The 143,255-nt window shown below is 38.2% G+C and overlaps 12 protein-coding genes, 1 long non-coding RNA gene and 1 pseudogene across 15 annotated transcripts in view; 3 read left to right on the top strand and 11 right to left on the bottom strand.

Annotated features, from left to right (window-relative positions):
• Positions 1 to 2,781, bottom strand: part of LOC131317905 (uncharacterized) — a 4,525-nt gene extending 1,744 nt beyond the window's left edge. Inside the window, exon 1 of the mRNA XM_058347589.1 lies at positions 2,509 to 2,781. Coding sequence (XP_058203572.1) covers positions 2,509 to 2,578 — 70 coding nt within the window. The 5' untranslated portion in view covers positions 2,579 to 2,781. The remainder of the gene's footprint in view (positions 1 to 2,508) is intronic.
• An 18,980-nt stretch (positions 2,782 to 21,761) lies between these two features.
• LOC131317904 (uncharacterized) lies at positions 21,762 to 22,569 on the top strand. Its single transcript, XM_058347588.1, has one exon. The coding sequence runs from the start codon at positions 21,829 to 21,831 to the stop codon at positions 22,258 to 22,260; it is 432 nt and encodes a 143-aa protein (XP_058203571.1). The 5' UTR covers positions 21,762 to 21,828; the 3' UTR covers positions 22,261 to 22,569.
• A 12,904-nt stretch (positions 22,570 to 35,473) lies between these two features.
• On the bottom strand, positions 35,474 to 36,157 carry LOC131317903 (uncharacterized). The gene has a single exon (XM_058347587.1). The coding sequence runs from the start codon at positions 35,965 to 35,967 to the stop codon at positions 35,650 to 35,652; it is 318 nt and encodes a 105-aa protein (XP_058203570.1). The 5' UTR covers positions 35,968 to 36,157; the 3' UTR covers positions 35,474 to 35,649.
• A 7,946-nt stretch (positions 36,158 to 44,103) lies between these two features.
• LOC131317901 (uncharacterized) lies at positions 44,104 to 53,573 on the bottom strand. The gene is made up of 5 exons (XM_058347586.1): positions 53,060 to 53,573; positions 48,889 to 49,047; positions 48,078 to 48,338; positions 44,898 to 45,572; positions 44,104 to 44,398 (listed from the first exon to the last, which is right to left on the bottom strand). The coding sequence occupies exons 1-5, from the start codon at positions 53,138 to 53,140 to the stop codon at positions 44,312 to 44,314; spliced, it is 1,263 nt and encodes a 420-aa protein (XP_058203569.1). The 5' UTR covers positions 53,141 to 53,573; the 3' UTR covers positions 44,104 to 44,311.
• Positions 46,093 to 48,069, bottom strand: LOC131317902 (uncharacterized). Its single transcript, XR_009197446.1, has 2 exons — positions 47,010 to 48,069; positions 46,093 to 46,841 (listed from the first exon to the last, which is right to left on the bottom strand). It is a non-coding gene; the product is annotated as an uncharacterized LOC131317902 (long non-coding RNA).
• Positions 53,574 to 55,437: 1,864 nt separating the features above from the next.
• Positions 55,438 to 59,783, bottom strand: LOC131317900 (glyoxylate/hydroxypyruvate reductase HPR3-like). Its single transcript, XM_058347584.1, has 2 exons — positions 59,221 to 59,783; positions 55,438 to 56,196 (listed from the first exon to the last, which is right to left on the bottom strand). Exons 1-2 carry the CDS (start codon positions 59,716 to 59,718, stop codon positions 55,672 to 55,674), a joined length of 1,023 nt encoding a protein of 340 aa, XP_058203567.1. The 5' UTR covers positions 59,719 to 59,783; the 3' UTR covers positions 55,438 to 55,671.
• A 623-nt stretch (positions 59,784 to 60,406) lies between these two features.
• Positions 60,407 to 63,900, bottom strand: LOC131317899 (glyoxylate/hydroxypyruvate reductase HPR3-like). 2 transcript variants are annotated; one of them, XR_009197445.1, is made up of 3 exons: positions 63,341 to 63,900; positions 60,741 to 61,405; positions 60,407 to 60,644 (listed from the first exon to the last, which is right to left on the bottom strand). XR_009197445.1 is itself a non-coding variant. In XM_058347583.1 (2 exons), the coding sequence occupies exons 1-2, from the start codon at positions 63,836 to 63,838 to the stop codon at positions 60,881 to 60,883; spliced, it is 1,023 nt and encodes a 340-aa protein (XP_058203566.1). In that variant the 5' UTR covers positions 63,839 to 63,900; the 3' UTR covers positions 60,407 to 60,880. The 2 variants fall into 2 exon arrangements, 1 of the variants encoding a protein (XP_058203566.1); XM_058347583.1 differs by having other exon boundaries at positions 60,407 to 61,405.
• A 923-nt stretch (positions 63,901 to 64,823) lies between these two features.
• Positions 64,824 to 65,672, bottom strand: LOC131317603 (glyoxylate/hydroxypyruvate reductase HPR3-like). The gene is made up of 2 exons (XM_058347136.1): positions 65,539 to 65,672; positions 64,824 to 65,127 (listed from the first exon to the last, which is right to left on the bottom strand). Exons 1-2 carry the CDS (start codon positions 65,670 to 65,672, stop codon positions 64,824 to 64,826), a joined length of 438 nt encoding a protein of 145 aa, XP_058203119.1.
• A 2,903-nt stretch (positions 65,673 to 68,575) lies between these two features.
• LOC131317898 (non-specific lipid-transfer protein A-like) lies at positions 68,576 to 69,595 on the top strand. Its single transcript, XM_058347582.1, has 2 exons — positions 68,576 to 68,968; positions 69,421 to 69,595. Exons 1-2 carry the CDS (start codon positions 68,634 to 68,636, stop codon positions 69,425 to 69,427), a joined length of 342 nt encoding a protein of 113 aa, XP_058203565.1. The 5' UTR covers positions 68,576 to 68,633; the 3' UTR covers positions 69,428 to 69,595.
• Positions 69,596 to 76,943: 7,348 nt separating this feature from the next.
• On the top strand, positions 76,944 to 90,464 carry LOC131317896 (long chain acyl-CoA synthetase 4-like). The gene is made up of 19 exons (XM_058347579.1): positions 76,944 to 77,152; positions 78,446 to 78,509; positions 78,622 to 78,711; positions 79,703 to 79,759; positions 80,701 to 80,749; positions 80,925 to 81,001; positions 82,732 to 82,771; positions 82,852 to 82,946; positions 84,781 to 84,951; positions 85,079 to 85,189; positions 85,262 to 85,349; positions 85,781 to 85,847; positions 86,362 to 86,437; positions 86,555 to 86,672; positions 87,584 to 87,829; positions 87,943 to 88,082; positions 89,104 to 89,289; positions 89,465 to 89,584; positions 90,194 to 90,464. Exons 1-19 carry the CDS (start codon positions 76,992 to 76,994, stop codon positions 90,287 to 90,289), a joined length of 2,052 nt encoding a protein of 683 aa, XP_058203562.1. The 5' UTR covers positions 76,944 to 76,991; the 3' UTR covers positions 90,290 to 90,464.
• A 613-nt stretch (positions 90,465 to 91,077) lies between these two features.
• On the bottom strand, positions 91,078 to 96,484 carry LOC131317897 (uncharacterized). 2 transcript variants are annotated; one of them, XM_058347581.1, is made up of 7 exons: positions 96,183 to 96,484; positions 95,077 to 95,231; positions 94,253 to 94,470; positions 92,518 to 93,127; positions 91,544 to 92,062; positions 91,334 to 91,446; positions 91,078 to 91,249 (listed from the first exon to the last, which is right to left on the bottom strand). In XM_058347581.1, the coding sequence occupies exons 1-6, from the start codon at positions 96,380 to 96,382 to the stop codon at positions 91,355 to 91,357; spliced, it is 1,794 nt and encodes a 597-aa protein (XP_058203564.1). In that variant the 5' UTR covers positions 96,383 to 96,484; the 3' UTR covers positions 91,078 to 91,249; positions 91,334 to 91,354. The 2 variants fall into 2 exon arrangements, with proteins under 2 accessions (XP_058203564.1, XP_058203563.1); XM_058347580.1 differs by having other exon boundaries at positions 91,078 to 91,446.
• Positions 96,485 to 99,301: 2,817 nt separating this feature from the next.
• On the bottom strand, positions 99,302 to 106,459 carry LOC131315855 (endoglucanase 6-like). The gene is made up of 9 exons (XM_058345070.1): positions 106,086 to 106,459; positions 105,113 to 105,325; positions 104,347 to 104,547; positions 102,969 to 103,058; positions 102,220 to 102,384; positions 101,036 to 101,320; positions 100,445 to 100,793; positions 100,235 to 100,300; positions 99,302 to 100,070 (listed from the first exon to the last, which is right to left on the bottom strand). The coding sequence occupies exons 1-9, from the start codon at positions 106,263 to 106,265 to the stop codon at positions 99,775 to 99,777; spliced, it is 1,845 nt and encodes a 614-aa protein (XP_058201053.1). The 5' UTR covers positions 106,266 to 106,459; the 3' UTR covers positions 99,302 to 99,774.
• An 8,928-nt stretch (positions 106,460 to 115,387) lies between these two features.
• Positions 115,388 to 118,988, bottom strand: LOC131316406 (uncharacterized). The gene is made up of 4 exons (XM_058345754.1): positions 118,831 to 118,988; positions 118,203 to 118,731; positions 117,355 to 117,482; positions 115,388 to 116,132 (listed from the first exon to the last, which is right to left on the bottom strand). Exons 1-4 carry the CDS (start codon positions 118,915 to 118,917, stop codon positions 115,665 to 115,667), a joined length of 1,212 nt encoding a protein of 403 aa, XP_058201737.1. The 5' UTR covers positions 118,918 to 118,988; the 3' UTR covers positions 115,388 to 115,664.
• Positions 118,989 to 128,085: 9,097 nt separating this feature from the next.
• On the bottom strand, positions 128,086 to 132,331 carry LOC131317602 (homeobox-leucine zipper protein ATHB-20-like; annotated as a pseudogene).
• Positions 132,332 to 143,255: the final 10,924 nt, after the last annotated feature.

Genomic DNA, 143,255 nt, shown 5'->3' with positions numbered 1-143,255 from the left:
TTAATTGAGTTGAACTTGGACTCCTATTTGGAGTTGTTTTAGCTTAGCATTAGTGAGTCATTTATGCTACTATTTTTTTTTTAACCCCCTTAGAGTTGAATGTTGGGCAAGTAAGTAAAAGGTTCAACCTAGTCGAAGTTAGAAAGGCACAAGCGAAAATACTTGGGTGATGGGTTCACAATCAACATCTTAGTCAAACTCTTCGGTAATTGGTGAAGTCAATGTCAAAGCTTTGATTGCAGCCACAACAGATGCTTCCTAGTCCTAGGTATTAAAATGTGGCTGACCATGAAATGAATTGGCATTGATACACAGCGCACCAATTGGAAGGCTACAGTGAAAGGTGTTCTCATGAATTGTAGGTTATTTTGAGTGATGGTGGTGGTAGAACCCCATGACAACACAGTTCACTGCGCACTGACAGTAGCCAAAGCCGGGCTTGAACATATGCTCGGGTCATCGGTTATGTGCGTTGTGGGACTAAAGGATTCATTTGATTGCTTAGAGTAAAGCAGTTCGCCAGTGCCTTGCTCAACAGGTTGAGTGAGCTTTGGACAGTGTCAACTGAGAACTAAAGTGTGCTCGTTGAAGCAAGTTGTGTATGCTACATAGTTGTTAAGGGCGAGAGGCGCACCGAGGTGCAGATATCTGTTGGGGGCATAGGTGAGAGGCGCAAGGCAAGGCGCACCTTGGCGAAAAAAATAGCTATATAGCCTAATAGTTAAAAAAAAAAAAAAAAAAACAAGTGTACTGTTTCTGAAAACATTAAAAAAAAAAAAAAAGTTTTTTCGTTTTCAAATGTATTATAATATTATGTGCAGATAAATATGTACACACTAACAGACACGCACATATGTAAAGTATTTCTGAAAACATAAAAAAAGCTACAGGGTAATATCTGTCGACTATATAAGTGAATATGCAGAGAGAGAAGATCAACAGATGATCAAGAGAGAAGAGACGAGAGGAGATCAGGAGAGGAGACGGAAGATCAACCGATGATCGAGATGATACCTGTACTATTTCAGTTTCTGGTGATCGAGAGAGTAGAGATTTATGAACGACGAAAGTCAAGGCTGAAGGAGTGAAGGTAATATGTTTAACCTATCTTTGATTCTATGGTTGTGCTCAGACGCGCGCCTTTCTCACCTAGGCGCGCCTTGGCTGAGCTTCATTGAAGGCGCCTCGCCTGCGCTCAGTCAAGGCGCTAACCCTGCACCTTGATGCGCCTCAAGGCGCGCCATTGACAACTATGGTAAGGACGAAGATCTATAGATATGTTTGGGAAACATATCTATAGATATGCTTGGGAAACATACCCAGTGGAAGGTGTGCCTTTCAGTTTCACTGTGCACTAACAGTAACCTAACTGCACCATTTTCTCTCCCCTAAGGTGGGAAACATATCTAGAGTGGCACAGGTGACATAATCCTTTGACGACTCGTGATATATTTCATAAATCTATTGAACATGCCAACATGGTGCTTGATTTGTCATCTCCAAGGCTCAATCAACTACTACCCATAGAGTTGAAGACTGTTAGCCGATCTAAAGGAAAGAGAAAATTCTTAAGAGTAGATTTCAGGAGGCGTAGGTCACGTTCGTGAATTTGGGGGTCTCAAGCACAATTCAGGGGAATATACGTGGATTCAAAAAGAGCAACTTAGGTCCAGGTTTTGGAATACAAGGGTGGTGTGTGAGTAGCGATTTGTACGGTAAAGTCAAAATAATGCTTTACAGTGGTTTTTCATCTGTCGGGGTTCTCCACATGAAAATGAATTATCTCCCTCTGTTGCATGATTACTTGGTCTATTTGTAAGCAATTACTGTGGATTCACTTTCATTTTGTTGAATAGGGATTAATCTAGCTTCAATTGATTAATTTGGTAATTTAATAGAGAACTGGTTGCCGATTAGTCAATTTGACATTGCAAATTCATAGCAGAAAAGTAAAACCATGAGAGCAATAGTTTTTCACTCCTCTTCTTCTGTTGCTTCATCCTCATCTTACCCAGTCCCCGTGACTAGTCAAACCACTGTCCTATTCCATTTTTTTTTCGGGGTAACTAATGTTCAGTTCCCTTCTGATAACGTTACGGTCCCTAATTGAACAAAAACTAGCTTCATTTTCTCAGCAAAATATATTCATGGTTCTAACTGAATATAACTTATTTTAAAACTCTAGGACAGCTTATGCGCGCTTCAACTAATTGTGGGGACAAATCACACTGTCCACTCGTGGGGGCCAGATACTAAAATGGATCACATAAATCTCCGGACAATTCCATAAAACCTGTGGGCTATATAGCCATAGAGATGAATCGTCGTTTACAGTGGGGCATTATACAGACACAAAACTTGTTTAACAAAGAAACGAACAAGGAATAATCGCATTAGGAGCTCAATATATGAATCGAATGACCAATCAAAATGCAGACAAATACTTATGCGGGCATATGAATGGAAACAGTATGCGTATACGTGAGGAGGAAAGGAAGGGAAAAAAACCCGAGGGTTTTGGATGCCTCTGAGGGAACTTGATGCGGGGTATTCTCTTCATCGCCTGCGCTGCACCCATCTCTCTCTCTCTCTAGATCTCTCGAGCAGCTCAATTGGATCGCGTGCGAAATAACGAGGAAGAAAGGGCCTTCTTATTGATTGCTCAGGGCAATTTGGGCTGGACGAGTCGTGCCGAATTTTGATGTGTTCGAACCCGTTCCAACTAGTCTAGCTCAAGCTCGAAGGCTAGTCGAAGCCAAATAATCGAGCTTGAGTTTGCCTCATGTAGTATTGAGATGTTTTAGCGCAGTTAATTTACTGAACAAGTTAAGATGCAAGCCGAGTTACAATTAATTCGCGCTCAGCTCGTTTACTAAACGTAATTAAAATTTGAGCTCGATTCGTTTACTTAACGAGTCGAGTCATTCGAGTCTCGAACTGCTCGCAAACAAGGAGAAAACTAAACCCACAAAAAGATAGTAGTAAAAAATAAGAAGAAAGAGGAAAAAAAAAAGGGAAATGATAATGCCAAAATCGTTTTTGTTGGTGTCAAAATTATTTTTGTTGGTGTCAAAACTTTAGTGCACAAGAGACTTGTATTATTTGTAATGTACAAGACATTTCTATGTACTGAAATTTTGGCACTAATAAAAAACGGTTTTGACATTATCACTATCCAAAAAATATACTCCACTTTTCCCCCACAGTCTTGGAACTATACTTTGGGCCGAGCTTGCTTAAACAATTAAACTCTTAAGCCTGCCTGAATTAGCCCAAGTTGGCGTTCACCATGAATTCATCATCTGTATTTGGGCCTGTGATTGTCATTCAGTGGGCGTTGTCCAAGTTAAATGTAGAAGATGAGGATCAAGGCCGAAAAGTCATGCATTGGACGTTACATCACAAGTCGTGCTACGGTCAAATGCATCTAATGTTCAGGCCTACTGTATTCGGCTTATTAATCCGATAGATTTTTCTTTTCGTCGACGGTCATGAGTGTCGGGACTTGTTTACGTGCATCTCATTTAATTCTCTCTCCAGTCCAATCAAGCCATTCATGTCTGTACATTCACAAGAAATTAATTCCTTGCAGCCTGACCTCGATAACCAAACCCTGATCAATTGTATGGGGAGCAAACCCACCAACTAACACCAATTGGGACCAGCTCAGTTGACCAGGACTCTTGTACATCACTAGGAGATCAGGAGTTTGAATCTCTCTACCTGCATGTGGGACTGTGAGTGTTCTTCCCTTTGAGAGGTTTTTGCTTTCTTTATTTGTTTCTACCCTATAATGGGCTTATTTATTGTATTCGTTGAGTTGTTGGGGTTGGTTGTTTCGTGGACTTTCATAATTGATGTAGTGTTCCGAATTTATACTATGTACTTCATATATGATGAAAGTGATCTTTTCTATCGATTGACAAAAAATAAAGACTCACCAACTAACCGAACGAACCATTGGGGCTATTAATCCGATTGATGGAGATAAGTAACTAACATTATGATTGAAATTAAACAAACAAACAAACATTATGATTGTATAGAACTTTCAATGGGATGGCGGGCCTATGTGCATTCAATTAGATGAGCCCAACAATTGCAGATGGACCACTCTTTGCAATTGTGCACCAATCTGACTTGAGTCAAGACCTAATCCGACGTCCACTAGAGCCATGTCCCCATCATTAGACGGGATTCATTCCAAACCCACAACGATGAACGATTCAACCTAGAATTCGTTACAATTGTGCACCAATCTGATTTCAATCAAGCCTTCATCCGACGTCCACTTTGAGGTCAATAAGTCGCCTAGAGTCATGTCCCCATCATTAGACGAGGTTCATTCCAGACCCATAACGTGGACGATTTAACCTAGAATTCGTTACAATTGTGCACCAATCTGATTTGAGTCAAGCCCTCATCCGACGTCCACTTTGAGGTCAATAAGTCGCCTAGAGCCATGTCCCCATCATTAGGCCATGTCCCCCATCATTAGACGAGGTTCATTCCAGATCCACAATGATGAACGATTCAACCTAGAATTCGTTACAAGAATATGGGATCATTTGTCAATTATAGACGAGGTTTATTCCGGACTCACAACGATCCACGCTGAATTTATACTATGTACTTCACATATAATGAAAATGATCTCTTCTATCGATTGACAAAAAATAAAGACCCACCAACTAACCGGATGAACCATTGGGGCTATTAATCCGATTGATGGAGATAAGTAACTAACATTATGATTGTCCTTTACCCAAAAAAAAAACACAAACAAACATTATGATTGTATAGAACTTTCAATGGGATGGCGAGCCTATGTGCATTCAATTAGATGAGCCCAACAATTGCAGATGGACCACTCTTTGCAATTGTGCACCAATCTGATTTGAGTCAAGCCCTAATCCGACGTCCACTAGAGCCATGTCCCCATCATTAGACGAGTTCATTCCAAACCCACAACGATGAACGATTCAACCTAGAATTCGTTACAACTGTGCACCAATCTGATTTCAGTCAAGCCCTCATCCGACGTCCACTTTGAGGTCAATAAGTCGCCCAGAGCCATGTCCCCATCATTAGATGAGGTTCATTCCAGACCCACAACGATGAACGATTTAACCTAGAATTCGTTACAATTGTGCACCAATCTGATTTGAGTCAAGCCCTCATCCGACGTCCACTTTGAGGTCAATAAGTCACCCAGAGCCATGTCCCCATCATTAGGCCATGTCCCCCATCATTAGACGAGGTTCATTCCAGACCCACAATGATGAACGTTCAACCTAGAATTCGTTACAAGAATATGGGATCATTCGTCAATTATAGACGAGGTTTATTCCGAACTCACAACGATCCGCGCTATAGCTAGGTTGGTCCAAGAATATGGGGTGCCCCGGTGTTAGGGCTCTTAAAAATTTTAAACCTCAGGTTGTCGGACTACATTTCAGTTGCTTAGAAAAAATAAGATGAATGTATTGCCAAAGCCACTTTTAACCTGATTTTTTCCACTAGTGTTAACATGTGTGCTTCGTTCTCCAATATAATGTGGAATAATACCCCAAGCGTAGGGCTTAACATGTCGGTTGAAGCATAATAAACCGGAAATCCGGGATCGCACCCAAGGGAATAATTATATGGCTTGGTCGGATTTGTAGATGCAAGTAAGGGCTTTCGGCTTTTAGACAGCCAACTTTGTTTTACTTTAAACGGTGGAAATAAAAGGGCTAAATTAAAAACGAATTAACTAGAGAAAAGATAGGCTAGGTCTAGGAATTATCAACACTCAAGACTCGAGCTAAATCACACTCTTCACCCAATTACACAATTTAAGATACTTGATTAAAGTTCTCAAATCGGAAGATAAAATGATTTGAGAACCAAGCTATCTCTAGAATTCATTTGGCAAATACCTCGAGCGACAGAGCTCTAAGCATCATGTGTGGTGGGTAGGCGATGCTCCCACCTACACATGATCAAAGAGGTTAACACCTCGGTAATTTAACAAACAAACCCGAACCCCACATCAATTTTCAAATCAAAGTTTAAAGCTTTATTGGGTGCAAAATGCAATTTTCGCCCGAGCCATGAGGTGCTAATCACCCCATGATCTAACCTTTGAAACTACTCACCCATATCTAGAGAGATAAAAGCAAACAAAAATCTACTTAACATAATGAAATAACAAGACTTGAAATAAATTAGAGATTAAGATAGATCGGGAGAAAATAAACAACTTTAATTAAAGTGACAATATCAAAAACTAACAACTAAAGGCAGAAATTAAAGTATTTAAAACTGAAAACGAAGAACACTCAAGAACAATTTGAATTGCAAAGAAATCTAATCTAGATCTAGAAAATTGTACTATTGAATCTATCTACTTGTTTGTACAAAATAATGACATAAGCTTTTATACTCCGGAGATTCACGCCTGAAATATTCCCAAGATGCTCTGAAAATTCGCCCTTAAGCCCCTCGGCATCGATGGCAACGGCCTTAAAGTGCTCTACTAAGGGGCTCGGCATCGATGTAACACAATACATCCCATCGATGCCGAGATGGTTAAGGGACTGGACCACTAAGGGGCTCGGCATCGATGGACCTTTTCCCTTGACATCGATGCCGAGCTCAATAGCTCGATGCTTGGCTGTCATCCTCTGCCTTGGCTGCCTGCCTCTTGCTCGGGCAATTCTGCTCCAGCTCGGACAATCCAGCTTCTGCCTTGGCCATCGGGTCATTTTCAGGCCATGACATGCCTTAAGCCTCGAAAACTCCCCAGTTTGGCGATTCACCTACAAAACAGAACTAGAACACTCTACAAGCAAACAACATTAACAATAACTAATTAGTAATTAAATTAAACTAAAACTAGAAATTAATCCAGCTTCTGCCTTGGCCATCGGGTCATTTTCAGGCCATGACATGCCTTAAGCTCCGAAAACTCCCCAGTTTGGCGATTCACCTACAAAACAGAACTAGAACACTCTACAAGCAAACAACATTAACAATAACTAATTAGTAATTAAATTAAACTAAAACTAGACACTAGCGCACCCTACATTACATTCTCTGGTGCTTATCAATGTGTCTGTATGCAAACATTTACATACAAAGAAGGTTGTATTATTGTTCTTTTGCATATACTAGTACATATCTCACGCAACAAAATTCTGGCTCGATTGCTCGGGTGGTTTGAGACCTCTTTCCAAAACCAATTCAAATATTATTCAGTCTTCAAAACTTTTTTCTAAGCCTAAACTTGTGTCCGTGTTACCCAAATCTGAGAACTTTCGAGGCCGAGGTCAAGTTATTCGGGGTTGCCCGCCAAAATTATATAGCCCTAGACGCCAGAGAGAGAAAGCAAAGGCTTTCAAGTAGTTTGCCTCATTGCTCATTACAATGTTTAGAATAATTATGTATCGCCTTCTGTTACATATATGATCAGAGTCATTCATTAAGTAGATATATTACTAGTGCAACGTAATATTCAAAGATTACAAATTGACCTCGTTTCGCTAAGGTTATTAGTTTTTAAGTACTTATTTTCCGTTTTACAAGATATGTCATTCTCTCACAATACATAACTTTTAAGTACTTATTTTTCACACATGTAATGAAAGAATACACTAAGAGCAGATATAAAGAATAAAATTAATGATAATGGTCTGGATAACAATTAGTACTAATTATTCAAGGGGTTATCAATTTTTATTTGGACTGAAAAGTATTGAGCTTGGCCTAACTTTTAAGGGGTTTTTTGGCAGTCTATTACTTTCTCTTAATCTTTAGAAGATTCAGATCAAATTTTTACTTCATATTTTTTGTCTCAACAAAAAGAATCGGAAAAGTATAAAAACATGCATGGATAAAAATTGAAAAAAGTTCATCTAAACGACGAAAAAGACCCAAAAAGTTGAAAAAGTAAAAAAATTAGGTCAGCCGTATGGTGACTTAGAAAAAAAGCTCTTAAAAAGTTAGGCCGAACTCAACATTGCACGTAAATCACATGTTTGGCGCTTAGTAAGTTCAGAAAGTCTACGTCCACCACTCAACTTTACCGCTCCCCCACCGCTCTCAATGTCACCGTTCAAAAGCACTTTTGGATGGTCCAGATTTTTAAAAAAAAACTCTTCCACTCTTTCCTGGAACAGTTTTTCTAAAATCCGGATCATAAATTGCCGAGACGGACGGTGATATATTAAGCGGTGAAATAGAGCGGTAGACGTAACACTATATAAGGTTTGACTGCAGGTATGGTCATGCTAGGAAGTGACTTGTAAATATCCCAAACGCGGATTTGCCTTTGGACTAAGTCCGAATATAGCTAGAGAGCACTGAATTTAGTGCGGAAATTACACGAAAAGAATAATTTAGTTCCATTTAAATTAATCTAGCATTTTAGACGTTTCTATTATTCTTTGTAGTGGTGCGAGATAATTAAAAAAAAATATAACACGACTTTTCTGAATAGACCAAAACTTGGGGACAAAGAGAGCATAACAATTCTTCGATAGCTATTGATGGTTCAACATATTGGAAAATAACTTACCCTTTTTTCGATGATAAGTCGTTTTACCATTTGTTTTTGGTCAATCGAAAATTTCATTCAAACAACTAGAAAGCAAACGACATGAGAGTTGCGAGACCAAGGAGATCAACTCCTCCTTTAAACTAGTCTAAAACTTGCCTAATATTGAGGTTTTCCCTCAAGGGTAAACAAAAAATCCATCAAACCGTGAATCCAATCCAAACCGAATGATTTGGTTTGGTTTTTTAGTAGTTTGGTTTGGGTCCAGTTTAAAAAAATTAGAAATCGTGTTAAATGGTTCGGTCTGTGGATTTATGTTAGTGGTTTCGGTTCCAAACCGATCTGATCCGAACCGTGCGTGCTTGTGTGTGTATATATAACTCATTTAATTTAGATACACAAAGTACACATGAGAGTTATAGTCAACTAATTTTCTAAATTAATAATCTATTCAATTCACCATCTTATTCGGTATTCATTTACTACCAAAATTATTTAGCATGAACTTCTATATATTACAATCTATTCCTATAATTTTGATCACATAGCATAATGTAATGCTCCATTTAGTGAATAGTGACTCCTTGGCTCAATTAATTTCTAAATTGTCCTCTATTTCTATAAATAAAAATGAATTCTTAGTTTATCTCCACAATTTTGAGTATTTTAAATAGTTTAAGAAGATGATATCTCAGTTTCAAGTAAACCGTGATTCAAAATCAAAACCGAACCGTAGTCTAAAGGTTTGGATTGATTTGGTTCTATACCTTTTGTGGGTTGGTTTGGTTCTCCAAATCCATAATCCATATGTAGTAATTTGATTCTAGGTTTACTATAAAATCGAACCAATTCGATCCATGCTCACCCCTATTTCCCTTATGATGAATTCCCTAGTAGAAAGGGGAATGTTAACGGCTAACACGAAACCTTTCTATTGTTCAGCTCCCATTCAAGCGAGGTGATTGGCACATTGATTAGCCGCTCGGTATATATATGATCCAATACTTTTGTTTTAGTTCTCTGAAGTAAATAATGAGCTTCCTTTATGAACACACTCAGAAGGTAAGTCGTTTTACGGTCGAAGGCGTAAAAGATTTTCCAAACAAAATCATGTTTTGGGATTTTCAACAATCAAACACCGAAAATTATGTAAAATGTTTTTGGTATAAATATTTTACGTCTAAACAAACGAACCCTTGCGTGAAAATTACACGAAAAGAATAACTGAGTTCCATTTAAATCTAGCCCTGTTTTTGTTTATTTACATTCTGGACTTTGCCATTAATTGGTTCTTTAGTGGTGCGAGATATACTACTTTATAAAGGAGTAGCGACTTTTCTGAAGAGACTGCTATTAATGGTTCGGTTTATACGGTCTTATTTTGGATTTTGGGTGTCAAAACCATCTAATTTCAAGTATAATTTGGTTCACCACCTACAAAGTAAAAACCCATTATATATGTTTGGAGTCACCATGCTGTGCACCATCCGAATTGTTCGTTCGGCAATTTAACGGTCCAGATCTCATCTCTATCGTGTAGCATCCAAGGCGTTCATTTTTTTTTTCCTCGGCAAACCAAACTTTTATAAACTCAAAAAGGGAACATCGAGGGGGAACAAGTAAAGCATAACACTTACTCCACCGCAAAAGAAAACATAAACACAAACAAGCATCCAATAGAGAATTAGATGTAACAACACCTAAACAAGAACTACAATTTCACCTTACGGATTCCGTCCAGATAGCCCTTAAAGTCCTCCACCGTATATACCTTGATATCAAACTTCGACTTCACTTACATTGCAGTTCTAGTTTTAATAAGCTCCCCAATTACTTCCCCCACTCGAGTGACAACATTTTTAAAAACATAATTATTTCTCACCAACCATAAGGACCAAAGTATAGCAAAAAAAGTAGTGTCCCAAATATGTTTCTCCAGGTTACCATCTGAGCCGTTCATTGCCGAGATGATATCTGGATCGTTGAATTGCCGAACGGCCAGCTCAGATGGTGCACATGCAACACAATATTATACGTGCACCACCCGCACAACACCATCCCCATTTGGTTTTGGACCCATGGGTCTTTCACTTCGCTAACCATAGTTGGTCATTTTCATCAATCGTGCAAAAAACCAACCCAGGCCCAGTTCCTCTAATGGTCCTTATTTTTTTAAATACTTATTTTCCGTTTTGTGAGACATGTCATTCTCTTACAATATATCATCTTTAATTAAAAAAATAAGTACTTAGCGGAACGGGGCCTCGACCCCACAACAAGAAGTGTTTAATCGAATAATCCTTGTCTAGGTTCATATATGATTTCAGACCAATAGTTGATTTGATTTTTTCAGACCAATAATTGATTTGATTTAATCAAACACTCCCTTATCAGACTGTGTTGATTTTTTTGCACAAATGAGTACTACGAAACCAAGCCCTACTACAAAATAATCGATCTGATCATCAAAGTGCAATTCGGTGTATGGGATCTGTAAATGCAAAGTTGGTACTATAAAGTTATAAACCAAATTTTAAAATAAGTCTTGTCAAAAAAAAAAAAATTTAAAATAAGTGAACTGTGAACAAAATAGCAGTCCTACATCGGATATTACACTAATACTATATTCTGTAGGCCAGTGAATTTTTGTTAATAGCTTTTAGTATTTATTTTTTTTAGAAAAAATAGATTATAGGACATGTTTTCAGTGACGGTGTCAGGATTTTAGTTTAGCAGTGAAAAGAATGTATTAGAACTTTTTTTTAGACCGACCACTATAAAACTTCAGATACTTATATATATATTGGTTGAAAATTTGTAGGGCCAAGTCTATTTTGTTTTGTTGAGCTATATTATTTACTTACAAATCTAGGTGAATTTTCATTTAATTTTGCTTCACATCAATGATTTGGTGCAAATAATATTATGAAATAAATAAAATTGTGTGTAAAAATATAAAATTCTATAGTAGTATATATTTTGTATTCAGAAGGTCAGCTTGAACCCATTAAACTCTGGTGGAGCCATTCCTGCATGTCGGCATTGTTCCACTAATCTTTTTGAAGGTTTTTCTTGTAGTTTCTTTATTCAACAAAATAGTGTTTGTAAGTTTTGCACATAACTTTTGTGGATTATTAATTCGTCTCGTCAAGACGAATCGAAAAAGTAAAAAATTATAAATTTTATCCAAATATTTTTAAAAAATATCAAGATAAAACCCAAAAAGTCGGCTTTTGAGGTTTTTTCTTGGAAATTTTAGATTTTTTGGGTAAAATTAAATTTCATTTTACTTTTCCGATTTCCCTTTTCGAGAAGAATCAATAAACCACAAAAATCAGACGCAAAACTAAAAAACGCAAAAGAATTCGAGCAACGACAAAACGCAAAAAAAGTCCCAAAAAACTTAAGTGGAACAAGGCCGATTACGGCGAACGTGAATTACAGCACTATTTTACTGCAATAATTAATTGGAGTCATGAATTCAAAAGATTCATCAGAATGGACTCAACCGTGTTCCACAGGGAAAATAGCACCTGAGAATCCCATTTGTTCGTGTTCCTCGCTCAGGAAAAGAATAGCTGGATTTCAACCTGACATGTCGTATACTTGACGACGGTCCACCTCCCACTTTTGTAAAGTCATAAATTAGTGTTATGCACCGTACCTGGGGATGCTGCCAAGCACTTCTTTGACAGCGATGCCGAGTGGTCCATCCGGCCGTTTATCTCGGCAATTGACAGCTCGGATCTTAATCCAGCAATGGAAGGTTTAGATTTTTATGTGCTCAGATTCAGTCTAAGCCGTTTGTGCCGAGATGAACGACACTACTCTTTCTTATTCTTTTATTCTTTGGTTTGATCATCAGCGGTGTCCGGGCCATATTTCGTGCACTTCAACTAATCTGCTCACCGGTCCGATCAAAGGCGGGCCAACAAAAGAATTTAGAAGAAATTAATTTTCTTGTGACCTAATCCCGAGATTTGAACCTCGATAAGTCTCACTCTCGCCAGAGGCAGAGGCAGACTTGATTTGGGAGTGAGCAAATCAAAAGAAATTAATCACTATTAATTACACATCAATCCATATATTACACATGTTTTGAAGTTCAATGGTGCTACAGTTCTCAACGACCAAGAAATCCCGATCGGAAACCGTAAACTTTCTGTTTGAAGTTCATCATTCATTAAAGATACATCTATCAAAATTATAATTGACGTTCTTTCAAAGGAACTTCCACCATAGGAGAAGTACCGTTGGGAGAAATCGTTTTTCATTTTGTTTCCAAAGCCCGGCTCAAAATGAATGTTTTAGGTTGGTGTGGGCGTGACATAAGACTCGAACACGGACATTTATGCATGTATGAACGTGTAAATGTGTCGTACGTGTGTATGAGCTGGTCTTTAAAAATAGAATTTTAAATTAGGTGTGGCATGTAACACACCGGTCATGGATTTTTTTTTTAACGGTGACGATACTCCGAGACTACTCAATAATTAGTCTCAGTCTTGACTGCCCCACCTGTGCACTATGCCCAATTTATACTCCATGCTATAGTCACAAACCTTTACCCCTATAAATTCACACATATCAGCTTACAGATTTCCTTCATCTTTCACTAGTAAATTCACCACCACCCCTAATTCTCTCTCTCTCTCTCTCTCTCTCTCTCTCTCTCTCTCTCTCAAAATGTTGGATATTTTGCATCCCTACTTCAATATTAGAAGCTTCGGTTCCAAAACCAAACTCAGCAACCAAAACAAGCCAAACTACATACTTAGAGACGCTTTTGACAAGAAGAAGCCAACAAACAAGCTCAAGAAAAGAGAGAACAAAGTCCCGGCCGAAGCGATAGTCCCGTTGCTTCAGAAAGAAAAGGAGCTAGAGAGAGAACAGAGCCACTGGCCACTCCTCCGCGGCGAGGAGAGAGAGGGGATGAAGGTGAAGATTTTGATGACAAAAGAAGAAGCTGCAAGATTGCTGTCCAAGTGTAGAGATGGAGGAGTGCTTGAATTCAGGGACGTGGCTCGTGAGCTTGTGCAAATCCCTGCTTCTCGTGTTAGTGTTGTTTCTTCTGGCAAAGGGGAGGATCGTGTTCTTGGGAGTATCCCAGAAGAATCTTAGACTACTAGATAGCACACAACTAATTATCAAATAGTGCATGTTTGGTTAATTTTGGTTGTTTTTCTTGCAACTCTACAAGCAACGCCAGGAGGCTTATGATTGCAAAAATAAATTAAAAAAAGAGTCGAGTCGAGAGGAGAGGAGCATTTTTCATTTTGTTTGGTTTCTATCTCAAAAATATTCTCTCCAGAATTTTTGACTATTTCGTCATCCGTCTTTTTTCGTTCTTAGTGTTTTATTGTCAAATTTTTTACTTATTTTTTTACTTTTTTAATATATATATAACGTACTTCAATTCAAAAAATTTAGTTTAAATTCTGAAATCATGTAGTCCAGGTAACTCAACAGGCAAAGTGTGGTAAAAAAAAAAACAGAGAGTTGAAGTTACAATTTACAAGCTGAACATGCAAGTATGGGTTTATTGGGTCGATTTGTCGGATTGGGAGATGCTGCCAAGCAGAGGTGCTTGGCAGCGGTGCCGAGCGCATCTCGGCCGTCCAAAAGTGTTTTGGATGGCCTGGATGTAAAGGTACTGAACGGATTTAAAAAAAAAGAAAAAGAAAAGGAAAAAGATGTTTCGATTCGGGCCGTTGATTCCGAGATGAACGGCCGGATTGGCCGCTCGGCACCCGCTCGGCAGGGGTGCCGCTCGGCAGGGTCCCCGGGTCCAGATTTGTCACACTCCAAAACGAGAAGTGACCGGTCATGAACCACAAGACCAAATCTTGTAGAACATGCAGCCTAAAAAGAAATTTAATTAAATTTCAAAGCAAAAAACTACTAAATAACCAACCACTATTTTTTTTATTTATCAAGAACAACTCCAACCATTTAAGTTCAACAAAAAACATGGGTACAAACATCCCAAGAACCAACCAACATCAAGTGATCTAACAATAATAAAAAGAATCCATTATTTGACAAATGTTTCGAATGCGGAAGCGATCGATTATTAAAATAAAAGGATGAGACACCCTAAGGAGGTCAAACAAAAGAGATCTCCGAGATGCCGCCAGAGTCCTTGCCTAACTCCTTGATTTGCCTAACATGCTTAACCACTCACCTGGGTCCAAAGGTAATACAATCGAACAATGCGGAACGAGCAAACCCAATAACCTAACTGTATCATGCATAATATTGTCTATAACAACGAAAGACTGTCTAGAAGAATATTTGACTAAGGTGTTCGGACAAATAAGCCATTTTGGCTTATTTTTTGTTTTTATTCAAATTTTTTTCGTATCACTTGGCTTATTATCATTTTTTTTGGAGATTATTGCATCCTCACGACAAAAGGAATCTAAAAAGTAAAAATTTTTGACCGAAATCCAATTTTTTTTGAATAAAGACGAAAGTAAATCAATAAGCCAATTTTTTCGTCTTTATTCAAAAAAAATTGGATTTCGGACAAATTTTTTTACTTTTTAGATTCCTCTTGTCGCGAGGATGCAATAATCCCTAAAAAAATAATAATAAGCCAAGTGATACGAAAAAAATTTGAATAAGGACAAAAAATAAGCCACTATGGCTTATTTGTCCGAACGGGGCCTAACCTGGACTAATTACCCAAGTTATCAGACAACTAGCAAACCCAAAACTCAAATTTCCAAGTCCAAGTTCCACGTACACACGAACCCAATGCACCCTCCAAGTGCCGAAACCCGCCTGTACTCCCTTCAATATGATAACTTGTCCACACATGCATCAAATTAATCTTGCCTGGCCTACATCATCGAAACCATTTATTTCCACCACTGGTATTTATATTCAATTTCTCCCACAAATGTCCAATATTTTAGCAGTCCCCAATTGACAGTTGACTACCACCGATCATCTCCGCACACACCACGCCGCACACCGCCTTACCATAATGATGTTCTCTATCTCTCTCAGGCAACCCAAGGGTTTGACCAATCCATGGAACAAATATACTTACATCACAACAAAAGAAAAGAAAAGAATTAGGAGAAAATTACCTCTGATCGATAAACCAACGAAGACCACCTCAAAACTCTTCGGCAGCGGCAGCTGCTGCTCTTTTCTTGTTGGGAAAAATATATGGAATTTCCCACAAGTAAATCACAAAGGAAATAATAAAACTACAGTGAACGCAATTCAAATGCGCAAACCACAAACCAAACGAACACAAGAGATTTTTACGTGGTTTTCCCAAAGTGTGAGGTACATCCACGGGACCGGAGTCCGATTCCACTATCAACAAATGTTCTTACAAATGGGTTTACCAGAGACTCAAGATCTCACAAATATCCTAAGGTGTATCCAACAATCACTAATACAAAGGAAGAAAGATCTCACCAAATAGATGAACAAAACCCTCCAAAACAGCCGAAATGGAGAGCCACAAACTGAGAACAAAACAGCCCCAACAATTGACGATGAAGCTGCTGAATATGGGAGAACAAATCTGGACTTTGTCTTGACCTTTTCCACCGAAAACTCGAAACACACACACAGTGCACTTGCCGTATTTCTTTCTTTTTCCAGAAGCTACAAATGCAATTATTACTTTTCCTCACGAGACTTGATCTCTTTTTACTAGCTTCCAAGAGAAGCTCACAAAGCACGTGCCAATGATATGATTCACATTGGATCCTTAGCTATCCTCCAATTGCGCTCACGGGCTCAACTATGTAATGCGTGAGAGATTATTCATTAATCTTGGGGTACCGTTACGTGGTGGCCCAACACCATTCAACACCACACATTTTTCGGTTTATTGAGTTCGACCATAACCCTACCTACTTATTGTATTTGTGTTATCATGTTTATCACGTCATTTATATTCGTGTTTGTTTCGGGAAAAAGACAAATCCGTTAACTCCGTATCGTGTTCGTATCCGTGAAAAAATTCCCACACCTTTACAGGAAAAGTTCAAAACAATTACTCCTGTTTTTGTTGATAGGTCTGTCTCACAACCGGTAGAACTTTTCAAACTATTAGCCCGAGACCACAAACTAACTTTTCATGTACTTATTAGTATATACTTTTCTCTACGAGGACCACTTCAACATGATCTGCCAACACCAATAGATCGACCTAGCTAGTTTTTGAAGTCAAGTTGATGATTGAACTTTCCACATCTTTTGTACGACGGGACCTTACTCCATGCCGCAGACACTGGGTTTGTGGAGCTGATTCGATTTGATTTACGTTTTACTGATTAGTTGGGGTTCGACCTGACTGGTTAGATTGCAGAGGTTAGATTGCAGAGGTTTACGGGACAGCACCCATGTCAAGGTCGGGCTCGCAGCCGCTGAAACGTAGACGAGCGCTTTGAGTATAGGTGATGTAAATTAAAGGTTATAAATAATTACTTTACGCAATCGCCAGGTAATCTGTGCATTTTTTTATTTGTTAAATAAAGAAAGCAGGTGTTAGTCGTGGGTTTACTCAATTACATAATTGAGAAGTCATGTAATAAAATCTGTATCTTTTCTGATTGTGTTTCGTCACACGGTGTGTGTGTTGCGGTTAAATTTGACAGATTTATCAACAGTACTCCGCTCGTACTAATCAATCATTGGGAGGTGAAATGTTTTTGTACTCCATGCAATTTAGTATCTAGTCTGATGGACAGATTAATATAGAGAACGAATTCTATCGTATCATAGTACTAGACTAGTAGAGGAAAAATTAAATAGCATTTTAGTCTTTTTTTGATTAATTATTTATAGTGGTGCGAGACAATTAAAATACTAACACGAATTTTCTGAATAGACCAAAACTATGGGACAATCGACAAAGAGAGCATAACAATTCTTTGATAGCTATTAATGGTTGTTCGGTTATACGGTCGTATATTGGATTTTGGGTGTCAAAACCATCTACTTTCGAGTATAATTTGGTTCACCACCTACAAAGCGGGTGAAATGACGATACAACATGTTTATAGGGTGGCATATATCATGATTTTAGATTGGCGGTGAAAAGAATGTATCGAAACTATTTTTTTAGACCGACCGCTATATAAACTACATCTCACTCAAAAAGAGTATATGTTAAAAACATAAATTTTTTGTACATTTTTTAAATTCAGAAGTATCCTCTTGAACCCATCAAACTCTAGTAGAGCCGCCCCTGCATGTTTGATTTATGTTGAAGGTGAAACATATGACTATTTTATTGCAATAATTGTAGCCATGAATTCAAAGGGTTCATCAAAATGGACTCAACCACATGGTTGTTAAAATCTTACAATACGGGATACATATCTTACGATTCATATTGTATCCTTCCAAAAATGATACGTATCGCAGACCATATCTTTTTTGTATAGAAATCTTATGATATGGCGGCTTATCTTACGATATAATAGCGTATCCCAATTCATAGCGTATCCTACGATTACATACAAAGAACAAATCATACCATATTTCAAGGGGTGGAACACCAAACACGTTCTGATCTTTTCATCTAATTATGGTCGTATCCAAATCATTTAAAAGAAATCCAAACCCAAAACTCGAATAAAAGAAAGAACATATTTCGATCATGTTTTGAGTGAATCTGATAATGACTATTTTTCTCTTCTCTTAACCTCAGGCACTAGAAAGCCTCAATGCGATAGACCCTACCAGCTGAGAGACTTGGACTTTTTTATCCCAAAAACATTTTTTTTCATACATAAAACATTTATTTTTCAAATATACCCCGAAATTTTAGATTATTATTAAGTATAACTATTATTTATTGTATATTAGCTTGTTATTGTACGTATCTTACGATACGCGATACATATCCCTATACAATTCGTAAAATGAAATAAACGATACACAATATGTATCCCGATTTGAAACCACTGTCAACCGTGTTCCACTGGACCACAAGGGAAAATAGCACCTGAGAATCCCATTTGTTCGTGTTCCTCGTAGAGGAAAAGATTCAAAAGAATAGCTGTATTTCAACCTGACATGTCGTATACTTGACGACGGTCCACCTCCCACTTTTGTAAAGTCATAAATTAGTGTTACGCACCGTACCCGGAGATGTTGCCAAGCACTCCTGCTTGACAACGGTGCCAAGCGGTCTATCCGACAGTTAATCTCGACAATTGATGGCTCGGATCTTAATCTAAGCAATGGACAGTCCAGATGTTTTCATGCTCTCGGATTTGGTCCAAGTCATTTGTGCCGAGATGAACAACTCCACTCTTTTTTTTCCTTTTGGTTTGATCGTCAACGGTGTCCGGACCATATTATGTGCACTGATCAACAAGGCAGGCCAACAAAAGAATTTACAAGAAATTAACTTTCTTGCAACCTAACCCCAAAATTTGAACCTGGATAAGTTCCACTCTCGCCAGAGGCAGACTTGATTTGGAAGTGAGGAAATCAAAAGAAATTAATCACTATTACAAACATTAATTCATATAGTATACATGTTTTAAAGAAATCAAAATTAATGAAATATTTAATCATGTTCTAGGTTAATCATTCCTAGCAGCCAAAAAGAAAGTACACATGTTCTAAAATTCGTCATCCATAATCGTACCCATGAACAATTACACATGTTTTGAAGTTCATCATCCGTTAAAAAGATATATCTATCAAAATGATAATCGATGTTCTTTCGAAGGAACTTCCTCCATAGGAGAAGTGTCTGAGAGAAATCGTTTTTCATTTTGTTTCCAAAGCCCGGGTCAAAATGAATGTTTCAGGTTGGTGTGGGTGTGACATCAGACTCGAACACAGATATTTATGCGTGTATGAGAGTGTAAATATGCGATACATCACTACAACAAAAAAACACATTCGGTGACAGGTAAAAATGTCACCAAAAGTCTAAATTTTGTCACCTATTATTTTTGGTGACACAAGAAGAGCTGTCATTGTATCCATGACACTGAAAGTCAAGGGTGACAAAATTGTTTAGTTGTCACAGAATGTTGCCAACAGTGACAAGAATTTGGTGTTACCGATGACAGATTTTTCGTGACACAATTGCCGCTGAAAGTAACAGTGACAACAATATGGTGTCACGAAAGAGAGATTTTTTGGGACAAAAGTGATTATGTCAAAGACAATAACGATGACAGCACTATGTTGTCATAGAAGAGAGATTTTTCTGTGACCAATTAATGTTATCACTAAAAGTACCTACCAGGACAACCAATTGTGTGTCACCAATAACCTATCAAAGTAGACACACAACAGTGACAATCTCTTTTGCCATCAAAAATAGGACTTTAGCAGTAATACACACTTTATTCCATATATTGTTTTCACCTGCTTACAAAGTTTCAGATTTTTTTGTATCTTATGATTCAACTTAACAAAACTTAAATTGCGAAGAAGTAAAATATCATTCAAATCAAATATCCAATAAGTCAACATTCATCATCCAACTTCAAAACCTTTCAAAATATTCATCCTCCAATAATAACCACTTCAAACTTAACAACATTACCAAAACTACAAAACATCCATATCCATGGTGTGTCCAATAACAAAAAGAACTCAAAACAAGTGTTCCATTTAACTACCAAAAACTCTTCAACTCCATCTTGGTTAACTGCCAAAAAGCAACTCCATCTCCTTACTTACCTGTACAAAATTGCAAAAAAGAAGAAGTAATTATGTAACATGTCAAGCCTATGAAAAGTTCTAAAAAAGAAAGAGATTTTGCTCCAAGTTGTTATATGATGAATTATGGCATGACTCATAAGTGACTAAGCGAGCCACCCAACCTAAATTTTGATGTCATTCTACATAATATCGATGATATGCAACCTACGTAGCAGCAAAACTTTGCCAGAATCAAAGTGTCGACAAAAGCGTGTAAGACATGGACATACTCCGGACACACTTTAGACACGTTTCTGGTTCATAGCTTTCTAAATGAAGTTCAACTCTTAGAATGATCATATTGCCTCAACGCCAAAGGCAAGTTAACAAAGAAGATCCGGATGAAGCATTGTTGATTGATACTAGATTAACAGATTTCATTAAGAAAGCATGTTCAGGTAGCTACGTAGCTACTATAAGAAATCAAGCTACTCAAAACCTGCATAATATCTACTTAATTAGTTAATACAGTACTACTAGCTAAACATTGAACACGCGTATGTTGAACTGTTGAAGTTTGGTACAAGTTTTGTGATAAAGACGTTGGATCAATCAATTCATTGCTAAAGTTGGATTTAATAAAGTTGTTTAGAAAATGAAGTGCAAGATTGGTTTGTGAAATACGAGTCCAATTCCTATACCAACCAAATGTGAAAAAGAAATCCCGACCTTTTTTAGAAGCATCTCATCATCTTTTACCGATGATGATGAGATGATTCTAAAAACCATTTCTTTCTAACCGCTCACCTTTTGTCCTTCTGTTTTTTTTTTTTGTCTGCTCACCTTTTGTCCTTGGCTAACAGAATACTCGAAACAAAACACATTGATTCCCATGCATTATTTAACATACTACTATATACTCCCTTCGTTCCATATTGAGAGTCCACCATGAAAAGTCGTGTCATTTTTCAAATCAAAAAATCAATTACTTCCTTGTATAATTTTTTGAATTTTTTTGCACCAAATTAAAGTACTAATCAAGATCTTTAATATGGTGCAAAAAAATTTGAAAAATTATGCACGGAAGTAGTTAATTTTTTGATTTGAAAAGAGGTAAAAGAGAGAAAGTGAGATTGTCATTGTGGAACGGAGGTAGTACTACAGTAGAAAAGTACTGCAAAGATTAAGCAAGTCAATGAGGAATCAAAAACTCGTTTCTGCTTTCTGCCCATCAAAACCCAGCTGAACAACCTACTAAATTAACAACCCGGCTAAGGGTTGGGTTGGGTTGGTCTTCGGGTTGAGACTTAACAATTTGCACCCACCTAAAGTAAGTTTTATAGTCGATTGTGTGTGAGCTAGTCTTCAAAAATTTAAAATTTAAATTAAGTGTGGCATGTAACACACCAGCCTTGGAATTTGTTTTTTTTTTACAGCGGTGCCCCGAGACGACTGTATAAACTCAATCTTGACTGCCCCACCTGCGTTCTATGCCCAATTTATACTCCATGCTATAGTCACAAACCTTTACCCCTATAAATTCACACATATCAGCTTACATATTTCCTTCATCTTTCACTCGTAAATTCACCACCACCCCTAACACACACACACACACACTCTCTCTCTCTCTCTCTCTCAAAATGTTGGATATCTTGCATCCCTACTTCAATATTGGAAACTTTGGTTCCCAAAACAAACTCGGGAAGCAAAACAAGCCAAACTACGTACTTAGAGACGAATTGGACAGGAACAAATCAACAATCAAGCTCAAGAAAAGAGACAACAAAGTCCCGGCCGAAGCGACACCGTTGCTTCAGAAAGAAAAGGAGCTAGAGAGAGAACAGAGCCACCGGCCGCTCATCGGCGGCGAGGAGAGAGAGGGGATGAAGGTGAAGATTTTGATGACGAAAGAAGAAGCTGCAAGATTACTGTCCAAGTGTAGAGATGGAGGAGCGCTTGAATTCAGGGACGTGGTTCGTGAGCTTGTGCAAATCCCTGCTTCTCGTGTTAGTGTTGTTTCTTCTGGCAAAGGGGAGGATCGTGGACTTGGGCGTATAGCAGAAGAATCTTAGGCTACTACTTATCAGGGCCGGCCTAAATTTTTCGGGGCTTGAAGTGGAAGTTAAAGATGTGACTTTTTTTATTTGACTATTATAAGGGGTATCAAAAATTTGTACGCTTTCGGGAGCCTAAAGCGACCGCATCTCGAGCTTTAACTCAGAACCGGCTCTGTTGCTTAGATAGCATGCAACTAATTATCAAATAGTATTTGGTTGTTTTTCTTGCAACTCTACAAGCAACGCTAGAGGGCTTATGATTGCAAAAAAAAAAAAAGAGTCGAGAGGAGCATTTTTCATTTTGTTTGGTTTCCATCTCAAAAATATTCTCTTCAGAACTTTTGAATGTTTCGTCATCCATATTTTTTCGTTCTTAGTGTTTTATTGTCAAATTTTATACGGTTTTTTTTTTTAAAACTTTTTAAATGTATATAACATACTTCTGTTCTGAAAGTTTTATAGTTTAAATTCTGAAATCATGTAGCCCAGGTAACTCAACAGGCAAAGTTTGGTCAAAACACAGAGAATTGACGTTAAAATCTCCGCTTGGAAAAAAGACCTACCCGTTGACTCCGTATCTCGTTCGCATCCATGAAAAAATTCCCACACCTTTACAGGAAAAGTTCCAAACAATTGTACTCCTGTTCTTTTCTTGGTGATAGGTCCGTCTCACCACCGGTAGAACTTTTCAAACTATTAGCCCCAGACCACAGACTCGCTTTTCATGTACTTATTAGTATACTTTTCTCTACGAGGACTTCTTCAACATGATCTGCCAACATCAGTAGACCTAGTTTTTTAAGTCAACTTGATGATTGAACTTTCCACATTTTTTGTACTAACGGACCTTACTGCATGCCGACGCTGGGTTTGTGGAGCTGATTCGATTTGATTTGATTTATGTTTTATTGATGAGTTGGGGTTCGACCTGACCGGTTAGATTGAAGAGGTTTAGGGGACAACGCCCATGTTGGGGTCGGGCCGCTCACAGCCGCTGAAGCGTAGACAAGAGCATTATGAATTTAGGTGATGTAAATTATAGGTTATAAATAAATACTTTACGCAATCGCCAAGGTATCTGTACATTTTCCTTATTCGATAAATAATGAAAGCTGGTGTTAGTCGTGGATTACTCATTTACGTAATCAAGAAGTCACGTAATAAAATCTGAATCATTTCTGATTGTGTTTCTTCGCACGTTGTGTGTGTTGTGGTTAAGTTTGACAGATTTATCAACAGTACTCCGCTCATACTAATCATTGGGAGGTGTGAAATGTTTTTGCACTCCATGCAATTTAGTATCTAGTCTGATGGACTGATGAATATAGAGAATGAATTCTATCGTATCATAGTACTAGACTAGTGGTGCGAGACAATTAAAATACTAACACGAATTTTCTGAATAGACCAAAACTATGGGACAATGGACAAAGAGAGCATAACAATTCTTTGATAGCTATTAATGGTTCGGTTATACGGTCGTATATTAAATTTTGGGTGTCAAAATCATCTATTTTCGAGTATAATTTGGTTCACTATCTACAGAGCGGGTGAACCCATCAAACTCTAGTGGAGCTACCCCTGCATGTTTGATTTACGTTGAAGGTGAAACATATGACTATTTTATTGCAATACTTGTAGCCATGAATTCAAAGGGTTCATCAAAATGGACACAAGTGCACCATTTTTTTTACTAGAAAAACAATTAACTATGGAAAAAGAATTGGTTAGATTCCAACCTGACATGTCGCATACTTGACGGCGGTCCACTCCCACTTTTGTAAAGTCACAAAGCACTATACAATTTCTTCCAAATTAAGTTTGATTCATCCAGACAAGACGAAACAATAATTCGTAAAAAATTTGCCGCAAAATTAAAATAATGAAAAAAAGTTGAAGTCTAGAAGGCCCAAAAAAACCCCTAAAACTCTCAAAGGAACAAGGCCTAATACTTCTTTTATGTCCCACTCTTTTTTTTATTGTTTCGATGGTGTCCGGGTTATGTTACGTGCACCTCAACGAATTCTCTCACCGATCTAATCACAGGCGGGCCAACAAGATAATTTACGAGAAATTAACTTTCTTGCGGCCTAACTCCAAGAATTTAACCTGGATAAGTCCTCCCATGCACTCTTGCGCGCCAGAGGCAGAGGGAGAAGCAGATCTTGATTTGGAAGTGACGAAATTAATCACTGCTACAAACATTCATATATTACACATGTATTAAAGAAATCAAAATTAAAGGAATTAATCATGTTCTCCGTTAATGATCATGTCGTTTTCGTATAAAAAATAATTAATAAAACAGAATAATTTCTACTACCTAAAAGATAAGTACTCCAAATATCGTTCTCATGGACTACAAAGGCTAAATTACAGTAGTTCTAATTAATTTCTAACTTAATTCAAAAAGAGATTTGATTGTTGAATTTCGAAAATATTAAAAGCTAAATTAAATTAAAGCAATTAAAAAATAAAAAAAGTTTATGAGAGAAAAGATCTAGGGTTTCGAATCCACTCGACCCGTTGTAACAATTTCTATACGATGATAAAGGTCTATTATTCGAATCAATCTAGATATCGTTAGGGTTCGCGGGCCCTCACGGTATCACCAAAAGATTTCTATGAATTACCGAATAGCATGGGGTATTGCCACCTAGCACGAACCGTCTTACTAATACGATCCGTCTCTATGGCACGGATCGTCTAATAGCATGGAGTGTCTTACAGAGCATAACCCATCTTACTCAGTTATCACAAAACATTTAACAACCGTTGTATGAACGTGCATAAATCCCAGGAATTCATACACAAGATGTGATTGGAAAAATTAATATTGAAAATAAATCTTTATGTCATACAACCACGATTCGAATAATAAAATACTAAATCAATATATAAGCATCGTTACTCAAAGTTCGAGCTTCATCTACACTATAGAAACGAGTTTAGCCGGACAAAGGAAGAAAAATCAACGCGCTATTCTTGTTCTGTCCGTGATGTCTAGCTCTCTGTTTATTTCCGAACTCTCTCCTTTCTCTGTAATTCCCCCAATCCCAGCCGTGGGTCTCTTTTTTATATCTTGCTGTATCCTTATTTTCCTCCTTTTCTAGTCAAAGCTGTGGACCGTGCTCCCACTGCCGAGAATATTAGGCTTAGGCCTTCTAAATCCTTTTTTTTTCTTAGTCCAAGTCTAGCCAAAATAAGAATAAGAAACACTTGTCCTTGGGCCCACCAAGACATGTACGCAACTTGTGTTCCTCTGTAACCAATTCCCACACAGTACGAGCAACTATATTAAAGGCCATTTAAATGTTCAAACCTCCGGATACCTAAAACACAGAAATCAAGCGTTAAGTTCTGAGTAACAATATAAATGAACTTAGCAAGTGTAAATCAGTGGGCGCTTATGTGAACATTTACGGTCTTATCAGTTAATCATTCCTAGCAGCCAAAAAGAATGTACATGTGTTATAAAATTCATCATCCATATATATAATCGTACCCATGAACAATTACACTTATGTTTTGAAGTTCATCATTCATTAAAGATGTATCTATCCAAATGGTAATCGACGTTCTTTCAAAGGAACTTCCTCCGTAGGAGAAGTACTGTCTGGGAGAAATCGTTTTTCATTTTGTTCCAAAGCCCGGCTCAAAACGAATGGTTCAGGTAGGTGTGGGTGAGATCAAACTCGAGCACGGATATTTATGTGTGTATGAGTGTGTACTTTGTGTCGTATGTGTGTATGAGCTCGTCTTTAAAAATCTAAATTTTAAATTAGATGTGGCATGTAACACACCGGTCATGAATTTTTTTTTATGGTGACGGTGCCCCGATACGACTGAATAACTACTCTCAGTCTTGACTGCTCCACCTGCATGCCCACTATGCCCAATTTGTACTCTATGCTATAGTCATAAACTCCCTACTCACCTTACCACTATAAATTCACACATATCAGCTTACATTTCCTTCATCTTTCACTCGTAAATTCACCACCACCCCTAACACATTCTCTCTCTCTCTCTCTATCTCTCAAAATGTTGGATATTTTGCATCCCTACTTCAATATCAGCTTACATGTCGGGGTCAGGCTCGCAGCCGCTGAAGCATAGACAAGAGCACACTACTACAATAATCGTAAAAAAATGACAGTTTAAAAGTGTCATTAAACGTGAAAGATGACAGTTTTGAAACTGTCATCTATGGAGCTGTCATTAAAAGTCTGAATCTTAAAATGACAGTTTGAAACTGTCATTACTCATTAATATCTATAAAGATGACATTTTATAAACGTAATTGAAAGTAAAAGATGACATTTGTGGAACGTCATTATAGTGCTTTAAAACTATCATATTTTGTAACGACCTGCTCCCACCCTGTATAATATTGTTTGCTTTGAATACCAAACCCCATCAAACCTCCCAGTGAGGTCATCCATCCTAGAATTACTTCTGTGCGAGTACGCTTAACTTTAAAGTTTCAATTGGCTTTGACACTGTCATAACTTTAAAAGTCATTGTACAAGATAGGATGACGATATATTATTTATAGCACACAACTTACACTTTCACCAAGCGATGTGGGACTGCCCTCGGTTGACCTTTCTGGTCACCGATCCGACAGCCCCTCGCACAAGTCCCAACTGCCCTCAGGCCAGTTCACCACTATCTGGAACTCCCTAGGGGCAGGGCTTCACAATCTCCCCACTTAGGAACACACGTCCTCGTTTAGGGTCGAGATTCTGTCCCACATTTCCGGTTGGTAGGCTCTGATACCATATGTAACGACTCGCTCCCAATTTAAGACTTCAAAACAACGACGCTCATAGATGGCGCCGTTTTTTCCAAAAACAAATTTTTGTTCTTCAATGTCACTTATAAGGAGAAACTGACATCAAAAAGAAAGAATAGTTATGTCACTATTTTACAAAGTGACATCATAAATATATTAGATCGCAATTTAGGAGAAACTGACATGAAAAAGAAAGAATAGTTATGTCACTATTTCACAAAGTGACATCATAAATATATTATATTGCAGTTTAGGAGAAACTGACATTAAAAAGAAAGAATAGTTATGTCACTATTTTAGAAAGTGACATTATAAATATATTATATCACAGTTTTTTAAATGACTGACATTATTTATCTATTGTAATCTTTTTAATTACGGTTTTTTCAAAAATTGACATCTTTTTACTTTTTCAAGTGTCATCTTTTAACAATATTGTAATAGTCTACAGGTGATATAAATTACAGGTTATATATAAATATATATTTACCTTACGCAATCGACAAGGTATCTGTATATTTTCTTTATTCGATAAATAATGAAAGCTGGTGTTAGTCGTGGATTTACTCAGTTACATAATTGAGAAGTCACATAATAATCTGTATCTTTTCTGATTGTGTTTCTTCACACGTTGTGTGTGTTGCGGTTAAAGTTGATAGATTTATCAACACTCCGCTCATACTAATCGTTGGGAGGTGTGAAATGTTTTTGTACTCCATGCAATTTAGTATCTAGTCTAATTAATGGACAGATTAATATAGAGAACGAATTCTATCGTCTCATAGTACTAGACTAGAAGAGGAAAAATTATTCAACCGGCTCTTAGAGCATCGTCATGTGGTATCTCAGACCTCTTCCCTAATGTTGAACCTAAGATGAAAAACACAGGGTAGCGGTGTCCTAGGGGAGTTGAACAATTACTCCTAGCGGAAGGGTCTAATTCTTGTATAAACTTGCCCAACATAGAAAAGAAATTAATAGCATGCAAGTGAGAATCAAACCCTAAACCTACTTAAGAAGCGAGGTGATTGTCGGGTGAGTTATCATCACCGTCTGAACCCTTGGAGTTATGCATGAAATGTTATTTAATCGTCTTCACATACTTTTGGACGTACAAAATATAAATCAAAATACAAGAAGATAAAGGAAGAGTAATATGTTGGAGATAAACTTATTCATGACTGAGTTGTGAACAAGTTCTTTACAACAACACCAATCGTAACCGTCCAAAAATTGTGAATTCATGTTTTCGTAAAAATATAGGTGTTTCAACTTTCAATGTTTTTTTTTGGTTTGTGAACAAAACTTGCATTCGGGAATCTGTAATTCTCTACAAAAAAGAAAAAAGAAAAACAGAAGTTAATAAAAATTTGACCTGACCTCACCGCTGCCTTTCCCCTGTACCATTTTATGTCTAGCAAAATTGTTCAAACAATTAGAAAAAAAGAAGGTTGAATTTGATAATGAAAAAGGAAGAAGTGGAAGAAAGTACTAACAAGTGAGATGAAAGTGATAGGTGAGTCCACTGGTGAGGCAATTGTAAACTGATATAGTGTAAATACGGAAAGGAAAATGATTTTACCACTCCCTTTTTTGTTAACGTCACTCCTCTGCAAGTGTTTTTTTGTTAATGTCACTCCCCTGCAAGTGTATTTCTGATGCAAAGATACACTTACAGGTCGGAGAGTAACGTTAACAAAAAAAAAAGTGGCAAAAATCAGTACAAAAACCAACAAAAATTAAAAAAGGAAAGGTCATTATAGTACCTGAGTAGAAAACGAATTCACATAAGTTTACGGTATGGAAGCCACGTGAAACGAAATTGACGAAATGGAGAGCCACAAACTGAGAACAAAAACAGCCCCAACAATTGGCGATGAAGCTGCCGAATATGGGAGAACATATCAGGACTTTTGGCCTTGACCTTTTCCACCGAACTCGAAACACACCCACAGACCACAGTGCACTTGCCGTATTTCTTTCTTTTCCAGAAGCTACAAATGCAATTACTTTTCCCCGGTTGACTTGATCTCCTTTTAGCTTCCAAGAGAAGCTTACAAAGCATGTGCCAATCATGTGCCACAGCCACAAATGTGTAGAATATTCTATCCATAAAACTAGCCCACACAAACAAATGATCAATCGGGCCAAACACAAATTATTATTCGACTAATAAAATATTGGATTTTCGCAAAAATAACATAAGTAGCGAACCCAACATTTTTCACTGAACGTTTGAAAGATAATAGCACTAGTCTAATATACATATACTCCAAAACCACGTACCAATAACTCACGTTACCCTAAACTCTAGCTAATTAGGTAATTAGAATTTATTAGGTAAGTAAATAGCAAAAGTATACTCCTCTTCTAATAATCTGATCCAATCCAATAAAAACTAACAAAATTACCATTCTGTATCACTACTTTACCCAAAATCAATCTCATACTCCAAAGATTACAATTGTGTCAATATTACCCATAGAGCACGCAAGATAATTGATTAATTAGGACCCAACCACAACACTCCAATAATAAATGGCAACGTAATTAATTAAATAAATAAAAATGCTAGGCCGTAATATGATTCGCATTGGGTCCTTACTCCTTAGCTATCCTCCAATTGCGCTCACGGGGTCAGCTATGTAACGCGTGAGAGATTATTCATTAATCTTGGGGTACCGTTACGTGGTGGCCCAACACCATTTAGCACCACACATTTTTCGGTTTATTGAGTTCGACCATAACCCTACCTACTTATTCTATTTGTGTTATCATGTTTATCATGTCATTCATATTCGTGTTTGTTTCGGAAAAAAGACTAACCTGTTAACTCCGTATCGCGTTCGAGTCCGTGAAAAAATTCCCACACTTTTACAGGAAAAAGTTCAAAACAATTACTCCTGTTCTTGTCGATAGGTCTGTCTCACAACCGGTAGAACTTTTCAAACCATTAGCCCCAGACCACAAAACTAACTTTTCATGTACTTATTAGTATACTTTTCTCTACGAGGACCACTTCAACATGATCTGCCAACACCAGTAGACCTAGTTTTTGAAGTCAAGTTGATGATCGAACTTTCCACATCTTTTGTACGACCGGACCTTACTCCATGCCTCAGACGCTGGGTTTGTGGAGACGACTGAATAATTACTCTCAGTCTTGACTGCTCCACCTGTCCACTATGCCCAATTTTGTAATCTTTGCTTGCTATAGTCACAAACTCCCTACTCACCTTATCCCTATAAATTCACACATATCAGCTTACATATTTCCTTCGTCTTCCACTCGTAAATTCACCACCACCCCTAATTCTCTCTCTCTCTCTCTCTCTCTCTCTCTCTCTCTCTCTCTCTCAAAATGTTGGATATTTTGCATCCCTACTTCAATATTGGAAACTTCGGTTCCAAAACCAAACTCAGCAACCAAAACAAGCCAAACTACATACTTAGAGACGATTTGGACAAGAAGAATCCAACAAACAAGCTCAAGAAAAGAGAGAACAAAGTCCCGGCCGAAGCGATAGTCCCGCTGCTTCAGAAAGAAAAGGAGCTAGAGAGAGAACAGAGCCACCGGCCGCTCGTTGGTGGCGAGGAGAGAGAGGGGATGAAGGTGAAGATTTTGATGACGAAAGAAGAAGCTGCAAGATTGCTGTCCAAGTGTAGAGATGGAGGAGTACTTGAATTCAGGGACGTGGCTCGTGAGCTTGTGCAAATCCCTGCTTCTCGAGTCAGAGTTGTTTCTTCTGGCAAGGGGGAGGATCGAGTTCTTGGGAGTATACCAGAAGAATCTTAGACTGCTACTTAGCAAGGCTGGTCCAGACTTTTCGGGGCTTAAAGTGAAAATTAATTATGTGATCTTTTTTTATAGGACTATTATAGGGGTATCATAAATTTGTAAACTTCCGGGAGCCTAAAGCGGCCATACCCCGAGCTTCAACTCAGGGCCGGCTATGCTGCTTAGATAGCATACAAGTAATTATCAAATATTGTTTGGTTAATTTTGCCTGTTTTTCTTGCAACTCTACAAGCAACGCCAGGAGACTTATGATTGCAAAAACAAAAAACAGACGAGTCGAGGGGAGCATTTTTTCACTTTGTTTGGTTCTCATCTTTGAAATATTCTCTTCAGAATTTTTGACTGTTTCGTCATTCATGTTTTTTTCGTTCTTAGTGTTTTATTGTCAAATTTTTTACCTTTTTTTATTTTTTGAATGTATATAGCATACTTCTATTCGAAAAGTTTTATAATTTAAATTCTGAAATCATGTAGCCCAGGTAACTCAACAGGCAAAAGGTGGTAAAAAAACCAGAGAATTGAAGTTAAAATTTACAGGCTGAACATGCAAGTGTGGGTTTATTGGGTAGATTCAAATTGGGCCCTTAGCTATCCTCTAAGTGCGCCTATGGGCTCAGCTATGTAACGTGTGACGGCGTTAGACATTATTTAATTTTGGGGTATCTGCACGTGGTGGTCTAATACCAATCACCACCACACATTTCGGTTTATTGAGTTCTATCATACTACCTCCTTATTATTTGTGTGATCATGTTTTATATCACGTCATTCGTATTCATGTTCGTTTCGGAAAAAAAGGAAAGTCTATAATACACACCTTTTAAAAGGGTATCATATGCACTTATTTTGTGGTTCATTCATAACATTTTAGAGTGTTTCGTAACTTTTGTTCTAGAATTCATAACTTTTCGGTAGTACGATTCGTAACATTTTCATTATAATTCATAATATTTTGGTGTATCTCATAACCTTTGTACGATTCATAACTTTTTAGCAATACGATTCATAACATTTTCTCTATAATTCATAACATTTTGGGGAGTGTATATAATATACACTCAAATAAGGGGTGTTCGAGTCCATGAAAAATTCCCACACCTAGTGATAGGGATCTCAAAACTTTACCGGAAAAGTTCCGAACAATTACTGCTGTAGTGCTGTTCTTGGTAATCGATAGGTCCGTCTCACAACCGCGGTTGAAGCTTTCAAACTATCAGCCCCAGATCACAAACTAACTTTTCATGTACTCCTACTTAGTATACTGTACACTTTTCTCTACGAGGACTACTTCAACGAGAGTGTCTTTTTCATGGAGCTTCCTTCCGTGTTCCTGTTCAATCTCGCGGGTTTTTTTTGGTTTTGAACGGTCCAGATTTTAATGAAACTTTTCCGGAAAAAAGTCAAAATCAATTATTACCGGTCATAATTGGTTTTCAATCCGGATCGTCCAAAAACATCTTGGACGGTCGCGATTGAGCTCCGTAACTTCTTCTTTACGGATCAACCGTAAAGAAGATTTTCTCTTACTTCAACATGAATCACATGATCTGCCAACACCAGTAGACCTGGTTTTTAAAGTCAAGTTGATGATTGAACTTTCCACATTTTTTGTACGAAACGGACCTTACTGCTTGCCGACGCTCGGTTTGTGGAGCTGATTCGATTTGATTTACGTTTTACTAACTAGTCGGGGTTCGACCTGACCGGTTAGATTGCAGAGGTTTAGGGGACAACGCCCACGTCAAGGTCGGGCTCGCAGCCGCTGAAGCATAGACCAGAGCATTATGACTATAGGTGATATAAATTGTAGGTTATATATAAATATATATTTACCTTACGCAATCGACAATGTATCTTTATATTTTCTTTATTCGATAAATAATGAAAGCTGGTGTTAGTCGTGGATTTACTCAATTACATAATTGAAAAATCACGTAATAATCTGTATCTTTTCTGATTGTGCATGTTTCTTCACACGTTGTATGTGTTGCGGTTAAATTTGATAGATTTATCAACACTCCGCTCATACTAATCATTGGGAGGCGTGAAATGTTTTTGTACTCCATGCAATTTAGTATCTAGTCTAATTAATGGACAGATTAATATAGAGTACGAATTCTATCGTCTCATAGTACTAGACTAGAAGAGGAAAATTTATTCAACCGGCTCCTAGAGCATCGTCCCGTGGTATCTCAGACCTATCTACTAATGTGGTACCTAAGATGAAGAACACAGCATAGCGGTGTCCTAGGAGAGTTGAACAATTACTAATTCTTGTATGAACTTGCCCAACATAAAAATTAATAGCATGCAAGTGAGAATCGAACCCTGAACCGACTTAAGAAGCTAGGTGATTGTCGGGTGAGTTATCACCATCTGAACCCTTGGAGTTATGCATGAAATGTTATTTAGGGGGTGTTCGGCCAATTAATTGAGCCAGGCTTATTGGCTTATTGGCTTATCCAACAAAAAGCCATTTGCTTTTACCCTCTCCTGACACACAACCCTGCCCCGACCCCACTCCTTCTTCCGAAAATACCCCCGCGCCTCAGAAATGTCCGCACCCCATTTTTGCCAAAAACTCTGTTATTTGCTTAATAATCTTCATTTCTCTTTGTCTATTTTATTTAATTAATAATATATTACTGTTCTGATCTTCAATCCGGTTGAATCGGTGGATAGATCTTCTTGTTTTTATCATTTTATCTTTAATGCTCATAATGAATTTTTTGCTCTAAGACATTTCAACGAGCACCTTAAGAGAAATCTGAAACTAAATAAAGAGTCTTAGGCTGCTCGTTGAAAGGCCTTAGAGCCAAAAATCAATTATGACAATTTAAGATAAAATGATTAGAAAATTATTATCTTTGCACCGGTTTAGATAAATTGAAAATTGAAACATTTAATTTCTTAACGATAATTTTTAATATATAAACTATGTATAAAAATAAGTGTTCCAAAAGGGGTTTGGACTGTGTGTGGCTATTGTGAGGAGGAGAAAAGGATAGGATTCCGTTGGGAAGCCAGATAAGACGAATGGGCAGGGTACTTTGGTAATTTCATCTCCTCTGCAATGTGGCTTTTTTTGTTGGCTTTTTTAGCCGAACCACGGGTGGCTTATTTTGACAGAAGTGGCGGGACAGCCAGCTCAATTAATTGGCGGAACACCCCCTTAGTCGTCTTCACATACTTTTGGAAGTACAAAATATAAATCAAAATACAAGAAGATAAGGAAGAGTAATATGATGGAGAGAAACTTATTCACGACTAAGCTGTGAACAAATTTTTTACAGCAGCAACTAATCGTGACCATCCAAAAGTGTTCTAAACGGTCTGAATTTTAATGAAGTTTCACTCTTCTTCGGAAAAGTTTCATTAACATCCGAAAAGTCCAGAACACTTTTGGACGGGCGCGATTGGCTCAGTAAATAATTATTCACAGCCCCACCGTTAAGAGGATATAGAATGACATGACGGTCTGAGCTAAAACTCGAATAAAATCCCAAGTACAGATTGAGGGTGGGTTCATGCAGGCCCAGCTCTGGGCTAAGGCCCAAGAGGCGTGGGCCTTAAGCCCCCAAAAATTGTCAAAAAACAGGGCCCCCACTTATTTATGAGACCTAGTATATATGTGTTAATTTATGGCCCAATTTTAAACCCAATACATTCTACAATTGAGGCCCAATGGCCCAGAAAATTGAACAAGGAACGGTCGGAAGTTCGGAACGCAAGAAAAAAACAAAAAAGGAGCAACAACTAACAAAACTAGGGCAGAAAAAAATTGAGAAGAAGATGAAGAACTAGAGGAACAAGATCAAAGAGTAAGAGAGACAAGAAGGAAATTAGAGATTCAACAGGTATTTTATGATCGATTCTTTATTTGTTCTCTTTTCCCACATCCTATCTAGGGTTTTAGTTTGGGCCCTTAATGAGTATACACGGTTTAAAATCATAAATTCATAATATTAGTTGTTAGTTCTACAATCTGGACGTCTTATGTCTATATGAGTGTTGACTACATGTTTGATATCTTTATGTTTATTTCTTGATGGTATCATGTTTCATGGCAAAATTGATAGGTTGAAATTTTTCGGGATTTGCTGCTAAAACCGCAAGACGAGTGATGTTTAAGTAAAGATAATGATGCTTTTGAAATAGTGTGGTATATTGTATTTTTTGTTGGGTTTTCTGTCTTGAATACATGTATTTGGTTTTGAAATTAAAGTTCATTTATCGACTCTTTATCTGATTTTCGTTTACAATTATTAAGGGCCTCACTTTCGAAGATCGTCTTAGGCCTCCAAAATCTCAGAGCCGGCCCTGGGTTCATGGTGGGTTCAGATTCTTTCTAGTCCAAGATTTGGACTAGATTAGACGAGACAATCCGGATCAAATTCAAACCATTGATGCCTTGTTCGGTTATGTTTTTGGAAAAAAATTTCTAACTCAAAAAATTTCTTTCGATCTCCACTCACAACCTCAAAAAATTTCTCAAAAATTTATCTAAACACAATATAAATATGCTAACATATGGCCCAGATTTGAACCGTCCCGTCAGTCTAAATTTGAACTGGGGAGGATTCAATTCCATTAAGGGTACTCATTGATCAACCACAACAAAAATCCAAAAAAACAGAGAAGAAAAGATTTCTGTTGAAGAACTCCTGTTTTTCTCCTGTTTTTACATCCCGAGCACTTCAGGGCTCTTCTCAAAAGGAAAAGCATAATTTACAAGTTTACTAAAAAGCCCCACCCCACCCATCAGAAGAAGGAAAAAGAGGAGAAAAAACTAGCAAATTGGAGGGACTCATCTGTCCATCTCAACAACTTCACGGCTCTCCACTATACTCTCTAGGGAAGGTTTCCACCCCACAATTTTCCCTCTCCCCTTCTCTATCTCACCCAATACATCTTCTAGCTTCTTTCCATTTTTACCCTTCTGCAACTCAAACATCAACCACTCCAGCTCCTCCTTTGTCAAAACTATCTTAATCCTAATACCACCACCACCATTCTCAAAACCACCTTCCTTCACAAACCCACTTTCTTTCTCTTCATTTTCTTGCTCCCCTTGTTTTCTCCCCACTTCTTGGCCTTGTCTGCTCCTCTCCATGCAATTTCCCATGGTGTTGGATCACCTGAAAACCACCCTTTTTTCTCTCAAAGAAAAACCACTTTGGGTTTGTGCTTTGGAGGCTTAATTTGTGAACTACTTTTTGGGAATCCCCCAGCTGAAAACAAAGTGATGGTTGAGTTGTTGTTAGAGGTATCAACTTGTGCATGTGAGGGTAGCTGTAAGGGTATTTATAGTTGCTAGATGGATATAAATTAAATAACATATAAGTGTTGAAACCCATATACGTTGGATCTCAGCTTGGGATTTACGGGTTTGCTCTCTCCAAATGTCTCAGGTTCAATTTTTTTTGCCAACAACTCTGAGAACACTTCACTCTCACGCATAAGTGTGTCAAAAGATCGAGACCGGGAGGGATTGTACGGATTAATTTGAGGTGCGCATCGCACAAGCTGGCTCGGGACACTCCGCCTTACCAGGAAAAAAATAAACGTATAAGTATTGGAAGTTTTTGTGGACATTTTTTTCTTCATGAGGATAGATTTTTCTACGTAAAATAGTGACAAAAAAATCAACCACCATGTGGTGTTACACTATGATCATGTGACTCCAGCTTGTCCTCATATGATTGTACTGGAAAAAAATAAGAAAGCCGGCTCAAAATTAATTGGAAATTGGTAGGGAGGTGACATATAATTTTGGAGGCACTATTTATAATCTAACGGAAAATACTTCGGTGTCTACCCTTTAAAAGAAGACACCATAATTTTTGGCATAACTGAACCATTACAAGTATAACCAAAACCAATTGTATGCATACAATTGGTTTTTGGTTATATTTATAATGGTTTGGTTATGTAAAAAATTACGGTGTTTCTAAAAGAAGGATAGACACCGAAGCACTTCCCTAATCTAACTGTTGTGAGACAAGCTATAACTCTTACATGCCCTTTGAATTTGAGAAATTGCTATCGTAAAAAAAAAATGACTGAGATTTGGTGAAAAGTAAATCACTAGGAGAGATTCAACTACTATGAATTCTCTTTTTACTTTTGTTTCTCACCGTTTCTCACCGTTTAAAGTGGTTTTCACCTCTATAGTTATCCTCTCACAAGCGTAGGAGTGCGTTAAAGTTTACGTAATTAATACCACATCAAGTGTGGCTTAGACTTCAATTTGCTAATTAATCTCTTTAATTACAATCTTAATTAGTTGTCAGGCATTGGATTAATAATTTGCACATCAAAAGGAGTGATGGACGAAAAAGCAGTCAAAAAGGATGTTGGAATCATGTTTCCAGTCTGATGGAAAGATGAAAATAACCATAAATTATGTGGCATAATCTCAACTAAACCCACATTCTCCTAATAAAAGCACATCACTCTTTGGTCTTCATGTTTCCATATCTCCTTTTGTGAAATCTCAAATTCTCGATATGCCTGATTTTCTTTATGTTTGGTGTCCTGGGTCAATTTACTCGTGCCTCGGACTAATTCATATAGCTCTTTCAAAGCCTTTTTTACACTTATACGCGAGGTGAGGTAGTTCAAAAATTATTGACAAGGAGAATCGAACCTGAGACTTTAGAGGAAGCAATCCCTTAAATCCTATGCCAAAACCCAATCCCTTGGGGTTCAATTATGTTTGCTTTGGGGTTCAATTATGTTTGCTTTCTAATCAAAGCACATAAAAAAAAAAAAAAATGCTTGCTAGAAATCATTAAGGGGTGGCTTAATTTGGTGGTGAAGACCTGATATTTAAGCGTTTGCTTCCTTCTATATGTGAATCGAAACCTAGTAGGTTCGGTTAACTATTTAAGAAAGGTAGCTCCTCTAAAAAGTAAGTTCAAGTTATACGATTTACACGTGTAACAAATATTAGATAGCTCTCCCGGCCCGAAAGTGAAGGGGAAAGCGGGAACCAAGTACTAGAGCTTTAAGGAGGGTAGAGAAGGATAGCCGAAACAAATTGAAAAGACATGAATAGGGTCTTCTTCTTTTTTTACGCTAGTTATATAGGGCAAACTCTCTGCAAGTAGATGATGAAATTTGTTCTCTCAAAGATTAAAAAGGTATTCGTCTGACACGATATCTTGATTTATGAGACTGTTAACTAAAATTATCATCCAAGACTTGAAGAAATACCCACAATTAGCGATGCACTTTTCAATGTGCCGTAAAGGACAAACACTACTTTCATCATGACTAGCTAGTTATCAGCTAATCACGGCAAGAAAAACAGATAGAAACAATATTCTGGGGAGAATATATACAGATTGACCAAATTGCAAAAATAGTTGACCAAATTGAAATTTGATGGAACTTGAGGGGTTTGAAGCAAAGAAGCTTCAATCATGCCCCGCAGGCTCCCACACTGTCGCAGACATAATTATTGAGGTTAAAGTCCATCTGCGCTATCCCAACTTCCACCAAGACATAACAAATACTATACACTCACATGGGATCCGGGACTATGCTGTGCAGCTCTGTGCACTGTGCTGCGCAGCCGCTGGCGATGCCTTGCAGGCATCGGTCCAACGATCGGAGACGTTCACCGCATAGAGCTCGTCGAGTTCTATATGTGCACCAAAAATCAGCTCAATCAAATATCGTTAAGTGACTCATTGGAACACATATAACTCGAAAAAAATGGATTAAGTGGTTTTGATCCAGTGTTTCGTATCCATTAGGATTCTTTTTTTTTTTCAAGTTATATGTATTCCGATGAGGCACTTAACAATATTTGATCGAGTTAATTTTTAATACACTTGTAGTACTCGACGAGCTCTACGCAGTAGATGTCTCCGATCGTCGGACCGATGCCGGCAAGGCCTTGCCGATGGTTGCGTAGCACGGAGCTGCACAGCACAATTCCCACCTCCACTCACATGTCACCTTCCAATAAATGGATGAAGAAAATTTGTGTTTATCTTAACGGGAATAGTAACGGTACATATTTAGCATGCAATATGTACCCAAAATATACAATTGAGAGGCGTAATATTTTACCTACAGGCGTAACATTTTACTAAATAGCAGAGCCGATCCTGAGCTAAAACTTGTGTTGCGGCTGTTTTAGGCCTCCAAATTTTTGGAATTTCAACGGTCCTTTCTATTTTTTTACCTCTTATAATAGTTCAACAAAAATGCTTCATTTAAAATTTTTTGTTTTAGGCCTCTGAAGAGTCTGGGCCGACTCTGCTAAATAGGCATAATCGTGCATACCATATGCACCATTAAGCATTGAGAGACAAAACATTTACTGTTTAGAGGCATAACATTTACCACTTAGAGGCATGACATTTGTCCAAAATACGCGTAACATATTTACTTCTACAGGGTGTATATTGGAGCTTTTTCCTATCTTAACACTATATAGCTTGCAGGAAGAATATAAATGCAATCTGAGTAAATAATACAACATAAATTTGGAGCTTTTTTTTTGGCTAGTGATAATGACAAAATTTCAGTGCATAAAAGTCTTGTACACTAGAGTTTTGACACCAACAAAAACAGTTTTGGTATTATCATTTTCATTTATTTTTTGAGATTAAATTCTTTACATCGCCAATGTAAACATTTGTTTACTCCAAATTAATTATATTATGCCACATCGTCATATTAATTCTATTGATTGAGACCACTGTTTTGCAACGTGGCGCGATGTAATTAATTTGAAGGAAGCAAATATTTACACCAGCGATGTAAAGAATTTATTCTCTTATTTTTTATAGGCAAAGAAAATTTCATTCGTGGTAGTTAGTTCTAAAAGCGTACAAGAGAGTCTCTGGTTTTGCCCTTCCTTGAAGGAAGGAAATAGAACACCAATAACTGCATGCGTGAAGTCACCTTCTTCCCTCCTGCCCGGAAGCTAGAATTGGTCTCAAACGTGCGTGTACTCTTTTCATTCAAATGGAAATCGAGTACTACACTAGAAAACGAAAGCATCCGGCTCCTCTTCGGTTCATGTTTTGGATTGAAGGAGATAGCCATGATCGTGGTGCCTGTCAATTGGCTGCAATCAATAGTTCGGGTGTATTTATAAACTTTGACCGGTAAGAATCCAAAACGTGGACCGGAGAGGATCCGGATCCAAAATGAAATGCATGAGAGAGAGAGAGAGAGAGAGAGTACATGCAAAAACACGACCTAGCTAGCAACCTCTCAGCATTACGATTTACAAACCAAACCAAATCGAACCTTACATCTCAATCACAATTTAATACTAGCTAAAAATAGACCATAAAAAACAAGACAAGATGGCAAAAATGCCAATTGACTCGGTCTAGGAAACTGAAGTTGAAGCTAATCAACAAAACCTAGCTAGTTGATTGTTGAAATTCGGGAAAAGTATATGTACGTGATTGACTGAAGTAATGAAAATGACTTTGTGCGCTAGTCCGTAATTCTCTCTTCTAAATATCCCAGGGAAACGAATGGGAGCCTGGCCGTCCATGCTAAGATGAACGACCGGGTCGATCGACCGCTCTGCATTGCTTTGCAGGAATGCCTCTCGGCAACATTCCTGTCCGCATATAAAGTCTTATATATCCTTCAATCTTATCAAAACGAAAAAAGAAAAGAAAAAAAGAACAAGTTTTCAATTACTCTGGGAGTTATTGAAAGTTCGTCCGGTCATTGCTAGATTTCAAGATTACCCGAGTTTTTTTTTTTTTTTTTGCAAAAGCTAGTCTGAATATCCGATTATAAAATAAATAATATAAAATTAAAAAAAAAAGCAAGGCCCCGCAGGACAAAATTTTCAATGGAGTCTACTGATTCTTTGTTTGTACCCACAAATTTTCATGCAGGTGATAATTATAATAATATGGCAATTTTGTTTGTACCCATGAAAATGTAAAATAAATACCGTTGGTTTGACTGTTTTATCCTCTGACTCTTTCTTTTTAAATATGATTTCCTTTGGAGTTATCTTATGTGTGGTACTAAAAAAATCTGACAAATTTTTTCTTTAACTTGCCCTTGTAATTTTGACTGGAAGACTGATTCTTCATAGCACTTTACCCCTTTGCACTTTAAAGTTTGAAAAAAATGCCACAAGCAAGTTCAGTTTAACCTAGCCCTGTCACTCCAAACCATCAATCAACTATTTGAATGTTGAAATTGTCAAATAATAATCCTTGCAATGGATAGCCTCTGAACCCATGTTGACTAACCTACTAGTAACTCATGAACTCTCCTAATTTCGCTGATGTATATCGCTTTGACCAAAAAAAAAAAAACTTTGCAATTTAACACTTCCAAGCTAAACTTAAATTTTCCAATTTATTTCCTTTTTATTGCATGGTTGCGAAGTAAGTGTGACGCAATGACAGACAGAGGGGATGTGAAGTAAGTGTGACGCAATGACAGACAGAGGGGCTAGGAGGCCACAACTTAACTAAAGCTTCAAAATTTAAGGTCCCATTGTGTTTTTTGCATTTGTTTTCTTCGATTAATGAGATCTGTATATAATTGAATGGACATTAATACTTTGTTGAGATGTCTACAAGCTGACCCGAAATACATGATTAAAAAACATAACCAGTAGTTTAGCCAAATACAAGTTCATTATCTAGAGCACGGCATCAAGTAACATGGAACGTGGCCAAGTCCAATACTTTAATCTCTCTATATAACCTGGCATTATGTGGTAGCAAGAATTAAGACCGATCGACAATGCATATCATTTTTATTTTATTTCTTGGGACATAAATTGTGTCAGCATGAAAACAACAAATTGAGATGTGCCAATGGTCATCTTAGTGAACCCATGACCTCGGATTTTAAATGCGAACAGAGTTTCCTGCTTCCTAATATGGACTGTATCACTATTTGCTAGGAGTATTTTGATTTATCTAGATTTTTTTTCCCAATAGATAAAATATTACGTACTAATTATTTATCTATACCTCGAAAGCAGCACTAGCTACATGACCATTGGACCAAACCGCAAGTTCGATTTTCTAGATTATAATGACAGGGATTTTTTTAGAGAAGCAGTAAACCCTTGATCACTTCCCAAAAAAAAAAAAAACCCTTAGCTTCATTCACGTAACCATGACAAAGCATGACGTGTCATGTGATTACAAAGGAAGAATCGAGAACTGTGGCTCAAATCACCTACAGCATTTGTTTAAGGGGGCGACTATTCGTAGCCTCGTATTTTCTCCCGTAATTCGTTAAATTTTTTTAATTATACTCGACAGTTAGTAACCGAAATTGAGATACATTTTCAGCATACAATTACCGAAATATAATATTTTTTTCAACAGCTATTTACCGAAAATGTATGTTCGGCAGTTGTTTACCGAATGTTGAACATATTTTCGACATGTAATTACCGAAATATAATTTTGTTTTCAACAGCTATTTACCAAAATGTTATGTATGATTTTCAACAACTATTTACCGAAATATAGTAGGCTAAGGGAGAAAATACGGAGCTGCGAATAGTTGCCCCCTTATTTAAGAAAAACCCCATGAATAATTACATTGTTTCCCTTCCTCTAACATCTTTGTCTTGACTTCAAAAGGAAGGAACCGAATATTATAAAATTTGTAGCATTGTATATTAGCTTTCAAACAAAGTATGAAGCACGGTCATGTGATGCTTCAGAAATTTCTTCCACCATACGTTAACGTAGGAATTATACACTTTGCGGTGAAAACCATATGAATATATGGCGGAAACGAGTCCAGAAAACCATCGAAAGGACAACTCCCGCACGAATATATAGTGCAAAAAAACTTTGCAACATCACGCGACGATATTCCAGGAGCACTTGTATAGTAACTACTCACATATCGGTGGGATCATTATGTTCACTCGACAGCATCCAAATTTTAGGTAGAAGTGTAGGGACAAGTTTTTAAAAGTTTTGAATGACTTCCGTTGGCGGTTGGGACCTCACGGTACGTTCTTCAACCTACTCTTGTCCCTATGCATTAAGTAAGCTTTATCCTAGAGATACCGACAGAAATTGTCCATACAATTTGCCGAGTCTACCGACACATATTCAATTATGCCGAATTTTTACGAGGCTATTTGAAAATTTTATTTACAATTTATGAACAATTCAGATCTTCTGTGTGGGATTCAAAAATGAGTTCCACCCGCTGCCAATACATTGTGTGTACAATTTCCGTCAGTACCTACGGTGGGACTCATTAATTAATTAATCATTGAAGAAATATGGATTTTTTTTTAAGAACTGAAGTCCAATTATTGAATCGCGGATTAAAGATTAGGGAGCCCACAGGAAAATTGCAGGGCCAGATAAACATTATAAAGGCTGGTATGGGCAAACACATGGCTTTGGGACCCGTCTCGAAGCCGCTTATTTTGTTTGGGGTAAAAAAAATCAGCATAATCGAATATCAGTAAAAGCATTTATGAAACATTCAATTTTGTCGGATAATTCATGAGCGATGAGACTCAAGACGAGTACCAAAACCATCATCAGTACGCAGCGTCTGTACGGCCTACCTGCCTGTTTGTACTCGATTCTTTTTGAAACATATACCCTTCTAGCTATTTATATTTTCCAACAAAAATTAACGAGCCAAATAATTGATTCTTATAGTACATAATAATTACAATAAATTCCGATAATGGAGTAAGCACTATGAACGAGCCAAACAATTGATTCTTCAAACTTGATTTGAAAACTAATATGTTTCAAAATATGTTGAAGCTTGATTTGTTTACAAGATAATTGATCTCAAACCAAAATCCAACCAATCACGTGTAGCTTGAATATCTTAAACGAGCCAAGCAATAATTTATTCGAGCTTGCATTAAAAAGCTTAAGAAACTTCCAGAAGATGTTCAAGCTTGTTTTAATTTGTGTGACAAATGAACTAAACAAACTTGTAACGAGCTCCAATAAGAGTAGCTGGGTTCGTTTACTAATCCGACATAAAGTATTTTATAAAGAGAGGAAAATTATTTTAAACCAGTGGATGAATAAGAAACCAGAACAGAGGTTGGCTAACAGCCTAATGCTAAATAAAACAGTACTATAAGGCTGCAAGTGAACTCAGCCGTTTGTGAACACGGGACCAGGGGTTTGTTTTTGAGAACGCATCAGGCGCCAGCTTTTCAAACATGATTCGTGAGCAATAAAGAAAAGCTGTGGAAAAGCAATTCCACATCTCATTGAAATCAGACCACAACGAAAAAACAGGCATCAAAGGGGTTCCATAAGCATTTTCAAAAATATTTGACTACTAGCAGCTAAATAGGAGTAAAGCACAATAAGGTTACTGAAGTTAACAGTTACATAAGAGTACAGCAGTTTTAAGAAATCCTCAGAAAACACTCAAAAGTATGCTTTCTAGGTTTTTCTGAACCTGGACTAGCTCCATGACTTTAGTACAGATCTAGGGATGACTTACATTCTCCGGCGTTTCTTGGCGAGATTCTCAAAAACTTGGTGGACGTCTTCAGATGTTATTGGCTTTGATGCATCAAAGGACTCCTGTCAAGAACATACTTATCAGATGATTAAACTTGCACCAGAAAAGCTCTAAAACATTGAAAATTCGTTGGACACTAAAGAAAATGTTTTCCACAGAAAATGGTTTCGTGTTTGGTGGCAACCTCACACATGATGGTGCCAAGTGATGGTGGGTGGTGGCGGCAGTAGTGGTGGTTGTGGACTTGTGGTTGAATGCAACTGCCGTACTAGTGATACTCAGTGGTAATGCAGATCTAAACAACGTTTTCGAAGAATGAAATGCTTTCCACCAAAATTTAACTCATTTTCTGAGGATCACGGAAAACATATTTCATCAACTTATGTTTTCTGTCATACCAAATATCAAAAGACGTAAAATATTTCAGGAAAGCATTATCTGTCGAAAGAAATGTATTGTCTGTGAAAATTGAACTCCTAAACTTTTGCATGTTCCTATATTGTGAAAGTGTGTATGACACTGATGAAGCCCATTAAACTTGCAAGAAACCCAAGGACATACCAGGAAAGTATGAATCTCATTCTTCATGTCTGTAATACCATTCAGGATCTCCATTTTCTCCACATGACCAAGATTATTCAGAAAGTTCAACTCAACACCCTCCTGTTGCTGCAACTTCTCTTCCCTCTTCTGCTTTGCCATTTTCTCATACTCTGCAATTGAATCTTCCTTGTCAAGCAAGAAACCGATTCCCTTTTGGGTGCAGAAATTTGCACACTTATCACACCTGCAGAGGACATCTCTCCAGTTTTTAGAGAGAAACATCGGTTTAGTCTTTTCTAAAGCAGGTGGAGCTCCAACCAGATCGACTCCAAGAACGCAAACGGTACTTGGACCAGAACCCTGAATTTGTTCAATAGAATCAGGTTCTTTCTCAGAGGTCTCTACAGCAAGTATACCCTTCCCATTAGAAACCACTTCAGATGTAGCAGTAGGCAATAGACAGTTTACTTTGGGAGATTCTAAAGAAGATATGACATTCTCAAGCTTCTCAGAGGATCCGCAAGCTGAAGGAACATCTTCCAACACATTTTTGTCTTTGGTTGCATTAGTAACATCATGCTGCTTTACTGCCCAAATAGTTTGAGGATAAAGGGTCAAGAAAGAACAAGCTTCTGAGCAAACTGGGCAAATAAAATCCTCATATAACGGCTCTCCTTCCTCATCTCTTGGAATCTATTGCAAAAGAAAAATAAATAACTAGAAGGTCAAGTAAGAAACTAAACTGGGAAAACCTCCCCTAACAATTCAGGATAAAACCACAAAAACTGAGAACTAGATAAAATTGAGTATTAACACTTAACAGAAATAGAGATCCACTAATCAGAAGTTGGATCAAGGGTTTTGGGTCGAGTTGAGTTGGGTTCTACAAATAACTAAACACAATAAAATATCTAGAATGCAGGAAAGTAGCATATAGACTAGACTAGATCCCACAGGCTACGAGTCACACAAGCGGGGAAGAGGTTGGTCATGGTTAACCAAATTGATACTAAATACGGCCTTTTACCACTTAGCAGAAGTATGACAGGTACACTCAACATGATACATATCAACAAAGCATTCTATTGCACGATATAGAGATTTGGTTTAAAATGAGGCCTGTTCAAGGCAAGAAGTTTCGTGTGATAAACCCCAAGGCCTATATCAACATCTAGTAGCGTAAGTGGTATCTCCTGCAGACACCAGAAGAAGATGCAGGGGCTGTTCTTCAGAAATTGATGTATCATATCTCTAAAACAATATCCACACGGACCACACCCATAGGATCAAAGTAGAGGTGATTTCGGTTCGGGTTCGTTCGGTTCAGTCCAACTATTACCAAGACCAAATCGGTTCGGGGATAATATTGCTAGGACCGATCCCGACCGAAATTACAATCAGTCCACTTCGGTTCGGTATGGAGTCGGTCCGGTCGGGGAATTCGGTCTGACCGAATTGGGCCTAGTTGGGCCCAAAAAAAAATTGAAAGTGGACCAAATTAATTAATTGTAAGAAAATCCACCCGTTTTTTCTACCAAACACCAATTCAAAAGTCATTTTTCACTCAAGATCCATCATCAAGGCCCATAATCCATCATCCAACACCAATTCAAATACTAAGAATGCCCATTGAACAAGAGTCATATTTTTTCTGGTGAGTTAATTTCAAGTTCAACAATAAGAACCAGAGAGCTAATTCTCAAAACTTAACAAACCAAAATACCAAAAATTTCACCACACCATTTTCCCAGTTACTCTCTTCACCAAAAAGCAGAAACTCTATAAAAGTATAATATCCAACATTCCAAATTAGTTTAGTTCACCTGTTGAACCATGCAAGAACTCCACGAGAACACATCTTCTATAAATATCCAAATTAAACAAGTCTCCAAATTAAAACAGCAAGTCTTCTAAAAAATCGACAATTAATATCACATTGTTGTTTGTCCCCATGTCCTCTTTCTGCATTTCACCCCAAAAAAAAAACTCCATTAAAATAAAAGAAAATTGGAATTTATCTTCAATCTCCATTTCACCCGTGTGTGTGTGTGTGTGTGTGTGTGAGAGAGAGAGAGAGAGAGAGAGAGAGAGATTTGTTAAAGAATCGACAATTTCTCTGTAAATTCTCACCCGATTAACACATTGACCTCAGCCAAAACGATGATATGGTCAGCGGAGAAGAGAGGAGCTGAGGAGGAGGGAGGTGCGAATTGCGATCTGGCGAAGAGAGGGGCCATGAGTGACTGGGAGAGAAGGGGAAAGAGGAGCCAGAGAGGGGGGAGAGGAGCTGGGCTGCCTGATCTCTGAGATTAGATGAGATGAGAGTTGGAGATAGAGGAGATTTAGGGTTTTCAATGGACGGTCAAGATTAAAATGAATGGTCAAGATTAATCTGAAATATATAAAAATATATAAAAACACATAATCGGTCGGTTCGGTCTGATTTCAGTTCGGTCCGTTGGGTTTCGTAACACCCCTAGATCAAAGCATGACCATGCTTGATCTTTATTTGTAAGAATAAATCTTTGCAACGGCCAAAATACAAGAACGATACACAAAATCTTAAAGAGTATTGGTAGAGAAAGAATGGATGGGTTGCAACAAAATAACATTCACCATCTTTGACGTATGTTATGCACAGAATAAAACATTCCTTAGCTGATTAAAACCTGCAAAAGTGACAAGTTTGGATTCGTAGAGAAAGAGTATTGGCAGAGAAAAAATGGGATGAATTGTATTAGTTTAGATCCTATCGGTCTTTCTTGTTCAAGTATTAGTTTAGATCCTTAAGTTCTTTCTTGTTCAAGTAGTTTCGATATGGATTCACTTGAATATACTGGATCCCAAATGGGAGGCAGGTATGGTGGATTCCACCATCCCTTTTGGGTATGAAGGCGGGTATGGGGAAGAAGTCCCCAATTGGAGATTTGAGGAGTAAAATATGGTACCCCGACCCATACCCTACCCGCGGCCATCCTACCATGGATAATCCCCCATACAACCACAGACCTTTTTCTATTGGGCATGTAATTGGTAGAATCACACATAGAGATGTATGGTATGCACAAATGCATCATTTAATCTTGGCCATGTAATCATTAGAATGATGTAAGTGATAATACAAAATGCACAAATTCAAACCAGAAGACAAGACAAAATGCTATGAAAATAGACCTGTGGAGGAGATAGATTACCAACCTCATCAGAAGACTCAAGGCCAATATGCTCCTCATGAAGCCAGTCCTCACAGATACAGCACTGAATCATTTCTACTTGTTCCTCAGCTTCTGGATCAGGATAGGGGCGACCACATGTGCAATATGAACCTTTAAAGTTATGGTTATATGCATTATCCACGTTTTCTACTTCTTTGTTTGGGAAAAGCTTGCAGAAGACCTCCCCAAATTTTGAGTTTCCACAATCACACCTAAAGTTTCTCTTGGTCCACAACTCCACAATCTTGTCCAACAGCAAAAGTTAACCACCATCAAATACATGAAAAAAGTAACATAACTAGTCACAAGATTACACAAGACGAAGCGTGCAGTGCACGAACATTAATTAGTTAACAAAAATATGATCTGAGCAGTGATGCAAACACAGTATTCTATGTCCTCTACTCCTCTCCATTATAATGACGCGTCGAAGCTTAGAAGTCAAGCCAATACACAAACAAATACGATGTATTTGATACACACTTAAGGTAACGTGTGAGTTCAACACTTAAGGTCAAAATTCATGCCAAATATCAGCACCCAAAATCCATGAGACCAAAATTTTATTCCAAAGCACGGATCCTCTCTCTCTCTCTCAACTGAATTTGATGCAGAAGAAATGCTCTTATAAATCCATTCCTAAACACGACGCTGGGCTGACGAAGTGATACGATTTCGAGCTATGGAAAGTCCAAGCAAAAAAGAATAAGTTATGGATGGCACCAATTGAAGTGCTCCAATCCCTACAAATTTTATCAGGTATCATCCAGGAAAATAAAAAAACTGAAGAATACCTCGTGGCCATCATGGCAAGACAAGCTACATGCAGTGCAAACTCCAGCATTTCCCTCTGGGGTGCAGGTCAAGCATGAGAAGATTGCCTGCCTCTTCATATAACCTTTGGTATAAGTGCACTCTTTGCCATCATCACCACCCAAAACCAAATCCGCTTCCTTTAAATTGCCGTATGAGGAAAAAACGCAGAAGGAAACAAAATTAATAGGCAAAAGACCTTATTGAGCATAAGAATAAAAGTGTAGCATAGGAGTCATCGAATCAGAAATAGAATCAAACTAAGTATAAGGAAAGTTTGGAATACAACTCCTACTTTTCACATTAAATATCAGACATACCCCAAAATTTGGTTGCTAATGACACACAAAATAGATAGATTACGAAGCGGACTTCAGTGTTCAGCTAAACGACAAAAAAAGTAAAGTTTAGATGCAAAAATTTCATTTTGATAATGAATAGTGAACCAAGAATAATCCCACTAACTGACAAACAGATAATTGCAACTAAATTCTGAGGCAAAAGGACAATTATCCCACATACTTGGTCAGACTCAGGGCCCTCAATAGTAGAACAATTTTTTAAACAACCATTAATAGTCCACTAAAAAGAAAATGCCTGCTTTAGATTTGAATATTTCAGAATCCCTGCATTAGTAGTATTTATACAACTCTTACATTTTCGCTCCAAGCCATTTGATATAATTAGAGAAAGACCGTTCTCTTTTGACTGTAGCTGTGGTGATGAGCTTGAAGAACAAATACAAATTTGTGTAGCCAAACCATTTGACTTTGTTACCAATTTTGTTTTCAAATGACCAACGGAAAGAGTAACAAGCAAAATATTTACTCATTAGTAATAGCTCCACCCATTAATTCAACTTTAACCTATGAAGGATGAGAATGGCGATAAGACATGGACACAACACGGTAACAGTGCAAGAACGTCCAGAAGGCCAGACGACAAGGTCACGGCAAGTCGGCATTAAATACATAGAAGGATACAACACTAGATTAGTGATTTGAAATGTCAATTGTAACAAATACCAATAAATAATAGGAACAGAAATCCTTAACATCAATTTTGATATGCACTAGTTATTAAGAATATAGTTGGATGCCTAGTTGTTAGAATTTTGATATTAATGAGTCATATCTTATATTTCCATTATATTGGCTCCTTATGTGAGTTGAACCTATCAAATGAATCTCGTATCATGTTCAATTCTAATGAATCTATCGGAATTCAATCACAAATCTTAAGGTTCATGATCCAGATAAGATTCATTTGATTTGGTACTCATCGAATTCAGAAACCAAAACTTCTCGATTTTCATCTATATCCTCCTTGAAAATAAACCTCAGAAGGACTTTTACTTTTAAGCTTTTTTGTGTTTTTATAAATAACTATTGACCTTTAAGCTTATGACATAGCAATGCTTCCTCGACCCCTTTTTCTATACTATGAAAGAAGATATGTTCTCATGTAAGAGAAAGCAAATTCCAATTTCATCGTCTACACCCCTCCAAAAAAAGTTGTATTTTCACACGTTTCAATAGGCAAAGCAATGCAGAAAACCTAGTTAATTACCCGTTGATGGGTGTTTGGGAAAAGTAGGTACGAGTCATACGACCCAAACTTTTGACGTTATATGTGCAAACCTGCACTCATCAGACTAGAACCTACAACCCTTAGAAGTACGCTTGATTAAATAACAACAAAGGTGTTTCTCCAATGGGATTCAAGTAGCTGTTGGGAGTCGGGCTACGGTTTTCAGTTTGTCGTGTTCATTTCAAGTCTAGTGTTGTGTCTTTTAGCTAGTTTTGGGTGTTGTCGTGCTCTTTGGTTTATGAGATATCTAGGTTTTTCTAGTATTAGTGTTTGGTATTTTCTTCCATTGGTGCCTTAACAACTTTGTTGTGTTTTTGTTGTAAGCACATGATTTGTCGGGTCCTATGTTGCAACCTTGTTAGGATATGCTTTCTAATCTTGATGCTTTTTCCATTCTCCCTTTCAACTTGTTGTAATATCTACTCAAGTTAAGCAATTCAAAAAAATATATATATACTCTACTCAAACTAAGAAACTTTCTTTTTGGTTATCAAAAAAATTATGCATTGATGGCTGTTTGAAAGGGGTAGATCTGTTAGAGACATAGCCATTGGCATTAAATGCACATAACGGTTTTCTTAAACGCCAACCCACAACCTGAGATCATTGTAGGCTCCAAAATGGCAAGAGAATTTTTATTAGATTGATTTCTTTCAAGTGAATTGATCCATACACGCACAAATGTAATCCACGTATCTCAGAGCCACGTCTCTAAACATAGAGGCAATGGCTTGTTTAACCACGTAGCACCATCACAAGAAATTTTCAACTAATAATGACTAACTTCCGTATTTAAATAGGTATTGAATTCCATGCGCCGTCGATGTATGTTCTTTACTTATAGGTTGAAAATCCATAAACTCCAATGAGGAACTCCATAATTCATTTAATCCTGATTTTGCCCTAGATTTATATGCTTCAACATATGCACCACCATCCCAAATGCATCACACGAGCATCCCTTTTTTTTCCAAAGGTTATTGATCTTGCTAAAATTAATTTAAGAGAATACGTTGGCCACTTTGCAATCATATTTGACGTCTCAAAAGTCTTTTGAAGAGTGTTGAGGTCCACCAAATGTACCTCTTACCCATGCTTCCTATCCAATAGTGGATGTTTTCCCCTGCTTAACGTCTATATGAAGCCCATAGGCTATAACTTAAAATAAAAATAAGACTGGGTTAGTTCACCCCTTATAATAACAACTACTCACATTAGGTCTCTATTCAATTCATATTGGTAACAATATTATCTTTCAATGTTTGTCCTCGTTAATTCTCGATAATTCCCTTTTGAGACATCTTATACAAGTTGTAGTCCGATTCCGTGCTTTAACTAATGCTAAAAGTTTCAAATTGTTCAGAAAAACTTTCCCCATTCATGTCCTTAGTGGTCACATAGAGACTTCATCTGTTCTCATAGTTGTTCTGGATATCAGTTGACAGTAATTATAAAATCATCACCTACTACAGACAAAAAAAGAAATGTTTAACCTGTCATTAACAGTAATTGGGAGAACCAATGAGTTGCTGCCTTCAAGTAAAACAAGAACCCAAACTTGACCAAGAAGTAGTTGCCTGTTTATTTGGAGTTTCTTCTGCCTAAGGACAAGCGTATAAATACCTATGCACAATTTTCATCCTACACTGATCCTGCCTAGTGTGATTTCGCGTCAACCTTAACTGTCATTAATTAGGAGACATAACTAATTGACAAGTAAACCAAAAGAATATTAATAAGGACAAAGGCCTTTCGGGGTAGGCCTTTCAGGATTGAGCTTTTGTGCAGTTCTGTAAATAGGCCATCAGGATTCTCGTTTGCCATACCAACTGGACAATGCACAAATATATGAGGTTCCATATCAACCGAGGCATTAGTTAGGCATGCAAGATACAACAATCAAAGTAGACATGTTTCTAGTCAAGTAATCATTTGGATTTTGAAGCTGACCATAAACCAAATTAATCAGCTAAGTTTGACCTAAGGAACAGAACTAAGCTGTGAAGGAGCAAACACATGAATTTCTGGCCTTTAAACATTTGTCTATCTCCATGTCAAAAAAAAAAAAAAATTTGTCTATCTTTGGCCAGCAAACACTAAATCTTAACTAACACTCGTTTAGCAAGAAACAATTGCACCAGTAGAATGTTGAAATCATCTATCTGCGTTCCAATAATCAAACAAACACTACACAAAGAATATCCTTGATTTTCTCACAAGCCAAAAAGAAAAAAAAAACCCCATTCCTGCATTTTCAGTACACACATATTCCTGCATTTTCTCGGCAACAATAACTCTTGACCCGAAAAGTTTTTCCAAAAATGTCCCCGAAAGTGAAATTAATGATTAAGATTTACTTTGGCGTGTGGTACCCAAACATCCAAGTGCATGTGAACCACTGATTTCTCTTTCCGGGGTCTTTTCGGGAAAACACTTCCGGATTCCTAGCATTGCTCTCTCAGCAAACAAACACAGTAAACGGTTGTAACGAGGAAATATCTGCATGCAGCAAAAGATGGGAAGAAATCCTAGAAAAAATTCGTTTCAAGGAATCAAGGTTACCAATTCCTGTTCCTCGACGCCTTTGAGGTACTCGTGGATTGAAACCGTGGGCTCTGCTTCCTCTTCAAACACATCAGCCATTTTCAACAAACAAAACAAAATCCTCGCTCTCTGCAACCGTCAAGATCAAGTCTTTACGAGCAAACGAAAACTTTGTAAGAGATTTTACGAGCAACTCATGATTTGCGCCACAAAAGACGAACAAAACCCTAGGTTCTTCGAGAGGGATCTAACACGGCATATCGAAACATTTTTAGGGCGCCGATCGGTCGATGAGAGGGACGGAGAAGGGGATCGTGAATTTGGAGAGAGAGAGAGAGAGATAGAGAGAGGGTCGAGATTTTTGTTGGGGCTTTGATGGGGAATTAGGGTTTTTATAGGCGACTGAGGGACTCGACGGACATTTTCCCGCGCCCAAAGTGGTCTCTCTCTCTCTTTGATAGCAAGTCAAAGTTTTAATCCGTTCCCTCCTGATTTGAACTCTTTGCCTTTGGGTTCCTTTTTAGAGAGGAGTAATTTTTTCTTCTCTTTAAATTGCTCCTTTCATTCTCGAGAGAGGTTAGATCTCGCCAATCTTTTGCATTTTTTACTTGACCTATGGATCTCGAGCTTCGGCTTCCAACGGCTTCTGAAGAAAGCGGCGGTGGTAGGTTCTCGGCATTATCGTAGCGATGACGACTACGACAGAACTTGTACTTCGGCGATCTAAAATCCGATCTTGAGTGGACTATATCGGTTTTTTACTATTGTTGTTGTTCTTACGGCTTTTTTGTTAATTTTTGATATTTTAGTTGTGTTTCTTGTTTTTTTTGTGTTTGTTGTATTTTGGTAAGGTTACTTTTGGGCAGTGTAATGGTTTTTCTAATTTCTATATATCTGCATCTGGCGCTTCATCGAAAAAAAAAAACACTAAGCATGTGTTTTTACACTAAGCATGTGTTTTTTTTGATCATCTAAGCATGTGTCATGCTTCATGTCTTATCTACCAGAGAGTTGGTCTTTAATCGAATAAAGACGGAAAGTTGTGTGTTATGTAGTTAATATAGTCATCATGTAAAACATCTAGTTAGATTTTTATGTCGTGAATTTGGTAATGACTATAACTTATGGTAGGACATTCCCTTCTTAGATTTAACCGACGATGCTCTCGAAATAACTTAATGGGGATGATGGATTCGTTAAGTTGGTTCAAATTGATAGAGACTTAAGACTCGGTTTTTTTTTTTTCCGGATGTAGCTAGTATGTAAGACTTAAGTTGAATTTATTTATTTCGAGTCACTACCATTCCCATTTAGTTTCAAAAGCTCAAGCAAAGCAACATATACCACCCTATGGTTTAACCTTTTGGAACCATTTTCAGCCCTCCAAGCCCAGACTAGAATCCACCTGATGTGCTCGAGGTCGGCCAGTTAGAAGATGGGGGCCTTATTGTTACCAGACTTGAACTATCACCAACCTTCTCGACCCAAAAATAGTTGACCATGTTATTGCTATCGATAAAAATAAAGTTGAGCTATTTTATCTTGTCATTTCCTTCTCTCTTTTGGTTTTTGATTGATGTTTTTGGGGGTTGAGAGAGAGAGAGAATGGTTTGGGGACAAAAAGTGAAGCGCATGTGTACAAATTTGGAGTGCCAAAATCGGAACGCTGGCTTTAATGAATGTAGTCCATTTAGTCAGTATGGAAAACTCACCCTGATTATGGCACGAGGAGCAAAAGCAAAAAGGAAATTAACGATATGATATTTATTAACTCACCCAAATGATTATATCGAATCATCAAACTGGAGGCCGACTCTACGGTGCAGTATTAGGTTTTGTTTCCCATTCCCATAAAGCCCTACCTTCTAGAGAACTAACCAGGCAGAGAAACTCAAGAAGGCTTGACGTGAAGGTTTTACTTAAGGCGCATTAATCAGGCTTTGAAGGCCACACAAGAAGGTTATTCAACTGTCAAAACGTAGGAATTGTGTATGCTGAAAGATGGACTTTTCTTTCTAAGTGAGAGGCAAGAGAAAGTCTATTGCATCTATCCTAAGTTGCTCCCTTGAGCGATCTATCACTAGTTTTGTGACGTCGTGTTTGTTCAATGCAAAATAAAGGCCAACAAAGCACAAGTAAATAAAGTTGAACTAAACATACCAATTCCTAAACACTGAATAGCTGAATACGGCATTGCTCAAACCCAAATCAGATGATTGGTATATTATACCAAACATTTCGTTAAGAGAACATTGCTGATTGTTTGAATTGAACACCACATTTTATCTCTAAAGGTGTTGAGATGCTGCTGTATTTTTTTTCCTCACTGCATATGAATGCCATATGAACTTCAGATCACTGTGTTGCCTAGGTGATAGAGAAACCATGATCGATCAGGCTGGAAATCCGTAGAAGAATTCAATTGAATTTTAACAAGTACAACCCAACTCAATGTATTCTGATTCTACAACAATTAACTGATATCGAAACTTAACATTATACAAGAACTTCACCGGCATGTCAGCTCCTCTGATTATTGAATCACTTGACAAAAGTAAGCAGATGCACAACATCATGTTGTCTTCCGCCAATCAATCAATCTTTAATTGACATATATTTGATAATTGCTTTCATTCAAGCTCCACCGGCGACACCAAAGGCTTGTTGGCAAAGAAAGCCTCTAAATTGGCTCTGACTACCTCTTGAAGAGCTAAAATGGCTTCTGGCGTTGCAACTGCTCTGTGCGGAGACAACACAACATTATCCAATCCAAACAGTTCTCTAGGCACAATAGGTTCATTCTCATATACATCAAGCCCTGCACCTCCGATGTCACCTCGCACCAAAAACTGAACCAGCTCCTTTTCATCGATAAGGGCCCCACGTCCAACATTAACAATGACACCTTCCTTCCCTAGTGCAGTCATGACATCCTTGTTTATCATGTGGTGGGTTCTGTTCGTTAATGCGCAGCAGATAATTAGAGCATCGCTATTTGTTGCAAGATCGTGGACATTTTCATAGAAAGGAAACGGAACGTGAGGTTTCTTTTTCCTTGAGTTGTAGTTGATGCTGCAGCCAAAGGCCTCCAGCCTTTTAGCAATCATGGAACCAATACTTCCTAGACCTATGATACCGATCTGCTTTCCCCCCAACTGAAATGGCAATCATGTCTTAATAAAGTTGTACTGTAAACCAAGCTCAAAATAAAACCAGTGAAGAAGCATGACATGTGGCGTATAGACATGAAGACGCAATAGGACAAGGTGATGAAAAAGTTAAGGGACAAGGTATTTGCAAACATTTCTTCTAAGCATTGAAACTGCACATCCGTAAATGTATTTTAGTTAACTTACGCTGTGGACATGATTTGTTACCTTTCTCATCTAGAAAAGATCAAAATGTAAAAGCGATATAAAAAAATAAACAAATGTAAAATATCGACAGTAACTAGAACAACCACTCTGACTAGGAAAAATTTTACAAATGGTCCCTCTAGTTTGCACGAGTTCTCATTTTTGTCCCTCTAATATTAATTGTATCAATTTTAACCCTATAGTTTTCATTCCGTCTCAATTTCGTCCCTCTCCTTGATGCCGTCAATGAAACAAATAGAATTGAAGGGCAAAATTGTCATTTTCTTTCATGGAGGGACTAAATTGAGATTTTATGTAAACCCGAGGGACTATTTCTAAAATTTTACAATTTACTTTCGTTTTTTGCAAATAAAATAAAAAAGACCATAAGTAATGTATTTGACAGATGAATTATTTTTTATTGGGTAATCAAACTATATTGAAAAAATTTATATTTATATTTCATTACACATTACAAAAATATTAGAAAATGCACAAATCAACCCCTTAGCTAATGTCTTTGTGTCATTTTCTTATAATCTCCTTATTTTTTTCACCCGATAAAAAAAAATTGCTCAAAATCCGTATTTATTTGTTATATGATTGATCTTATAAATAAGTCGCAAAATAAATATACTTATACCCATGTTTTAATGTATTTGATCTCTTAATATTCAATAGTGTTTTATTGCTAAATTAAACACAATTACAAGATTTCTAAATACTACTGAACAACTTTTTCTTTTTAATCATGTGACAGAGAAAATAACGAGATTGAAAATTCAATTGAAAAAAATACAATACCAAGACATATAACATAGGGGTTGCTTTTTGAATTTTCTCATATTTTTTGTGATATATATAATAAAAACTTTAAAAAATTTCAACATATTTTGATTATTCAATATAAAATGAGATGAGAAATATATTACATATGATGTATTTTGAATTTATTTGCAAAAACAAAAGTAAAAAATAAAATTGTAGAAATAGTCCCTCTAGTTTGCATGAAATCTCAATTTAGTCCCTCTATGAGGAGAAATGACAATTTTGTCCTCTAATTCCGTTTGTTTCATTAACGCCGTAAGCGAGAGGGACGAAATTGAGACAAAATGCAAATTATAGGGCCAAAATTAACACAATTGATACTAGAAGAATGAAAATGAGAATTCATGCAAACTAGAGGGATCATTTGTAAAATTTACCCTAACATAAAATGTTGGAGATTAAACTCCAAGACTCTTCAAGATATTTACTCAGCACAGCAATTCCACGGTATCTCTCTTTCCGAGTGCATGAAGAACATCATATATATCTCCACACCTAAGGGGGGGAGCGGGGGAGGGGAAGGGTATGTCCCGGCTTGAAGCCATTACCTTGTGACCCGTGGTTTGAATGCCCGACCACTACCCGTTTTCCCCAATTAATGATCTCACAAGTCGTGACACTGTATTCTACAACTAAAATCTCATTTTGTGCATGCATGAATTTTGTATGTCTTGTGCATGCAGGGAACAAATAGAAACGTATAATAGTACAGCTTAAACCCTCTTATTTCGGTTTCGATGATAGCGTATTCATCAAGTCATCGTCGTGTGTAGCGAGTAAGGCAATAATGTTTTTGCTTTAAACACAATATGGCACTTCAGCACGGTACAAAGTCAACACCAAATTTGTAGTGAAATAGCATCACAGACATATCTAAAGGGAAGATTAATTCAACAAAATAATTGAAGGCCGGTTTTAACCCAGATTTGCGGTCTGATTCTTAGTATTGGACCAAAATTCAACACCAACATTGTGGCCAAGGTAATAATTTTCACTTCTTAGATTAGACTTTTACCAATCAACAAAAACTTTAAAACCACAAACACTTGTAAACACACACTTCAGCACACATACAAACACAAATGTGTGTGCAATTTTGTATATTTAAGTATTTGTGGTACTACCAAAACTCAGTAATTAAACCTTAATATAGGCCATCTTTTGTACCGCCACTGTCAAACTTGGCCTCACAACTAACCATTGAGTTGTTTCATGCATTTCAGGGCATCTCCGACCCATCTCTCACTCAATCTCTTCCTGGGAGACTCAAAATAATGTATTTTATTCAAAAAGCTAGTTTAGAGAAATTCAACCAGTTACAACGACTCCAATCCCAGTGCTCTACTTTTACCTCTAAAGTCGTTCTCTAATCCTCTATTTTTAACTTATAGTTAACCATTTTAACGGTATCGCCCATATCATCTCAGTAGTACCAATGTTTCTGACACTGGATCTATGATGTTAAACTGATTTGTAAAATCAAAGAAAAAATAGAAAGAATCTTGTGTGTATTCATGTCAAACCAGAAAAGTAAATTGTGTGATGTCCAAATGGATCTCAATTAGGTGGGCTTCCAAGATAAGCTAGACTCATACGTATGGGCTCGGCTCGTTTAGTAGTCGAACAGAGCTGGAGTTCTCAAATACTACCAGTTGAGCCCGATTTTGGGCTCGAATCGAGCTCGAGCCTAATCAAATTTTGAACTCGACTCAACTCAGCTCGTTTGCACCCTAGTTGGAGATGCTCTGATTCAGTTCCTATATGCATATTATATACACTTATATCTCCGAAAGGAAGTAAGGGCCAAGGAATCTGAGCTTGGAATATGGTCTTGTGTGTGTGTGTGTTTTGAGAAGAATGGTCTTGTGTGTTTAAAACAACAGAAAAGCTTAGTTATGAGACTTCAAGTATAAAATAACCCAATGAAGCAGGTACCGATCAGCACCAAAAAAAAAAAAGAATGATCAAATGAGAGTTAAAAACAACAGAAATGACCTTGGAACCAAGAGGATACTCGCCCTTCACGGGCCACGACCCGGCCCGAACATACCGGTTGCTAGCCGACACACGACGGAGAACATCGATGAGGAGGGCCACTGCGTAATCTGCCACGTCGGCGGAGAAGACGTCACCGGCGTTGGTGACGGCGATGCCACGGTGGCAGCACTCGGAGAGGTCGACGTGGTCGAGACCGGCGATGGAGCCCACGACGCACTCGACCGACGGGTAGCGATCGAGCGTGTCAGCGGCTAGGGGGGAGGAGCCGATGCAGAAGAGGACACGGGCCGATCGGGCCAGGGATTGGGCCGACGGGGAGGAGGAGAAGGAAGGGTCCAGTGGGTCGAGGAGAAGGAATTTGGTGGCGGGAAGCCATGATTTGTAGGAGAGGTCGAATTGGGGCAGTCGATGGATGAGGACTAGAGGGAGATTGTGTGGCGGAGTAGTGTTGGTTTCGGGTTGATGATAATGTCCTGCTTCGGCGGAGGAGGCCATTGAAGTGGACTTTAGTTGTTGGCTTTGTTGCTCTGAATCCTCTGTTTGTTTGCTCGTGGCTGACTACTTCGAAGAGTATTCTAACGGTAATTCTCTTCCCGCGCCCTGACAAATACCCCGGCTCCACCACCCCTTTGAATGTTCTACCCCGCCCCCCAGTTTGTTTGTTTTTTTTTTTTTTTTTAACTTTTTATTTATTTAACTTCTATTTTTAAATTTCATAATTCTGTTATATTATTTAATTATTTTCTTTATTATCTTTTTTCACTTTTATTTATGTAATATTCATTTTAAACAGATCCCCAAAAAATGATCACATTGAATCATCAAACTGGAGGCTGACTCAACGATGCAGTATCGGGTTTCTTTTCCCATTCCCATCCCTACCTTCTAGAGAACTAACCGGGCAGAGAAACTCGAGAAGGCTCGACGTGAAGGCTTTACTTAAGGCCCATTAATCAGGCTTTGGAGGCCACACAAGAAGGTTATTCAACTGTCAAAACGTAGGAATTGTTTATGCTGAGAGATGGACTTTTCTTTCTAAGCGAGAGGCAAGAGAAAGACTATTGCATCTATCCTGAGTTGCTCCCTTGAGCGATCTATCACTAGTTTTGTGACGTCGTGTTTGTACAATGCAAAATAAAGGCCAACAAAGCACAAGTAAATAAAGTTGAACTCAACATACCAATTCGTAAACACTGAATAGCTGAATACGGCAATGCTCAAACCCAAATCAGATGATTGGTATATTACACCAAACATTTCGTTAAGAGAACATTGCTGATTGTTTGAATTGAACTACAACACATTTTATCTCTAGAGGTGTTGAGATGCTGCTGTATTTGTTTCCCTCACTGCATATGAATGCCATATGAACTTCAGACCGCTGTGTTGCCCAGGTGATAGAGAAACCAAGATCGATCAGGCTGGAAATCCGTAGAAGAATTCAATTGAATTTTAACGAGTACAACCCAACTCAATGTATTCTGATTCTACAACAATTAACTGATATCGAAACTTACCATTATACAAGAACTTCACCGGCATGTCAGCTCCTCTGATTATTGAATCACTTGACAAAAGTAAGCAGATGCACAACATCATGTTGTCTTCCGCCAATCAATCAATCTTTAATTGACATATATTTGATAATTGCTGTCATTCAAGCAAGCTCCACCGGCGACACCAAAGGCTCGTTGGCAAAGAAAGCCTCTAAATTGGCTTTGACTACCTCTTGGAGAGCTAAAATGGCTTCTGGCGTTGCAACTGCTCTGTGCGGAGACAACACAACATTATCCAATCCAAACAGTTCTCTAGGCACAATAGGTTCATTCTCATATACATCAAGCCCTGCACCTCCGATGTCACCTCGCACCAAAAACTGAACCAGTTCCTTTTCATCGATAAGAGCCCCACGTCCAACATTAACAATGACACCTTCCTTCCCTAGTGCAGTCATGACGTCCTTGTTTATCATGTGGTGGGTTTTGTTCGTTAATGCACAGCAGATAATTAGAGCATCGCTATTTGTTGCAAGATCGTGGACATTTTCATAGAAAGGAAACAGAACGTGAGGTTTCTTTTTCCTTGAGTTGTAGCTGATGCTGCAGCCAAAGGCCTCCAGCCTTTTAGCAATCATGGAACCAATACTTCCCAGCCCTATGATACCGATCTGCTTCCCCCCTAACTGAAATGATAATCATGTCTTAATAAAGTTGTACTGTAAACCAAGCTCAAAATAAAACCAGTGAAGAAGCATGACATGTGGCATATAGACATGAAGACGGAATACTACAAGCTGATGAAAAAGTTGAGGGACAAGATATTTGCAAACATTTCTTGTCTTAGCATTAAAACTGCACATGCTCATCTAGATAAGGTCAAAATGTAAAAAGCGATATAAAAAAACAAAAACAAATGTAACATCAACAGTAACTAGAACAACCACTCTGATTATAAAAAAAATTACCATTACAAACAGAAAGATAAGTAGATTTACAGGCTTTTAGTAATGGTCATTAGTATATTTGCAAATAAAAGACACTTCAAGAAGTGAAGAAATCAAATGGTTTTGCACTAGAACTCAAAATTGTGGTACTGTTAAGAGAAACATTCTTGAATTCCATAAAACCGTGCAAGCGACTAATATGGTTTACCATTGTACAGTACTGGGGTAAGAGTCGTAAGACAGTTCTTACCCAATATTTTGACCCATGACTATATCAAGATAACATAAAACTTTGGAGCTTCAACTCCAAGACTCTTCAACATGCAGGGAACAAATAGAAAAGTATAAGCTTTAAACACAATATGGCACTTCAGTATGGTACAAAATCAACACCAAATTTGTAGTGAAATAGCATTCCAAACATATCTAAAGGGATGATTAATTGAGCAAAATAATTGAAGGCCGGTTGTAATCCAGGTTTGCGGTCTGATTCTTAGTATTGGACCAAAATTTAACACCAACATTGTGGCCAAGATAATAATTTTCACTTCTTAGATTAGTCTTTCACAAATGAGGGAGAGATTTGATAGGATGTGTGAGCAACCGAGCAAGTCAACCAGCAACAAGGTGGGTCGATATTGACGGAGTACTGTGATGGATGACTCTAGATTCATGAGTGAGGGTGGAATACGCCTAGATATGAGATAGGGTTGGAGAGTGCTAGATTACAATCAATGGGGGAGTTTGGATGCACGGGGTCAAGGCCTAATGAATGGAGCCCAGTGTAGAGACCACAAATGAGGGAGAGATTTGATAGGATATGTGTGAATGTTAAGTCCCACCTCGGATAAGTAGAATAGAAGTTCAGTCTTGATACAATGTTGGATGACTTGCAACTTACAGGCTTGAGCATTTTTAAGTGGGTCTGAGTTCATTGAATATATTGGGTCCAAGTGACATGGTGTGGACTCTCCAGCTACTCTCCAACGGATTGGGCCTTATGCATGTAGTGATGGATCAATGCATTGAACAAGCTCCCAACAGAGGCCATTGTCTCTTCAGAATCAAATTTGGTGTTCCAATGGAGTTATGGAGAGGGGTTGGAGTTGGGACTTAAAAAAACTGAGTTGTTCGCGAATCGCAGGCAGCATGAGGCTCAGCCCAGCTCTGTTCAATTAGAAAACGAGCCGCACTCGAGCAAAATTGTTGGCCCGTTTAGTGATTGAGCTGAGCTCAAGTTAGCAGAGCTCGGCTCATGTAGATAAGCTTGATTCATATGTATGGGCTCGGCTGGTTCAGTAGTCAAACCGAGCTGGAGTTCTCAAATACCACTAATTGAGCCCGATTTTGGGCTCGAATCGAGCTCGAGCCTAATCAATTTTGAACTTGGCTTGACTCAGCTCAGCTCGTATGCACCCTAGTTGGAGATGCTCTGATTTTTTTCCTATTTATGCATATTATATACAGGAAGTAACCACATCCCAATCTGAGCTTGGAATATGGCCTTGTTTGTGTGTGTGTTTTGAGAAGAATGGTTTCGTGTGTTTAAAACAACAGAAAAGCTTAGTTATAATGAGACTTCAACTATAACCTAGTGAAGCAGGTACCGATCAGCACACACACACACAAAAAAGGATAATAAAATCAAAGTCTATTAAAAATAACAGAAATGACCTTGGAACCAAGAGGATACTCGCCCTTCACGGGCCACGACCCGGCCCGAACATACCGGTTGCTAGCCGACACACGGCGGAGAACATCGATGAGGAGGGCCACCGCGTAATCTGCCACGTCGGCGGAGAAGGCGTCGCCGGCGTTGGTGACGGCGATGCCGCGGCGGCGGCACTCGGAGAGGTCGACATGGTCGAGGCCGGCGCTGGAGCCCACGACGCACTCGACTGTCGGGTAGCGGTCGAGCGCGTCGGCGGCGAGGGGGGAGGGACCGATGCAGACGAGGACGCGGGCCGATCGGGCCAGGGCTTGGGCCGACGGGGAGGAGGGGAAGGAATGGTCCAGTGGGTCAAGGAGAAGGAATTTGGTGGCGGGAATCCAGGATTTGTAGGATAAGTCGAATTGGGGGAGCCGATGGATGAGGACTATAGGGAGATTGTCTGGCGGAGCAGTGGTGGTTTCGGATTGATGATGTTGTCCTGCTTCGGCGGAGGAGGCCATTGAAGTGGGATTTGGTAACAGACAGACAGACAGAGAGAGAGAGAGAGAGAGAGAGAGCAAATTGGTTGGTTGCTGACTACTTCGATCAGTTCGATGTGTATTTCTTAATTATGCACGTGGGTGTGTTTCGGGATATTTTTCGGTGTAAATAAGGCATAATCCACATGGTACCCAAGCACGCATCCGAGCCGTCCTAACGTGTTTAGACGATTATGATTTATAGGCCGAGAAAGAGGAGAGAGAGTACACACGTTTGGACGGTTCGGATGCACGCTAGGTACCGCCACTAACTTTTGGGACTTTTTTTTTGTTTTGTTCCTATTCAATAAAAATTTGCGGTTTTTAGTTTGCACCTAACTTTTGTCGATTATTGATTTGCAGTGTCAAAAAGTCAGCTTTTGAGGTTTTTCCTTGAATATTTTTAAAAATATTTAGGTAAAAGTAATAATTTTTACTTTTTGATTCCTTTAATCGACACGAATTAATAATTCACATAAGTTAACCACAAAATTAAAAACGCCAAAAAAAAAAACAATTGAATAAGAGCAAAATAAGAAAAAGCTCCAAAAGGCTTAATCCTAGTTACGAATAATTTTCATCGATAATCGGTATGACTTTAATTTTCTTCGTTCAAATCGTAATACCACTATTATTGTAGGTCATTATTAAAAAATGTATAATCTTCACATCACTTGACAATAAGATTGGACTACAATTGTGCTTATGTAACATTTGCTTGAGAGATTGCACAGTTAGAATGATCTCAGCCGTTTGTTTCGGCATTAGACGGTCAGGATTTAACTTGAAATTTTTTTATTTAAATTCGGACCATCCAATATTGAAACGGACGGCCGCGATGCAACTCCGTAAATACTATTCACAGAAACAGCGATAATAAAGTTTCTCTTTTCTTGAGTACATCCCATTTTCCCTTTTCAAGATCGAGAAACCAAGATGGATCAAGCGAAATACATGTAGAACAAGCCTATTGACTCTTATTAGTGTTATCCAACTCAATGACCTTGGAAGCAAGAGGATACGCGACCTTGGCGGACCACAACCCGGCTCTAACATACCGGTTGCCAGCCGACACGCAGTGGAGAACATTGATGAGAAGTGCCACCGCGATATTGGCCACGTCGGAGGAGAAGGTGTCGCTGGCGTTGGTGACCGTGATGCCGAGGCGGCGGCATTCGGAGAGGTCGACGTGGTCGTCGAGGCCGACATTGGAGGCCACCCAGGGCCGGCTAAAAAGATTTGGATATCGAAGGCTAAATTGTGGGCGGTACCTACGTATTTTTAGAATTAAACAACAATGATAGAAATGTTTATTTATATTACTAATTTAAACTTTACAATGCATGTTAATTGCTTTGTCATCAACGATCAAAGTAGTTGGCTTGAATTCTACTTGACTTGATTTCAAAACCTGACAGTTAAAATAACATTATTTTTGGGAAGAAAACATTTCAAAAGAAAAAGTTGCTGAGAAGACTCAAACTTAAACACTCCACATGGACTAAAATCAATTTATCTCTGAGCTAGCAAAGACATTTGTGGTACAAAATGAACAAATAATATATATACTGATTTACAAATAATATTTTAGTACGTACTCCTGAAATTTAAAATTTTTTGAATGCCCGAGGCCCAGGCCTCTTGGGCCTTGGGCCTGAGCTGGCCCTGCGGCCACCACGCACTCGATCGACGGGTACCGATCAAATGTGTCTTTGGTGACCGGCAATGGGCCCGTGCTGCTTGGGCCAGGGCCTCCGGGGAGGAGAAGGAAGGGTCCGATGGGTCGAGGAGAAGGAACTTGGTGGTCAGACGCCATGTCTTGCAGGACAGGTCGATCACTGAGAGCCGATGGATGAGAAGCGGAGGACGATTATCCGATGAAGTAGTATTAGTTTCGACTTGATGATGTTGTTGTTCTACTTCGGAGAAGGCCATTGAAATGAGAGAGAGAGAGAGAGAGGTATTTGGCTTGTTGATAGTACTTTCTGTTTTTTTAGTTAGAAGTTGTTGGCTCACTGCTGACTACTTCGACGTGTATTTTCTCTAACTTTACACATGGGTGTCATTGATCTTTTAAAAAAAAAAAAAACACATGGGTGTCATTTGGGGGAAATTATTCATTATTGGGTGGTGCTCGAGCTTTTTCGTGATTGTCCCATTGTATTTTGTTAATGTCAAAATCTGGACAGTTGATCGCACTTCGACGAGACTCTTGTCAAATGCGAATGATCACGCCAAGAGCCTTGAGAAAAGATTCCCTGCAAAACAAATTCAAGAACCGGTGGTGTTTCCAATTATGGACCCTCCAACGATTAAGTTAGTAGGTGAATGATGGAGAGTATTGTAAAAGAGGGAAATTAGTATCAGCTACCTTATAATTGTGAGTGTGAGTGGTTTATATAGACTTATAGCGAAAGATGTGCGCCGGTTATGGGATCGTTGGTGACTTAGTGGGAGTTGTAGGATCATTTGTGAGATGACCCAACTTTTTCATGAGTTTCCTTGCGTTGTAAGCCTGAAGACCGGTATAAACCTTGCGAGCACCTGGCCACATGTCATACCCGTAGTGCTCTGCATTAATGTTAAAAATTCATACTCATCACATTCTATTAGGAGCTAGTTAACTGCACATTCATGTGGAAAGTAAAAATAGATTTTTTTTTTGGTAACTGGTAAAAATAGATTTTGTTTATTCGCGGTCTGGATTTGGATTGTAGAGAATAAATTCGTGCAACCTTGATATATACTCCGTAGTACCCAGAACTATTGTAAATAGTTGAGATTTAGAAAAGACTTTCGGCCGATTGAAAATTCAGGGCGGAGGGACATAGAGATAAGGGTGGGCAGCCAATCTCACTGACTGCTAATTTTCATAAGGACATGTATAATTTTTACTAATTTGATCCCACTTTTTAGGGAAAAAATGAGTCAAAGTAGAATATCCACCCACAAAATTTTCAAACGTAGCGCTAGTTTTGTTCGTTCCTCAAAACAAATCAAGGGTTTCGTTCAGAGGCAGAGCATTTTCCGCTATGAAGACTGTAAAGAGTAGGCTTCGAAATCGCATGTCAATGGATGAATGATAGTTTGGTTATGTATATAGAGAAAGTTGTTTTTGAAACCATTACAAATGAAGCTATCATCCATTGTTTACAAAGTATCATAAAAAGTCGTTGAGGTCAATTGTAAATCGAAGTTACATTTTGTTACTCCATTAATATATATACACACACACGCACACACTTTTTTATTAACTTCTTAATTCTAATTGTTCCTTTCAACTAGCAATTAGAAAAGTGAATTACATATAGTTCAAATTTCCGACTCCACTTATCAAAAATCCTTACTCCCCCACAAATTTAAATGATTAACAGTAGAGATAGACGATTGAGAAGCACCTCTTTGTTGCATCTTGCGGTCCTTATTTGAATTGCGAAGAAGCTGATCCTTAGAGAGTAGTAGATGGTGTTCCGGTTTCTAAAAAAAGGAATTTTTAGAAAAGGAAGATAATTTTAAGCTTAAAAATCACGTGTTTACGCAAATAATTTTTCTACCAATATGAATTTTGTTTGATAGATCTCATTGAGATCTTTTAAATAATGCAAAAAAAAGTAAAAATATATTTGTCATTTTCATTATATTTAAGCTTAAAATTACCTTTTTTTTGAAAAAGAAGGTTTAAAAAGAAAGCGGAACGCCCCAGTAGTATGTGATTGTGGAGAACAAGTTGGGATACCAATATACCATATGATTACGACGATGCTCCAAAATGTTTGATAAATAACGCAAATAAAAATAATTAAGAGTTTTTTTTTTTTTAATGTTTTACTCCTTCAATTATCACTCATTTTTCTACTTCATTCTCAAACTACCAAAATTACCCACTTTATCGTCAAACTATCCAAATACAATCTATTGAGTCCAATTAGTCCTTTAATAAGTCTAGCTAATTAGTCCTTTAATGAGTTCAAAAAGGACTAATTGGACTCAATTGGTGGGTTTTAGATAGTTTGAGGATGAAGTAGGTGATTTTGGTAGTTTGAGAACGAAATTAAAAAATGGGTAATAGTTTCATAACACCAGTAAAAGCCAAAAAGGCATTTGGCCGGCCCATTGGCATCAGAGACGTGTACTTTAAGTACTAGAAGAAAGAAAGTCAGGAGTCAACTCCCACACTGAAGAGCTAATCTAAAAGCATATATCGATGCTCACTCCCAGCTTATAATGAACGCATTACTATTCCAACAACACATCTCGTTAAAAGAACATTGTTGCTTTCTTTCTTTCTTTTTTGATGGGCAAAGAGTTTGTTAAGAAACTTGACAAAGTGTACATCAAGTCGATCGGAGGAGAGGGAGGGAAATCCAACTCATATGTCAGCAAGTAGGGTCAACACCCAAACTCCGTCTTTCGACGTAACAAACTCAAAAACGATTAAGGAGCTAAGAGATTTTCATCTGCAAGTAGGGTCAGCACCCAACATCGTCTTCCAAGAAATGCACACTTGGATCCGCAGCCCGTAATTCTGGGCTGGCCATGACACTGTGGCTTTCTTGAACTGCACTATAAAGCATTTCATCTAGAAGCAGTTGTTGTACTGATATCACAAAGGAGATGTGACAACAATTATTCCCCAAAATAAGGATCATGAAATCTACATGCATGGTAAACCAAAACAGGCCATTCCCATGCTCTTATAAATCTCTCTCGATCTCTTTCACTTCCCACCCACAAAACTACACAATCCAAATTCCACCACAATTTTCAGCACTTGAAAATGAATCAGCTATTCGGGTCATTCGCCATTTTGTCGATCTTGTGCTCGGTAGCCGCGGCGGCTGTTCCACCGTGCGAGACCCTGGTCCAAGAACTAACCCCTTGTCAGCCTTACCTCACCGATACCGCGGCCTCCCCGACAGATGACTGCTGCAAGGGTGCACAGAATATTGCTGCGTACATCGTCACACAGAAAGATCGAACCGACGTCTGCGAATGCCTCAAGCCCACTGCAGTTGCCAGGGCGGACGACCCCTCTCGGATTACTGCTCTTCCTGGTGTGTGTGGAGTCCAGATTACACTCCCTCCCGTCACTGCTGACACCGACTGTTCCACGTTCGTCTCTCTCTCTCTCAACCATATATGCACACACCCACATTTTAGTTTCTGAGTTTGGACCATCTTAATTAATTAACCAATCCAAAAATAAAGATATCAGACCCAAAACTAATAAAATTCCAGAAAAAAAGATAAAAATAAGCGGAGCAAATGCTGATCAGTTACTTAAATTTAGACTATTTTCTTGTAATATACCTATCTGTATTTGTAAAATCTCTTAGCTTCAGGAATAAATTTTTTGATTCATCCCAAGGGGAAAAATGACATCTTGAGCCCGTAAAGTAAAAACGTAAGAGCGAAATTGTTTACTTTTCAGATCCACTCACTGGGACGAATTGAATAACTATAAACTTGAGCAAAGCAAAAATTTCAAAAACAAATGGTGGTTTAAGTCTGAATAATCTAGAACTTATGCAGATACCTGATAATGTTTACTATTTTGGGTGCAGGGTCTGATCGAAGGTGGTGATAATCAATAAAGGCTGTATCCCGTTCAACTAAAATAAAATAAAATAAAGGCTGTATCTGGTTGTGGCTTCTTAGTTAAATAAATCCTTCTCAATGTTACTATATGATTATCCTTTGGTGGAAATAAATATTGCCTTAATTTATTGGTGGAAGTAATAGAGCTCTTACTAGTAGCTAGTTTGCTTGTGGGTTTTCAAACACTTATGTTCTGTATTCGATTACAGATTCAGACACAATTACGTTTGAAATTGTGTAGGTCCTACATGCATTATTTAGGGTCCGCGTGTCAGGAATAGTTGGAGCTGGACCAATTGACGAAGGTCCCCTCAAGTTTGAGATCGTGTTGGTTCGTTAAAATTAAAGTAGTTGAAAATAGGATTGTTAGAGCATCTCCAACCCTATCTTATTTATGCTTGTTATGAAATACGTTGATGAACACACTCAAATCTAACCACAAATTTAAGTAAGAGCTTTATTAGCAGCATTGTTAAAATTTAGGGAGGGGAGAAATAGCCTTGAAAATTTTGAATACAAATCTGAGTCTTCGTTGATTTGAGTAACACTCAATTTGGTATAACTTTGAGTAAATGAGTGGAGTGAATTTTTGAGGGATTTTATTCAAAATTTGAGTTTGAGTAGACAAAAGGGTAATGAATGTAGATGCGCTTATAGAAATGAATTCAACTTACAATATTTTCATACAGCTTATTATGCTTTCAAACCATGCTTGAACAAACTGTTAATTAGCTCTTTCGGCTTATAGTTAAAGTATATAAAAATTCAAATTATTCGAGGTCGGTTCGTGTTTGGCTCAATCAAAGCTTGTTTGAACCACTAGTATTGTTTGTGCATATTTCGTTGCCGGGAGTCAGATCCTCGCATAGACAAGCTAAGTTTGATCATGAATTGAAACTCTTTAAGTTTTCAAATGAAACTTGAACAACTACCTGCTCGGCTCGTTAAATTTATGTATGTTCACTTGCCTAACATCATTTTGCATAATCAAACACTTGCACATCTAAGAATTTTTGGAAAAATAATACTAAGTTTATCTCTAGCAACACTTTTTACATTTTGTAATAGTTTCTTGCTTCGTAAACCAGACAGAGATTCAGTTTGTAAAAGTTGAGCCGGACTTTATTGGGGCCTGTGGGCTAACTTTATATCCCAAGTTGGGCTGGATTACGGGTGTAAAATTGACCCGGGCCATAAATCATCTGTCTCAGCTAACCTATCCAAGCTCATTGGGCTCTCAAAGAAGTTTGGGCTCGAGTCTAGCCGACTCACGTCCAAAAAACTAAGGGAAAATGACGGCCCATGACGTGTTTTGATAATTAATACCCACAAAGGACATGCTAAGAACATTTGTTAATACGAAAAATGTTCTTGGTGAATATTAATATCAAAATACGTCATTGACCGTCATTTTCCCAAAAACTAGGCTCAAGCCCATCCCATGAACTTTATATAATTGGGCTAAGAGGGTTTCTGACCGCTGCACAATTCCAAATATTTTCACATTTATAGTAGTTTTTGTCAAATTTTCAACTTAATTTGGAAAAATTCTATGAGATTGTTCCCTACAAGTTATTTGAATGAAATTTTTTTCTCATAATTTCTGCATACATGTGAAAGAAAATCCTAACATTTTAGATTATCAACCATTTATAATTCACGCATATAAAATTAAATGACATCTACACATATGCAAGCAATCTAACTCATTCTCCAACCAAGCAAGTCGCAATACATACATGTGATTCGGACCCTACTAGGTATATATCTTACGTTTGCAGCCGAATTTAATAAAAATCAATTTATTAGGTATATATCTTCTTCTACCAATCATTTGATCAGGTCAATGCCGTGCTCTCATCCAAATTTTATACACTAGCAAACTGATGTCATCCTTTGCATAAAAAAGTACTACTTGGAAACTTCCCAAATCACCTCATCCATCACTAGATCTTAATTCACAGATCGCAGCCTTAGTCAACCACAATTAAATCTTGCCACAAAAATCCTAATGTCCTTCGGGGAGAGAGACGGATCCAGAAATTTGCATTAGTAAGAGGCACAGTATTAGCAAACTAACACGCACGATTTTTGATTCCTTAGATAATACATCGAAATGGAGCAGATAATTCCTTAAATAATACTACTACATCACAATTCAATCTTGCCATGCCACCAATTATAATGTCTTCGCAGAGAGAGAGAGAGAGAGAGAGAGAGAGAGAGAGAGAGAGAGAGAGAGAGAGAGAGAGAGAGAGAGAGAGAGAGAGAGAGAGAGAGAGATTGATTTTGCTGCCATTGGATAATTTTGCTCTTTTTTTTTTTTTTTTAGAAAAGCGATAGAAATGCGTAGATAAACAGAGTAGTTTTTCTTGAAATAAAAAGAAATTTCCTGCATGTGTGGCCGGCTATATCCAGGACTATAAACGGTTAGAAATATTTGGGCACCATTGTGGAAAACCGCTGGCACAATAGAAAATGAGCTCTTGTCCATGGTTTTTTTTTTTTGGATCCAAGTCCAGTTCAAGTTGGATATTTATCGGTAGCAATAGAAATGCGTACATAAACCGAATAGTTTTTCTTGAAATAAAAAGAGATTTCCTACATGTGTGACTGGCTATATCCAGACTATAAACGGTCAGAAATATTTGGGCACCACTGCCGAAAACAGCTAGCACAGTAGAAAATGAGCTGCTGTCCGGGTTTTTTATTTTTTATTTTTTGGGTCCAAGTCCCTTTCAAGTTGGATATTTATCGGCACAATCTTAATCAAATAATCCTTCAAAATGTTTTGCGCTCATCCCTCATGCTCTCAATACTGCATTGCGCTCGGCGCTCGCACTCTCAATTCGAGCAACAATGCTATCGAATCAGTATCTTAGAGTGAAAACTATTAGAATTCTGAAAATCTAACCATTGATCATAGACACTTAATTTTGTCGGCAATTCAATAAAAAAAATTAAATATAAACTTGACCAACGGTTGGAGATTGGGAATTTGTAAGTGCAAAATATAGAAATGTTGAATTGCTATAGAAAAGAACTTGCAGCTCTAAGTTTGAAAACACGTTTTTATCCAAAGTACTAGAGTACCAAAGTTGCACCTCTAGAGTACCAGAAATCTGTTGTAACGAACCCTCTGAATGCGAACTAAGAACGAGAAAGAGAAAACTAAACAAGAAATCGCAAGATATACGTGGTTCCCCAAGATGGGTACGTCATGGGCTGGCGAGGAGAGAGAGGGGATTCACTAACAAACGTGGAGAAGATATACAAAAAGTCAGTTGTAATCCGTAACTTTAGAAAGGCCACGTTATGAAAGAGATGCCACAAAAGCACTTGGAAGCCACCCAAATCCCCTATTTATAAGAGTGCAAAAACGGAAACAACATAATTAACCAATGTGGGACAAAACAATTCAAGGCATTCCCAACAATTCCGGTAAGGAGGCACTAGAGTACCAGAATTGTGCCTCTAGAGTACCAGAAATCCTGTAAGAAGGCGCAAGGATTTCTAATACTCTAGAGACGCAATTCTGATACTCTGATACTCTAGATACAAAAAAAGAAGGAAAAAGGGGGTACTCTATTTACTTGGTAGGAAAGGTGGATTTCAATACCTTATTTGGGTTTTACCCTTTTACTATTGATCCTCAAAAAATTAATTTCTTTGTAAAAATGGATTTAATTTCCTTTGCCAATATTCAAAAGCATTTTGCAGCCCCATCTTCTGCGGTTAAGTCATCTGTCCATGGGTAACATCGAAGTCATATTCTAATACTACTTGAGATAAGAAATCCGAATGCCTGGAATCCGATGTTTGTTTCATTTTATGGCCCCGAATATCATATCCGGCAATAAGAATATCCCCGGCCTCCAAGCCATCAAGATTTGGACACCCAAACCCATGTCCAAGAATTTGAACCTTCTATATCCGGCTTAGAGCATCTCCAGACTCCAATCCACTCTCCTAATTAATTGAGGGCATCCTCTCAGGCTCCCTGCGTAGGCGGCTTCTATGATTAAAATCCGGCAATCTATTAGAGCCAGTGTAACGTTCGATTGTGCGCAGTTTGGGTCAATTTTCTTGCTCATGGGACGTCAGCAAGTTCAAGTATTCGATCAATCCTGCGGTAGATTGTAATTTGTTTTATTTGGTGTTATGGTGTAAACACTTATTTTATTTTATTTTATATTTTTTATACATTAAAAAGGCGTAACTCAGGGGAGACTCTCCCATAGGCTACACCTTGGGAACATTGGCTAGCATATAAAGTCAATGCCGGTCTTTTGCCCCAATCCTCCTGTTTATGTTCCCCCTGACCTATTCAATCTGTTCAATTGGACGTTCTGGATTCCCTTAATAGAATCTGAATTTCAAAAAAATCGTGATAAGTAATTTATTAGTTTCTTTAATATTTTTGCTCTTGTACCCTTGAATGGATCAGACCACAAAAACGTTAAATTTAAAATCATAAATACCTTACACATAAATCCGCTTACCTACTATAGAATTTTTCAACGCTGCTAATTTTACTACTTATTTGATAAAACTGAAATTGAATGTTAAAAAATTAAGTATTGAAAGCAGAATTTTTTAAGCTGAAAAGCTGTTTGGTAAACATATTAAGTACTGAATTAAAAAAATGATAAATTAATTTTAGTTCCGATTCTCTATTATTTACTAATGGTCACAATGTACTTATAATAATGGTGGAATGTTGATTGTGGTGGTGGTGGTGTGTTGGTGGTGATGGAGTGGTGGCGGCGGCGGCGGTATTGGAGTGCTGGCGATAGTGGTGTAATGGTGGTGGTGGAGTGATGGTGATGTAATGGTGGCGGTGAGTGGTGGCGGTGGCGGTGGAGTGATGGTGTAATGGTGACAGTGAGTGGTGTCGGTGGAGTGATAGTTGTGCAATGGTGGCATTGTGGCGGTGGTGGTGGTGGTGGTGGTAGGAGAGTGGTGGTGGTGGAGTGGTGGCGGTGAAGTGGTGGTGGTGGTGGTGGAGTGGTTGTAGGAGTGGTGGTGGTGGTGGGAGTGGTTGTGGTGGTGGTATGGTAATTAAATGCAAGTACACAAGAATTCAGCCAGAATTAAGTAGCTTAAAGCTACTTAATTTTTTTCAATTTTTTAGCTTATATTTTAAGTAGCACTTAATTTGTTAATTAATGTATAATATCGTTATCAAACCTACTGAATCACTTATTACTTAATTGATTCAGTTTTAAGTGCTGAATTTAGATTATCAAACAAGGGGCCAAAAATTATTCTTGTTGTTTTTGGGAATTAATGATGTAATTATTGAAAAAATACCTTAGAGCAGCAGATGAGGAAATGGTGAGATGATAAAAGAATAGGTGGAGCATTTTTATTTTTATTTTGCAAAAAATTTATTAAGAAACTTGATAAAGGGTACATCAAGTTGGGGGAGAGGGGGAGGGAAATCCAATGAAGGATGGAACATTTATTAATTAATATATAGAAAAAGAGTTTTGGAAAGAAATAAAGTAAGCATATAAGTAGGAATCAATTTTCTATGGCTAGTAAAACCAACAAAAACTTAACTTGGCCTTTTTTGACCAGAAAGTAAATTTAATTTATAAATAAGCAAAACACAGTACAATAAGATGGGACACTTCCTTCCGGTGTCATGGTTCCATGCAGGTTTTTTTGGTTTGTTGTATTTTATTTTATTTTGTTAGTTTCTTGTCTTCAACGAAAACAAAGCAAATTGTTAATTATAGTTAACTATTTGAGGAGTGAGCCCGTTAGCAAACGAAAAAAAAGTCTTTATTTTTAAAATGATAATTTCAAGCTCAAAAATTATGGTTTTATTGAAATCTAAAGATATGCAATATGGATCTTGTTTGAAAGATCTCGATAAAATTTTTTATACGATGCAAAAAAAATTGAAAAATTATTTTTCATTTACATTATTTTTTAGTTTGAAAATGTAAAATAAGCTGCTTATTTTTTAAGAAGGTTTTTGGAACGGGGTCATTATATTTGCAGAGCGAGAAAGTTCCATCAATTTTAATGCTTTCCTTTGATGCGTGAGTTGAATAAGTTTTTTAAACATTGCCCTCCGAAAAACTTGAAAAATAGTAGAGTAGTATTTGTTGAGTGGGTTAATAACGAAAAATGCCTTTATCCAAACAAAATCCATATAAATTATTACCCGAACCCAGGGTGGTGCTGTGCATGATGTTGTACAATCTCAACTGTAAAAAAGTGTTTTGGATTGTTCGAATTTTTTTTAAAATCTAGATCATTAACTGTCGAAACGGACGATCTAAATGGTGCACAATACCGCCCCGAGTTGCTTATTACCCCTTTTTGATAATCTCATTAATCTCCCCTCTGACTCTATCTTTTATGGAAATGATTCCAACACCTCCTTTTATTCAGGGACACTCTATTTATTTGTCCTCATTCGAGTGAAAGTATTCCTTGATGAAAAAGGGAAAAAAAAAAATGAGTGCCACTAGGAATTACTACTAGTATCTTTTACGTATGGGTAGTGATTTTATCGGTCCCCTTTTTGTTAATATCGCTCTCCTTTGTATCTATATTAGATGATTTATTTTGTAAGAGAAGATGAGTGACATTAACAAAAAAAAGAGTGGCAAAATCAATTTCCTTTACATATCTATGAAAAAAGAGTGACACTGAATGAAAGGGTGGTAGCCCAGCTGGCACAGGAGTGCCTTTCCCTCCGTGTGCACTCGGGTTCGGGCCCCTCTAGTTGCAAAAAACATATATGAACTGGAGGGACGTGTGGAGGGTCCTGTGCCAGCTGTGCGCCTAGGTGGTGTTGTGGTGACAGCATGTCCTCTCGGACAATAGCTATGGCTCGAATCGGACATTTCACTGCGAGTCAGGAGCCTCTATGGTCATGCCCAAGGAGGGTTGCTATGCTGGACGCCGGTCGCCCCCTCCAACCCTTTTGATTATAAAAATAAAAAAATAAAAAAAAATATAAGGACAATATGAAAATTATTTTGTAGGAGAGGGGGCAAAGTGAGTTTGGTATATAAAATTAGGGCGCCGCTATTCGCAGCCCTCTATTTACTCCCGTAGCCCACTAAATTTCGGTAAATGATTGTTGAAAATCATAAATAACATTTCGGTAAATTGCTGTTGAAAACAAGATTATATTTCGGTAGCTACATGTCGAAAATATGTTCAACTTTCGGTAAACAACTGCCGAACATGCATTTTCGGTAAACATCTGTTGAAAAAAAAATTATATTTCGGTAATCGGACGCTGAAAATATATCTCAATTTCGGTAATTAACTGTCGATTATAATTGAAAATTTTTAACGGGCTATGGGAGTAAATAGAGGGGTGCGAATAGCAGCGCCCTAAAATTATTCTTTTGCCCTCTTTCAAGGAAAGGTGGCAACTTGCAATCTTATTACGTCAGGAGGATCAGTGTCAGCAGAGGAGTTTATAAATATAAATTCCCCGCCTTCTTTTTTTATGCCATTCCCGCTCACTCGTCCGGATTTTCAGTTTCTTTGCAGAGAGAGAGAGATGGCTCCGTTGAAGACAAGCAAAGTGTCCTCGATGTCGCCGGCAAAGAGGTTCGTGGTAGAGGTGACGGATTCGCCTACGACTGGACCAGTGTATCGCAGTGCGATAGCCACAGAAGGTCCGTTGGTTCAAGGCGGGGACACCTGTTGGGATAATTTCCGGTGAGCTTTTTCTTCTCTCTGTTTAATTTACTATCTCCCTGTCAATTCGAATCATATACCTTACGTTCAGGTTTGGCCATAAGTCGAGGATCGGCCCTCAAAATTATACCTATGTTTCAAAATGTTTGTCCATCATGCAAAACAAAAACGTAAAATAGTACTTTTGTAAACAAAATTTAATACAGTATTTTTTGAAGGATCGTTTGTTTTGCGTAGTGGACAAATTGTTTGGGGGATGGAGGGAGTATCTAATTTTGGGGCTCTACATATATATAAAATTAGTAAGAATTTTTTAATAAAACTCAGGGCCTAATTTAAATGGAAGCCAAGGAAAGGCCCAAAAAATGACGGTAAAGATATAGCTGAAATGATTTGTACAAAGAAACAGTTTGATAATTCGGCGATTTTGAAGTCTACGAATTATGAATTGTTGAAGACCTGTGGTGCCAACCTCGAAATTTTTTTTAAGACGTGGTGAGCTTTTTTTTCGTTGTTTTTGTTTTTTGTTTTTTCAGGTTTTCCTTTTCTTCCCTCGTTTCCTTTGGTGTCTATTGTCTCTTTCCCTCCTTCCTCTTGTCTTCTTGTATTCAGAGTAGAGGTGTCAAACGGTCCGTGCCGTTTTTAATCATGTCGTGCAGTTTTTTAATCATGCCGTGCCCATGTCGGTACATCTCCAACTAAGTTTCGTCGAAAAGAAAAAAAAACTTCGAAAAAGTGTAAAATTTGTATCAACACAAAAAGTGTAAATTGTTATGTTACAATCGGTCTAGGTGGCCGACTAGTTCGCGCCTAAACGCTAGGCGGGGTTCGACGCCTAGATTAAAATCGGCCTTGGCGCCGGTTAGTAGCCCAAGTCGGCCGATTAGTTGACAGCTAGGCCTGGTTCAACAAACCTAGATTAAAATCGGCCTTGGTGCCGGTTAGTAGCCCTAGACAACCGATTAGTTGGCCGCTAGGCGCTCTTCTTCCGCCTAACTAGTGCCTAGAGATTTTTAGAACACTGGACTGCGGGATGAATAATCACTTCTTGAATACAACTTAGTGCATTCAAATTGAAGGTTTTAGGTACTGATAGTGGCATATGTAAATGTTGATGTTTGTCCATATATTTGAAGTGGTGGTTAGCGCCTATAGTCCTGCACGGGCCTTACTCAGTGTTGGATTCTAGGTTTACAAGTTAACTGCCTGCAACAATAGCTCTTACTATTCTAAAAGTAAGATCAAATTGCGATGATGATCGTTAACAAATTCTCCTGCTTGGGTGCGTGAATAATATTTAGTTTCCTGTTGCAGCATGTCCGTGGACAAATATCCAAATAATTCGATGCTCGGTCAGCGGGAGATTCTCAATGGAAAGGTATATTTCCATTCAACATCGATCTAACGTGTATTTTTTTCCAGCGGATTCTGCCTTTTATTACTTGTTTTAACTATTTGCCGAAGATTATGTTTGTTTCTATCATGTGCAGGCTGGCAAATATGTATGGCTAACGTACAAAGAAGTATATGACACCGTAATGAAACTTGGAAACTCTATCCGCAGCTGTGGTGTTGAGGATGTAAGCTATACGATCTGTTAGTCTATTGGTAGAGTAAAGGGTTTTAAATTTGTCCAGTTCAATACGTGGCTATCGCGATTCGAAGCTACTAAGGCCTGCTCAAGCCAGCTTGATCTTCGAGAGGAAAGCTTTGCATATACACTCACTTCGAAAGGCCCAGTTCAAACTGACATGTGTTCTAAATGAAGTCTAACGTTTGCCTCGGTCGACTTTCCGTGCGCGAAACTTGCTTCTGCATTGGCCGCGCTTTTGTTAATGTTGTTCTCCTTTATCTTTAATTAGTTGCTTCCTGCTTTTGCTTTCCTGCAGTTCCATTACGTTGGTCGCTATTGCCGCATTCTGTGGATTGCTCTGTTGAAGCCCTCCTTTCAATCTGTTTTCAGCAATGCTATGGACACATCAAATATTACATCTATTTTTACATCTCTCTCACAAGTGATGGTAGGACCCACAATACTATTTAGAGAGAGTCCTACGGTCACTTGTGAGAGAAGACGTACAAATGGATGTACACTTGGATGCGTTTCTAGCACTTTGGATTTGTTTTTTGTCTACACCGATATGGGTTACTTGTAATTTCAAGTCGCGGCTTTCTCATTGCTGAAATTAGTCTTTTAAATACTACTCCCTCCGTTCCAAATTAATAGTCCAGTTCGGTCTCCAATGCATTTTTTAAATTGTTAATATTTTTCAATCTATAATGAATTTTATGTGCAATATAGATCTCATATGATAGATCTCAATTAGCTTCTGTTATACAAAAATTTTAAAATCTTTAATGACATTATAGATTGAAAAATATTAACAATTTCAAAGTTGCATTGGAGATCAAACCAGACTATTAATTTTGAACGGAGGGAGTATATGCTACTATTATCACAAATTTTGCATGCCGTTACTAAATAAGGGAGAAGTTGAAAATTTTGAGAAAACTCTGTAAATTTAGTATTTTGTTAGTCTTCCATCCTTGATTATTGGCTTCTTATTTTAGGGAGGACGATGTGGTATCTATGGGGCCAATTGCTCAGAGTGGGTCATAAGCATGCAGGTTCTTCTTCTTCTTCTTCTTCTTCTTCTTCTTCTTCTTCTTTTCTCTCTCTCTCTCTCTCTCTCTCTCTCTCTCTCTCTCTCTCTCTCTCTGTTTTACCTTCTTTGTTGTTTCAGCTTCTTCACTGTTCTTGTTAAAGTCAAAATTCATATCTATAAAAAAAATTCAAGAAGAAAACATCTTGACATTTTTTATAGTGCTGTATCCTGTTTTGGTTGAAGTTTCTAACACATTCGTATCTGCAGTTCTTGCTTCCTCCTGCTGCTATTTATCTTTTACTTTCTCTGTTTTATTTTCTGGTCATGTAGTTCATAAGATGGAATAGTTTGCTCAGGAATGGAGGTAAGTGTAAGGGTGGGGAGGCCCGGACCTCCCCCAACCTTGCTAGCTAGAATCACTCTACATATAGCATAAAATATACACTGAATACGCATGCTGTTTTATATCGGCCCCTTCAAATTTTAAAAATAAAATGAAAAGCGGCTATGTAGTGGGAAAAATGACTACTTATTCATGTGTATATGTATGTTTTGTCTAGCACGATTAGAAAGTGTTTATATTTTTCCTTAGATTTCATGCTTGAATTTCGAACAAAAAAAATTCAACAACCATGTGAATATGTCGAATTCTAGGTTTTAAGTTTCGGCCTCCCCTCTACATAAATCCTAGCTCCGTCCCTGAGTTTGCTTCTCTGCAAAGATGTCCGATGGAAAAAGAAGAAAAAGTGGAATGTTCATGTCGTTTGTGTGATGTAACAGAAAACATCAGAAGTTCTACTTTGTTAATTTATCATGTTCCATCTCTCTCTGGGCTAATATCTTTTCTATCCTCGCATGATTTTCTTTTCGGTGTTACCCTTTATGTGGATAGTTCTTCCCATTAGTGTTGCATGAGGAGCAGTACTCTCAAGACTTGTGTTTTAACTCTGAAAACTAATGCAGGCATGCAACGCGCATCGACTTACTTGTGTTCCTTTATACGATACCCTTGGTACGTATTCTTCTGCATTGGGTTACATAAGCATGTAGTTATTTATTCTTTCACCTTGTGTTGTAAGTTTGCTTTTGCCAAACAGAAGCTGTGTTCTTTTTTTATATTCTTGTCGTTATACAATACATGTAAGAGTGATAGAAGGTTTACCGCTCCTCTTTCATGATTTATACAGGTGCTAATGCTGTGGAATATATAATCAACCATGCAGAGGTTACGATTGCTTTTGCGCATGAAAAGAAGGTTCCAGAGGTACAGATGTTTCATATCGTAATTTAGGGTTAATTACGGAGGCATCCCGCAAAGCTTATAACGATTACATTAGTACCTCTAAAGTAGTCAAAATTATTTTCCTTTCCTTGAGGTTTATTACCTCACTTCAGATCTATGTTACCATGGAACTCTACTACTCAAGCGAATTACATTTTGGTAACAACGTTCTGAAACATGGTACACTTCCTTTAGAAAATGGTAAATTTAGCAATCCCCAATTTTTTCTCAAAAAGTCAAATTATTAAGGTAAAAACTGTATGGAAAAGAGGAAGCAAAGAGAAATTGTAAATTTGAGTTCAAAATAGGTTGGCGTTTCTTGTTTCAGAGACAGAAAATGTATATGGTTCGGTTCAGTGATGACGTATGAGTATGAGAATGGGGGGTCTGAAATTTATGGACGATTACCTCGAGAGAGAAGTGGAGATGGGATGAATATGCACAAATCACGGCTGCCACGCCTCTAGGAATTGTGCTTAGAGAGAGTCAGAGAGGGCTTTGTGTTGGAAATCCGGTCTTCAAAATGATGAAAGTGATGGCATCGCCTGAGAGATTTGGAACGGTAGAAGCATTCGAGTCACGTTAAGAAAACGCTTTCCTAAAGACAGTATTTGCTCCCACCATGAGGTGTGCACCGGGTTACAGCAAATCCGCCTTTAAGATAAATCGAATCCGAATTCTAGGTTCTTTCTGTCCGCGTTTGTACAAACGAAGACAGACAGAATATCCGCTAAGCAAATGTAAAAGAACCAAGAACTGATACTCTATTTTGAGATATAACAGAATATCAGTTTGCCATTTCTAGGAGGAGACTGTGTAGAGAGAAAGAGAGCAATTCAGTATGAAATTTTCCAATATATAGATTGATTTAACCAATGGCTTATTTATAGACTAATAGGCACCTTTATGTGAAAGGTTGTGTCTCTAGTAAACAACCCTATTAATGGAAAGAACATGCCTATTAGTAGGCATCCTTTAAACAAGTAATTAGGAAGAGTCATGCCTCTTGGAGGCATCTCATGATTCATATCCCTTTCTAATAATCATATCTTTCCAAACGAACACACCCCAATTTAATGGGTGTTACAATCATTTATATAAAGTCACAACTCATGTGAAAAAGTGTAGCAACCTTTCACAAAATCCCCACTTAGTACCTTTCTGAAAATTCCAAACTAAAATCCAATTTTATTTTGAAAAACTCCAACACTTTGGAGAAGGGTGCTGTCTCAGTAGATGGCGAGTGTTGAGAGTGACTGGGGAGGAGCGGTGTAGGCGTGGCAGTGGGGTCAAGAGATGAGGGGAGAGAGTATGGAGAGAAAGATTTGGTAGGGTGCAGGGGGTGGGAGGGAAATGGGAGGATGATGGGGGCAACTTCAGGTAATTAGGCAATTTCTCCATGAAGTGAAGGTGCAGTTAACTTTCAATTTCCGTCTCCTACATTACGAGCCAACCAAAGACGGGAGGTTGGTTTCTTTTTAGGATGGCTTGGGAGAATATCTGCAATGCGTTAACCTCAGGGTTAGTCAGAGTAGCTTACCGTTGTACCTGTTCATTCGTGTCCTTATGCCATCTGATAGCCGAAAGGTCCATTTTGTGACAAGCTATTCTGGTGCTAGTTTTAATGTTCTCTGTCATAAATTGGTGGTAGTAGGAACAAGCTATAAACAATTGTATCTGAGTTGATCTTGTTTCTACTTTTTCCCTTTCAGCTGCTGAAAACTTTCCCTAACACAACAAAATACTTGAAAAGTAAGTTGCACTTGATTCAGCATTTTGCGTCCATTTGCATTTGCAGTTATTAAGAATTGTGTTATGATTTCACCATGTAGCAATTGTGAGCTTTGGCGATGTTACTCCTGAACAAAGAGAAGAAGTTAAAAAGTTTGGTCTGGCCCTATATACTTGGCATGAATTTTTGGTATTGGTAAGCTACTTGTTTAGTCTGTAAGTTTCCCCATATCGACTTGCGTTGTCAATGATCATGCTATTCATTGTTTTGTTTTTGATAGTTTTTTTTTTTTGTTGAGATGGGCTGTTTGAATTTGAGTTGAATAATGCCTTTTTTGTAGCTCATTAAATATGTTTTTAGGAAACTAGCAGTCAATTTCTAAGAATGGAAGTTGTTAGGTGCATAATTATTAGGGATTGTCAATGGTTTCCCTCTCATTGTAGTTCGAAAAGATTCGAGCCTGACAAGATTGCACCTACATTGCTCTTTACACTACTTCCTAAATGTCCAGATAATAAATTGGTTAGGCAACTTATATAACATGCTGGATTCATTGCCAGCACAAGAGCATGCTGGCAATTGATCTTGATAATTATTAAATCACATCCTAAATAGGGCTGCAAATTAAGCGAGCATTCGGCAACAATTCGATGCTCGATTCGGTAGAGGCTTGTTTGAGTTCGGTTTGTCTATCAAACAAATAGAACCTGGACCTTAATTTTAAGCTCGTTTAATAAATGAGCTGAGCCCGAGCCTGATGGTTTTTGGCTTGCAACCTGAATATGTAGATACTTGTATAAACTTGAATATGTATAAACTTATCCTACTTTTATACATAGAAACTTACATATGTACACAATGGAAACTTTACACTCTGTATATCTATGAACTTGTACATTTAGTATTTATAAACTTACGTATGTGTATTCTATGATGTTGTAAATGTAAGAACTAATTTATGTCTTTGCAGCACTAGACCTATATGTGAGCACAAATATATAATATTTTTAGCTCGTTAAGGCTCGTGAACAAGCTCAAACTCAACTAAAGCTTAAGGCCATCTCAGCTCAAGCTTGGCCCATGAAATTTCCATTCGGCTTGAACTCAAGCTCAAGTTTGCTAAAATCTCATACTTCTGAAGCAACACAACAGATGCCATGAAATAAACACACTATCCACTCTTAGTAATTGGTAATTACACATATTACCTGTACCTGACTGACCCAAACATATAAATGATGTTGATAACTTTGTCATTAGCATAAAACTGAAATTCATATAGACACTAATTTAACCCAGATTTTGATTTCAAAAAGTCCAAAGCATCCTCCATCTGAGAGCCCCTTAAAGAGATTTTGGGCCACAAGTTTTAATGCAAAAGGAGTTTGGTCAATGAATGTTTTTAGGCTGTCTTCTGGCCTTGGCTCTTAAAGCAACTATCACAAGCTGAGAGAAATCTTGCTTATACTAGCTCATAGCAGTACAAAATCTTATGCTCAAACTCTGCATATGTGAATTTGAAGGCGAAAGCACTAAATCTACGGCTTTGATACGATGTTTACTCTCAATATGACAAACTTGTCTTTTGTATGACACACAGAAGGCAAACATCTACTTAAAGGTTACATAAGTATGTTGTATTGAACCTGGAAAAAGCTGTGGCATTTTACTTCTCTGGGAAATATTTTGCGCACCTATGGTAGATAGTACATAGTATTTAGGGTGATTGGCCATTGTTAAGCTTTTTTTTAGCTTTTGATCTCATGGTCAGAGGACCCTTTTAAGGTACAGTGCACGTTTTTTCCTATTTCATTATGGTCTTTTGACATGCTTATGTAGCTTATCCTTTGATGAGATAAATGTAAATCGGCCCATGTTTGCTTGTTTAATGAGAAAAGTTGATAAATTACCTACTGGTTTGGCGCAGTGCCAGTTCATCAGCGTGACAAGTATAGACGATACATGATAGTATGGTACTTCTGTTGACTGTTTTTTACATTAATTTGACTACTACCCATTCATTTTGCAGGGAGAAAATAAGCAGTATGATCTTCCAGCAAAGAAGAAATCTGATATTTGTACAATAATGTATACCAGTGGCACCACTGGTGACCCGAAGGGTGTTATGATCACCAATAATAGCATTATAAATGTTGTTGTTGGGATGAACCGTGTGCTGCAAGAGAATGTGAATGAACCGGTAATGTTGGCTTGAAGATTTATATCCTCCGTCACCATGTGTAGACAAACCATGGGCTTTCAATTGATCGACCAATTTATTCTTCTTTTATGTGAAATTTCTTGTACTTGTTTTTGGAATCTTTCAGTTCAACGAAAAGGATGTTTATTTTTCATATCTTCCTCTGGCACATATATTTGATCGTGTGATTGAGGAGATTCTTATCCGTCATGGCGGCTCAATAGGATTCTGGCGTGGGGTAAGATGACAAATTTCTTTTCTTTTCACAAAAGAGTGAGAGATAACAATTGTCGTCCGTTTCATCTTTTAGGATGTCAAGCTATTGACTGAAGATCTTGGTGCGCTGAAACCTTCTATTTTTTGTGCTGTTCCCAGAGTATTGGACATGATTTATACAGGTATGCATTATTATTCGCCTGATACACAATGTTGAATTCTCTAATCCTTGTGCGCTTCATAAATACTGTGGATCTATACATTTGCAGTGGTTTTGATCACCATACAGTAATCAACTAATTGCAGTGAAAGAGTTGGCATAAGTGATCTACAATTTTTTTTCCATCTTTTAGCTCAAAATTATCTTCTGATCCAAGAAAATCTAAAAAAGAAAAATCAAATTGTTGGGTCTGCTTATTTTTTGATTGTGGAGTGTTCCATGACAGCGTTAAATTCTCAATCCAGGACAACAAAGATTGTAAAGTCAAAGTTGTTCATTCTGTCGGCTCATGATAATCCTATGTTATGGGGCAATTATATAGCCCACACAGTTTAGTCCCCCGAATGTTACTTGCATTGCATGTCACCGTATAATTCACTTCCTCATTTTCAGGTTTGAAAAACAAGATTTCTTCTGGGAGTCTCGTTAAGCGTTCTTTGTTTGACATCGCATACAGAAGGTAAGTTCTCCTCCACACGTCACACCTTTTATTAGAAGGGAAATGCAGAGCAATGAGGACATTTTTGGAGTCACAATTCAGAAATGAGACTCCCTAAGTTACTTTTTATTATTCAACCCTCTCAGCTGAAGCCTCTTTTCGCTTCTTGAAGGACATCTTCTTTTTTTTGGTCAAACGACATCTTCGCAACCACTAATGCAACAGATTGTACTAGACATTAATGCTTCCAAAATTTTGGTCCTTTGTCCTTGCGGAACTTCACTTTCCTAATTTTCTTTGGCATACATGCATTTGTTCTTCTCTCTCATTGTACTTGCTTAAGCTTGAAATTGCCCTCCAAGATCACCACCTTTTACTTCATTACTCATATTTGAAGCATCATGTCCTCCATCATTCGTATAGGTGGGAACTTCAGATTTTTCTTCTCAGTTGTTGGCTAACGCAGGTTAAGCTAAGTCATTGTGGTTTTCTACCATCTAATCTAATCTTTATCTGCACTTCAAAAATGCTGCAGCAAACTTGACCGTATGAAGAAGGGGATGAAACATACGGAGGCAGCCCCAAATTTTGACAAAATCGTTTTCAGTAAGGTAGTATACGTATACATGTGGGAGCTTCTACATCTTCCACAACCCCCCCCTCCCTCTCTTTTACTGTTTATTTTTGTCCATAAATAGAACTCATTTTTTCCTGTTTATTATCCTCAGGTAAAGCAAGCACTAGGGGGGAATGTACGGCTTATTATATGCGGAGCTGCACCCCTCGCTAGGCATGTAGAAACCTTTTTCCGAGTCACGAGTTGTGCATATGTTATTCAAGGATATGGTATGCACTATGCTCCTTGGATATTAACACATACCTATTCACGTTTCAATTGTTTTGCTTGTTTTATTGGCATTGAGATACAGTTTTTTTTTTTTTTTTTGGGGGGGGGGGGGGAGATAAATCTATTGAGATACAGTTCACCTAATTTCCCTTGAAACTGGGGTTTTTTCTTGCCCACCCATTTGAGCAGTTATATGTTTCATTGTTGCTTAAACGCCAGAGTGTATTAGAGTTGTGTCACCCTTTTCAGTGAAGGCATCTTTCTTTTAACTTCATTGGTACTTGATTGACGAACTGTAATAAGATTGGAAGATGATGCCGAGTATTTAGTTCCTGGACATGGTAAAATAGCGTGCAGTGTAACACACCCGTGCTTTATCAATTAGAGTGGTTTTCCTGTTAACAACATTCAGTGACTTCTGTAATTTATTCCACCGCGAGACTTTCTAGAAAATTAGGGAAGTGTAGTGGCCTTATTAGCGTTCAAGGTGAATGCTTTGATATTATACTTGTGGTTTGATGTGATGGTACAATAAGATACAGCCTTAAGTAAGGAGAAGCGTGATGAATGATGATAATTTCTTCCATTTGGTAATCCATTAAGCTCATCACTTATCAGAATGCTACTCAGCTCGATTTCACATTTCTTTAGGATTTCTTATGGATTTTAATTGGTTATAGAGTTCCACCTCGGATTCTCTGCACGAGGCATGAAGATTGCCCAACACTTAGGGTGGTTGCAAATTGAATGAGCATTCTAACCTTGGTCCTTGTTGAAAACCTTTGCCAGAGATGTATCAGATTGGGGTACTTGAGAAAAAGAAAAAGAAAAAGAAAAAGGAGACTATGATCTGGTGTCATACAACGAATTAATGGGTTTATGTTTCATTCATTTTGTTTCTGTGATGTAGGTCTGACAGAAACCTGCGCGGGATCATTTCTCGCAACACCAGATGTGATGAATATGACTGGTACAGTGGGTTCTCCAGTGCCCAATGTGGAAGTACGCCTAGAATCTGTCTTTGAGATGGGATACGATGCCCTTGCAAGCACACCGCGCGGAGAAATCTGTATGAAGGGCGAGACAGTGTTCTCAGGGTACTATAAACGCGAAGACCTCACAAAAGAGGTCCTGGTTGATGGATGGTTCCATACAGGTTTGCCTATACCCGTCTCTCATGGAATTTACTTAGGGGCTGTAATTCATAAATTGCTTACGATTTTCTCTCTGTTCTTTTCTTCGTATGTTCCTAACAAGTTTTTCCATCAGGGGATGTCGGAGAATGGCAACCAGACGGGAGCATGAAAATTATTGACCGGAAGAAGAACATTTTCAAACTTGCACAAGGAGAATATGTTGCTGTTGAAAAGTTGGAGAGTGTTTATGGTGGTGTCCCTGGTATTGACTCGGTAGGTCTCTCCGATTATGTCATTTTCCATCAAAATATGACTGTCCAGTAATAACATCCCGGGAAAAAATCTCCGAAACTGAAAGAGAATGGTATCGTAATCTGAAGTTTCCTTCTTTGGCTAACTAAGCTTATGACAAAAAGTTTTCTTCCTCTGTTTCTGAATTAAGTACTCCGTAACTTGTAATCTGGAGATTATGGAAATCGGAAAGAGATGGGGGTAAAAAAAGAAAACAGAGTGAGCCTGAAATCTCACTCGTCCATAATAATCATGTCAAAGACAACAATAGCCTACAATCTCAAGTTATTGTTTGCTATTATGTGCATCTTTTCATCTTCAGGTCATAGTTTGTTTTTTCACTGTGGCACTAGAGATTCAACGTGTTAGGATGCGTGCTGATCGGAATCAAGGATGTGTAAATATTCGGCTAATACTTGGTGCATCTCTCTTTCAGCATGAAGGTCGAGAACTCACCTCTAGTTCCTTGCTCCTCCAAGCATGCACACGCAGGAAGTATAGAAGATAAAACCATTCAAAATGAGAAAGGATGAAACCTTAATCGATAACACTTATGGCAGGTAGACTTTGAAAGGGCAAAAAAGGAAAAATAGAAAAATACCATTCTAACAATGAGGAAACAAATACGTAGGTCCTTTCGATATCTTAGATTTTTTTGTCGCTACGCAAAATGAAGCATATTGGTGTAAGTATACAGATGAACTGAGACTCAAAACTTTCTATTTGTGGGGTTGCGGGAATAGAATTTTTCTTATTTGCTAGTTTGCTACAGGTTGTGACCTTCATAAGATGTTGGTGTTATTCCGTTGTATACGATGGCGTTTTAAGTATTTTTCCAAGTCGTTTGCGATTGGACACAATGTTTGCAGTGTCTTAGGAACGGTCATGACTCATCTATAGATGTACTTCTGGCCATTCAGATTGGTAACTTGATCATTTGACTATTTTGTTTGCCTAATGAAACATCAGCTTGTGTTTGATCCTGCATGCATTTCAATTTCAGATATGGGTATACGGGAACAGTTTCGAGTCTTTCCTTATTGCTGTTCTTAACCCGAATAAAGCAGCACTGGAACGTTGGGCTGAAGAAAATGGTATTCCTACTAGGGATTTCAATTCCCTCTGTGAAAATCCCAGGGCAAAAGCTTACGTACTCGGAGAGCTAGCAAAAGTTGCAAGAGAAAAGAAGGTTTGATTCCTTCACTGTTCAGTTACTTTTAAGTACCTGTCTCGTTTTACAGGTCATGTGTTGATGTTTTCTTTTTCAAATTTTTTTTTTTTTACATCTTTTGGGGTTGATCGGAGGGGTGGAAATGGCGTATAGACGCAGGAGTTTCCTAAGAAATGTTTTATATGCTTCACAGTTGAAAGGTTTTGAGTTCATAAAAGCTGTTCATCTCGACCCGGTGCCATTCAACATGGATCGCGACCTTCTCACCCCAACATTCAAGAAGAAAAGGCCTCAGTTGCTCAAATACTACCAGGTATGCATATCTCCTCTTGTTTCTGCCAAGAAATCTTCTGGTATGCCTTTGTACTATGGTTTTTTGCCCACTTGTTAGGGGTTTAAGGACCCATAAGAAGCACACACTAACCATAATGCACGAAAAGATAGTGAGCCCGATTTATGCGATTGAGTCGGTCCAAACCGGCGTACAACCACAGGTAAAAAATCACGAGGGCATTTTATTTCAACTTATACTATCATTGTCTGGGTACTGACCCCAAACTTAAACCCACCGTTTTTTTCAAACTAGTAATCAAAACCACGGGTAAAAAATAAGGTAAAAATTGCCTCAATCAGTGCTGGTCGTTTCGGATATCCGTCAGTTCGGATAAGATTACCATCCCTGGCAAAGAACAATTTGGTATGGTCATGGATGGCACTTGTGAAATTATAAGATCGTGTTTGGATCAAGTGGCTTGCGGAGGGAAAAGAAAAGATAAAGCGATTCCCAAATCCTTGATCCAAATGCAGCCTAAGGGAATCGTACTACCAATTCCCTTCTTGATAATTTGATTTTTCTTTCATGACGACGTTTAAGGTACTTTTTATGTGGACACGAATCTAAAATAAAATGTCTGTGATGCAGAATACTATTAACAACATGTACGAGAGCACAGGTACAAATTTGCAAAGTATGCGGCAGCCTCGTTGCCAGAGGTTTTTTATGAGCTCAAAGCCCTAAGGCTCAGTTTAGACGGCGGGACCCAGAAAGTTTTTGCATTCTCTTTCATCCCACTTTTTTCCCTATTGTGTATCCGATAAACTAAATGAGAACTTGTACAACATGGACCATTAAGCAAGAAACAAACCGCACTAGTCTCACACGACTTGTCCACCGGTTAAGATCAGTTTGTGCCAAACATTGCTCAGAGTGTTTGCGATAACTATGAATACATATTTTATGTTATAGCTGTGAGATTACAAACTATGCTGCAAATTACAAATTTTAGATTTTCGTAGAAATAGTATAAACTTGTTTACTTACAGTTGTGAGATTTTTGTCAAAGCTGAAACAAAAGTTGATTCTGTTTGTTACAAAAAGCTGAAAATCAGCTTCCATAATACTTAGAATCCAAAATTTAATCTCAAAATCTAGCTTATCCAGAATTAGGTTTTACTACAAGCTTTTTCAGCTTTTAAGAACCCCAGGAATTCCAAAATCTGTTAACATGACTTTGGACAAACACTCAGAACAACTATTTAGAAGCTAAAATTTCAAAATTTGTTCATAGAATTTTTCGAAAACACACTGTATATTAGCAAGGGGAAAAACATTGATTTTTTTTTTTTTTTTGAAAAAAAGAATTGATAAATGGAATTCCTCTCTACCAGAAATGCACAATGCCTGAAAAAAAACATCAATTCCTTTCCTTTCCTTTAACATTTTCATTGTTCCATAATATGCGGTTCCAAACACGATTATACTTTATCCTGATAAGGAATTTTTCCTTCCACGATAGTACAATGGTGTTTAATAAGATGTCAAATGAAATGATTAATGAACAATAAATGACATACCAGATAAACTAGCCACTTAAGTTCACACAGCCGAACCTGACATACTTCGTTAATGAAAACAAGATAATGTTTCAAGCATCTTACACTCTCACTGGACATGCCAGGGAACTTAAGTTGATCACACATTTGATTTTATCCATATTAATTTGATTCAATACAAACAGAAAGAAGAATTGATACAATACAAACAGAACAATGTCAGGTTCACTTACATTTGCTACCTTGGCAATCATATTACCTCTCTTTCAAGGAGAAGAACTTGTGATAACGGCGAAGACTGCAACGCAAGTAGTTCCTCTCTGCTATACTTCAACCTTTGATCTATTCCACAATCACAAATGGAAATTTTGACATAGGTCAGCAAAAACTGCAACTTTTGGAAGATACATTATTCGATAAAAACAAGCAAAAGGTTTACCAAAGAATGTATTCTTATTGGATTGAGACACATGCATTTTCTCCAGCTTCTGTTTCACTTGCAACATCTTTAAAGTTGATTGAGATGGAGTTGAAGATGTGGAGCTATCTTGGTCAGATTGAACATTGCGAACAAGTTCATGCCTTACTTCAATTTGAGGATGCCTTTTGCAAAATTGCAAAAGAACATCTTCCGTTAAAAGCCAACAACCCCACAGATCTAGTGTTCTCAGTGTTTCTGGTGGATTAAATGAATCAATCCCAGCATTGGTCAACACAGCATCTTGAAGCCTCAGATTTGTCAGCTTAGGGAGAGATTGCAAGACGTACAAAGACGTATCTGTGAGGAAAACACTTTTGAGAGACAAATAGGTCAACTGTTGCAAGCCTGTCAGAGGAAGCAGAGCAGCGTCACTAACTTTTGTATCCTCCAAATCCAACCTTTCTAAACAAGTGATGTTTTGCAGTGCTGTCAGGGAGTGAATCCACTCTGGCTCATTCCCCGCTTGGTGAATCAATCCTAATGACCAGGAAAAACAAAAAATAATATTGATGTTACTAGAAGGGGTGGTAAACATATAAAGATATCCACAGCCAAACCATCCCCTTAATTCAAAACAACAGATATGTACCACTGACCAGTTTGGTTTATTTGGGTGGGTTCAGTAAATAAACAGCATATTCAGATACTACACCAAACAACCGAAAAACAAAAAAGAAAACCATCAAACATAATGCAGCATATATTACACTAAAACAAGAATGTAGGATTTTGACATCCTCTCTTCATGCCATCTTTTCTAGCCCAGAATAATTAATTGTATACTTCGCTTTAATAGACAACCAGCAGTTGGTTCTAAAAGCACGGAATATATGGCAATGAATGTGGGTAGTACTTTCCAAAACAATAATAGGAGAAATAAAGAAGTTGATGAAATGCAAGGGGAGCTCCAACACTAGAAGGAAGAGTCATACCGTTAATATTTGTCTTGCTAAGGTTGATAACTTTTAGTGAAGGAACCATGCTGATATATGAAATGGCGAGATCATCTGCTGGTGTGCAAGATAAAGATATATTTTGCAGAGTAGGAACATTTCCAGCTAAAATCCCCAATCCAGCAGCAGTAACTCCTGTTCCGTCGAGGATTAAAATTCTCAAATTTGCTCCAATGCATGCAATAATTTCAACTGAATTGTCATCGATCAAAGTAGAGCTGAGATCCAAATGTTCAAGCGCATTCATGTGAGACAAAAAGCAGAATTCGTTAAAATAAGAGTTGGACAAGTCCAAGAAGAATAGGGAACTGGTTGCGACATATAGAAAGGCTTTAGACACATCCGAATATGAAGCCCCAGCAAGAATAAGCTTCGTCAAAGGAGCTTTATCACCATGGCCTTCAAAAAGAGAACGAACACTGCAATTACTCATGTTTAGGCATGTAAGAGTGGACAAATTTGGCAGCTCAGTAACCTTAGTCCAAGCTAGATTCAGGAAGCTCAACATGGGGAACACTTTCAAAACGGCAGCTCCTTCATTAGATATTTCGCTTCCCCAAAGGTCTAGGTACTGTAGCTTTGTCAAAACCTAATAAAAGTAGCCATCAAAATTACACTAAAGATTTCATCTATCACTCCATTGTAATGGACTGTAAAATTCGGGAATTACAGAAACAGAAGAAACATCTGAACACACAAAGGAGGTTCCCTAACATAGTTTGTGATACTAACACACTTACAAGTAACACCACAACAACTTCCTTGAATTTGGTACAGCTTGGTGTATAACTCAACTATGAAAAACTTGTACAATCAGAGGTATCAAACTCGTGTTGCATGCGTCCTCTGGACCACTTTCAGATCTAATTGGCCAGTCTCAACCAGACCAATGTCATCAACTATGAACATTTCCCACTTCTCAGACAGCAAGAAAAAGCAGTTCCAATGCAATGAAAAGGAACAGAAGGTGGAATATGCCATCAAATTCGCCTACGAATAGGAGTTTGCATAGGCGTGGCACTGGGGCATCTTGAAATATGTATTCGATTCCCCATACCAGATGTGATTTTCCAGTCACATACCCAATCCATATATTGACATTTCCAATTATTTGCTTCTGTTCCTTTTTTTGGTTAAAAACACTTCAAGCAACAAAATAACCAATCTTGTACAAACTCATAGGAGAAGTATTTTCCTCTTTATATCGATAATTAGTAAATTTCCTTATGAGTAACATAATTACCTAAACATGAGGGGGTGGAATTTATTTTTAGTATAATATTTTATCTGCGGTAGTTATATCAACCCCGAGACAAGCTCAAGAAAATTTGTTATTTCTTCCCCAAACCAAAACCAAAACCCAAAAAGAATATCGGGAACTGCCACAATTGGGGCGGGGATGGGGCGGGGCATTCAATTCTCTTGAAACTAAAGCATTGTTATCCTATTCTCATTTTAAAAAAATTTCATGATTCATGCACCTCCCGTTTTGTTGTGCATGAAACACTCCCCATGCCAATATCTGGTTTTAGTCCTCTTTGTCATGCTACAAACTCCTTCAACTACAGCCACAAACTGTAAGTTACACCATAATAGAGTAAACAAGTAAAATACATAGAGCAATTGCAATGTAGCAACTTCCTACTGCCTTTCAGAAATTACAAGACACATCAGAAAAACAGTACCAAGTTCGTTTACGAGGAAATTTATATACCTGAAGAGAGCTTAACACCCGATCAGTGACAGGCAGACCTCCCAAGTCCAATAAAGACAAGTTTACAAGGGAAGAGAGAAGCGAAATTCCTTCAGCAGTCACTCCTGTTTCAGCAATATGTAACTTTTCCAAAGTTGAAACCGACAAAAGATGCCTAATGCCAGCATCAGTAACCTTGGAGCACCGAGAAAGGTCTACCTCCTTTAAATTCGCCATTCCTGAAACAGGGAACAAAACCTTGCACATGTAACAATTACAGAAGCAGTTGCCGGGAGGAATTTGACAGGATTTTGAGTCACAACCACTAAAATAATAGACAGGTTAATCTGCAAGGGTAGAGAGTCTATTGTATACCAGTCTATAAAACACACACTCCTTCCGTTAGGCTTCCATTAATCAAATTAATCAAAAAGAAGATGAAATGATGAATGCCACATGCTGATTCATAACATGTCTTAAAGACACTTTTGCCCTTCTTCTAACCTACTGAATTTGCTGTGAAAAAAACTTGCTGTCTTTTTGTATGAGGGTAACATCTCCTTGCACTCTGAAGGGAATGAAACCACCACCTCAATTCCCTAGTTTAACATTAATCATGTTCCCAGCCCGCTCGAGGCATTCCATTATACCAGATGCCTTGAATGGACCGTTGCATAAAGACATTAAGCAAACAAAACATTTTTCTTCTAATGCTGTCAAAAATAAATTACAAGCAACAGATAATAATGGAAAACTACTCTCTATTATTCAATTATTTCACCCAGTAAAATGGGAAGTATATAACTTAGGAAACTTGCCTTATAAGCAGAAATAAACTAGCGTACCTGTAATATCCCAAAGGGCAGAACTAGTAATTCTACGGCAATCTGAAACATTCAGTGAGCGCAAATAACGAAATGCACCCAAGTATGCCATCCACTCTGCATCCACCGAGATCTCACCTCTAAGATCAATATCCTCTATGCAATATTTGAAGACTCTACAGGAGAAAAAAAAATCTGTTTAAGTTTAAACCGACTAAAGTCATATGCAAATACATCACTCTGAATATAGCAAGACACGCAAATTCAACAAAACTCCTCTGCAATGATAGCTACATGTACACATCTATATACTACCATACTTCATTAAAAGAATATTCTAAACAGCACCGTGTTAAAGCTTCTTCACTGACTACGACAGATTCAGAACAAATGATCAGATAAAATCCAAGACGAAATGAGGGATTACCATTCTGTTTCAACCTGAACAAAAGGTGAACAAAAGAACAAAACTGTGAATAGTAAAACCCATATTCACTACAAATTATAGTAAGAGCAAATTTCATGCCAAGTTTCACAGCCCAAATAAAAGTTGGAAACAACTGTACAAGCATGAACTTCCAATCGAATTTTGATCAAAACTGTCTTCTTTAAATTCAGTCCTTCCTCTGTCACATCTATAAGACTATAACATATTGCCACAACAAAGCAATGTTCAAAGCCAAAGTCCTGTATACTGAATAGCATCATAAGTTTTTCTGCACCTTCACGACACGATCCCACACAAGACAACACAACACAACTAAAGAGCTATTAAATCGACTTATGTATTGTTACAATTCATATGATTCAAGCTTAAATATCTGATCACAGGCCACAACAAACGAAATATGAGTCAGGCTCGGCTCAGCTCGACTCTTTAAGGGCCCGGCTCGAGATAGAGTTTTAGGATGGTTTAGTAAACGAGCTGAGCTAGAATACTAAAAAGCTCGGTTTGGCTCGTTTGCACCCCACGCAGCGAATATCAAAGCTTAATTATCAGATCACAGGCCACAGCAAATGGAAATCAGAGATTCGTTACTCTAATTAGCGAATTGCAATAATTAGACATGCGCAAATGATCCATAGAAACGGTCAAATGAAAAGGTACGAGCTTTGATGTGACTCACTCGAGGAGGGAAGGATGGAGCAGCCGCCGCCGTAGGAGTCGACGGACGAGAGCTCCGGCGAGGTGAGAGGGCATGCGCTCGAGGGTGCGCCGCTGTCTCCGCCACGACTCGACGGCGTCCCTGCTCTGCGACGCCGCTTCGATGCAGAGGCGGACCAAGTGGCTCTCCTCTTCGATCATCATCGCGTCTTTGCTCCCCATTGCGTCAGCTGATATCAAACTCTCCAATCAACTACTGATGATGAAGATGATCGCTTGGTCTAGGGTTTTGAAAGTAAAAAGCTTTTGGGCATTGTGGACACGTGTCAAACCGTCAGCAACTGATGGAGCTAAGAAGTGGGGGCCATCAATACGGCGGCGTTTTGTAGTTCTGAAGGCTTCTCATGTTCAAGATGAGAAGTCTTAATCACCAATTAAATTGTAAATTTGTGGAATTTAGTTTTAATTTTTTAATGATCTGAATAGTTAACATTGTAGAACTCGTTGAAAGAATTATGATCAAGAAAATTCAAGCTAATAAGGTATCAATTAGTATCTGATCGAAAGGATTAAAAGGAGTTTAGACTTTAATTTATGAGCTTTGCCACATTGAATCAAAACAGCTAAGCCATCAAAATAAGGATTCAGGCAGTTCCATCAAACTCGGTGAAATCGTATTCAATTAGTAAATGATCTGAATAATCTGAATCGTTCACATTGTAGACCTTGTTGAAAGTAGTAGTTTAGTGAAAATTCATGCTAATCAAATACTAATTAGTATCTAATCGGAAAGGATTAGAAGGAATTTAGGCTTATCTTTATGAGTTTTGTCACATTAAATCAAACCCAAAATCTCATTTACACGGGACGAACGACTTTCAGGACGACGCCGCTTTAATTACTCAGACCTTGCGGTTTGAAGATCTGAAGTTTGAGGAAGAGATTGTTCTTCGATTAGTAATGAGAAAAGTATGAAAACATGGAATGAATGTTTAAAGAATTCATATGAGACAAACACCGTAAACTAAAAATATCAGCTGTTTGGTACTCGTCGAGACGGGTGATTACTTCAAAAAATAAAATGTGGATTTAACAAAAATTCTAAAACGACGAACAAGGACGGAACCAGAATTTTATCCTAACAGTGGCAAAATGTATGCTTAAAAAAATAAAAAAATGCATGACAATATGAATAGTCATCGGCTCTAAAAAAAATTAAAATAACATAATAAAAACTATAATAATTAGTAAATGATGTTTTCTTGACCATGATTTCCAATCACAATAGTTTACACAAATTAATAAACTGTTGGAGTATATTTTTTTCATATAGTGCAAATACCATCTATTGCTCAAGACAAACTCAACAAGGGATTCAAAACATTCATTAATTTCTCTAATTTCAATTAAATATTGAAAAATTGAAGAAGACTAACCTTTTTTGAATGGAGTTTGAGAAATCCACACAAAATGCCAAACGATAAATGATTTTTTAACTTTTCGGAAGTCTCGATGTAAGCGGTGAGTCATCCCTCAATACCAGTATATCACACAACCACTACCGGTGGTATTGGAGTAGTGTATAATGCACACCTTTAGGTTAAATTGCTTTAAGTTTTGTTTTCTTTCTTTTTTGTCTTATCTTATAGAGTACTTTGCAAAAAAGCAAAGTGTGTAGTTTTTTTTCTTAATTAGACCTCATCGTTTAAATTATTTCACTTTGGCCCAATGACTTTAGTTTTGGAATATTTTTTTAGGTCTCTTTTCTTGTAAAAAAAATTAGAGAATTGATGACTAGTATATAGCAAAAAATAATGAAAAAAATCTAGCGGTGGCGGATCTATATAAGTTAGGGATAATTTCTTTCTTTTACATATAATAATTACATTTTCTAAATTCTTGTTGTGGCGGCTGCCCCCCATTAGACCCCCCTGGTTCTATCTTTGACGATGAACAAAAATACCAAACTGCAAAATACAAAAGATATAGCATGAACCCACCCTTGAATCATCATGAAATTTATCAGAATATATACTTGATGTTTTCGAGGATTTTTTTATAGCTTTTCGATTTTCCACTGGACGCTTTCCACGGATCGAAGAGTTAAAGTTCCAGCGCTCATGAATACTAATTCGGGCACCCACATTGCAACATGTTATAAATTTTTGTATCTAGTTTGTATCTAATAATGGTGACAAAAGGATATCAAAATGGCCGTTTGGTTCCATTTTCCCATTTTTGAGTTCTTCATGACATTTGGTGATGTGGGTCGTAGTCCTGGTGTTTCAATTGGTTCTGCATTTTGCATATAAAAAGCTTCAAAGACACAATCCAATGAAAATATTAAAATGTTGAGAAATCGGTCAGACCACAACATACAAAACGAGCGAGAAACAATCAAGTAAATAATGCAAATGAAAAATACATGGGAGAATTTTACGTAGTTCACCATGTATGCATGTGATTGAGTACCTCTATAGGTTATGCTAGTTTCTGCTATTTATCGAATGAAGAAACGGTGCGCAGAATACATCGGCCGCATGTATCATGCATTTATATCGTACTACTGTTTACATCACGAATTACAAAGTGCAAAGTGCTAGTCCCAAGCCAAATCAGACTTCAAAAAACAAACATTATGGAACAGAGGTACCAGGATAATAAAGAAAAACTTTGGATAACCTCCATTAAGTAGATGAAAAGGCAAAAGAGGCAAACATTATCCTTGCGGAATCTATATGTATTGCAGATATGGAATTTTGCATGGATTACAAGATCATAAACCAAAGAGGAAAACAAAAAACCACAACATATTAAGATGTTGAGAAATCTGTCAAAACCACAACATACAAGACGAGTGAGAAATACGCGGAGAATTTTACGTGGTTCTCCCAATATGTAATCGAGTACGCCTATATGTTATACCTGTTTCCGCTATGTATCGAAATGAAGAAACGGTGAGCACAATTACATCGACTGCATGCAGCATGTATTTATATTACAGTGTTAACATCACAATTACAGAGTGCGAAGTGCCGGTCAAAATGCCAAATTAGACTTCAAAAAACCAACATCAGGAAACAAAGGTACCATGGAAGATGAAGAAAAACTTCAGTAGCAGATAGCCAGAATCCAGTAAGTAGACGAAAAAGCAAAAGAGGCAAACATTGTCATTGCAGAATCTATTATGTACTGCATATATGAAATGTTGCATAGATTACAAAGATCACAACCCGAAAGAGGAAAAGAAAAAACCCGAAAAATGCTCGGAAAACTGATTTCAGAGTGTCAAAAAACACAGACTCTGAATTTTGTCAGGAAGAGATTTCTCTTCACTTCCTAACACTCTTTCAGTTTCTCTCCCAAATCTGTCCAACTAATGAATGAAGTGAAGAAAAAAGAGGATGAGCGCACCTATATGATAGTCTCTTCACTCCTTTCTTCTTCCGTATCAATCGCGCAGTAAGCCTTAAAAACCTACTCATTCAAATTCAACAATTTATCTATACTTACAACTAAAAAGAAAAGACCATTCTGGACTTCATCTTCTATAGCTGCACAAACTTAGAAATCACAACGCCCTGTAAAACCCGTGTGAATTTCCTCTTCTTTCCTCAAACCAAAGTGTAACTTGAGACTGAAACATCCGCTTGAGAGGCGGATATGTAAACAAACTCGAGGCTCTTTCCAGCTGGTAAGGAATTGAGCCACGACGGGAAAGAATATGAACCACCAGACTTTGTTAGGCCCCACAGAGGGCCATATAGTTTTGATATCGAGAGATTGAGATCCGTTAGAGACTTGTCTGACTTGTTTGTTACGATTGTGGAATATCTGTTGTATGTGTTTCCCTTGTAGTTCCATGAAGTTGTCGTCTTCTGTTCAATGGCAATGGGGGCGGAAGATGAACCTGTCAAAAGAAACAGTAAACCGACTTTAGATTTCGTTTAGCATAGACCATACAGCCAAGTAATTAGCCAAACATCCCCAAATAGTTGGGAGACAGAAATAGTGATCTCTTTAAAAATTCTGGGAACATTTCGTATAGTTCTTCTGGAAGGTGCAGAAGATTACCTTGAGCTGGAGTTGTTTTGGTTACCGGAGCTGTGTTCGGTCTGCTTTTGGGGACTGCAATGGCCACTGTGAAACAAGTTTACGTAACATTAGTATCGACACAAAAATGGAGCCCTTATTTTTGCAAACGTCCCATCCCAACAAACGGATAATGTATTACACAGAAGCTAATTATATTCCCTTGTTAGAAATCAAAAAGTCGATCAATACCTGGAAGGAGCTGGTTATAGCCGCTACGGCCACCATTTAGTCTAGCCAGAAGGCCGAGGAGAGGAGCGTTGTTGTAAGTAGCTGGCTCCGTTTGCTCATAATTCTCTCTTTCGTCAGCGAAATTGTCGTAAGCATCAGGGCCACCAACAATGGCACCGGTTAGGAGATTCGGATCGCTTGACTTGCTTGCATACCAAGTGGCATACCCTCCTCGGCAAGTAACGAACGAGGAGTCAACTTTAATGGAGATAATTGAGGAACCTCTGTGGTGAACCTGTTGTGGGTAGTTGGTTCCGTAGCCCACCATGTAACTCGTAGCTCTTGGGTTGTCCCCAAGTATATAGTCCACCTAATCGTTCGAACATTACAATCATTAGAAGCGTTTCGCGATATTAGTTACATGAGTCATTGCTGTGGATTAGATTCAAGTTAAAGTTACTCAAAATCAGGTACGAATATCGATTATGGTGCCGGTTCAGGTTTCGAAACTCCCTAACCTCATAAACTTATGATCCTAAGATATTCCAGAATAAATCAACATTTGACACATTGGATGAAAAGATGTATTCCACTTCAGAAATCAATCTTCACCTGAGACTTTGCAAGTGAAAGAAGCTCGGACGCGGGGACACTGCCAGAAGCACAGTTCAGGTTTTTCCCAGCCGAGGTGAGGTAGTCGGAATAGACAGCGAGGAGGAAAGAAGAGCTGGTCACAAACTGCAAGTTGTTCCAGCTCTGGCGGAAAATGAGGCCTCCCGGGGTCTTCTGGACGCTCTGGCTTCCCTTTCCAAGACACGAACACATGAAAGACTCCGCTTTTTCTTGGTATCTTTCAAACACTGGTGTATACTGTCCAGCTTTCCCTCCCATTAGCAACTGAAAGAACTCAAACAAGATAGTTAGCTTCCAATTAATGATAATATCGGTTAAAGGAAAAAAAGGTCAATAAAGTCCCACATTGCTTAGGAGTGGAATGGGTGATCACTAAATAACATCTGATTCATCTTCATTCATTGCCAATTGGTTTTGAGATGGATATAAAGTTTCCGCATGGTATCAGAGCAGGGTCCATTCCACCTCACATTTTAAAAAATTTACAATTCACACCCCACGATGACAGACCAGTAAAAAGACTGCACGATGATAGGACCCAAAAGTGGTCACATCCCACGATGACAGACCAGTAAAAAGGCTGCACGATGATAGGACCCAAAAGTGGCCACACGTGACAAACCTCAAACGCGGCTGCACGTGAAGGGGGATGTTAAGGAAATAAAGTTCCACATTGCTTAGGAGTGGAATGGGTAATCACTTAGTAACATCTAGAACCTCTTCACTCATTGGTGCCATTTATAGGCTTGCTACAATTTGTGCCACCTTAATACGCCTACTTAAGGGATAGTTTTGATTAAAAATGGAGTAAAGCTCCGTATGGACCGGCCTCAACAGAGTTTATAGCACTTGGGAGGTTTCCAACTTGAGACTTCAGGAAGGGCAAGTCCTAAGTCCAGGCATTGACCACCAGGCCAAATCCTTGGGGTTAACTACAATTTGTTCTTGAAGGACAAATTGGGCTGTAATCTCCTTCAGTTTTACGAACCAATAAGATCCATTCTAGAAGATCTATGATGAACTTACTTCAAAGACTGATAGAATCAGTGAATGACATGAATTGAATTAGAACATTTTTTGCTACCCCAGATCAACCATGTAAAACTGAATCCAATAACTAATCTCTTGTTTTAAATGAACAAAATTCTCAAAAAAAAAAATACCTTGGCAACAAGAGTCTGAACACCGGCATACTTGACGTCCCAACTGAACTCGGTCATGTCCCACCCGGTTCCACCGAACGCGTCGCCGTTCTTGCCGAGGTAGCTCAAGTAGTACTGGTTGTTTGTGGCCTTGTACAACCACACAGCAGCCCACAGCAACTCATCCTGTTTTAGCCAACATAAAAGTTAAATCTTCAAAAGAAAATTAGAACTTGGCATAGGCCGTGCAATGCAAGTGATATTCAGTACACAGTGGCATTGCCAAGTGGTGTGGTGCTCCGATTACTCCCACTATCACAAATGTGAAATTATTCAATAGTCCAGCAGCACCGCACGTGATTCTCCGGACCATTCCACAACCACACACTCTCGTAGGGTTCACGATTAAGTATATGAACCCTACATAAATATATAATTCTAAAATGATCCGAAGCACCACATGGCAATGTCATAGGCCGTGCAATGCAAGTGATATTTATTATAGGGTGGCGTCGCCAAGCGGTGTGGTGCTCCGATTACTCCCCGTACCACAAACGGAGGGAATAATTGGAGCACCGCGTGACAATGCTCGTGTGGCATTGCTAAGTGGTGTGGTGCTTCGATTATTCTAGACGAGCATCGTCCCGTGGCAAATTGAATACCACGGGACAACCCAGTTGTAAAATTAAATAATTTTGCCGCGAAAGGTGCAATGGATGATCAAATGTCAGTTAAAGAGGGCAGTTAGGAGGGGAGTTGGGATCACGTACGAAGTATCCGCTGACAGATTGGTAGTACTTCTGAGCCACAGTGATGCTGCTGTCGTATTTGCCCCTGTATTTGTCCGCAAACTCAAAAAGCTGAAACACGTTGAAAAACTGTCGTTTAATACCTCGAGGAGGAAAGGTACCCCTCTCATGCCCTTAACTGACAAGAATATGCTTTAAACTCGCACTTATCTAGACACAAGATCGCAAAATCATAGGAAAATTTCCGCCATGCTCCAATCACATATCAATGGATATCGATTTATAAATTATTTTTTTTTAACGTTCGACTGAGCTTTTACGCATCTCGACTTAAGATGAGGTAATTAAAAAGGCATATTTATTTGAAGATTTTACGTTGTGTCTCAATATCCTGATCCATAAAACATTTTGGTATGAATCCTACGGGATTTTTCTACGCATTGTGCCTCAGCGCGTTATCCCTCAACATCTTTATCCACGTTGTGCCTCAACATCCTTATTAGAGCGCTATGTTTCGTTGCCTCAAGAGCACTTCTCCTTCCCACGTTGTAGACAATAATTGGATCGTGAGCGTGGACGGTCCGATGTGAGAGTGCATTATGTTAATAGGGTGCTCCAGGTATATGTACCGTTTTCAAGAGACAACGCGTGTAGAACTAAGAAGGAAAAGTGCCCCTCATGTGATCCCAAATTAACCAACATTATTTAACTAGGGGGTGAGGTTATCAATGCCAAAAAAAAAAAGAAAAAAGAAGGACCCGAGAATGCTGATAAGCGACCGATCAGATCGTTCATCTCGATACAGATAGATCAGATTGAATCTGAATGCATACAAATTTGAACCGTCCATTGCTCGATTAAGATCCAAGCCGTCGATTGTTGAGATGAATAGCCGATCATGCCGCTCTGCACCGCTCTACGAAGAGATGCTTGGCAACATCTCCCATCCCAAGGGCACGAAAGAGAACGACGACAATGTTCCAAAAACAGAAGAAAAAAAAATAACGACGACGAATCTTTGCCATTATAGTTTAAATATAATATTTGGATCAGAACCATAGATGAGGACGTTCCCTTTACTTACCCTTTTGGTCCGCTAAATATTTAATCCACCAAACAAACAGTTGGAAAGAGAAAAGTACGCGTGATAATATGTTGGTATATATATGGGAGTGGGATGCTGCAACCGATCCGGCCGTTTATCTTAGCATGAACGGTTCGGATCTTAATCGAGCAATGGACGATTCAAATTTGTATCGGTATTATAGCGTGCAATGAATTTCAACGGGATCTATTATGTTATTTGGAACAAGATATCAATTTTTTTGGACGTTAAGCAATGCTACAAACACAACAACAATTAGTAGTTCTGTAGTTCATGTGATCAAGAGGATAAAACCTGTTGGGCATGGGTGAGGAGCTCATTAGCATAGGAAGGGTTGGAGTGAGAGAAGACGATGGAGGCGGCGGCCATGGCAGCGGCGGTCTCTCCGGCAAGGTCGGACCCTGGGTGGTTGGCGTCGATTCTGTAAGCCTGCCGCGACGTCGTCATGTCTTCTGGCCTTTGCCAGCAGTAGTGGTCCGTGTCCCCATCTCCCACCTATATATCGAATCACCAATTAAACCAATCTAATTACATAAATCCCAGTTTGGATGGGGATGACAATCCCATTTAATTCAAAAAATAAGTAGCCACAAAGGATATTTCGGGTATAGTAAGCTACAAGTTGATGTCGAAAATAACAAACAAAAACCACTGAAACATTACTCCAATTAGAATTAATAAACACAGGCAGTTAGAAGTTAGAACAGTTGTGCTTTTAGGGGGAGAGAACTCAGAGAAGTGAGGCTCTGTTTCTTATTTTTTAAGTACTTATTTTTTGTTTTACGAGAAAAATCATTCTTTTAAATAAAACACATCTAATTTAAAAAATAAGTAAAAAATAATTAGTTAGCGAAACGGAGCCTGATTATTCAATACTCTTCAAGCACCGCCATGTGACGCTCCATGAGGCCTTTTTGATCCCACATTTGTGCGGGAGACACATACGGTGATGAACCGACACAAATACGTGGTAAAGTAAACCCCCGAAGGACCACATGACGATGTTCAAGGAGCTGAGTAATAATTTTCCTAGAGAGTGTGAGAGGGGCAAGAGTGGTACCTCTCCATAGAGGACATTGGGTTCGGTGTGGGCTTTGATGAGATAATCAGTGCCCCATTTAATAGCATCCATGGCATGGCCAAGCTCTCCACTCCCAGAAATTTGAGTGCCATACTCTACTACACTCCATGACATCATTGTTATTGTGAATGCCATTGGCAGCCCAAACTTCACATTGTCCCCTGCATCGTAGTACCCTCCAACCAGATCCACCTGCAATCCATATTCAAACCCATCAACATTCCATTCCACATTAACGCCGTTAAGAAACAAAAAAAAACAACTCTTCAGGCCACGGAACTGACGGAAGGTTTGTTCGGTCTTTAGTTATGACATCGAAACTAGACTAGCCAAGGTGCAGAGAATGCTCTATAAGCTTGTTCTTACACGCGGGTAATGCAACGGAAAAAAGTAACGGAATGATGAATGCTCGGTGGTTGCCAGTAATAATGTGGAACGATGAATCTATTTCAAATGTACATTATGTCATCCTTTAATCAATCAAATGTCAGAATGAGTATTTGATAGAAAATGCCCATTCCATTCCATTCGAATTTTAACGTCAGTGAAACAAACCCTGTCTCAAATTGTTCTTCTTTTCAAAAAATATGTCATGTTCCAATCAAGAAATAAAGCACTCACTATCAAATTAAATGAGATTTTAAAATTAGTCAAAATAATTTAAACTTATAGTTTTGAATTTTTTTCCCTAAAAATGACACTAACTTGAACAGGGACTAATAATTTAGAAAAAAAGCAAGTATCAACTTAGTGCTCGGCTCGGATATTTAGTTATTAAAAAAAAAAAATTTGAAAAAAGAGAAAGGCAAATAATTTTTACATTCCACTTTTTTTATAAATGCACTCCAAATTTCGTATTTTAATATATTCTGAAACTCATTTCCGAAATGAAAAAACAGAACATAACGTCTAGTGAAATTATCACAACAGCAGAGAAAACAGAGGAACAAACCCCGTTAGCCTTTCCGTCGTCCAGACCAGAATTACTCCTCCATTGCACTCTCTGAGTACTTGGGAGATAACCAGATCTCTGAGCTTCAAAGTAGAGAATGCTCTTAGTAAGAGCTTGTCCGTAGTCGTGGCCGGCGAAAGCCAAAGGAAGAAGTCCGAGAAGCACAAACAGAGGAGCCATAGAATAGAAACCACAGTTTATGGTAAAAATATTGGAGATATATGTATATTTGTTCTCTACTGGAGGCTGTATAAATGTATGTTGGTATATATAGGAACAGAATTGCAATGTGGGTTTGGTTTATCAACTAAAAATTGTGATAGACCGACCCAGAACAGAGTGACCCTATTAAACAGAGAGAGAAGAGAGAGAGAGAGAGAGAGAGAGAGAGAGAGAGAGAGAGAGAGAGAGAGATTGATTTTGGAGATGGGAAGAGCAGAAGTCACTATATATGTAGGAGATGGGAAGGAAAGTTGCCATGGACAAATAGCACAGGAAATTGGCAGGGTTTAATACGGGGAAAATTTCACTTACGCCCCTGAACTTAGACAGAGTATCAACTATACACTCTCTACTTTATTTATTTTTAACACATACTCCCCTAACTCTGGACTAAAATGGAAAATGTTAACGTCGTTAGTGGAACAACCAAAAGGACCGAAAAGCCCCGTTGTATTCCCTCTAACCATCACCTGAAAGTTAGGGTTTGGTGATGGACCTTGGATCGCAACTTATAGTTCAAAGATTGTATACTCATGTTCTTAAGGTACGTATAGAACAACCAACCACCAACGTTTGGGATTCTGAAAATGTAGGTGCGAGGGAGTATTTCTCTATTTTTACGGTTTTGAACATTCATTTTCGTCTTTTTATTTATGTTAGTCCCCAGAATTCCAGTCCAGAACTATAATTTTTTTGATCCACTTTTTTCTTAAAAGTAGGGCGGAAAATGAGCCGAGCTTGAGCTCGGCTCGTTTATTAATCTAGCAAAAAACTTGAGCTCGAGCTCGGCTCAAACCCTAACGAGCCGAACTTAATTATTTACTAAACGAGTCTCTTTAATCGAGCCGAGCCTCCCTAAACGAGCCAAAAATGCGAGTTCGAGCTCGGCTTATTTACTAAACGAGTCAAGTTGAGCCGAGCATTAACGAGCTGAGCTCACGAGCTGATCGGCTCATTTACAGCCCTACTTAAAAGATAAATGCAATGAATTCATACAAACAAAGACAAAAATGGAATATTAATAATGAAAAAGAAACTGCAAAAATCTCAATCTCCTTTATTTTATTCAAAGGGGCATCACTTTTTTGATATTCATTTCCTATTCGCGGGGTTTTTACAACTTACCTTACATTGGTCGAGAAGGAGATGGGATGGGGCCATGTGGGATTGTTCGGCTCTTTATTGGGAAGGGTCGGTTTGTTTTTGGAATCTATTGATTTGTATAGGCAGGTAATTAATATAATTTACTGCAGATTAGATAATTAGGGAAAGTGATTAGTTAAAGTAAGTGAATCAGTTCTTAATTGATTAGTACTCTATTTGATTGGAACATTGATGAGAGACAGCTGGTGAGTTTACATTGGCGTTTATGAGGTTTTAAAGAGTTTACAAAACAAAGAGGAGTCAAAAAAAGAGAGTTTTTAACGGAGCTTATGTGAATAATTGTTTATGGAGGTGAATCGCGTGGTCCGTTTCGGCTTTGATTAGAACATTATGACAGGCTAACAGCTGGTGAGTTTTCATTGGCGTTTATGAGGTTTTAAAAAGTTTACAAAACGAAGAGGAGTCAAAAAAGAGAGTTTTTAAAGGAGCTTCCGTGAATAGTTGTTTACGGAGGTGAATCGCGCGGTCCGTTTCGACTTTGATTGGAGCATTGATGATAGGCTGACAGTGGGTGAGTTTTCATTGACGTTTATGAGATTTTAAAGTGTTTACAAAACGAAGGGGAGTCAAAAAAAAAAAAAAAAAAGAGTATCTTTTTAACAGAGCTTCCGTGAATAGCTGTTTACGGAGATGAATCGCACACGTCCATTTCGGCTTTGAACGATTCGGATTGAAATGAAACTTTTTCGGGGAGTCAAAAAAGACCGCCAAAGTTGCGCAGCCCCGTAAATAAGGGAATCACGGGGCCTCCGTAAACAAGTCAATCTCGTCAAAAAGCCCAGACAACCGTCTCTTTGGGGTTCCCTTGTCAACTGTCCAAAATACCCATTATTTCTTCCAAAGGAAAAGGCTTCTCTCCATTTGCAATTCTTCAGGACTGGTTATTCGTGCTCTAAAGACCTTCACTGTCACACATTGTTTTAGAATTCATGCACTTATTCATAAACCCGCTTGAATACGTGGCGATGGAGGCCTTTGAAGCACCAAGTAATGGTTAATTACACGGAGGGCAATCCCCGTTGTATTAGTCGAAAGTGATTCTCATGGCGGGTGAACATTTACCAAAATACAGCAGTTTAATTTCTATCAAATTAAGATCAATATATTGGTAGGTAAGTTTCAATTTAGCTAACTTTTTCCTACGGATCAATAATAATAATAATTCCTAGAAGTATATTCTTTCACAGTTCCTTTCGATTTAGTCAGAAAAAAATTAAGACTGATTTTGTTTCCGTATACTTTATCTTCTTCTTTTTTTAGTATGTTTATTAATGCTAGTTATGTTTTGACATTCTAAAGTTATAGTAATAGGAAGGAGGATCCTCTCCGGTCCATGAAAATGGACTAGACCGTTTAGTTTCTCCGTTTGTGGGTTCTTCTCAGGACCATTTTAATTATTCACACCGCTGACATTTAGAGTTCATCGAGAACATTTGCATGCCAAAAATTAAGTTGATCGCATACTGTTTGATATAATATCGGACCGCATTTGTCTTGAGATAAATGGGTTAAACGGTTTCCGATTCGGTGTTGTATTCCTATTATGTTCTAAGAAAAATATATTCAAATTCATATCAAAATTACTTTTTGGAGTACATCATGTTTTCGACAAGCTCTAAAATATTAAACAGTTCGGATCATCAAAATGGTTTCAGGAAAAACCCACAAACAAGTAAACTGAACGGTTCAGTCTATTTTTATGGATTCAACCGTAGGCCTCTTGGCTACAGAACAATAGGTGATTAATAATCCTACTTAATTTATTCAAAAGATAATCTTTATTTTTCTATATATATTTTTATACTTTTTCGATTAAACAGAATGGTGGAAAAGTTGTCTTAGTTTGTGCCAAAAAATTTCCATCTTGTTCAGGTCACGGAGTACGATGTTGCATTACATGTCAACCTCGATTCCAACAAGAACATAATGGCCTCGTTCATTTTGAGGTCTCAAAACCCTTGAACACGATTTTCAATAAATTTCCTCTTTTTATTTCTTTCCATTCATTATTCTAAAAATTCTCTCTCAAAATCCAAACGGCCAATGTGAAAGGCCAAAGGCCAATGTGGTCAAAAAGGCTTCGTAACGCTTTATTCCCCTCTAGACGAATACCACTAGTGATTTTTCTAAAAGCGGAAAGACAGAAAAAACTAATAAGTCTAACACCAAAAGCAGTGGAAACACAGAAACAAAGGAGGAAATGGAAGCAAGTCTCCGCAATTACCGGCCGGGCACCGGTTCTGTCACGGTCACGGCGATGCTTAAAACTCAAGCACTCACCGGCTGTCGGGGACTCGTGCGTTTGTCCCCCCCACAAAGCACGCCCACTGGTAGAAGAAGAACATGTCCAACCGGTGCCAAGCTTGCTGCAATTCTTCATTCTATTGACTTACTGTGGTCTTCAAAAGCTTGTGCGCTAGAGCATTTCCAATCCATGACTTCAAATTGGCGATATCAATTTTTTTTTTGAAGGTTTACGTGACATTTTGACTTCTTCAATTTAACATCAAACCATCCGTATTCAACCCTTATGTCAAATTCTTACGTCAAACGGTTCTTTTTTAAAAACCAAAGATGACTTTTTTGAAGAAAATGTAATTTGGCATGAGGTGATGGTGGCGTCAAATTTGGCAGCCATGAGGGTTCTTTCAAATCCACGTGTAATTGACATAAGGAAAATTGGATGGGTTGTAGCTGTCAAAAAGAGCTGTTACTTGCTCCACGTCACTTTTGGCATCTCCCGTTGGAGATATTCTAAATTCTAATAGCCCCTAAATTCCTAATTTTTGGGTGGTCCTCCAATTTTAGGACTAAAAACTTTCCTGGGACACAATGGAAGTATCGGCCAACGGGACTTTGGTTCGCCAGCATGGAGAGTGGTCTCACGGGAGAGTTCTCAGGTTTGAGTAATGGAGCTACTTTTGGGTTCTGTTGTCATGGCCGAAAACAAAAATAGAAATATAGATAAGGTTTCGCAAGAGATTTTATCGCAGTTACGTCGAAAACGAAGGTAAAACTCCAAGGCATGTGGGTGGTGTGCTAAGGGTAGGTTTAACCCTAACAATCGGGCACACGGAGTCGAACATGGGCCTTGTCACACACCAAGATTGAGTTTCCACTTCTAACCAACCCCTTGGTTAGGACTATAATGCCCTCTTAGGCCTATTTGGTCACAGGTTCCATTCTCACGGAGACCAAACATTCTAAACTTTCGGGTTACTGGGGGTTATGCTTGGTCGTTATCTTCAGGACCCTGAAATTAGTCGAGGTGCGCACAAGCTAACCCGGACATCCAATTATCAGAAAAAAAAAATAGATCTATTATATTAGGGGCCCCAGTATATATATTATATATATCTTTAAAGATGGTGTCTCAATTTCATTTCTATTATATTAGTCCAAATTGGATCTCGAAAAGAGTTGCAACAAGTCAATAACGGATCGAGGGTCAAAGCATATATCATTGTCGAACCAAAACATTTTGTACAATAATGGTGCCACATTTATCGAGTAGTATTTACTAAGCGTAAGTCTCGCATGTGATGAGCTCAAGAAATTAAGACTGACCGAATACAATAATATTGAATAGTTTCATTCATTTGTCAACAATTTCGAGCAATGGTGTGGATACAATTTCGATAGGTCAGTTTCATACTCTTTTGGCTATTGAAAAGTTGCTAGGTTAAGACTTGGGAGGGTGTACTCCAATGGGAAACAGAAAGGAGGCGGCTTTTTCTACCGTTTGGCTGTGAATTTCATCCCGTGCAGTCTTGTCATTTTCGAACCTATTTGTAGTCACTCAATTTGAACCGTCCACACTGTAGAGCTCGTTTGTAGAATGTGAAGTTAATTGGATACCGACTACTATCTGATTAAAGCTTTATATAGTTTGAAAAAAAAAATTTGAGTATCAAGTTGTAATTCAATGTGGCCAACTCATTTTTTTTTTCCATGCGCTCTTAGTAGATATTAATCGGTATCCGGTTGACTTGATATTTTACGTGGCTATCCTATTTCGACGAGCCTCTACAATGTGGATCTTCAAAGTGACACCAAAATGAGTTCGAAAATGGACAGACTTAATGGCAGAAAACCGCCACCAAACAAAAAACGAAAAATGCTAAGGGTATCGAAAGTGTTTGGGTACTAGAAATGTACGACGGCTTTTGGGACCTGCTTTTGGGGCCCACACAAATAATCCAATCCTCTCATTAATGTTAAAATAATTTTGTAAGTGGCCATGTAAAAAATCAGTTCAATTGAATATCCGCAAGCGGTTGATTCATTTTTACAATTTCTCATTCAGAGTTTAGGATCCTCGGTGCTAAATGAAAACTTGAAATTTTGATCAACCATTTGTGCATATCCAATTAAGCTTCTTCTTTTTTTGCAAGTACTCAAAAAATTATTCTAAAATCAATGAACTGTTCGAACTAGACATCCAAAAGTGGATTCCGATAGTCATTGTACATTTTCGGTACCCAAAAAGTCCCTAGCTTTCATTGTGGAAAGGTTTCTTGTTTTTCGAGACCCCTCTTGTCCCCTAAATAAATACTCTTTTAACTTTTCCCTATTTTAATGTTTGGGCCATGCTTTGAAATTCAGGTCTTCAAAGTAGGGGGGAGTGCCATGAATGATTCAAAGTTTCTAATTCCTAGAATCTAATACCCATTTTTCGATTTCTAGGGAGATTCAAGTGATTCCCTTTCTGTTTTTTTTTTTCCTTACAGCGTCCCAAATTTTATGTAAATTCACAAAGATGTTACCGCGGTCAAAGTTGATTATAACCCCTAGTTACTAGTAAAACATAAAAAAAAAGTCTATAATCCCTATGGATCGTATGATTACTATAAGGCTTGTCGAGCTAAGTTTGATCATTTCGTCACATGCACCTGCAGTAGCATTCAAGCAAAGTTCTTTGATTTAGCATGTTTTCGTTTGTGTTTTTATAAATTGCCTCGGCACGAAATAATTAACGGTCTCCCTGATGCATAAGTGGTTGATTTTTGGCCCCCTGCTAGAAAATTTCGAGTAATTTGTAGTGGCCCGAATAATCGGCTCGATGTGGTCCATTTGGTCATACCCAGCATGATAAGATCCTCCTAAGTCAAGGCAGATGCTTGGATCATCTTGATCGCTCGGACATCATGCGTTGGTTCTCTCCGGTGCAATTGGATCGTCATGGTTCGATCGTTCAGGTCAGGACATCATGAGTTTTTACAGACCATTTAGCATAAATTTTGAAGCAAAGTTAGATGATTTATAAACACCCTTCCCGGTATCGGATTGAAGTGATTTTTTACAGGGACCCTAAACGAAGTATTTTGAACAACATGAGCGGCTCCGATCATCTTTGCGAGACCCGAGACGAGAGCAAAAATGGTCTGTACACTGATGCTGTGCAGCAAGTGCTGTACCTATAGCTTTACTGTTTGCACAAGGAGTAGGACAGACTAACTTTTGTTTTTTAGGTTAAGTTGTTTTAGGGTTAAAGTGTGGAGTTTTTTTTCCCGTTAATTACACCTTACCTTTATATTATTTCACTTTGGCCTATTGAATTTAGTTTTGAAATACTTTTTTGGGTCTACTTTCTTGGAAAAAATAGAAGATTTAGGACTAGTATATAACAAAAAATAAAGAAAAAAAAATCTAGCAGTGACGAGCCTATATAAGTTAAGAATAATTTTTTTTATATACATATAATAATTGCAATTTCTGAAATTTTTGTCGTGGTGGCCGCCGCCATTAGACCCCCCGGTTGGCAAGCACACTCAATAGAGCCAGCTCCTGTCACGTTTTTCATAACCATCTTATCCAACACATCATATGTGACATCACCCCGAAGAGTGGTTATGGAGCGTAGGACATTGGAGGAGTTGAACTCCTGACTTCTTTATTCTTTACTTAAAGAACTTAAGTGCACCCAGAAATCATTGGGCGAACGAAAAAAAAAAACAGTTATCTTTTCACTTTCCAGCATTTTTCTTTCTTTCTAATCAAACGACGACTAAGTTATCTTACGCCTGCTGGACATTCTGTAGGGGGACCGATTCGTAGTCCATTTCAGTAATGGACGGCTTGGATTTTAATCCGGGCAATGCACGGATAGGATCAATAGAAGCTAAGATTAAATCCAAGCCATAGACATCAAAATGGACGGCCGGATCAGCCACCCTACAGCTTCTGTAGTGCGACCCGCACTACAGGATTTCCAAATTCGGACCAATCATTTGGATTCGTAATCTAAAAATCTGCAACAATTTTAACCATCTAATTCCGCGACTGGCCGAGGTTTTCGCGCTTCCGGGATTTAACAAATCTATGATTTGATTGCGGGTTTGTGATAGTAATTACTTATTTAATACTAATAATTAATGTAAATAATAATCAGACAAAGGGGTGGCATGTCTTCCGGGATTGCATTGAAATTTAACCCTCTATTAGTAGATTCTATGTCTTGGAAATTAAGTAAATTTGACATTGAAAAGTTTTTGTTTTGTTTTGTTTTGTTTTCCAACCCGAAGTTGCCAAGTCTTTTGGCGCTCTATTCTAATGTAGAAAGGGAGAAGTCTTTTTTTCATGAGAAAATAATTTTTAAAGCTCCGTCAAAAATATAGTTTTTGTAATTGTCCCTTTTTTTTTTTTGATCGGCTTGTAATTGTCCCTTTTGAAATTAAGTTTTTACAACTATCTTAATGTAACCATTAATTTACTACGATATGAAAATAGTCATCAATTAAAAACCACCTTATCAAAACCACAACGCTATTATTATCCACGACCATCCTAACAATTTGCAAACACATAGTGTTTGTCGTCCCTCTGGTATGACTAAAAGACAAGATGGCATGGAAACATGCCATGATTCACAATCACAAATTAGTGCAATTGTTACCCTATATATTACATGTTTTTCATACTAATTTTTTGTTCGTATACAGAGTATATGAGATAGATTATGCACACTTCGAGTAATTCATAGCAAACTAACCTCACCGTCCGTTGGAAAATTGCCCAACTAAGGCCAGGACAAATTCGTATTTTTCATGTAAGAAATTTCATAAAAGCAGCAAATGATCTGCAGTTTGTAGTTCCTCCCCCACAAAGCTTGCACATTCCTTCTCGTTGAGCAATCAATATCCCTATTATACGTAACAACAAATCACCCAAAGAATTGTACTCTTGGCGGAGCCACATTCCTCCATAATATATATCCATTGTCGATTTTCTGGCCTCTAGTTTTCCTTCATCGCTACGTACATCAACCAAGCATTGTAAAACCCCAGTTGAATGAGCTGTCTACTGTTCATCCTTTGTGTTTCTGCTATAAACCTCGCATAGAGACTCCTCCTTGTGAACCACCGAGGTGTATAAGCTTGTATACATAGTAGGCTTGCTAGCTAAACTATTTTTCCCTACCCAACTGTGATTCCATAAAGAGATGTGACTACCATCTCCAAATCCAACTTAATATATGATTCGAACAAGGCAAACACTACCTCATTCTTGGATTCAACAGAAACAATTTCTTTCCAAATTACTGAAGGGAGGGGAGAGTTATTTCTCATACCTAGGAGGGGGAATCTATACATAATGCAAACCTCATGGGGTGTCAGTGAAATTTACCCAATATGTTTCCCAATTATCCTAAATGTATAATTGCATCACGTTGATCCTAGAATATTTCATATAAGACAATGGAAAAGACCCAAAGTTCAATCACTGGAGAACCCCATTACACCGTCCACTAACGGGTCCATACGAAGCTCGGGCAAAAGCCTCATATGGATTGGTCTCAATTGATAGCACTGAAGATGAAACAAATCCGTAAGTTGCAAGTCTTGATCACCAAACCAAACCCGTGGGGTCAAGAAATATTGCAAACTTTGTACTACCAGATCCTTGAAAACTGAGAATTAGATGAAAATATTTAGCACGATAGGCCACTGGCGTCAATAGAGTGCAGTCACAAGGACAAAATCCAGTTTTAAAGCATATATATCACCGACATGAAGGAACAGGAAAGCATATTTATCATTCCTGTTGTATTCCACCCGAAAAAGGAAGGGAAGTGACTCGTATGAACCAATCAGTCAAACAAAACAATCAGATTGAACCTCTTTTTTTCCCATCTCCTCTCACACCCTACATTACCCCAATGAAACCAATGCTAAGTCGCTAAACTTGAGGCAGCTAATCTTTCCAACCCTCCTTGTTTAACCGCCTTGAAGCGAGGCCTTTGGAAGAGACGCTTGGAGTCACAGGCATTGATGGTGTCTTGGGTGCCTCTTCATCGTCCCAGTTGTCGTCCCAATTGTTGTCCCACCCATCGTTTATTTCCGACACTACTTTTCTCCCACCTGAAACTGGAAGCTCCATGTCTAGCTTTTGATACTTGGAGGCATTGCTGTCGAAATGCCTCCTCTTGAAGCTCACACACATCCAAGCCGATGCTGTTATTAACAGGAGAGTAGAAATGACAATGAATACAATAAGATGAGGTTTCTTAACAAGGTTGATGTATGCTGACTTTCTACTGTCCTCTGTTTCCTTCATGGGATTGAGGGAAGTAAAATCTCTGAAGTCAAGACTGCAGTTGCCGCTTCCTGCTGTTAGAACAATCGTGCTGTCAGTTCCACCTTCAATGATAGAAACTTTCACCTGAATAGTGACAAGACTGTTTTAGATGGAAGAAAAGAGCCAGTAATAATACATCCACTTTATGGTCTTTGGCTACATGTCTCACAAGAAATCACAAACAATTAAACCTAACTGTCAATTTGCCTTGTCAAAGTACATTAATGTGAATATCAAACGTTACTTGGAGTGTATTATGACTGGTTTCAAACCATGTTAATGTGCATATCAAACATTACTCGGAGTGAATTATGACTAGTTTCAAAACAAACCATGTAACAAGGCCAGCGGAAAAAATGTAGGGACAGGAAGGGAGTGCATGACAATTTCTTTTGTGGACTAGAAAATCATATTTAGTAGTTATGGTTTCATGGCATAGAGAATCCATTGGTGCTAAAGCACTGATCAAAAGTAGTAGTATGCACTATAACACGGTCTTAGGTAGAACTCAACTCCAAAAGCTAACTATTAAAGTGAGGGTGCCCTCACGCTTACGTACTTCATATTACTTTGGTACCCAGACAATGTGGAACTTCACTTCACACCCTCCCTCACGCGTAGTGTGCTCACTCGGTAGCACCTGCCCCTTGTAGGCCAGAAACACGCACCCTACCCATCTCTGGTACCTATACCATGTTACATTGCAAAGAAAGAAAACAACCTAGAGCTCTGTCTTTTGCATTAATTGAGATTACAATGAATAACAATATAAGCTAGATTAAATGGAAAGACGTAGAAACCCTAATTAACTCTATGACTAAACTACCCTTGAAATAACATAACATTTACCAATGTGTACATTCACATATAGATGACAAATGCCACCGATGAAATCAACAATCAAATTCTAGTTATGGATGTATTGTTCTCCTACCAAGGTGTGGCATTCATAATTAACCGTTTTGTTTAACAGCAATGGTAACTAACCATAATAAAGCTATTCTTATCAGCGAGCCTTCATATACACATTCTTATGCCGTTTCTCTAATTAAATTGATTTCTTAGAATGCGAATAAATAGAGGAACATGTGCAAAAAGGACACATCTAGAGAAAACCAAGTAGGCATAAACCAAGAAGATGGACATAAGAAAGTTTGGCAGCATCAGTGTGTCAGCCCACAAATTACACGGGTTGGACGAGAAAAATAAGTGTTAGCAAGCTGCACTAGATATGGAAACTACCGTATAATCAATGAGAGCTCTTCATCATGCTTTCAATAACACTTCCAATGTTGGTTATGTGTACCTTTATGTCTTCTTTTTGTTGGAGTTGAACGTTCCTTTTCTCAAGCTGAACAAAATTAGAAGCAGAAATTGTAACACTGAGGGGGTCATTTCCCTTGTTCTGAATCAGAAGTGAAAGATCTGGGGAATCTGGAAGATAGGAAACCAAACATCCATAACTTTTGATTTCAACTGATAGGGAACCATATAAGGAGGGAGAATTCAATGCAACTAAGAGACATCCACTGTAACACAGCAAGCCAAAATTATGAGAGTAATTATCGGAAAAAAATTATGGACCAAGTTGTTCACCTTATGACTAATGCTTAATCACATAGTGTTTGAAACAACTAATGCGTGATGACATACTGCTTGAAACAATCGTCACTTTACTGTGGGAGATGTCTCATTCAGTTAACTTAGTACTTTAGAAGGTAAAGAAGACATTTGAAGCATACACATTCGATTATCTCATCGTTACAGTTGTTGAATTCTTCTCTCCTTCCACCCACCACACAAAACTTTCCTTGGATCACGAAAGTTTTATTCCATCTTTCTACAAGAGTAAATCGTCAGCATCCGCTTGATAATCACCATTTCATAAATTTCCATCCCATTACTTTCTAATATTATCGTAAAGGAAAATAAAAAAAGATCAATGTACAAGCATAACCAAAACAGTGAAGTAATCTCCTAGATAATCAAAGATCTCGTTTTGATCCCATTACTTCCAATGCTATCAAAAAAGAAAATAAGCAATCCCAATCAACGAGAATAAACCAAAATGGTGAAGTCTTGACATTGTCTCCTCCAATATAGGATACGATAGTATTAACAATTAATGAGAATATGACAGTAAGCAAGACATACCGTTTCCTGGAACTCTCAAACATGCTATCAATGCATCCTTCTCAACCTTGCAGCTATTCGATGCATCAGCATCACATTCTTCGCCACGAGAGCCCTCCTTCCTCACCAGTGGCAACACCACCGGTTCCTCCATCGCTTCTTTCGATTTCGATCCATCTTTGTTGTCACCTTTTCCCCCTTCACTCAATCCCTCTTTGTTGCCGCCCTTTTCCACTGAACCATCTTCATCTTTTTTCTCAACTTGATCACCCTCTTTGTTTTCACCCTTTCCCACTGAACCATCTTCACCCTTCTTCTTATCTCCTTTCAAGTCCACATCTTTTTGTTCACTTGGGTTCCTCTCACCTACCTTATTATCCTCAATGCCCTCCTTTGATCCACCCACTTGATCTGTATCATTCTTTACTTGGTCAACTTTATTAGAATCTATAACAGAGTTCAAACCACCAGTTTTCTCCTTCAAATTGCTAGTGTTGTTCAAAGTTGGTGGGCTTTTTGGATCTAACCCAGTATCTGGAGTTCCTTTAACCTAAATTTCCAAACCTAAAATCAAATTAACACACTAAAATGACAATCAAATAAACAGAAAACAAGAAAACATGTAATCTGAACAAAATAAAAGGATTACCTCCAAATCAGTAGCGGGCCTAGCGGCCAAGGCAAACACGATTAGGGACCAAGAAAGAATCAGCAGAAGCATATGCTTTCTACCCATCTCTTCTCATGCCCAATTGGAGAGAGAGAGAGAGAGAGCTCCTGGAAAGAAAACAAGAAAGATGGACTGTTGGTCAATTGGGGAAACGGCGAGTGGGCTTTAGAAGGGCATGGGCTGGGCTTGAGACTAAAACTAATGGGCTGGATTTAAAATGGCCATGGACTGTTTTATGGTGAAGGTCGTTGGATGAGCCGGAGCCCGAAAACCTATGGGCTGTGCTCTAAATGATGTGTATGGAAACGTTTGTCGCCTCCATCTTCTCTTGAATTTTTTTCTCAACACAACAGTTATTTGTAACACTCTCTAACATATATCATGATGTATCGGCGTGCTCGTCACTTTGATTCGTCCGTAATCGCAGAGATGGAGTCAGGGAGGGGCTAGCAGGGGCGATCGCCCTTGCAAAGAAAAAAAAACACTACTATTATATGTAAAAATGAATAAATTCCGATGAAAGTATATAGATTCGCCCCTGTGTAGAATTTTGAAAAAATATACTATATAATAGTAACATTTGAAATACAAAGGATACCAAAATTAATTACTAAAGGCTAAGGGTTAAAATATAACAAAACATAAAACTAGAGGGTTAATATTGTTAATATTTAAGTAAAAAACTTCCACATTTCGTTGGATGAATTTAGTATTTTACAGTTTTATTTCTTTTTGCTCTAAAATCTTAATGACACACCAAACCCCCTCCCTATCTCTTGGCACAAACATTCCCAATTGTTAAGACTTCAAAGGCAATTTCAAGAAAATAGTAACGGAGGAGAAGGGACTTTGGAAACCCTCATTAATTTTGGAGAAATCAAAGTTGTAGGTATGTATTTCCCCAATTGTTGTTCTAGACTTCTAATTCTTTGTTTTTTGATTGGTAAAATCAAGTAACATGAAAGCCCTTGGACCGAATTCGTCCAGTTTTGATGAATGAAAAAAAAGAAGATGAACAATAAAAAAAAAAGACACATTCATCAAGATCGATCCTATTAGTTAAACCGATTTATGTATTTACGTTATTTTGAGTTTTAATGTATTTACGTTATTATACATGTGTATTTATATTTTTTTCTCGCACGTACAATCGCCCCTGCATGGTGAAATTCCTGACTCCGTCCCTGTAATCGGTGTAATCCTTTTCAGGTATGATCCTTTTCCTAGTCGAAGCACTGCCTGGAATTTATCGTCCTCAAATTGCATACACATCTCCAGAAGGACTCTCATTTTCGCGCCTTCCTCCGTGCATCTACATCTAATTTCTTATTTGCTGATATTTCGATGGAGACAACTACCCGTGTGTTTGACCCGCTATGTTTTCTATCCAATAGGTTAACCGCACACAATGAGCTTCTTGTTCATATTTTAGAGCTCGTCACTGTTAAGCTTCTCGGAGGATGCTACCAGGCAACCCCTGCCAAGTGGGTGCCAAATGGTCGAACCGGCCGTTCATCTAGACAATCGACTGCTCGAATCTTGACCGAGCAATGGACAGTTCAGATTTGTATGCGCTCAAATTCAATCCGCACCGTCCGTGCCGATATGAACGGCCGAATCAACCGCTTGGCAGTGGGTGCTTGGCAGCATCCTTTTCCGGTATGATCCTTTTCCTAGTCGAAGCGCTGCCTGGAATTTATCGTCTTCAAATTGCATACACATTTCCAGAAGGACTCCCATTTTCGCGCCTCCCTCCGTGCATCTACATCTAATTTCTCATTTGCTGATATTTCGATGGAGACAACTACCCGTGTGTGTGATCCGCTTTGTTTTCTATCCAATAGGTTAACCGCACACAATGAGCTTCTTGTTCATATTTTAGAGCTCGTCACTGTTAAGCTTCTCGGAGGATGCTACCAAGCAACCTCCTGCCAAGCGGTCGATTCGGCCGTTCATCTCAACAATCGACTGCTGGAATCTTGACCGAGCAACGAACAGTTCGGATTTATATGTGTTCTAATTCAATCCGACGCATGCTAGGATGAACGGCCGAATCGACCGCTCGGCACTCGCTTGGCAGGGGGCGCTCGGCACTCACTTGGCAGGGGGTGCTCAGCAGCATTCCGTGTCCCGAGAGAGGACCCTGATCCTTCTGGAAAGGACCCTACAGAAACTAAAATAAATAAATAAAAACTGATGTAATAGAGGATTCTAAAACCAATAAATGATAGAAGAAAAAAATGGCATTACAACACCGCTAGCTGTTGGAAAACTAGTGACAGTTGCTGCTAGTAGTGAATGAACGAGGGATCCATGATGTGTCCCTTGACACTTGTCTCAACCCAATCCGGCCGCCGGACACCGTTTTTCCTAAAGTTCGTCGGTGTTGGGACTTGAGAGTCGGCGGCAGAAGTCAAATTCCCTCAATTTGAGGTTTTAGAGAGAATGACAAGTAACCATAAAAAGGCCTAAATTCTCAATGACCTTCAGAGATAAGGATTCTGTTTCCAGAAGCGAAGCTGTACCAGGAGAGGCATTAATTATCTCGTGAAACCTAATATCAAAGCATAGTGTTAAGTAGTTCTTTGACAAAGTCTATGGGCCATTGGGAAAGTTTAACAAAAAGAGAGAGAAGAAAGTATTGGTACACCATTTGGTGTAATGCACACTGAATTGTGTGGGATCGACATCGATGTCTCACACAAATGATCGGAGCCGTTTAATTTGTTTTAAAATATATTATTAACAGTCCCTCGAAAGAATCAGCTTATTTAGATAGATATCTATATAGAAGGGCTTTATAAATTTCAAAAGAAGGAATTTGATATATCACTATTCAATGAGACTAGTTCAGATCTAATTAACATAGGAGGGAATTACGCCTAAATGCCTCCTTATTGTGTTCCCGAATTGTAACATGTTATGTCTTCGAACGGTTAATGTTATGACAGGAGGACACCATAAAAAAGTGAATTTAAAAGTAGTAATAAAAATGTTCTGCCCCATTTCTGAAAAATGTTATGTCTTCAAGTGGTAAGATGTTGTGCTGTTCTGTGATAACATGTTATGTCTTCGAGTGGTCATGTTATAGAGGGATATGGCATCCCTAGACAAGAGGAAGGATACCATAGCATCTCCCAACATAAGAAGTATGATACGAGGATACCAATACAACTTCTTCTTTTTTTCCCGCAATATTTGACATCAAATATCTTTATTGAAATTCAAATTCAAATCTTCAAATCTATTCAGATGGAGCTTAAGCTTCATTTAAGTCCAATGTGCATGGTTGGAAGCAATATGTGAAAAAAAAAAAAAAAACTATGGGTAGTACATGAAATATCTTTGGTGTACCGCACATTGTATGGGACCTATTTCGGAATTTCACCCATACAATCGTAATCGTTCAATTTTCTTCTTCTTCTTTTTTAGGTATTCCTTCCAATCATGCACATTGGCCTAAATGAAGCTTAAGCTTCATCTGAATAGACGTGAATTTGTGAAATGGATAACCAAATGGTGCACCCATTGATGTGAATTTGTGAAACGGAGTGCGCCAAACTCCAAAGGATGTAGCCATAGTTGGGCTCATATGTGAGATGGATCGCCCTGTGGCAAGATCTTTGGTGTCAAAAATTTTGTGCTTCTGTATCAAGGGGTTTTCCAGCTATTGAATTTATAACATAAAAAAAATCATGCAATTCAATGGCCAAAAAATATCCCCGGCACAGAAGTACAAAAATTTTCGAGATAGAGGAGATCAAACCCAATAACCTTGTCCGAAATTTCGTTTCCTTCAATTCTACTAGTACTCTCCAATTGGGACATGACATGACATCACATCGAAATGAAATCAATGCTATTTTGACACCTACGTGCTCTACCAATTCAATAATGGGGGGAGGATATGGAGGTTTTGAGAGGTAAGACAATCTCCAATAATTTCATAGAAAAATATTGTCTTGGCCCACCATTAAGAAATGGAAAGGTTGCCATTGTTTAGGGCGAAAGATGACACGAACACGATACGAAGTTAAAGGGTTTAGATCGAGCATTTTTTAACACGTAATGGAAAGCTCCTATACGAAGTTAGAGGGTTTGGATCGAGCACCTTTCTACGCGAAACGGAAAGCTCCTATTGTGGTTGTTTCCCATTGTGTTTATTTCTCGAGATTCAATTTGCATGCTTTTATTATGGGTGCTCTTCTCTCTACCTCTCTGTTTACTCCATCTGTGTTGGAAAAACCACGTATATGGTATACAACAATAAAGCTGTGACAAAGTCAACAATAAAGCTATGACAAAGTCATCCGCAAGGGAACCTCTGTGTGGAATTACCCTTATGTCTCTCATTTAAAAAAATCCGGACATGTTCTCACTCGAGCCGTGCTTGTACGCGGTTGGGTAGGCCCCGGCATAGGCCCCAGGACTCTGACAATGTACCAGCACCCACTGCAGGTGAGGCTTTGTGGCCCTGTGTCAATGGGTTGGCCTTCGGTGTGGTAATCCCACATCGGAGGTTTGGGTTGTGTGTGTGTGCGCGTGTGTATGTTTATAAGATCCACTCACACTTCACCTAGTCAGCAATTGCCTAGGTATTTGGGTGAGTGAAATTACTCTTATGTCCCTTATTCAAAAAAAAAAAAATGTCTATCGTTAGGGCCAAGGTAAAGCTCTGCCGCATGATACGGACACTATAAAGACTTGAACTCAAACATTAAGAGAGTAATCCAACTGTTTATCCGTGGAATCAATCACTTGCTGGTCTCAGTCTGTATCGACACAACTTTAGCAAAAATGACGATGGATTTAAGGACGTGTTGTTTTATTTCCAAATTAAAAACAAAAAAAAGTTTTGCGAACTTTTAACTTTTGACCCATGCAAGAATGCACAATTTTGCCTTTGGGAGCACTTCCATTCATTTTCGATTGGTTCCATAATCCAAAGATCCTTTTTGGTCCCTAGAAGTTAAGAAATTGAACCGCATTGTCGAGGATATTTTCAAGAGCACTACAACGATATTGATTGTTCATCTTTTAGAATTTGTTGGGAACATCAACTATCATAAAAGTTACGATAATGTCGATTGATGAATTTCATTTAATATAATTCATCAGAATTCAGTTATCTTAAAATAAATGTGCGGAGATCATGCATGTATTTTTTTTTTTAATTACGTCAAAGCCCGAAGGCGTTAAAGATTTCATCAACAGATACAAGAATGAACCAAAACTACCAAAACGTCGATACATGCACCCCCTGCCGAAGCAAGACCGACGAATGCCAGATGAGAGCCAATCTAGATCCAGATAATAGAGAATCCCAAATGGACCCCGAGCTCAAACCCAAGAAATCACATATGAAATTTGGACGGCAACATGGCCGTGTAACCAGCTCCCGCCGATGAAACTAAAATACAAACACAAACAAAACAAAAAATAACTAATACTCTTATTCGCCCACCTACCACACCCACCGGATCTGAAAAAATCAGACCAGTACAGACATTAGATTGGGGAAACCAACTGGCAAAGAACCCTTCGGTCTTGCAGCAGTCGCCGGAAAACGCCGACTCGTTATTTGGAAACTTATTCACCGGAGGGAGCCGAACCACCCAACTTCATCATACGACCAGATCTAGCCCAAATCGAACCAGGGGAGGCAGAGAGGAGGCGATGGGAGCAGGAAGGAGATGGCGGCGGCGGCAGAAAGGAGGTGGAAAGAGGGTGTAACGAAGGGGGGAGGCAAAGGGAAAAGGACGGAGGCAAGAAAACAAGGATCTGACAAGGTTGGGTTTGATCGGTTGTGTGGTGAAAAGGGGTGGCCTGCTAAGGAGGAGGTGGAGCAAGGGGCGGTAGCCCCACCCCCTAAAAATACCCTAATTGATGTAGTATAGAGAGAGAGGAGAGAGAGCTCCTAGAGAGAGATAATCAAGTTCAGCGAGAAAGAATGTCGACACAACATTGAGTCAGCTCAAATGCGCATGTATTGATATTTGATCAACATGATTTTGACATAATTGATACTATCGACGATCTGAAAAAAAAAAAAAAAAAAAAAGAACTATTACGATCATTGTCCATCGAGGCGGGTTTTACAAAGTCCTATCTTGAACCCGAAAGCAAGGTTGAGGGAACGGAGAAGAATTGAATCCAAACAAATTAACCCCAAAGAGTTTGCTCCCTCCTAAGGGCCAGGTTCGAAACATCTCAATTCACAGGTGCTATTAGTTTCTTTGAGATCACTCCATACGAAACTTTGCCCCGGTTTTAATCGGGCTCTCCGTAAGTGGTCGATAGGATTGGACCCCGAATTAGTAGAGATACGCATGAGCAGTGTCAGACCCATAAATTTAACATAGTGGTGGCACCAATTTTCTTTGTAACCATAATATACGAGTTACAGTTAAGCATATTCACTCCAAAATAATTTTAGCATTCATGATAAATTAACAATTTTAAAGTATATATGTATTTTAATAACCAGCTGACAGCTACTTGGGCAAACTCGCGCACCTCGACTATATGTGTTAAAACAAGATTATCACATGTTCATCATTTATTTTTCTATTATTAACTCTTAGAGCACAAGTTTTGAAGACCAAAAGTGTATAAATGCAATGTGCAGGTTTATATTTTGTACTACACAAATGATCGGAGATGTTAGGGGAGTGGGGGAAACCTTGGTTCAACTTTTTAAAGTGTGACATATATGCGTGCCGTAAGAACAAAAGGGGGAGGCTCCTTCCTGTAAAGATGATGATTTGATCAGTCCAGTTTTGAAATTTTGGGGCTCATCTTGAACTCAATTAGATGACCGGAACTATTCATTTTGTAAAAATCGTCGGAAAGTCCAACCGTGCTTAATAGCTTCGACTGGATATCAATCACTATAATAATAAAACAATTATCTTGGTGGATTTGAACCAATTTATTTATCTAGATAAACATATTTTGAACATTTACTTTGTAATGGATTAATCACATAAAGTCCCATGGACTTGTTATGTAGTTAATGCTTTAAACCGTACCTATGGAGTATATAGCTTACTGTGACTTCGGCAAAAAGGAGGCTCGGCCAGGGGAAGTCAGCTCTTGGACGAGCACGACCATGCACGACATCACGGAAAAGAAGTCAGGCTCCCATGATCGGCTAACTCCATTCTCTAAGGGTAAGATGAAACCTGTGTCAAGTAACTTTGTATATGTACATGTATAGGTTTAGGCTTTAATATTCGGATCGATTGTTTAACTAGAACTCGTTTCAGTTCTATGGAATGGAATGGTTTTAATGCTTTCAATCTGTTTCGTATTGATATCCGTGGTTTTCAAATACGGAGTTAAACAATGGTATTCTTTGATTGAGTTTGGGTGATTGAGATGGATTATGCTCGTAAGACGGATTGTGCCGTTAGGCGGCGTGACCAGGCTAGTGAGATGGTCCGTGCTATGGGATAGTTCATGCTGATTGGTAACTCAATATATCTTGACAATTGTCGGAAGGGATTGCAAGCCCTAACGATACTATTTAATGATTCGAATGTTAAACCTAACCTATGCATATCGTTGTTACGCAGTCAGGGTGGATTCAAAACCCTAGATCCTAACTCCACCTGTTTTCAATCAATTAATTAGTTGTTCTTGATAAGCACCCGTTATTGCATATAAGTGTGCGCTAAATCCTTAGTTTAGTTTAATTTTATAGTTATTCTAGTTGTTTTTCTTTTACTTTTGCGCGTAAGGGTATTTTCGAGTCATGATAGGTACATCGTGCAAATAAGCCGTCACTAACACCTTGGATAGCACTTGAGTGCAATCAAGCCCCAAACGCCAAAGCCATAAAGGTCTGGAGGTGACCCGACGACACGAACGGCCAAGGCAAGGACCAAAAATCAAGTACTGGAGTTCAAGAGAGCTCGGTACCGGTAGATCTCAATATTTCCTATTGGTACCGAGATGGTTGAAGGAGTAGTTCAAGAGAGCTCGGTACCGGTACCACTTAATTCACTCTACCGGTACCGAGTGGGTCAGCGTCAGCAGATAACGATCTCAGTACGGGTACCATTTCATGCTCAGTATCGGTACCGAAGGCCTTCGGAGAAGATTTTCAAGGCATTTTTTGGAATATTCCGTGCACAAAACTAGGGGGATATGAAAGGCTGTGATGTCACAAACGAAAAAAGGGAGATTGTATTGCATTTTCTAGATCTAGACTAGATTTTGAATTACTTTTTGAATGTTCTTAGTGTTCTTCATTTTCTAGCCTTTAAACTTGCATTTTCTGCTTTAAGTAATTTGTTTTTGCTACTTTAGCATTTATTAAAGTTGTAGACAATCTTCCGATCTATCATAATCTCTAGTTTTTTTTCAAATCTTGTTATTTGATTATGTTAGCTAGATTTTTACTTGCTTTTATCTCTCTAGATATGAGTGAGTAGTTTTTCAAGGTTAGGTCATGGAGTGATTAGCACTTCATGACTTGAGTTAAATTTGTTTTTCTCATCATAAAGTTTGAATCTTTGATTCAAAAATCGATGTGTAGTTCGTATTTGTTTGTCAAATTGCTAAGGTGTTAATCTCCTTGATCATGTGTAGGCAAGAGCGTTACCTACTTGCCACACATGATGCTTGGAGCTCTGTCGCTCGAGGTGTTTGCCAAATAAATTCTAGAGCTAGCTTGGTAATCGAACCATGTATCTTCCGGGTTGAGAATCTTAGTTGAGTATCTCAAACCGAGTGATAGGATGAGACGAGTGATTTGACTTGAGTCGTGGGTGTTAGTAATTCCTAGACTTAACCTATCTTTTATCCTAGTTAATTCTTCGTTTAATTTAGCCTTTTAATTTCCACTGCATAAAGCAAAACAAAGTTGGCTGTCTAAAGGCCAAAAACCTTGCTTACATCTACAAATCCATCCAAGCTGTATTAATTATTCTTTTGGGTACGATCCCGGTCTTTTAGATTATTAAGCTTTAAATGACATATTTACCTTACGCTTGGGGTGATCATATTTCGATATATTGACACAAACGAAACTGTTCTCTTTCTCTATTCAGTTTTCTCAAATCAAACAATTCAATCTTTTCTCTTTAAACTAATCTAAAAATTAATCGGAATTATAGTAACTCAGTCTCATTGTCCCCATGGATCGACACTCGGTCTTGACCACTATTCTACGGAGTAGTAGTTAACTCCAAATTTTTATAAATTTATTTTTGACACGGAACGACGCAATCACCACGCTTCCATCAGCTTGCTTGTCACCACGCTTCCATCAGCTATTGGAAATGGAATTGAAGTGAAGGCCCAAGACTTCCAGAAGCTTCCGTCAGCGTGCTTGTCATTCTGGAGCTATTGGAAATGGAATTGAAGTGAATGCCCAGGACTTCCACTTCTTCTCTATCTTCCAACAATTACAATTGAATCCTGATTTGTTGTGGGCGAAAAGAGAAAGGCAGACAATTCTGCAAAAGCAGGACATTCCAGGAGGGCTTATTCGGTATAGGCATCTTTTTCCTATATTTTTTTCTTTTCACTCATCCATATACCATCTACAACTTATAAGTTAGAGAGAACAATTTGACGCTTTTGGACAATAAAAGATTATCCATAAATTATTGGTTAGCTGAAACCAGCCCCTGGAGGGAACGGAAAGTCTAGGTACACCGCATGAAAATGCGGTGACCGTCCACCGCGCGCCTAGTGGGGCCCATTTCGGGCCCTAGAAAAATATTCATAAATTTTAAAATAATATTTCATGGGACTCTGTAAAAATTCAACTTCAACGGATATCAATAGGTATGTTTTTTGGAATTCGTTGGAACGAAACTGTTTAGTTTTGCAGTTTCGTCCCTATAAATGCAAAAAACATATTTACCGATATCCGTTGGAGCTGATTTTTTATAGAATCTTATAAAATATTATTTTCAAATTTATGAATATTTTTCTGTATTTTTTGAGGTCCGGAGTGGACCCCAATAAACGTACTATGGACGATTACTGTGAAATCCATGCGGTGGCCGTATTCCTGCTGCGGAAGGAATCATGGATTCATAAACAATTGTAATGTCAAATGCCATTTGGACACCTGAAAACAACTTGTTGCATTATACTACTAGTATTTATGACCATAATGCCCTTGATGTTTTGACACCTGGATCCCTCTTAGTGGTCCTAGTCTCAATCAAATCATACCGTCGGTTTTGTGAGTCGGCATAAAAAGTCAACTGATCTCCATTTGAGGGTGCCACCACCACTTTAATAATACCTCATTAAAGTGCTAATATATAGTTGTTTGGGGAGCAATAAATAAGTTGATTTCAAGTCCAACATGGGAGAAAATTAAGAATTTGTCAAAAGCTATTTTGACCCCCTAGCCTCCCCCCTGAAAAAAGGATGGTGTTTTCCTTACGTCCCTTGGAAGTGGTAATGGCATGGCATGAGATGAGATGATAATAAGTTGGCGTTCCTGATAATTTTTCGTACGTAGCGAAATTTTGACATCTCAAAAGTCGTATTTGTCTGTCATATAGGCAGGGGTGGAGTTAAGATTTAAACTCGAGATGACGGAATTAAGAATATTGAGAGAGAATTTCCTGCAAGACGATTTTTGGGAATCATTTTTCCCCCACTAGAATTTGACCATACCTCTGCTTGAAGTTTCTGGTTCTGACTTCTGAGATTGTAGAGCGTCATTATCAGCCTTGACTGACTCGAACTGCCTCTTGAGGACCTGATAGTCTTTCTCCAGCTGCTTGGTCTTCCCACCGAGCCCTCCTGTTCTGAAACCATATGGCTATCTGCCTGGGCTGTAGCCCCCAGGGCCCTAGCCAGCTGAATCTTCCTCTCCGGCTCGAGCTTGTTTCCCTGCTCAACATGGGTGGACCCAGTATAGGGCAAGCGACCCCACTGAGTTCCAAAATACTCTTAGAGTAGGTATGGTTTTGAGGAGTATTTTATAATTTTGCCCCAAAATGATCACATTTTTGCCCTGAAGATCCCACGAAATTTATAATTATTGCCTTCTTTAATTGTGACGTTATGCAAAAAACTCAATATTTTTTCTCTCTCCACAAAATTTATGAGTCTATAGACTCTTACTTTATAGTCTGTTCTTGTATCTCTCTCTCCAAGACAAAAGCAAACAAAGGCAAAAGCAAGCAGTCTTTCTAGATGAAAGCTAGGTCAGACAATTACCAATTAATGTAAAAAAGCTTGGGTACGGTAGTTTCTACTCTTTGTTTTTTTGTTTTCGTATTTAATTCAATTTCTTATCCGATTTTTACATACAAAAAATAAATTACATATGTTATAGATACTTGACCCCTCTGTAACTAAATTCTGGGTCCGCCCTTGCTGCTCAAAGTTCTTCTCGAGTGTCCTCACTTGTTCCATGTTTAGCCTCCTCTTCTTTTCCCCAGATAATTGGGACTAGGGGCGGCAAATTGAACCCAGACCCATCAACTAGAAAATAGATCCAACCCAACCCATTTATTAGTTGGGTAAGAATGGGTTCAAACCCAGCTAACCCATTATTAGTTGGGTCATAATTGGATATCAATTGGGTCAACTTAAATGACTCAATGGGCAATTAAAGTAACCCACCAAATTTCATCTCTTAATTGGTCTCTTTTGCAATTGGGAAGTGGAGGAGTACGGTCCCCCCCTCTCTCCCTCCCCCTCTCTCTCTCTCTCTCTCCCCCCCCCCCCCCCCCCCCCCCCCCCCCCCAAATCTCCAGGAGCTCTCTCTCTCTCTCTCTCTCTCTCTCTCTCTCCCCAGCATGGTCTTCTCTCTCTTTTATTCAATTATTTTGTGCTAAATCACACGCGTCCAAAAATATTTTGAATGGTTCGAATTAAAAATCAATTGTAACCGGTAATAATTATTTTGACCAGTCAAAATTGAAAACACATCTCATCCATTAATTGCGCGAATGGACCCGTGAAATTGTGCTTCGTCATGAATAAATTTCTCTTATGGTGCTCCCGCAAAGGGTTTGGATTAAAAAATTGACTTATTTTTTTGTCCTTATTCAAATTTTTTTTGCATTTTTTTTGTTTTGTGTCATATTTTTATGACTTATTAATTTGTTTTGATGAGAGGAATCGGAAAAGTAAAAAAATTTGATCGAAACTTATAATTTTTTGAATAAAGACAAAAAAAAAATCAATAAGACAAAAAAAATTACTTATTCTCGTCTTTTTGAAAAAATTTATGAGTTTCGATCATAATTTTTTTTTACTTTTCTAATTTTTCGATCATAATTTTTAGTATATATGTAATTGGGTTAATGAACGGGTCGGATTTGCTTTAAAATAAATGGGTCGGGTTGGGTATGGATAATTAGACTTATAGTTAATGGGTCAATGACCCATTAAAGACCCAACCCACTAATAACTTACTCAATTTGACCCAAACCCGCTCGTTTGCCACCCCTAATTGGGACCCATCATCGTCAGACAAGTCGTTGTCGTCATAAACTCCCTTTTTTTTGGAAAGACTAAGAACTTTATTGATAATAAATAGTATTACAATTTACAACGTGCTGTGTCCATCTAATTGCACAACTGGTTCAGTAGCCGTTTCAAAAAAGATTATTTTTTGCGGTACCAATTCCGATATTTTTAGATGCATTCTCAAGCTCATGACTTCACTTGAATAAATCCAATAATGCTACTCTTTACGTAAGTACGTACGTACTTGCCTAAAAATATCCAGTATCATAAATATCCAATAGCACTGAATAATAGGAGTAATAATTCTCTATACATGAGACCGAAGAGTGAGAGCCAGGTATGCAAGTCACCGTAAAGATCTGGTTGGACAAAGGCCTATATGTTCGAGTCTTGTTCGTTTTGGGTTTCAAAATTTCTGTGCACGATTTTCAATAATTTTTTTTATATGTATCTTACCACTCATTATTCTTAAAAAGCTCCCTCAAAACCCAAACCGAACGGGGCTACATACCCATACAAGATGAGACTTTATCATCAGCCCCGCTATAGATGCACGACACTACATCAATTGTGAGGGTTCACGAGATAACTAACCCCAATAACTCAACCGATATAATAATTAAGCCTGTTATGGGGTAAAAACAAAAACAAAAAGAAAAAGGAAAAACTCTTCTAAGGAAAGAACGTTCACACGCAGGTGAGAAGATTTGAACTCCTGACCTCCTAATGAGATACAAGAATTCTGGCAAACTGAGCTAGCCCCATTTGATTCTATGGCAACTATGTCTGGGTACCACATTGTGGGTATCATGCATGTGAGGTGCCATCACCGCATTCGTAAAATGTGCTTCACTACATCCACAGTCGGCCTAGGCACAAGGTCCACAAGGCCTGAGTCTTGGGTATCCCCAAGATGCTCAATTTTTGGGGCACCCCAATTTTTTTCAGTATTTGGATTGGATAGGACTCTTTTAAGGAAATCTTCAGTCCAAGTTTCAGAAGCAAGACCCAGTCTCTTGAGCATTGATACTGATGTAGTAGGACTTTTTACTTATAAAAATTCTTTGCCTTCGTTGTTTCCTTCAACCAACGATGTGGGACTATATGTAGGAAATTTTGTTTTACAACTTGTTTATCCCACATCGACAGAGGAAAGACTCAATTGGCAAAGCGGATTTAATATTATAGTTTTGCCTTTTTCAGACTGTTTGTTTTTTTTTTTCCGTAAAAATTGACAAACATTTAGAGCATCATTCTTAAAACAGACTTTGAATCTCTAAATACCTTGGGCCGGCCCTGACTACATCACAAATGTGACACATTCTACCAATACAATGTGAAATCACGAGAAATCTGAAAATCCACTTTTCCGACGGATAATGGTACGTAAAAAGCCCAAAGGACACGTTGAAAGAGAAATCACGAGAGACATTGATAAAGAAAGCCGACTTTTTGATGGGGTTATAAGGCGACACGTGTCGAGATGGGACCACAGTTTGGTAAATGTCGGCTGAACCAAAAGTCCTTGCTTTTTTTTTGACAAGGGCTGGACCAAAAGTCTATGCTGCCAAAAACTTTTCCAAAAAGTCTAATGCTGCCAAAATACAGCTTTTTTTTTTTCATGTCTCCATTGTTCAAATCTCCAATCATATTAGATGCCACAGTGCCAAGATGATATTTGAACCGTTGTATTGTTGAACAAACGGTTTGGATATTAAGCATCACCCGCACAGTATCATCCCCGTTCGCCAAATTAGGCTCTAAATGTTTTGTTGAGATTTATCTATTTGATATTTTTCTCTATATAATTAGGTGCTTGATCGCCCTTATAAACTCACATCTCGACTAATTTAAAGATCCTGAAATTAAAGAGCATTCAAATTTTCATTAATCTCAAAGGGCCTCTGTTGGCGGTTAGAAGTAGACTATTCGAGCATGAGAATGAGTAAGTTCTTTTTTGTCATGCTGTCACTAGACCAACTCCTTGATTATATTGATGTTCTTAGGCCCCGTTCCAACTAACCTTCCTTTTTAAAAAGTTCTTTTTCTTCAATTTTCAAATTCAAATATAATAAAAATGAAAAATAATTTTTTGATTTTTTTTGCACCGTATAAAAGATCTCAATGAAATCTATCAAACAAGATCCATATTGATAGGAAAATTATTTGCATAAACATATAATTTTTGGGCTTGAAATTACCTTCCTTTTTCCAAAACCTTCTTTTTTTGGAGTTGGAACACCCCCTATTGCACAAACATAAAAGAAAATAGTATTATGGGCAATGGTAGAGCCAGAATTTTAACTCTGTAGGGGCCGACTTAGTAGACATATATTTTTTTATTGGAGCGTATACTTATTATATTAGAAGGTTTTTGTTTTCCAATTTATTACATTTATAAATTAAAATGATTCTTTAGGCTACATCAACTATCACGTGCTTATTTTTTTATTTATGAAAGAAATTGAGAAATGAGAATGTACAATAACCTATTTTTTATTAAATCAAACAAAAATTATTGAGATTATAAGTAGTTATACACGAATAATTATCAATAATATTCAAAATCAGGTATATACAAAATAAAATTTTTAAAACTCGGACGCTCCGAAAGCTAGGATGAGGGGGGCCCAACACAGCTCCTCCCCAGATTATGGGGCTTAATAGTGACCTCGCATTAATTGAACCAATATTTTAGTTGGATAGCTTGACTCCAGTAAGCTTATAGCGTGGTTAGTGTGCGGGTTGTGTTAAGAGTATGTTAGTGTGGTGTTAGGGACAACAATCTCATCTGAGCCGATGGATATCTGTATCGATTAAGTCAATTTTTACCATAGTTTAAACGACAGTTTTGATTACAAATGACCATGCTGTCCATTTTTTAGCTTGTGAAAGGCTACAAAGTTATGAAAATAGTCTTTCACTGGCTACGAATAGATAGTTTGGTCCATTGTAATTAAGACTTGATGATGTCAGATATATTCCGTCGAATTTTCTAGCTACATCACAACAAAGGAGTAATTTGTTGTGCTACAGGGGTGTTCTGTAATTTCCCAACTGTAAGAGAGCATGAGAAGTAGTACTATTGGGCTCGAGTTATGTAAGGAATACCGTACTTATAGAGAGGTAATTTGTCCACGAACTGTGTCGTTCAAAAAGGTCATCACTTACTAATGGCTGCCTTTAGGCTTTTAAGCATAGCCGCTGATTTTGTCACTTTTTTTTTTGTTAATGTTACTCCTTTGCAAGTATATTTTTTATGCAAAAATACACTTACAGGGGAGTGGCGTTAACAAAAACTGAAGTGACAAAATTATTTCCCTTAAGCATTCCTATATAAGGAATACACTACTGTAGATAGGTTTAGGCTAGGCACGGCTGCACGGTTCATGAAAGGCTCCAATTATTTATTTTTTGGTAAAATGTAGGGTGTCTCAGATCAACTTACGCGTACTTTGGATTAAAAGAGATAGTATATTACTCCCACGTTTATCAACATATAATTGTAAATTCGCATTTCTCTAATCAACTTACCTAGGGGGGCGTGCTGTGCAGTGTGTGTTGCGCAGTGTGCTGAGCAACATCCGGACCATCCATCTCGACAATCAATGATCCAGATTTAAATAAAAAAATTCAAAACTTTTCCCCGGAAAAATTTCATTTACACCTGGACCATCCAAAACACTTTTGAACGATTGAGATTGCATAGCACACTGCACAGCATGCCCCCGGTTGCAACTTGGCACTTGATGGTCATATTTATCTTCCTTATTTAAGGTGAATATCTTTTTTCTTCCAATTGGAAGTGGACGTTTTGGGGCCGCGATCGAACTTACAATTTATAGGCAAATCGTTGTTTACAATTGTTCTTTAATTTTATCTTTCGATAATTTATACTCCTATATTTTTAACTCAGATGTCGAGGTCAGCTTATATAGTACTATATATTTTATACCCGTTTTTAAAGATATTTTGTGCAAATATGTTTTCGAAAGAACATGTGTGCTAACCCTCAGATAATTAACCACGTTTTTTTCCCTATTAGCAACAAGAACATCCAACCATGCACCTAGATTTCAATAAAATCTTGTCCTTTTTTCATAAGGCGTATTAACTTTGAGCGGAAATCAAATATCAGTATCAAAGTAACGTAATCTACTAAAACCCCGAGGGTGGGATAGTGGTCTTGGCTCGAGACTTAACGGTTTGTTTTCTCTTAAGGACTTAGGTTCGATTCTCATTATTAGCATCTCATGGGGCCAACTCATATATCTATGCGTAAGCATGTGATCAAACGACTGTGAGAGCGGTCGTAGGGACAAGTACGTCTAAGATGCACGCAAGCTGACCTAAAATTCTTTGCATTGCCAAAAAAAATAGTACATAATTAGCTACTAAATCTTTCTTCTTCTACTTCTTCTTTGTTTTAGCTAACATGGTTTTAGATAGACAATGTTTTGGTTATTCCCATCTTCAATAAGTTTACGGCTGGTTCGGCGGGGTAAAGGGTTTCGGGTGGATAAGGAAGAAGGGAATAAGAGGTGAATATGGTATAGGGAGATTAGTTAAGGAGGGAAATAACTTATACTACTTGATTTAATAAGTGGTCGCTGACATAAGTGGATAAGAGTTGATAGATAACTTTGGGGGGCTAATTCGGTCTTTTTTCCCACTCAAATTAGTTAAGGATGGTGTGGAGACCCTTGAAGGGGAATTTCCGAATTAGTGCGCGCTCTCTCTCTCTCCCTCCAACTACCAAACGTCGGGTCCCTTCTCCCCATCCCTTTCTTTTCCCACTCCCTCCCTTCTCCCCTTCGTTCTCCACTGCCAAACAGGCCATTGATTCGAAGATTTCTTCGGGATGAGATGCTCCCCAAATTAATTAAACATGCACCGAAAAATCATCATCAACACGGAAAATGGGTGTGAGAAATGGTGTTGAATTTTGGACATTATAGTACTATAGTAGTAATATGGTTTCTTCACTAATTATCAACTCAATGGAGTCCAATGAAAGTGCTTTAGGTTAGGTTGTAGTCATCTGCAATATTGGCTAAAAATGGCAATCTATAAGCAGCCAAACATGCTACACATGAATCCATCAGTGATCAGTGTTCCGTTAGGCGATGAGCATAAAATGTAGTACTTAAAAGACGCCCATACTTGCATTGTTATTCTTGACTTTATAATTATTTATGTGGTATTACCATTTATTTATGTTTTGTAGGTATTTTGGGATATATCACGCAAAAACATTTCTTCCGAGACTTATGCGATGAAGTCTGATTCAAGTGGGCTCAACCCAATTTAAATTAGAAGATTCAAAAGAGCAAAAACCAAAATCAAGCTCACGGAATTTTCCTACGATGGAATTGATTTAAGAAGATTTGGATTGCAAGGATTTTTGGTAATTCTCTACATATGGCCTTGCACAGCTAATTGGGTGACAAGAGCTATTGGCTTTTACTCAAACTCCTAAGGCAAGAATTGTTTAAGGAAAGGAATATTATATAATCGGTATTTACCGATTTAACGAAAGATTGATGGAAGGGGAATTACATTTATAAAGGGAAGTCTTGGCCTTATTAATAGCAAGCAAAAGGAGGGTTGGGAGAGGACACTTTTTCGAGGAACAGAAGCACCACGCAGCAGCCGCACCATCACGGCATATCTCGAGCAGCAACGACGAAGAAAGAAGGCTAGGAAAACTCTTTATATTTTTCGTAAGCTTATTATGGAGTTCTTTTATTATATGTTTATGTGTTTTGATTCCATGAGCGGCTAAACTTTTCAACTGGGGTTGAGGATGAAGCCCTATTAATGACTATTGTTTATATGTTCATGAGATTTGATTTTACCCGATTATTTGGTTTGATTTTGATTAAATTGTTCTTACTCCAAATCAACTGTTAGGGATAAATTTTGGATATGAGTTCAATCATGTTTTTCTCATGATTTGGAATTGTCTTTAACATTGAACGCTGGATTTTCATTGTTAACTATAAAACTAGATATTTATTGTGATTTGTTAAAAGCGGATACAATTAATGATTCGGTTTTATACTTGCGAGCGGAGAGGAACAAACATTAGACTTTTTGATGAATTTTCACGATGATATTTTCCATGGTAACAGAATTAGCTTTCAGATTATCATGAAGAAATTTTGGGTAAAGTCAATGATCATGAATATAAAATGATACTAGTTAATGGGTGTGAATTCCGAAACCCTATTATTTTCTCCTTTAATTAAAAAGAAATTTCAGTTTCCTCGTCTTTGATAATTTAGTTTATTGTTTTTACTTTTCACTTTTAGTTTAAAAATCAATCTCAAACTTCTGTCAACTAGGTTAGGGTTGGATCATTTTAAAATTATTTAGTTTTCCTATAAAAATCACAAAGTCCCTGTGGGTTCGACCTCGCTCTCGCCATACTATATTACAATACGATTTGTGCGCTTGCGAGTACATTGAAATTTCACATCATTAGGTAAATTTTTTGACAAGTCAATCGCAATCATATCATTTCACTGAGTCCAACAGCACTTATAAAGGAATTCACCTGAGATACAGAGACAAGAAAACTAATGCACAACCCGAAACTAATAGGATAGACAATTACAAAGTAGGAATACCTAATCTCTATCATCAAGACAAAGCCCATACTGCAAACCAAAACCGACACGCAGAGTTCTACCATTCTAACTAGTCAACGATATATAGAAATTAAGCACCTACGGTTGTGTCCCGTTAGGTTGAGCTTTTGAAATTTAGTTGCATGTTGTCATGTGGGATGTAATATGCCTACTTTGCATTTTGCAAACAAGTTTATCTATTTGTAATTTGGGTTACGATCGATAATAATGCGCTGATTAAGTGACTATGATTGAGTATCACGTGATGCGTCTACACTATGATATTGATAAGTACATTGTCAATGAAAGATACTCCTATTGATCTATCGTTTTCGTAATGGTACATCACATGGTACTCTATGGTCAACAAATTTTTATTATTACATGTTTGAGTTGGGTGTTTTTGTTTAAACTTATCGTGCCCACTTTTAGGTTTCTTTTGAATTCTTGCTCCAAGCTAAGTCATTTGTTTAGGGAAACTCAATTACCACTATTCAGTACTCACAAGGAGTATAAGATTTCGAACCCAATTATCAAAAAGCATGTTGTTACATCAAGAAAAAGCCAAGTTACGTAAAAAAAAAAAAAACTTATAATTCTCTACCCAACCTTGTCATATTGATCATACTAGTGCATGCCCGTACCTGAAGGCACGGCTCAAACGATCGACACACGCAAATAAGCACTGAACTCACGTACATATTCGAGTGACTTTAGTTATGTGTGAACAAACTGATCGTGCCCAAAGGCACATACCAACATAATTTTATCACCACAAAGAACATTACTCGTGCCTACAAATTTAGAGTGTATTTACTATTTAAGATAGGAATGTATTACAATCAGAATGGATTTCTACATGAATTCATATTGTGCATCCACTCACTTTCTATTGTAATATATATAGAAAAAGAAAGAAACTGAACTATTCACACAATGTGTACTAAAGCGGAGAAAAGGAAATTTGTATATCGACCCATGCAATTGCTAACCCACCATCTGTTGCTAATACAACACAAAAGCAAAGGTCACCAAAATTAGTTTATTGGGACTGAACAAAGCAAAACTCAAGAGAAACGGATTAAAATAGGGGAAAAAAACAGAGTTTACAAATGTATAGAATGAAATGATATTTCCGGTTGATAATGCGGAGATGGGAGAAGAGGATGGAAGCAGGAGGAAAAGAAGGAGGTTGTACGAATATATACATTCTTGGGGCCCATTGGGGGTGCTTACAGATGAGTTAAGCTCCACTCTATACCCTTATCCACGATACTCTGCCAAACTCAAATTTTTTGACTCGTCCATGATCTTGTAGATTTTGCCCTCAATAACATGTGTAGAAAAAATGAACTTGGATTGAGTTTTTGAACAGTTCCGTGTTGTGGAGTTTTTGAACAAACTACAAACCTTGAATGAAAATTAATATCAATATCACAATAATAGTGGACAAATCTAAAATTGTACCAGCGATGAAATTGAATCTTGAACTGAGAAGAAAGAATGTGATGTTATCCCCCACGTTGCAACCATTGACGTTTGAATCACCAAAATACTATCCAACATGGAACATGTAAAAGTCTCACCCTAAAAAAATAAAAAGCTAATTCTTATAAACCTAAAAATTGCAAGATTTAAAAAAAAAAAACAGAGAGAAAATCTACCATATTCATTATGCGAAATGGTTTCCTCAATCAGATATCCCTTTCGGTGTAGTTCTACCTCACCTGCAAGAAAACAAACTTTTTACATTTGTATAGAGAAAAAGAGAGATAAAGATTAACAGGTTACAAATGTCACTGTCATTATCATTTGTTAAACCATTCTTCACCTTTAAATTCTTCGACTAATGCTCCTTTGAAAAGAGAAATCTCTGTTCCTCATGCTAGTAAAATGTGTCTGGCGCCCATGGCAGAGGCACCATTGTTGCTCTTTTTAAAGCAATGGGTTTAATTTTTCCTTTTCCTAGTAATAAATCGATGCAAAGCAATTAGTTGAATCTAAATAAATTATGGGTGATGTTTTATGTGATCCCTTCCATAGTCTTTTCATATTTATGATAAAAATTTGCCAAAATTATGGAGTAGTATTTCTAACTTTCCATATATTTTGCTTCTACAATTCTATAGAATTGTGGGCACGTGCCCCGGAAATTTTCATTTATAAAATTTGGGTGCGGCCCTCTTTGGAAAAGCGCGGCGAAAACGCTTCGATTCAGAGTCGCCACTCGGGTTTTAGAGGTGGAAGCACCCAAGAAACCGAACTCGAAAACGTTTGCCACGTTCGTTTGATTTTTGAAAAGGCGTAGACTGATCCGTCGTCACCTTCGATATCTGAGGTTCGGGAGCCAGGTTACGAGAGGGGAAGGGTTTTATGGCACCCCTCTCGCCCAATCCTGAGATCGGTCTCTACTCAGGCATTTTTATAAAACATTCACATATTTCTCTCATTTGATCATTTTCTTAGCCAGTTAGAGCGGGGGAACAGTTAATGAGGGTTAAAACTGTAACAAGTTGCAATTTATGTGACAAAATGTTTATGGATGATTTACTTGCAATAGTAAACATAGATTGAGAACAAGCACTAAGAGCAGCCTGAATAAGTTGGAGTACGCTGCCCCGGAGGGTCGTGAACAGGCTTCGTATCAGCGTGCACTGATCGAACCATTGCACGCAGATAGGACCTGCGCACGCCACAACCCAACTGGCGTACTCCACTCACTTGGTTTCTCAGTCCTTATTTGCAATCCTCTGGGCTCTGAAAAGAGACCAGCGCACACCTAGGACAAACCACGCAATTAATAGAGCAAAATATATACAGTTACAGCTAGATAAAATGGCTTCAAGCCACGAAAGACAACAGAATACCCCAAAAACAGTGTGGGGACATGAAAGAGGCCAAAACTAAGCTAAGATGCAAAGGCCAGCCACTGGATCCTGGGCAACACTATCGTACGCCAGTCATAGAAGACCGTACGCCAGTCCGTCCTTAATCCAGTGCTTGGCTTTGCATCATCTGAGCTCTGGAACACGACCAGAAGGATCCCAGATGGCCTTTTGAACAAACAAGGAGCAAGCAGTAACTACTACAGCTAAGCAGCACTAAATATACAGAAAACAGTAAATTGATTATTAGCATGCTTAGGTGATTGACAGAAATGTAAGCTAACAGAAATGATGATCAATGATCCACACGCCAGTAGTGCACATACTGCCATGACTGGCGTACGGCATAAGGTTACTGGCGTGCACCATGTCTCATCTCACACGACTGTTGTATTTCACCAGTTTAAGGCCAGGACTAGTATTATTTACTAGCCTGGACCTTACTGGTTCCCCTCAGGAGATGAAAACAAAAAGGAACACAAATGTGGTATACCTTTGCTTGGGATGAAAGGATAGCTTGAGCTTTGATTTGGAGAGATAGAAGGTGGTAATGTGAGTATGTATCAGTGGAATGTGTGACTGAAAGGTCTCTTTACTTCCTCTTTCAATGGAGGAGAAGAGAGAGAGAGAGAGAAAGAAAGAGGCCTTGGACTCTTTATGTGGTTAACCCCTTGCAAATGAATGCAAGGGGGGTATTTATAGGGGAGAGAGAGACTAAGATCAGGCTGTGATCAGTTGGGTTAAGAATTGGTTGAATTAAGAGGGAGCCTCCCATGCATTAAATGCATGGGACTTGGCTTGATGGAGGGTGTAGGAGAGAGGGGGAACGGGCCTGGACAATATAATCATCAGGGAGACTGTAGCCGACGTCAGGGTGGCACAAAAGTCTCGTCCATGTGGCTGAATAAAGTTGATTTGACTGGGATTGACCGGCGTGCGCCACATATGGACCAGTGTGCGCCAGTGAAAACTGAGTCAACGGCCGATGTCCAACACATGGCAGTCAACTGGCGTGCGCCAAGGGAACAATGGCGTAAGCCAATTTGGGTTTTGCTGGGGCTGTTTGGCTCTGGTTTGAAGGGCTTGGAGCGGGTTCGACAGAGGTTTGGAACGCTCAAAGCTCAAACACACCCTTATCCTCAGGCTGTTTTCGACCATAATCATCATTGGGGAAATAAAAGATTGAAAATAGCGTTATCCGGATGGTCCAGAATGGGGTGTCTACAAGAATAAGTGCCGAGGAATTTGAATAGGAATTGTTTTTCAATGAGATGGTCTACATTCATGTAAGTTCAGGAATAAGTCGTACTCCTATAAAATTTGAAGGTTTTCCAAATTAGAATTTTTTTTCCTTCGATTGAAATGTTTTATGAAAGGAATCCTATTACCGTGAGATTGACTCTTTCAACATTTAAGGAATCACAATTCTGGGTTTCCTTTCATCATTCTCCCCCAAATATTCACTCTTTCCAAATTTTGCATTCTTTTCAAATTTATCGCTAGCTCTGCTACCCGTTAATCTCAACTGTTTTAAAAATGTGTACCAATCTAATGGTCGAAAAATATACAGATTCAAATACTTCCCTGTCATATTATATAGATTTTCACGGACAAAAGTCAAACGAGCCGAGTAGTAGCTTATTCAAGCTTGGTTTGAAATCTTAACGAGCTTGAAATGTTCATGTTCAAGCTCGGTCTGTTTAGTTAATAAATCAATCTTGAATAAGTTTTTAACAAACGAATACGAGCTCAAACTTAGAGGTAGTTTTCCGAAAGTGCTAAAAGTTTTATGGGCTAGTAAGTTGTGAAGGAGAAAAACTCATTTAGTGGTGAAAAAAGCACTTTCAGTACTTTTAGCCAATTTGAAAAACTACCCATTAATTAGCTTGGTTCGTTTAAGAGTCTTCGACTAACGTGATCTTAATGAAATTGGGCTGTTGGAACAGAAAGTTGGCTCTTAAGTCGTGTTCCACTAAGAATTCTTAAAAAAATAGTAAGTATTTATTTATAATTTTTAAGCTTAAAAATAATAAATTTATTAAAAAAATTAGCATTTTTTTTCTGTTAAAAAAGAAGAAGAAAAAGTAGCATTCTTTTTACAGGGTTTGTACGTAGCGGTCCGCACGGGATGAAAATGTCAAAAACCCGACATGATGTTTACAGGTAGAAAAATTCATACCCTTCGTTTTAAGGTGTGTCCTTACACGATGACTTTGTTGTGCCAGCTGACATTAACGCCCTTCCAAAGACGACAAAGTCTTGATGATTAAGGATCTGTTTGGTTCACTTGTTTTTTATTTTCTAGAAACTAGTAGCAATGAGCAAATAAGATTGTTTTGCAAGTAGGTTGCTTAATTAATTACTTCGAGAAAACAAACGAAAAATAAGAAAAAATTATTGGGCGCTCTAGGGGCACCAACAGCTTCCCAAC

The sequence above is a fragment of the Rhododendron vialii genome, chromosome 2a, assembly GCF_030253575.1.
Source record: "Rhododendron vialii isolate Sample 1 chromosome 2a, ASM3025357v1".
In the NCBI taxonomy this organism is placed as follows: Eukaryota; Viridiplantae; Streptophyta; class Magnoliopsida; order Ericales; family Ericaceae; genus Rhododendron; species Rhododendron vialii.
The sequence above is the reverse complement of the archived record's forward strand: the minus strand, read 5'-3'. Positions and strand labels throughout refer to the sequence as shown.

Coding starts and splice junctions, on each gene's coding strand:
- LOC131317904 (XM_058347588.1), top strand. CDS start 21,829: ATGTTGGATATCTTGCATCCCTACTTCAATATTGGAAACTTTGGTTCC.
- LOC131317903 (XM_058347587.1), bottom strand. CDS start 35,967: ATGGGAAATTGCATGGAGAGGAGCAGACAAGGCCAAGAAGTGGGGAGA.
- LOC131317901 (XM_058347586.1), bottom strand. CDS start 53,140: ATGGCTGATGTGTTTGAAGAGGAAGCAGAGCCCACGGTTTCAATCCAC. Junction 48,339..48,888: donor CTTGCCATGATGGCCACGAG/GTATTCTTCAGT, acceptor CTGTTGGACAAG/ATTGTGGAGTTGTGGACCAA. Junction 45,573..48,077: donor GCCTTGAGTCTTCTGATGAG/GTTGGTAATCTA, acceptor CTTTTGCAATAG/ATTCCAAGAGATGAGGAAGG.
- LOC131317900 (XM_058347584.1), bottom strand. CDS start 59,718: ATGGCCTCCTCCGCCGAAGCAGGACATTATCATCAACCCGAAACCAAC. Junction 56,197..59,220: donor AGTATCCTCTTGGTTCCAAG/GTCATTTCTGTT, acceptor TTGCCATTTCAG/TTGGGGGGAAAGCAGATCGG.
- LOC131317899 (XM_058347583.1), bottom strand. CDS start 63,838: ATGGCCTCCTCCGCCGAAGCAGGACAACATCATCAATCCGAAACCACC. Junction 61,406..63,340: donor AGTATCCTCTTGGTTCCAAG/GTCATTTCTGTT, acceptor TTATCATTTCAG/TTAGGGGGGAAGCAGATCGG.
- LOC131317603 (XM_058347136.1), bottom strand. CDS start 65,672: ATGGCGTCTGACCACCAAGTTCCTTCTCCTCGACCCATCGGACCCTTC. Junction 65,128..65,538: donor GATCGGTACCCGTCGATCGA/GTGCGTGGTGGC, acceptor AAAAATACGTAG/GTACCGCCCACAATTTAGCC.
- LOC131317898 (XM_058347582.1), top strand. CDS start 68,634: ATGAATCAGCTATTCGGGTCATTCGCCATTTTGTCGATCTTGTGCTCG.
- LOC131317896 (XM_058347579.1), top strand. CDS start 76,992: ATGGCTCCGTTGAAGACAAGCAAAGTGTCCTCGATGTCGCCGGCAAAG. Junction 84,952..85,078: donor AAGAGAATGTGAATGAACCG/GTAATGTTGGCT, acceptor GGAATCTTTCAG/TTCAACGAAAAGGATGTTTA. Junction 88,083..89,103: donor GTGTCCCTGGTATTGACTCG/GTAGGTCTCTCC, acceptor TTTCAATTTCAG/ATATGGGTATACGGGAACAG.
- LOC131317897 (XM_058347580.1), bottom strand. CDS start 96,382: ATGGGGAGCAAAGACGCGATGATGATCGAAGAGGAGAGCCACTTGGTC. Junction 93,128..94,252: donor GGGTGTTAAGCTCTCTTCAG/GTATATAAATTT, acceptor TACTTTTATTAG/GTTTTGACAAAGCTACAGTA. Junction 91,447..91,543: donor CAATAAGAATACATTCTTTG/GTAAACCTTTTG, acceptor ATTGTGGAATAG/ATCAAAGGTTGAAGTATAGC.
- LOC131315855 (XM_058345070.1), bottom strand. CDS start 106,265: ATGGCTCCTCTGTTTGTGCTTCTCGGACTTCTTCCTTTGGCTTTCGCC. Junction 104,548..105,112: donor CCAATGTCCTCTATGGAGAG/GTACCACTCTTG, acceptor TTCGATATATAG/GTGGGAGATGGGGACACGGA. Junction 100,071..100,234: donor CAAAACAACTCCAGCTCAAG/GTAATCTTCTGC, acceptor TTCTTTTGACAG/GTTCATCTTCCGCCCCCATT.
- LOC131316406 (XM_058345754.1), bottom strand. CDS start 118,917: ATGGGTAGAAAGCATATGCTTCTGCTGATTCTTTCTTGGTCCCTAATC. Junction 117,483..118,202: donor TTTGAGAGTTCCAGGAAACG/GTATGTCTTGCT, acceptor CCTATCTTCCAG/ATTCCCCAGATCTTTCACTT. Junction 116,133..117,354: donor AACAAAAAGAAGACATAAAG/GTACACATAACC, acceptor GTCACTATTCAG/GTGAAAGTTTCTATCATTGA.